At 43.8% G+C, this 133,347-nt stretch overlaps 3 protein-coding genes and 1 pseudogene across 5 annotated transcripts; 2 read left to right on the top strand and 2 right to left on the bottom strand.

The window, feature by feature from the left end:
- Window positions 1-21,257: 21,257 nt before the first annotated feature.
- Window positions 21,258-43,836, bottom strand: LOC308516159 (serpin B6-like). Of its 2 annotated transcripts, none has more exons than XM_081086994.1 (7): window positions 43,398-43,836; window positions 33,619-33,793; window positions 30,891-31,040; window positions 23,605-23,722; window positions 23,110-23,252; window positions 21,992-22,147; window positions 21,258-21,774 (listed from the first exon to the last, which is right to left on the bottom strand). In XM_081086994.1, exons 2-7 carry the CDS (start codon window positions 33,781-33,783, stop codon window positions 21,370-21,372), a joined length of 1,137 nt encoding a protein of 378 aa, XP_080943120.1. In that variant the 5' UTR covers window positions 33,784-33,793; window positions 43,398-43,836; the 3' UTR covers window positions 21,258-21,369. The 2 variants fall into 2 exon arrangements, with proteins under 2 accessions (XP_080943120.1, XP_080943119.1); XM_081086993.1 differs by lacking the exon at window positions 43,398-43,836 and adding an exon at window positions 43,146-43,293.
- Window positions 43,837-60,423: 16,587 nt separating this feature from the next.
- Window positions 60,424-61,453, bottom strand: LOC308517286 (prothymosin alpha-like; annotated as a pseudogene). The gene has a single exon. The product of its transcript is annotated as a prothymosin alpha-like (transcript).
- Window positions 61,454-85,580: 24,127 nt separating this feature from the next.
- Window positions 85,581-93,517, top strand: LOC308515180 (leukocyte elastase inhibitor-like; the record flags this gene model as incomplete). Its single annotated transcript, XM_081085752.1, has 6 exons — window positions 85,581-85,772; window positions 88,315-88,452; window positions 89,005-89,122; window positions 91,297-91,439; window positions 91,526-91,693; window positions 93,116-93,517. Exons 1-6 carry the CDS (start codon window positions 85,605-85,607, stop codon window positions 93,515-93,517), a joined length of 1,137 nt encoding a protein of 378 aa, XP_080941878.1. The 5' UTR covers window positions 85,581-85,604.
- A 16,577-nt stretch (window positions 93,518-110,094) lies between these two features.
- LOC308516365 (leukocyte elastase inhibitor-like) lies at window positions 110,095-117,966 on the top strand. The gene is made up of 6 exons (XM_081087318.1): window positions 110,095-110,286; window positions 112,507-112,644; window positions 113,180-113,297; window positions 115,654-115,796; window positions 115,883-116,050; window positions 117,484-117,966. The coding sequence occupies exons 1-6, from the start codon at window positions 110,119-110,121 to the stop codon at window positions 117,889-117,891; spliced, it is 1,143 nt and encodes a 380-aa protein (XP_080943444.1). The 5' UTR covers window positions 110,095-110,118; the 3' UTR covers window positions 117,892-117,966.
- Window positions 117,967-133,347: the final 15,381 nt, after the last annotated feature.

The raw sequence follows: 133,347 nt of genomic DNA, 5'->3' as shown, positions 1-133,347 counted from the left end.
CATAAGGGTTGGTCTCCTGGCGCCCCGAGCCCTTCTGGTTGTTTGAGACAGCCGGGAGAGAAACTAAGACACTTAAGAGGGTTGAATACGGCTTGAGGGGTGAGAGCCTCATGAAACTCAACCCATAAGCAGCACACTTTGACCCACTACATAGAGTCCCGAGAAATTTTTCTCAAACTTTATAGATATCAAGAGAAAGACTAAAATTAAAACGGAAAATTGTGCCTCTAAAGCAGTAGTTCTCAACCTTCCTAATGCCACGACCCTTTAATACAGTTCCTCATGTTGTGGTGACCCCCAACCATAAAATTATTTTCGTTGCTACTTCATAACTGTAATTTTGCTACTATTATGAATCGTAATGTAAATATCTGATATGCAGGATGTATTTTCATTGTTACAAATTGAACATAATTAAAGCATAGTGATTAATGACGAAAACAATATGTAATTATATATGTGTTTTCCGATGGTCTTAGGCGACCCCTGTGAAAGGGTCATTCGACCTCCAAAGGGGTCGCGACCCACAGGTTGAGAACTGCTGCTCTAAAATCAATAAACCCAAAGAATCCCAACCCCTCATTAATATGCCCCTAAGAAACATATACAATTCATATGGAATCTCAACTTGCAAGTTTGCATCTACAGAAATTGAAAAATTTTAACTACAAAATGGTATCAACTTGAAAGGGCCAAAGTGGGGAATTTTGACAGCTCCAAACTGATTTTTTCCTTACACACTCAATTAGAAAAAAATGGCCCTAAAATTAAATAAGATGAATGGGAAGCTTATCTTGACTGCAAATGAGAAGCTTCTAGGAGAGGCTCAGATAAAATATCCTCCTTGAAGGAAGTTAATAAAAAACTTTAGAGACTGTCTCTTAACTAAAGAAGGTTTCTGAAGCCAATAAATGCCAAGATCCCATTTCTCCTCCTTCTACAGCTTCTCCACTCTACCCTTTGTTTTCTAAGCTGCCTTGTGCAGACTTGCCCTCAACCTCCCTTCTTCCTTCTCCTTCTATATCTCCTCCACTTCCACTCCCTACTGACCTAGGGAAAAACCAGAATACAAATTCAGAGAAAGATAATGCAGGAATTCTAGCAGCTCCTTTCAGAGAAAAGCCTGTCTCGGGTAGAGGGGACCCAGCAACTGTATATCTTCCTGGACTAGAGCAGAATTACGAAATCTAACTAAAGATTTCCCTGGCCCGCGCCAGCCAGGACGCTGGTGGGTTTGCAAAGGAATTTGATGGAACTGCTAGAACATATGATCCTGGCTATTCTGGCCTATTCCAGTTAATATACCTACTGGTTTCTGAGAGCAAGGCAACAGAGTAAGGTGAGCTGGCATACTCCTGTAGAGGATTTTTTTAAACTGAGAGAGACACACAGGGGAAAATGCAGAGAATTAGCTCACCGGCTTCATCAAGCCATACATGAGATTTTTTCTCTGAAAATGGACTGGACCCAGATCCAGCAAAGTAAAAGAAAGCCTGACAAAACGGTGCTTGATTTCTCTGACCATTTTGAAAAAACTTTCCAACAATACTCAGGTCTGTCTCCACAAGGTTTTAAGGATCATCAAGATGATCCCTTACTGAATTTGGCATTTATGGAAGGACTAGATGAAGAGCTTGTAACTTTGATCAAATAACACAAATTGAACTGATAGACCTCCCATGCTAATGAATTGGCTATTCTGGCCAATCAACTATCAAAACTATTCAAAAGAGAAAAAAATAAAATAAAACTGACAAAATTATGAACTTACACTTCCAACAATTAAACAACCAAATCAAATCTACTCAGAAGTCTCTTAGACAAGGGGAGAAAGGAGTCTGTTTTTACTGTGGAAAACCAGGTCACCATAAGAAAAATTGCAGGACACTGAAATGGCATTTACAAAGAAAAAACAAACAAACATATGGCTGCTTATAGGATTTCTCCTTGCTAATACTTTAGCAGAAATTGAAATTATCCTAAAAGGGGAAGTTACTAAGGCCCTTGTAGATACTGGGGCTACTTTATCTATTCTTAACGCTACCCAACTAAGTTTCCCTTTCCCTCAGAGTAAAGCTTCTGTGCAAATGCCAGGGATATCCAAACAATGACAATTTTAAAACCAAAACCTGTCACCTTTCAACTAAGGAATGTTATGGGGCAACACATATTTTTACTGGTCCAATGGGCCCTGATTCACCTGATATGGAGAGATTTTCTTAAAATCCATAATGCCCACATATCCTTTTCCTGGAAGGGTGGAATGTATTTAGAACCAAATTAATCAAATGCTAAATCAATTGGAAAAGTAATGATTTTAAAGAAACTTCCACCAGAGGAAAATAATCTTGAAACTCAACACTTGTTACTGGATATTCCAATACCACTTTGGGCCCTTTCCAGTACAGATATTGGCAAAATCAAGTCAGCCACTCCTTTTAAAGTAACTACTGACAATATTTTGCCTCTGCCTAATACTCACCAATATCATTTAAGACCTAATACACTAGCTGTAATTAATCCCATTATGTAAGATTACTTAACAAGCGGACTTATAATTTCATATACAAGCCCCTGTAATTCTCCTTAACTTCCAATAAAAAAATTGCAAAGAATAAAAATTTACATGGAATCTCAGAGTGAAAGTAAAATAGTTATACGCACACAACCTGTGGTTCAAAATCCACATACTTTTTTATCACCATTCCTGTAAACTGCCATTATTTTTCAATAATAGATTTATGTAGTGTCTTCTTCAGAATTCTAGTAGAAAAAGATAGTCAATATCTCTCTGCCTTCACCTGGGAAAATCTACAACTTACTTGGACTGTAATGCCCCAGGGATAAACCAAAAGTCCAACCTATTTCTTCCAATTATTAAAAACTAATATAAATAAATAGAGGCCTGGTGCATGGATTCATGCACATTGAAAGGAAATTAATTAGGTGTCCAGCAGGGCAGGACTGGGCAAGACTGGCCAGATATGCCCTGGAGCCAACCTCCTATGGTCCCTCCCCAGCTGGCTGCACCTGGGGCAGTGCCAGGGCTCAAAGGGCTTCTGCAGAGTGAGTGGGGTCCCTCTGGCAGGTGGGGTTCCTCAGCCTGGCCCTCGGGGATCTGACCAAAACCAGCAGTCAGACATCCCCCAAGGGATCTGGGAGTGTGAGAGGGCACTCTGCAAAGTTGCTGTCGCTTGGTAGCTCCTGCGTTAAGGGTCTGCCCACTGGTGGCCAGTGCATGTCATAGCGACCAGTCAAATGGACAGTTGGTCACTTAGGGTTTTATATATATAGATGTTAAATTTCTGAGAAATTCCACTCTAATACAGTATATGAATGACTTACTTTTATGCCCCAAATGGCACAATTTCCCTATTGGAGCAACTAGCTATAAAAGAACATAAGGTCTCAAAGGATAAGTTTCAATTTTGCTTACCTCAAGTAAAATACCTTGGCCATCTCATATCTAAAGATGCACTACAAATTAACTCAGTAAGAATTAGAAATCTTATCTTTCCTTCTTCCAAAAACAAAAAAACAATGTAGAAGGTTTCTGGGTTTGATTGGATATTGTCAAACTTGGGTTCCAAACTTTTCATTAATAGCCCAGCCTCTATATGCCTATTAAAGTCAAATCAGCCCGACCAGTGTGTCTGAGTGGTTGAGGGTTGACCTAGGAACCAGGAGATCATGGTTCCATTCCAGGTCAGGGCACATGCCTAGGTTTCAGGCTTGATCTCCAGTAGGGGCCTGCAGGAAGCAGCCAATCAATGATTCTTTCTCATCATTGATGTTTCTATTTCTCTCTCCCTCTCCCTTCCTCCTTGAAGTTAATAAAAAATATATATAAAATCAAATCAACCTAATCCAATTAAATAAAACACCAGAGGGAAAACAAGCTGTAGAGCTTCTAAAGGAAATATTGTCTAAAATTCCTGCTCTGGGACATCCAAATTATAAACTCCCCTCCTTCCTTTTCACACATGAAAGTAAAGGAAATGCTTTAGGAGTTCTAATTCAGAAACGTGGAGATCATCATAGACCTATGGGATATTATAGTCAGCAACTACATTCAGTAGAAAAAGGCTCCATCCCTGTAAAAGGGTCATCTCTACTACAGCTATATTACATAAACAGACAGAAGATGTTTTCATGGGCTCCCCATTAACTATTTATGTTCCTCATTTTGTTGAATCTTTTTTTAAAAATATATTTTATTGATTTTTTACAGAGAGGAAGGGAGAGAGATAGAGAGAAACATCGATGAGAGAGAAACATTGATCAGCTGCTTCCTGCACACCTCCTACTGGGGATGTGCCTGCAACCAAAGTACATGCCCTTGACCGGAATCGAACCTGGGACCTTCCAGTACGCAGGCCGACACTCTATCCACTGAGCCAAACCAGTCAGGGCAATTTTGTCGAATCTTAACTGAATTTTTATCACACTCAACACTTCTCTGTCAGTCGATTGACTTCTCATAAAATGCTCCTACTTTCTACACATAATATTATTTTAACTCAGGCAATTATTTTAATTGCCTTAACCCTACAAAATTTTGTTATCCTCTTTACAAAAAAAAAAAAAGACACCTAGAATTATATTTAATTTACTGACCACTTCTTCATCTTAGGAAGGAATGATTTTCAGGAAACTCCTATTGATAATACTGACTTAATTTAGTTCAAAGATAAACCTTATCTGAAAAATAAATAGGAACATCACCAAGCTGGATATGCATTAACTTCCATGCTAGACATAACTGAATGTTCTTATCTGCCTGAAATCAGATCTGCCCAACAAGCTAAACAAGTTGCTCTAATTCAACTTGTCAACTGGCCAAAAATAAAATAGTCAATATTCACACTAATAGTCACTATGCATTTGGTGTAGCTTATAACTTTGGAATGTTATGCAAACAGCAAGGCTTCCTAACTTCCTCAGGACAGTCCATAAAAAATGGAAAACTAGTTGCAGAATTTTAAAATACCATACAATAACTAAAACAATGGACAATTATAAAATTCCCAGGATATTCTAAAGCTACCACTGAGCCAAACCAGGTAGGGCATTTAAGGTTATTATTGATAGGTATTATTTATTGCCATTTTAATTCTGTATGTCTAGGTTTCTCTATTTCTTCTTTTCATTACAGCAGTCCCTTTAGCATTTCTTGTAGTGCTGGCTTGGTCGTGATGAGCTCCGTTAGCCTTTTTTTTTTGTGTCTGGGAAGCTCTTTATTTGACCATCTATTTTGAATCATAGCCTTGCTGGATATAGTAATCTTGGTCTCAGATCCTTGCTTTCCATTACCTTGAGTACTTCAGGCCATTCCTTTCTGGCCTATGGAGTTTCTGATGAGAAATCAGATGTCAGCCTTATTGGAGCTCCTTTATAGGTAACAGTTAGCTTTTCTCTTGCTGTCTTTAACATTCTCTCTTTGTCTTTAATTTTTGTCATTTTAATTATGATGTGTCTGGGTGTGGGCCTGTTTGGGATCTTCTTGCTTGGGGTTCTCTGTGCATCCTGGACTTCTGTAACTTTTTCCTTTATCAGGTCAGGGAAGTTTTCTGCCATTATTTCTTCAAACTCATTCTCTATCAATTTCACCCTTTCTGCCTCTTCTGACATACCTGCTATCTGAATATTGTTATATTATTACATTTCACATTGTCCCACAGCTCCCTTAAGCTGTCCTGCTGTTTTTTTAATTGTTTTTTCTTTTTGGTTCTCTGATTGAGTGATTTTTTTCAATCCTTTCTTTTAATTCACTGATGTGATCCTAAGATTCCCCTAACCTGCTGTGTATTCCTTCCAATGTGTTATTTGTGCTATGTAATTCTTTATTTCTGTTTTCATGGTTACTATAGCTTTTCTCATGATGTTGACCATCTTTACTATCATTATTCTTAACTCTGTATCAGATAAATTCCTTATCTCCATTTCATTTATCTCTTATTCTGGAAAATTCTCTTGTTCTTTCATTTGGGGGTTCTTTGTCCCCTCATTTTGGCTGCCTGTTTGGGTTCGTGACTATGTATTAGGTATATCTGCTATGCCTCTCAATCTCTAGGGCAAGACAGTGTCAAATGTGGTTTGAGATTAATTAGATCAGGCAAAATTCAAAGCTTCCCAAGACCGCCTCTGTCTACAGACTGATAAGATTTTGTCTTGAATTGCCCTCAGGCAATTGTCCACAGGTGTGGCAAGAGTTTTTTTCAACAGGGTGGGGCAATTGCTTCTGCCTGGAAATTGTTATTGTCAGTCTCTTAATGGGCCTGAGCAACTCCACACTATGGGCAAGGTGTTTTCCAATAGTGTGAACCAGCTGTCTTCCCCCAAGGCAAGGTTGCCTGTACATCCTGGGTGAGAAGGATGGCCTTCCCAGCATGAGGGAATGACTCAGCACAGGAAACTGGAGTTTTGCCTTCTGAGCTCTAACCTCAGAACCTCTGATCCTGGCTTTTGCTCACACAGCTCCAGTCCACCCTACCCTCCCTCTGCCAGAGCACAAGGTGGGTGGCTCTACAGGGAATTTTGTGTGTTGTCCCTTTAAGAGGATGCCTAAATTCCTAGCCATCTCTTTCTGGCAGACTGCAACCCTGCTGCTTTTCATAGCCAGATATTTTGTGGGTACCCTTTTCAGTTCTGGTGCTCTTTGCTGGGGGGCCCAGCTTGGGGATTATACCTCAGATTTCTCAGTGGGAAACCCCAACAGCTGAGATATCTCTCCAGAACTTCAGTTGCTATTTGTGGGAGCCCGGCCAGCCCTTTTATATCTCCACCCTTCCTACCAGTCTCTATGTCAGCGGTTCTCAACCTGTGGGTCGCGACTTCTTTGGCGGTCGAACGACCCTTTCACAGGGGTCGCCTAAGACCATCCTGCATATCAGATATTTACATTACGATTCATAACAGTAGCAACATTATAGTTATGAAGTAGCAACGAAAATAATTTTATGGTTGTGTCACAACATGAGGAACTGTATTTAAAGGGCCAGAAGGTTGAGAACCACTGCTCTATGTGGCCTTCACTTTAGGTCCTCTGTTATCAGGGTTCTCTTCAGTGAGTCTTCTGTTGATTATTCAGGAAGTTTTTCTGTATTTTAGTTGTAATTCCAATTTGGTTCTGGGAGCATGTCCATGCAGCATCCACTTACTCCACTGCCATTTTTAATCTGCCCTCCATAAAATAATTTTTATATTGTTATTATCCTCCTTATGGTTTATAGTGAAAACAATATGAAATTATAGGCAGAATAACTTTGCCTAAGGTTAATAAAATCTATGATATTGATACTGAAAATCCAAAGTATTGGGAAATTGAAGTTAATCCTCCCCATGAAGTCATTTCTATTGCAACTAACTGGCTAGGAGAAAAATTAGAGCTTCTGTATAATTAAAGAGTAGAAAGTCTTCATTTGCCTGGTCCAACATATCATAAGGTGCAAGTGACAGTGTATGAAGAAGGAAAACATATAACTAGCTTAATAAAAAATAATGATAACACATGTGAAGGGTTTTTCAATTGACTGGGATGCTTGTTCCCCTCAGACCCTTCTTTGTCTAGAAAATTAGACATTTTTGTTCCTAATCAGTGTTACTGGTTTAATACTGATGCTTTTGTTTCTGGTATGTAAATGTTATACTAGATGCAGAAAAACAAAACTTAAGATAAGCAACAATAAGACTCGGATTATGATAGTTGAAAAATTAGATATGATCCAGAATATTTTTTTTAAAATATATTTTATTGATTTTTTACAGAGAGGAAGAGAGAGAGATAGAGAGTCAGAAACATCGATCAGCTGCCTCCTGCACATCCCCCACTGGGAAAGTGCCCGCAACCCAGGTACATGCCCCCGACCAGGATCGAACCCGGGACCTTTCAGTCCGCAGGCCGACGCTCTATCCACCGAGCCAAACCGGTTAGGGCGATCCAGAATATTTTTTTAACAAGGTCACATAGGTTCTGACTGCCTCCCATTCACCTGACTTCTCTTTCTTTTTTTTTTTTGGTTTTGTTTTTTTAAAAATACATTTTACTGATTTTTACAGAGAGGAAGGGAGAGGGATAGAGAGTTAGAAACATCGATGAGAGAGAAACATCGATCAGCTGCCTCCTGCACACCCCCCACTGGGGATGTGCCTGCAACCAAGGTACATGACCTTGACTGGAATCGAACCTGGTACCTTTCAGTCCGCAGGCGGACACTCTATCCACAGAGCCAAACCAGTCAGGGCCCTTTCTTTCTTTCTTTCTTTCTTTCTTTCTTTCTTTCTTTCTTTCTTTCTTTCTTTCTTTCTCTTTCTTTCTTTCTTTCTTTCTTTCTTTCTTTCTTTCTTTCTTTCTCTCTTTCTCTCTTTCTCTCTTTCTCTCTCTCTTTCTCTCTCTCTCTCTTTCTTTCATTGCCTTTTTATTTTAAATAATAATTCAACCGTGAATGCCATCTAATGTTATGGTCTTGCCCCATTCCCAGCAGTCCACCATGTTCAGCAGGACAAATGCTCACACTGGAACTTACTAGGAATGAGCCTTCCTAACACCATGGGATCCCATTATCCAACCAAAATGTTGATCATCAATGCATCCTTTGGATTGATTTATGACCAAAAGGAAGATGTGTGGATGAAAAGGGGCCACATGCTAACCTAATAACCTCAGGGGAGGCCTGTATAGTGGCCTTACAAATTCAGAAACCTAAAATAACCACAAGGATGGTCTGAAATGAAAACTTCTAAACTAAAAGCAGTTTATGGCAGCTAGTCATGTTCTAGTCCACCATCTTGCCTGACAAAGGTCAATATTTACCTTAATTGAACCTGTCTATTGTCTTTTGCATCTATAATAACATATTTTGGAATGTCAAAGTAATTTTCCTTTTTCCAGACCTGTTACAGTTAAGCCCCCCTGGTAGTGGGGAAATGGAACCAACTGTGGTCAAGGGTAGTCTAGGGTTATGATGTTAATGCTTTTAATTTGCAGAAATTCTGTGAACGGGAGTGGCCCACTTTCCAGGTGGGATGGCCAGGCATAGGGACTTATGATTTAACCACCGCTTTTCAGGTTCACCATATTGTCTACGGCTGGCCGGGTCACCCCGACCAAATTCCCTATATTCAAGTGTAGGTCGATATTTTGACTAAAAATAACCAAGGTGGTTACAGAGTTGTCAGAATAAGGAAAAGAAATTGAGACAGAGACAGACAGTCCTCTTGGCTTCGGCCCAGAAGGGCAAAACTCCCCCTGTTCTCCAAGGTCCAAGTGAGGAGGCACTCCCCGGGGTCAGGCCTCCTCCATATGCTCCTCCACCCACCGGTCCCATGGTGGCAAATGACCCTGATCCGGAACCCCTGCCTCCTCCACAGCCAGTTTTCTTTCCTCCGGAAACACCAGTCCAGGACCCGGCTCCATTCTCCCCTCCTCACACGAGGCAAGGGACAGTGTATGGAGACAGAGAGAGGGAGGGGGAGAACCTGCGGGACCCTGCTACATCCGCCAGTCCTGCAGTTCCTATGCTGCCACTAAGGCAGGCAGGCCCTCTAGACCTGGGTCTAGACAGGCAGCCTTTTGTGGTCTGTGTCCCCTTTTCTAACCGTGGCCTGTACAGTTAGAGGGGCCGGGGTCCTTCTTTCTCTCAGAACCCACAGGGGTTAATCTCTCTTTTGGAGTCTGTTTTTTTAGCAGCTGCTACAAACCCTTTTCACTTCAGAAGAGAGAGAGAGAGAGAGAGAGAGAGAGAGAGGGTCAGGGCGGAAGGGAGGAGAGTTGTTCTGGGTCCGGCAGCCTACATACAGATTAGAGGCTGTGTTTCCCTCCAGGCGACCCGACTGGAACCCCTATAGTGACAGGGGAAAGGAGGCTCTCGATCGGTATTGCCAGACTATTGGGGGGCATCCGAGCTGTTGCTCGGAGACCCACAAACATCTCTAAGGTAACAGAGACAGCCCAGGGGCCTAACCCTAATGCCCCAGAAAATCGGAAGGCTGTCAATGTTGCATTTGTTTCCCAGTCGACCCCAGATGTTAGAAAAATTGAAGAAGTTAGAGGGCTTTAAGGAGAAATCAATCTCTGAGTTGGTTGAGGTGGCTCAGAAGGTTTTTAATAATCAGGAGGACCCGACGGCAGGTTTAAACACCCGGATGGTGAAGGTCCTCCTGGCCATAAGGCAAAGAAAAGTCTCACGGGAGAAAAGGAGTCAGACCCCAGCTTGGGAAAAATCAGTGTTCATTTTGCAGAAAGGAAGGACACTGGAAAAAGGGAGTGCCCTGAACGTGCGGGGGAACTGACTCCCGTGTTAGTGGAGGAGGTGGATTAGGGTTGTCAGGGCTCAGCTGGCCCCCAAGAACCCAGGATAACCCTGACAGTGGGGGGCCAAAAGGTGGACTTCCTTGTGGAACTCATAGCACTCACTCAGGCCCTCTGGTGGGAAAGGGAAAAAGAGTAAACATTTCAGCTTCCTGAAAACAGCTGCCTTGAACCCAGCCACACTCCTCCCTGAGGAGGAGGCAGAGGCTCCTTTGCATGACTGCGAGGAGACACTGACTACCCTCACTTCCCTCCACGAGGACCTTGTGGACCAGCCCTTGCAGAATCTGGATGAGACCCTCTACACGGACGGGAGCAGCTTCATAGAGGAAGGCACCCGGTATGCGGGGGCAGCAGTAGTAACGTGAGGAGGAGCCAGGGGAGATCTTCAATCTGCCAGGATTAGAAAGAAGCCCTGGTGAGCGCCCCAGCCCTGGCCCTGCCAGACCTACCCAGGAAATGCAGGGGTATATCTCCTCACACTGCCCTTACAGGAGGACACAGGAGCCACCTTAAAGAAGTCTCCTGACCTCAGGAGGAAAGGAAAAAAGCTCCTGAGATACTTAACCACCTAGCAGCCATATAGGGGCCAAGAAAGTGGTTAAAAGACCAGTAGGGCCCCTAGAAGTTCTCGTAGCCCTGCCAGCCAGAGGAGCAGAGGCTAGCTGAGAAGCTAAGGGCCCAGGAAGGAGAGGCTGGATGGCTAATTCTGCCAGACCGGAGGCCTATAGTGCCAGAAGCCCTGGGGCGGACCATCGCTTCCCAGACCCACCAGAGTACCCACCTGGGGGGAACGATCAGAACTACTGGGAAGAGAATTTTACATCCCAGGGCTCCAGAAAATATCTCAAGAGTTGGCTAGAAGGTGCTAAGTGTGTGCCCGGGTGAACCAAGGGCCCCTGTTGTGGCTGCGCCGGGGCAGCAATTCCGAGGACAGAACCCTGGAGAACACTGGGAAGTGGACTTCACCGAGATACCAGGAGGACAAGGAGGGTATAAATACTTGCTGGTTTTCATTGATACCTTCTCTGGCTGGCCTGAGACATACCCAACCAAGGCAGAGACAGCACAGGTAGTAGTTAGGAAACTCCTCACTGAAATTGCCCCCCGGTTTAGCCTACCACTATACATGGGGTCCGTCAATGGCCCAGCGTTCATCGCCAAAATTACACAATCCATAGTTAAGGCCCTGAGGGTTACTTGGAAATTGCATTGTGTTTATAGACCACAGAGTTCTAGACAGGTAGAGAGGATGAATTGGACCTTAAAGGAAACATTAACTAAGTTAAAATTAGAGACTGGCGGAAACTGGGTAGGTCTCCTTCCTTTTGCTCTCCTCAGAGCTAGGTGCACCCCATACATCCAAGGGCTAACTCCTTTTGAGATAATGTTTGGGCGACCACCACCATTGGTGCCCAGGTTGGGGGAGGAGGAGGTTGCCCATCTTTCTACCCATAATTTGCTTAAGTCTTTGCAGGCACTCCAGCAAGCTGCCACAACAGCCCAAAAGATTGTGAAAGAGGCTTACCGAGAGACTGAACAGCAGAAGGAGCCCAGGGAACATCAGTTTTATGCGGGATACCTCGTCTGGGTCAAGCACCACCAGCCCGGAGGGCTCGAGCCACGCTGGGACGGTCCATATACTGTAGTCCTCAGCACCCCCTCAGCAGTCAAGGTAGCCAGCAAGAGACATTGGATCCATCGCACCCAAGTGAAGACAGCCGACAGCGGTGACAGCCCCCGGAAGTGGAAAGTAAAACCAACCCAGGACCCACTGAAGGCAAAGCTGGTACCTGCACACCTAGTACTCCCAGCTAGTAGATACTAACAACGAATCCAGGGTCTGAATTCGTCCTTAAAGACCAGTATGGAGTGTTACAGTTAAGCCCTCCTTGTACTGGGGAAATGGAACCAACTGTGGTTGAGGGTAGTCTAGGGTACGGGGCAAGTTTATATTAGTAGCTGGAGCAACGGGGCAAAGTTGATTAATAATACCTTGGTAACAGGGCAGTGTTGATTAATGTAGCCCTGGTAACTTTGTGTCTGTATCCCAGGTAACTTTGTGTGTTTAGCCAACCGTTTTGTAGTTTCTGTGTATAAAAGGCTGGCCTAGAACCAGGTTCGACACTGTCGTAGGAGAAAACGCCTACGGAAGTCACTGGCCAGTTTTCAATAAATCCTCGCTTGCTGCTTAAGACCTAATTGGAGTTGGTGGTCTTATTTTCGCAAATGTTGGTCCATAACAGACCCCTCAAAACACAAGCACCACTCTGTAAAGACCGCAAATTACCTCATTGTTATTGAGTTAATTATTTATTCTTAACTAACCTATACCCACCTAAATAAAAGAAATATGCTTATTTTACTTTTCATCCACTTCCAGATATTTCCCCACTTTGCTTTCTCCTGCCTCCCTAATCTATTACCAATGGATTTCATGTAACCCACTTATGTCTCCCTTTTTTATTGTAATATATAAAACAAGGGGCAAAACTGTCATTCTCTGGAACATTATCTCAATCCCCTGAGGTTTTGCTTCCCAGCAATTGTCTACAGTTTGGCTCAAATAAACTCACAAAAAAGTCTTCACAAGTCCAAATGTTTCTTATGTTGACATCGATTTCAAATCTATGGTCACATTTTAGGGAAGGAAAGCCAGTGAGATGAGGAATCTTCTCTAGCACATGGTTCCTCTGAGTCTGAAAGAAAAGCTGGAGAATGATCACCTGAAAGTTGTATTCTAGTGTTGGTGACCGAACCTCTGCTAAAACATGTGAGGAAAGGAGTCAGGTTCTTTTCCACAATCCCCAAAAGCACTGGAAGAAAGCCATGCTTTCTGCAATGAATCTAGGAGCAGAGAGCATGGTGGGACCACTGCTGGCCTGCACTCACAAAATGGGATGGTGCAGGACTCAGAGCTGAGGGTCCTCCTCAAACTGTCTCTACATAGGAACCTTAGAGAAGACTGGATCTACTGTTAGGGGCAGAAATACAATAATGGGGGCTGGTTATAATTATAAGAAATATTAATCATGCTCTGTTACCTGTAATTGTTCTGTTCTGTTTAGAGAAAAGACATTCTGATCTGGCTGAAAGTTGTACGCCCTGGGACATGGGAGCTAACATTGAAATGCAGTCCATCCTCCTTTCCTGAGAATTGCCTAGATTAACAATCTGGCCTCAGTAGAGGTGCTGGGCTTTTGCAGCCCCAGCCCCTATTGCCTGGAATCTGGTTCTGGAGGAAACTGGAAGTACCTGCCCTCTGTGACCCCCCAGATTGCATTGCCTGTAACCATTATACCTTGCCTACTTTCCCATACCTGTAATTCTTACTTTCCCATGTAATCTTTGTCCTTCTCAAGTACAGCAGATTTTTGTGGATGTTCTCCCATACTACCAGCATTATTGGAATAAACACTCATATATGATCCAACCCTGATTCTGCTTAATTGGCTCAAGTAGTGACAGGCAGCCTGGACCCATTGGCTATCCAGTTATGCTACCTCCCAGCTGTGCACATATCCCAGAGGAAGGGAGTGTGTGTCCTTTATTTACCCAATGCCTGTAGTCTCATCAGACATCCAATGCCTGCAGCTTTATCACACCTTCGCTTCTTCCTTTTACCTACTGCAGGCAGTGCCTTATTTTAAATTGGCCTCTTCGATGAACTATCACTGGCAGAAGGCAAGGTTACTTGCATTATGTCCTTAGCAGGCATTGACCTTCCAGCAGCACTCTCTGTGTTCATGACCTCATAACATGTTCTCTGCTGCCTACCTGGTCTTTATCTTTTAGGGGGATAACCACCTGCTGGCTTAGGCCCGCTCCCCGGGGGATTGGGCCTAAGCTGGCAGTCAGACATCCCTCTGGCAGCCCGGCAGCCCTCTGGGGATGCCCACTTGCCAGCGGGTAGCAGGTCTATGCTGAAGTCGGACATCCTTAGTGCTGCTGAGGAGGCGGGAGAGGCTCCCACCACCACCGCTGTACTGGCAGCCATCAGCCTGGCTTGTGGCTGAGCAGAGCTCCCCCTGTGGGAGTGCACTGACCACCAGGGGCAGCTCCTGCATTGCGTGTCTGCCCCCTGGTGGTCAGTGTGTGCCATAGCAACCAGTCATTCCCAGTGGTTCTGCTGTTAGGGTCAATTTGCATATTACCCTTTTATTATATAGGAATAGAGGCCTGGTGCATGGGTTGGGGCCCGCTGGTTTGCCCTGAAGTGTGACCCAGATAAGGGTAGGGGTCCTGCTGGGGTGCCTGGCCAGCCTGGGTAAGGAGCTGAGGTTTGTTTTCAGGCTGGCCAAGTCCCCTAGCAGGGGTCCTCACCACATGGGGGTGTGGCCAGCCTGATTGATAGCTGTTTGCAGGCTGGCCACAGCCCCCCAGCAGGGACATTCACCTAATGAGGGTGTGGCCAGACTGGGTGAGTGGCTGACGGCTGTTTGCAGGCTGGCCAAGCCCCCCAGTGGGGACCTTCACCCCATGAGGGTGTGACCATCCTGGGTGAGGGGCTGATGGCTGTTTGCAGGCTGGCCACGACCCCCAGCCACCCAAACTCCCAGTGGAGGCTGGCTGGAAGCAGGTATCTGGCATTCATTTATCTTCTATAATTGAAACTTTGTTGCCTTGAGCAGAGGCCACAGCCAGCCAGGGCAGGCAGGAAGCTTGGCTTCCTCCATCACCGGAACAACCAAGCCTCCTGCTTGCTCCAGCTCCATGGCCGCCACTGCCATCTGGCTTGGGTTAATTTGCATATAGTCACTCTAATAGGCTGGTGGGAGTGGCTTGGGGCATAGCGGAAGTGCAGTCAATTTGCATGTTTCTCTTTTATTAGATTAGACTAGAGGCCCGGTGCACAAAAATTTGTGCACTCGGGGGGGGGGGGGAGGGGGGAGTCCCTCAGCCTGGCCTGTGCCCTCTCACATTCTGGGACCCCTTGGAAGATAATGCCCTGTTGGCTTAGGCCTGCTCCCGGGTGGCAGAGGCAGGCCCAATCCCTAGGTGCAGCCCCTGGTAGGGCTCAGAGCAGGGCTGATTGGGGAGTTGGGGCACTGCCCCTTGTCATGCACAGAGCAGGGTGGATTGGGAGGTTGCGATGCCACCCTCAGTCACGCTCAGTGTAGGGCTGATTGGGGGGTTGGGGCACCGCCCCCTGTCACACTCAAGGCAGGGTCGATGGGGAGGTTGCGGCGCCACCCCCTGTCATGCACAGAGCAGGGCCCATCAGGGGGGTTGGGGCGCTGCCCCCTTTCACGCACAGAGTAGGGCCCATCAGGGGGGTTGGGGCTCCGTACCCTGTCATGCACAGAGTAGGGCCAATCAGGGGGTTGGGGAGCTCCCCCCTGTCATGCACAGAGCAGGGCCGATCAGGGGGTTGAGGAGCTCCCCCTGTCACTCAGAGAGTAGGGCCGATAGGGGAGTTGGGGCACTGCCCCCTGTCACACTCAGGGCAGGGCAGATCAGGGGGTTGGGGTGCTGCCACTGTCACACTCAGGACAGGGTCGATGGGGAGGTTATGGCTCTACCCCATCACACACAGAGCAGGGCCCGTGGCGGGGGTGGAGTTGGGGCACCGCACCCTGTCACACACAGAGCGGGGCCGATCGGGGGTTGAGGCACCGCACCCTATCACACACAGAGCCTCAGGGCGATCAGGGGGTTGGGGAGCTCCCCCCTATCAGGCACAGAGCAGGGCTGATCAGGGGGTTGGGGCACCTTCCCCTGTCACAAACAGAGCAGGGCGGATAGGGAGGTTGTGACCCCGCCTCTTGTCACACACAGAGCCGCAGGGCGATCTGGGGGTTTGGGTGCTGCCCCGTCACGTTGATCCCAGTGCCGGGAGGCCTCGTGGGTCCACTGATCCCGGTGCTGGGAGGCATATTACCCTTTAACTATATAGGATAGAGGCCTGGTGCATGGGTGGGGCTGGCTGGTTTGCCCTGAAGGGTGTCCTGGATCAGGGTGGGGGTTCCCACTGGGGTGCCTGGTCAGCCTGGGTGAGGGGATGATGGCTGTTTGCAGCTAGTCACACACCCTTCAGGGTGGGGGTCCCCACTGGGGTGCCTGGCCAGTCTGGGTGAGGGGCTGAGGGCTGTTTTCAGCCGACTGAAGCTCCCAACTGCTCCTTTTTTTCTTTTTTTTTATTCTGGGCCAGCTTTAGCTCTGAGGCTCCAGCTCTTAGGCCTCCGCTGCTGAAAGTAGGTATCTGGTTTATTTAGGTTGTATAATCAAAACTCTGTATCAACTCCAGCTCTGAGATCCCGGCTCGCTGAAAGCAGGTTTCTGGGGTTTTGTTTAGCTTCTATATTTGTTTCTTAAACTGCAGGCTCAGAGGCCGGCAAGGCAGGCGGGGAACATTGGAGTCCTCCGTCACTGAAGCAAGCAAGCCTCATGTTAGTTTCGAGCTGCCTGGCTGCCGGTCGCCATCTTGGCTGGCAGTTAATTTGCATATCTTGATGATTAGCCAATGGGAAGGGTAGCGGTTGTACGCCAATTACCATGTTTCTCTTTTATTAGATAAGACTAGAGGCCCGGTGCACAAAAATTTGTGCACTCAGGGGGGAGCGGGGAACCCTCAGCCCGGCCTGTGCCTTCTCGCAGTCTGGGACCCCTCGGGAGATAACGACCTGCTGGCTTAGGTCTGCTCCCGGGTGGCAGAGGGCAGGCCTAATCCCTAGGTGCAGCCCCTGGTCGTGCTCAGAGCAGGGCCGATTGGGGAGTTGGGCGCCTTCCCCTGTCATGCACAGAGCAGGGCGGATTGGGAGGTTGCGATGCCACCCTCAGTCACGCTCAGGGTAGGGCCGATTCGGGGGTTGGGGCACCGCCCGCTGTCATACTCAAGGCAGGGTCGATGGGGAGGATGTGGCGCCACCCCCTGTCATGCACAGAGCAGGGTCAATCTGGGGGTTGGGGATCTCCCCCCTGTCACGCACAGAGCAGGGCAGATCAGGGGTTTGGGGCGCCGCCACTCTCACATTCAGGGCAGGGCCGATGGGGAGGTTATGGCTCTACCCCGTCACACACAGAGTAGGGCCCGTGGGGTGGGGGGGTTGGGGTGTCATACCCTGTCACAAACAGAGTCGCAGGGCGATCAGAGGGTTGGGGAGGCCTCCCCTATCAGGCACAGAGCAGGGCCAATCAGGGCGTTGGGGCGCTTTCCCCTGTCAGGAACAGAGCAGGGCGGATAGGGAGGTTGTGGCCCCGCCCCCTGTCACACACAGAGCTGCAGGGCGATCAGGGGGTTTGGGCGCTGCCCCCTGTCACGCTGATCCCGGTGCCGGGAGGCATATTACCCTTTTACTATATAGAATAGAGGCCTGGTGCATGGGTGGGGGCTGGCTGGTTTGCCCTGAAGGGTGTCCTTGATCAGGGTGGGGGTCCCCACTGGGGTGCCTGGCCCATCTGGGTGAGGGGCTGAGTCCTGTTTTCAGGCTTGGACTGAAGCTCCCAACTGCTCCTTTTTTCTTTTTCTTTTTTATTCTGGGCCAGCTTTAGCTCTGAGGCTTGGCTCCAGCTCTGAGGCCTCAGCTGCTGAAAGTAGGTATCTGGTTTGTTTAGGTTCTATAATCGAAACTCTGTATCAACTCCAGCTCTGAGATCCCGGCTCGCTGAAAGCCGGTTTCTGGGGTTTTGTTTAGCTTCTATATTTGTTACAATGTTCAAAGTACAGGCTCAGAGGCCGGCAATGCAGGTGGGGAATGTTGGAGTCCTCCGTCACTGAAGCAAGCAAGCCTCATGTTCATTTTAAGCTGCCTGGCTGCCGGCCGCCATCTTGGCTGGCAGTTAATTTGCATATTGCCCTGATTAGCCAATGGGAAGGGTAGCGGTCGTACGCCAATTACCATGTTTCTCTTTTATTAGATAGGATATATATATATATATATATATATATATATATATATATATAGATAGCCAAGACATGGGAGCAACCTAAGTGCCCATGTTGTTGAATGGATAAAGGGGATGTGATATATATATGTAATGGAATATTATCCAGTCATAGAAAAGGAAATCCTGCCATTTGCAACAACATGGATAGATCTTGAGGGCATTATGCTAAGTGAATTATGTTAGACAAAGAAAGCCAATACTATGTGATGTCACTTTTATGTGTAATCTAAAACAAACTAACAAAAAATTCATAGGTACAGTGAACAGATTGCTTGGAGTGGGTCTCTGAGTGAAATGGGTGAAGCTGGTCAAATGGTACAAACTTCCAGTTAGAGTATAAGATAAGTAATGTACAGCACGGTGATTATATTTTATTTTAAAAAATATTTTTATTGATTTCAGAGTGGGAGAGGGAAAAATAGAAACATCAATGGTGAATCATTAATCAGCTGTCTCCTCCATGCCCCCCTACTGGGCATTGGGCCCACAACTTGGGCATGTGCCCCAACTGGGAATCAAACTGTGACCTCCTAGTTCATAAGCTGATGCTCAACCACTGAGCCACGCCAGAGGGGCAATGGTGACTACATTTTAAAAAGAAAAGAACAGACCCCACCCACAATATTTAAATATAGCAGAAAGCTTTTATTTTCTATCGTTTTTAAGTATTTTTTTATTGTTCAAGAATACCAGTTCATTGTAGAAAAATTTGAACATACTATATATATCACAATAATTAAGCAAAAACTACCCCCAATACTGGATCCTCCTTTAAACATATCAGTGTTTAGATGCTTTGCAGCTCTTCTAGTGCCTGGGAGGCAATGAGATTGTGGATCCCTGCTCAACATGCTTCCAGCAGCCAGATCCTGCGTCCTGTCCACTGTGGAACAAGCCTTTATAATTTCAGTGACACCCCCACTAGGAAGGGAGCTCATCTGGGCTCAGGCTCGGGAGGCCTCTGGAGGTGCGTCCAGCTCCTGGTCCTACACCCACCTGGCAGGGACACCCATGGGCAAGTCCTGATACCCTGACTCCCTGCAGCCCACCATCCAACATATGAGATCAGGGTATGCATAGAGCATGGGCTCCTGCCCCAGGCCCTTCCTCCCAGGCCCTGGGCCTCCACACATCCAGGTGCCAGGCACCTAACTGTCTCTGCCACCCTGGTGCCCCTCCTCAGAGAATGGTAATGGGATCAGTGGGGTTAGAATCACAGTACCTCCCTCCCTCTGGCACTGCCCTGTGGTTCAGTTCCTAAGAGCCTCTGCTGCACTGGGCTCTGGATCCACAGCCAGAGCTTTGTTCCGGGTCCAGCTTGAGACCCACCTTTCAGATGGGAAACGGCAGAGAAAGGAGACTCCTATTAATACAGGAATGTTTCCTGCTCTCCTGCGCTGCTTTGCTGACAACTGCCCTACTGGTGGGAGGTGTGGTCTCCACTCAGCCTCTCATACAGATGCCCAGGTTAAGGCACAGACCCTCAGAAGGAAGGCAAGATTCAGTCATCAGTACTGACCATAGACCCTGGTCCTACCCCTTTGCTAGCTTCCAGAAGTTTGTTGAGGTTAGCCCAGGGCCTCAGATCCCTCCTGGGTTTATTCATTGCTGGGGATTTAATAAAATCATCTAGTAAAACCATGAATGCAAAGCAGGTGCTCAGGAAACATTTGTGAATGGGTGAGACAAGTTCCTCCCAGCATTACCCTGGGAGGACTGTGTTTTGTAGAAACATGGCACAACATATGGGTGTGTATTCTACTGCAATCTCATCAAAGACATGGAAGCTTATTCAGGTGACTGTGCCTTTTAATAAAATCATGCATCAAGTGATAACTCTTCAAAGGCACTGTTAACAGCCAGCTAAAGTGAAACACCTCAATGAGACCCAAATTGCCTCTTGGAGCAGAACGTGTGTTGTTTATTCTACGCACATGTTTTCTTTTTCACAGCGAAGTTCTTACCTGTATACAGGTCTGTAACAGAACTGCGGGCTTTCATTTTCATAGCTTACCCCTGATGTGCCTGAAGCTTCCCATCAAGGGAAAGGGAAGAGAGACGCCAGAGACCTGCATGCTGAGGGACCTGCATGCTGAGGGACTGTTGTACTACACACGACAAATACGCTTAATGCTGAGTAGAGGCAGGTGACAAAACCAGCCACCCCCTTACAACTCTTTCCTCTTCCCATCCACACACAGTATCAATGTTTCCCCAGTCCCAGTCACTCCCAAGGCGAAGTGGCTGAGAAAGTGTACCAGTGACAGAATGCAAATACGCCTCACAGCAGTTCAGGTCTAGGGAGACCAGGCTCCTGCTGGCTGCAAGTAGGTCAGTGGGGACGTCTCGGTGGCTGTGCCCAAAACATAGCACAGTGCTCCCACTGAACTTCACAGGTCAATTGGTTTCTGTATCACTGAGCATAGGGATCACATTTCCTGCAAGTAGCACAAGTGGCTGCAGAAACCTTAGCCGCCTCTTTCCTAATACTTGCAGTAAAATACAGTCACGTGTATACTCATGAAATTGTCTTAAATTACATCATTGTGAACGGGCCTGTCTACCTCTGGCCCCTGGTAGCAATTTACGGTAGCTATTTCAGGGAAAGGCATGGCTGTGTATTTTAACAGGTATGTGACCCCAGATCACAAATGCAAGCTATGGTAAGAGCAGAAACACGTATGGGAAACGGGACTGGTTTCTCAGGGGCTCCAATTAGCTGCTCTCCCAGCTCCTGTGCTGGTTCGGGGGCTCACACGTTTTGGAATAGAACTCTCCCTGCTGAGGGCCTGAGACCTGCTTCCCACAGTTCCTCACAGTCTCTTTTTCAGCTGATCGTGCCAGTGTGTGCAGAAGGGAGGGGAGCGCCACCAATCCCATGTGCCTGGAGGAAAGCAGCTCGGCCAGCGTGAGCGCAGCACTTGGCCCAAAGTGAAGGTGGGAGGACAAGTCTCAGAGCCAGTACTGCGCTGCCAGTGAACCACAGACCCTCCCGAATGGCAATTTCAGGTCCTAGAAAACATTGATGTGGAACACATATATACAAGGAGTTCTGAACAGGGAACTTCAAAACTAGGCCCTTTATTGTTGGGTTCAGGCACACTGTGAAGTGCCAGAGGAAAGTGGGTCAGCAGGAGACAGGAGAAGGGCTACAGGCAGCGTCGACCATTTTCCTAAGGGGAGGAGAATCGGCCGCAGAACAGAATACCATTGGTCTTGCTGTGCTGGATAAAGAAAAGAAAGGGGTGGTCAGCACAGAACCGGGGCGTCATTCTCGCACATCGAAGGAGCATGATGGCGGCAGTGGCGGCCGCAGCCTCTGTGCCTTCCTCGTTGACCTCCACAAAGGACTTGTGAACGACCTTGGACAGACACAGGTCTCTCCCTGACGACATTCCAGAGAAGTCTGCCTTGTCCTGCTCAAAGGCATCGGTCATGCCCATAGAGTAAAGGACATCCTTCATTTCATAATTCTCCTCCAGTTTGAATCTAGGGAGGAACACTTCCACCTCTTCTTCATCCATCATGTCTGGCCTGGTCCATTCTATGAATTTCTCATAGGTGAGCTGCTTTTCCACCTAGAAGAGGAGGATTGAAGAGTTTATAATCAGAACAGTGCTGCCCAGTGGAACCTGGGCTGCGCTGTGATTGCTCTGTGCTACATGGCAGGAGATGGCAGTGATGGGAAGTTACGTAGCATTAGAAACATTTCCTGGGCAACGCTCAGAACTGCTGCGCAGAGAAGCAAATGTGATCCCCTTGCCTCCCAGCACAATCAGGGCTCAGCACTCTTACCGTTTCCAGGTCAACATGTTCATCGGGAAGCATGATGATCATGTTCAGCTCTTTGCCGACGTACGGCAGCACCAGAATTTTGGTGAATATTTCTCCGACATAGGTCATATTAAAGGTAGATTTTTTAAACATCATTTGCACAGGTTTCTGCTCATTCTATAAAGGAAAAGGATAAACGTTAAGCTGAAACAAGAACCAGTTTACACGTTGGACAAATCAACAGAGCTGGCCCCTCGCCCCGGAGATACTTTTTTGGCTCCAGAAGACCACATCAGCCCCCTCTTTTGCCGGCTTGATTTCATTGCCTCAACCTCCAGACACTGGGGTACCCAGGGCTCAATTCTTACACTGCTTTTCCCCTGGTGATGTCATTCAGTCCTGTGACTTTAACTAGGATTCCCAAACTTATATTTCTACTGGGAACTCTCCCCTGTACTCCAAACTAATATATTTTACTGACTGCTTGGCACCTGCATCTGGACATAAAGGAACTTCCAATGTTCCATGTCACACCAGGCTCTTTCTTCATATTCCCTTTCAAGTCTGTTCCATCTGTAATTTTCCCCATCTCAGCTGATACAGATGCCATTCATCCCGTTGTCAAAAACCCTGGAGTACCCTTGATTCCTGTCTTTCACACCCCACATCTGACTCATTAGCTAACCATTTGATTCTACTTTTAAAATATAATGCAAATCCAACTTGTTCTTTCTACCTGCACCGGTACCAGCCGAGTGCTGCTCACTGGGATGACCTTCAAAGTGATTTCCTAGGGGCCCCGCCCCCTTGCGATTTTTTAACCTAGTGGCTAGAAGAATCTGGCACTCAAATCATCAGTCAGACCATATCACTCTTTGGCTGACCACCTTTCCGTGGCTTCCCCTCCACAGCCAGAGACTGAAAACTGAAGTCCTTAAAACAACCTGCAATGGTGACAAGAGCTGTCCCCCATGCCCTCTGCTCCCATCTTCCTGCACTCATCTGCTAGAGCCACAGGGCCCCTTGGTGGGTCTGTGGGCAAACCAGGCCCAGGGAGCATGCCCCCAAGACGTGAAAGCACACCCCCTGGACACAGGGACAGGTTCTAAGAGCCTCCTTTGTTATTGCAAAATAGTCACCTTGCTGACTTTAAATGGTCTCTCCTGGGTTTGCTGCTTGCTAAACTGGCTGTCCCAGTTTCCTTTGAAGTAGATGGCATTCACAAGAACCAGAGGAGTACTTTGACTAACTGAATTTGGAGGCAGCAACTCTGTAATTTTACCTGAAAAGAAGAATTGAAGAACCTGTTAGCTATGAGTGTCCTGAGGTTTGGCAATACTCAGATAGGGCCATTGCCCTGTGTAGACAAGTACACAGATGAAGGAATTTATTGTCCCCCAAATATAACCATGGAAAGGGATCCTGGTCCTTAAAACAACAGCAGCAAAAAACCCCCCAAAAACAAAAAAACAAAAAGAACCCTTTCATACATTGATAATATTTCAGAAGTGGATGTTAAAAGTTTACATTTATTTTGAGAAAAAAACATTTGTTTACATTTGATGTTCTTGTGAAGAAATTGACAGTAAGATCGATTAAAATACCATTAAAATAGAATAACAATGTATTTTCACCTTCTGTCTTGTTAGCTACCCAGGTGTTGATATGTTTTCTAGCCTCCTCTGCAGCTTTGAAGAAGTCAAGCTCTTCCATCTCCGCTTGGTAGAATTTGAGGCAGGAATCTTTGAAAGACTGGGAGAGACAACAACACAATTGCATGGCCACAAAAACAAGCAACACCACCAGCTTACTTCCTTATTGTGACAAAAAGAACATACATAATTTCATGATATGTAATATGAGGAATAAATAAATATAATGAGTAAAAATACTGAGGTATCCTAGCCGGTTCGGCTCAGTGGATGGAGCATCAGCCTGTGGACTGAAGGATCTCAGGTTCGATTTGGTAAAGGGCACATGCTCAGGTTGTGGGCTTGATCCCCAGGCAGGAGGCAGCTGATCAATGAGTCTCTCTCATCATTGATATTTGTATCTCTCTCTCCCTCTCCCCTCCTCTCTGAAATCGATAAAACATATATATTTTTTAAATTTAAAAATATTGAGGAATAAATAAATAACATGAGAAATAAGTAAATGAGAAATTAACCTGAAATCTAATTTCTCAATTTTCATCTACATTTGATACTCACCATTTGATAACAATGGTCTGAATATCAAGTAAACACCATAAGTTGCTAGATCCTTACGGGAGTAGCTGTGCACCAGTGAAATAAATATAAAGACACTAGATGCAGCAATGACAGTGTCACTCCAACAGCCACTGCATTTGCTAAGTGACATCCTGCCCACAGCAAGAGCCACAGCTCCCTCTACATTTCAGAACCAGGGCCTATTGTTCCATATAATGTGGAGAAAATGTGCAATTCTGCACCACCACTCCCAGCACAACTTAGGAAATGTTCCAAATCTAAGCCACAGGTGACTCCTGAGCACTTGAAATATGGCTACTTTTGCTAAGGAACTGAATATTTAAATGTATTTCACTTTAATTAATTAGACTGAAATTTATTTGTTTATTTTTAAAAAATATATTTTATTGATTCTTTACAGAGAGGAAGGGAGAGGAATAGAGAGTTAGAAACATCAATGAGAGAGAAACACTGATCAGCTGCCTCCTGCACACTCCCCACTGGGTATGTGCCTGCAACCAAGGTACATGCCCTTGACCAGAATCGAACCTGGGACCCCTGAGTCTGCAGGCTGATGCTCTATCCACTGAGCCAAACCGGTTAGGGCAATTAGGCTGAAATTTAAATAGCTACATTTGTCTAGTGGCTACCATTTTGGACGGATTGCTCTAGAGCATGAGCGATTCCTCCAAAAAGTTTAAACTATATTTTGTTAATATAGTTTATGAAATGATAATACTAATGAACACCTACATTATGCCAAATAAAAGTAGACAATTTGATGGAAAACAAATATACTGGAACAACTAATTTGTTGACAGTGTACTATGGAATGGTTTCCCAAACTTTTTTTTTTTTTTTTTAACAGTTTGCAGATAATACTTAATTCCACTTTTCAGTATTGTTTTTATATATTTCAGGACTTCACATTTCTCCTTCTGTATGGCATAAAAGAAGCACTGAGGCACAACAGCTTAGACACAAGTCCCATGACTTAATAGCTGCGCACCCTTAAAAAAGCCCCTTAGTCTCCCTAAGCCTCCTTAACCTACCCTGTAAACGAGGTGACAGCAGTGCCTATACCTCAGAGGGTCATTGTGAGGACCAGATGAATTATCATTAGTACTGTTTTATGTAATATTCTATTCTTAGCATGTTGTAGACACTGTATTAAATGATCTAATATATCATTTCATTTAATATTTATATAATTCATGCTTTAACAATTTTACTGCTCTGTTGTTTTTAATTTTTTAATTACAGTTGCCATTCAATATTATATTAGTTTCAGGTGTCCAATATAATGTTTAGACATTTATATAGCTTACAAAGTGATTCCCCCATAAGTCTACTACCCATCTGACATCATACATAGTTATGACAGTATTACTATGTTCCCTATGCTATACTTTATATCCCTGTGACTATTTTGTAACTGCCAATTTGTATTTCTTAATCCCTTCAACTATTTCACCCACCCCCCCAACCCCCACACATCTGGTGATCATCACTTTGTTCTCTGTATCTAGGTGTTTGTTTCTGTTTGTTTGTTCATTTACTGTTTTTTAGATTCCACGTATATGTGCAATCATATGTCTTTCTGTCTGACTTATTTCACTTAGCATTATATCCTCTAAGCGCCATTCATGTTGTCTCAAAAGGCAAGGTTTCATTCTTTTTTTTTTTTTATGGCGAGTAATATTACATAGTATCTATGTACCACCTCTTCTTTATCCACTCATCTATAGATGGACACTTGAATTGCTTCCATATCTTGGCTATTGTAAATAATGCTGTAATGAACATAGGGGAGCATATATTTTTTCAAATTAGTGTTCTGAATTCCTTCAGATAAATACATAAAAGTAGAATTGTTCGGTCATATGGTAGTTCTACGTTTAAATTTTTAAACAGTAACCTTCATACTGTGTCCCATAGTGACTGCACCAATTTAGAAGCCCACCAACAATTCACAGGTGTGGAGAGTGGCTACAGCGCTTGGACAGGTTCAAGCCTCGGACTAATGAGAGGGCACTGTCCTCTCATGGCAAAGCCACATGCAGGTCTGAGCTTGGCGGGCAAAGCCCTCCCAGCACAATTATAGCCAAAGGCTATGGCTGTAAGCTTGACCTTAGTGTCTGAACCTGTGGTCCCAGGTGGCTGAGTGATATAGGCTGCGGGAGGTGCAGCAAGTGCTGCCAAAACAAAGCTTGATAGAGTTCTCAAGTGCATGTAATTAAGTAGATTAGAAACTCGAGAGAACATTGTAAACATCTTGACCATGCCCTTGTTTGCCTCGTGGGATCTGATTATAAAATAAAGACTTTGCTTGCAGGCTGTGGCACTGTCTCTCCATCCCAGAAAAGTGTCCCATCTGGCCCCAACTGTATTCTCTTGTCTGTCTTCTTTAATTTTTCACCACCCCTCCTCAGGTTCACCCCTAGCCCTGCGGGACACGATTCACACAAGAATTCCTTTTTCTCCACATCTTCAACAACACTTGTTTGTGGATTTATTGATGAGAGCCATTCTGACAGATGTGAGGTGATATATTACTGTGGTTTTAATTTGCATTTCCCTGATGTTTACTGATGTTGGGCATGTTTTCATATGTCTATTGGCCATCTGTATGTTCTCTTTGGAGAAATGTCTATTCAAGCCCTCTGTCCATTTTTAATTAGATTTTTTGTTTTGATTTGGGTTTTTTTTTTTGGTATTAAGCTGTATAAGTTCCTTATATATATTAGATATTAACCCCTAATCAAATGTATCACTGGTGAATATCTTCTCCCATTCAGTTGTCTTTTCATTTTGTTGTTTCCTTTGCTGGCAGAAGCTTTTGAGTTTGATGTAGTCTCATTTGTTTATTTTTTCTTTTGTTTCCCTTGTGCTAGGAGATGTATCCAAAAAAATACTGCCAGGAGTGATGTCAAGGAGCTCACTGCCTATGTTTTCTCCTATGTTTCTAGGAGTTATTTGGGCTTCAGGTCTTACATTTAAGTTCTTACTCCATTTTGAGTTTAGTCTTGCATGTGGTGTAAGAAAGCGATCTAGTTTCATTTTTTGTATGTATCAGTCCAGTTTTTTGTCTTTTCACCATTGCATATTCTTGTCTCCCTTGTCATAAATTAACTGACCATATAGAAGTGGGTTTATTTCTGGGCTGTCTATTCTGTTCCTTTGATCTATGTGTCTGTTTTTATGCCAGAACCTTGCTGTTTTGATTAGTATAACCTTATAGTATAGTTTGATATCAAGTAGTAGTGATTCCCTCCAATGTTGTTATTTTTTCTCAAGATTGCTTTGACTATTCAAGGTCTTTTGTAGTCCCATATAAATTTTAGTATTGTTTGATCTATTTCTGTGAAAACTGCCCTTGGTATTTTCATAGGGATTGCACTGAATCTATAAATTGCTTTGGGCAGTGTGGACATTTTAACAATATTATATTTCTATCCATGAGAATGCAATATTTTTAGATTTATTTGTGTCTTCTTCAATTTCTTTTATCAGTGTCTTACAGCTATCAGATACAAGTCTTTCACCTCCTTGGATACATTTATTCCTAGGTATTTTGTTCTTTTTTATGCATTTGTAAATAGAATTGTTTCTTAATCTTCCTAAACGTTTGTTTTTAGTGTATAGAGATGCAATAAATTTTTGTATATTGATTTTATGTGTTCCAACTTCTTGAATTCTTTATTAGTTCTAACAGTTTTTTGGTAGAGTCTTTAGGATTTTCTATGTAATTTTATATCATCTACAAATAGTGACAGTTTTACTTCTTCCTTTCCTAATGCCTTTTATTTCTTTTTCTTGACTAACTGCTCTGACTAGGACTTCAGGTCATTGTGTTTTTATTTTCATTGTCTGAAGGTAGACTTTGATTTCTTCTCTGATCTTGTTGTTAACTGACCCATTGTTGAGTAGCATGTTATTTATCTACATGTTTGTGTGTTTTTCAGTTTCTTCTCACACCTGATTTCTAAATTCATACCATAGTGATCAGAGAAGGTGCTTGACATGATTTCAATTTTCTTAAATTTGTTGAGATTTGTTTTGTGACCTAAGATGTGTTCCATCCTAAAAAATGTTCCATGTGCATTTGAAAAGAATGTATATTCTTTTGTTTTTGGCTGAAATGTCCTAAAGATATCTATTAAGTTCAACTGGTTCATGTGTCACTTCATGGCCACTGTTTCCTTGTTAGTTTTTGGTCTGGCTGAACTATCCTATCCCATGAAGTCAATGGGTGTTAAAGTCCCCTACTATGACTGTATTAATGTTGATCTCTCCCTTTAGGTCTGTCAATATTTAACATATATTAGGTACTCCTATGTTGGGTGTATAAATGTTTAAAAGTTATTGCCTCTTGTTGGATTGATCCTTTTATCATTAAGAAAATTCCCCTTTTGTCTCTTTTTACAGTCTTTGTTTTAAAGTCTATTTTGTGTGATACAAGAATTAATACCTCACCTTTTTTTAAAATTTCTATTAGTATAAAAATATTTTTTCATTCATTTACTTTCAGCCTGTATATGTCTTTCAATCTGAGCCAGGTCTCTTATAAGCAACATATGTACAGGTCTTGTTTGTTTTTTATCCTCTCAGCCACCCTATGTCTCTTAATTGACACATTTAGTCCATTTACATTTAAAATAATTTTTCATAAGTATGTAGGCATTGCCATTTGTTTTCTGATTGTTTTTGTAGTTCTCGGTTCCTTTCTTACTCTTTTGCTCTCTTCTCTTCTATGTTAATGACTTTCTATATTGTGTTTGGATTCTTTTCTCTTTATTGCTTGTATATCACTTACAGATTTTTGGTTTGTGGTTATGATGTGCTTCATGTATACCAAGCTATGTTAATAGCAGTCCATTTTAGTTGATGGTGGCTTATGTTCTAACACATTCTAAAATCACTATAATTTTTACTCACCCCCTCTACATTTATGTTTTTGTCATTATTTTTACTTATTTTGATTGTGTCTGTTTGTGTATATTCCTTAATTTGTTGTTGTAATTACACATGATCTTGGGGTCCTTTGTCTTTATTGAAAGTTTTATTTTTCTTATATCTAAAGCTCATAAAAGGATGATAATAATCAAGGAAGTAGCTAAGACTCACAAAAATAAGTGAAGCAGGTTACAAAAAAAAATCACACTGTGGCATGGCCACAGCATTTTGGACAGTAATTTCACAATGTTCACTTAAAACTTTACTCCCTTCCTTTCTTCTACAAGTCCACAGTAGAGTATCAGAGGTATTTATTGTATGTATGGTTCGGATTGGGTCCAACCTAAATGTCCCTCAATGGAAGAATGGTTACAATACATCCATATTTAATAATACCAGATAATAAAAAGAAAACAAAAAAATTTTAAAAACTAAGAAAAAAAGAAAAAACAGAAAAAGAATACCAGATAACAGTAAAAGAGTAAGGTGTATCCACATAATCTGAGAGGCAAAGAATTTAAGTCATAATGTTCAGTGAAAAGAAACAAATGACAAAAAAAGATGTATGTTATGATGATGTTATTTAGGGAAAACCCCACAAAACAAATTTCTACATGTATGGGGGGATACACTTCAAATTTCTAAAAGTTCTTACACTGGAGAGGGAGCAATGGGTTGTACAAAAGAAACTGCAAGGGCTCTTGCTTTGCCTCCTTTAGTATCCATATATATAAAAGCCTAATATGCTGTCTGACCGTTCAACCAGTCGCTATGATGCACACTGACCACCAGGAAGCAGATGCTCTGACCAGTAGCTTAGCTTGCTGCTGGGGTCTGGCTGATCGGGACTGAGCAAGATGGGCTGGACATGCCCTGGAGCCCTCCTGCGGCCCCTCCCCGGCCCGATCATGCACCAGTGGGGTCCCTTGGCCTGGCCTGTGCCCTCTCACAATCCAGGACCCCTCGGGGGATGTCAGAGAGCCGGTTTTGGTCCGATCCCGCAGGCCAGGCTGAGTGACCCACTGGTGCATGACTATTTCACTTACCACTTGAGTGGTTTTTAAAACATGGAAAGCATTATAGATAAAGAGAACCAATATACTTAGACAAATAAGCACTTAAAAAAATATATTCTGGTTCTAGCTGGTTTGGCTCAGTGGATAGAGCATTGGCCTGCAGATTGAAGGGTCCCAGGTTCGATTCCAGTCAAGGGCACATGCCTGGGTTGCGGGCTTGATTCGATCCCCAGTAGAGGGCATGCAGGAGGGAGCTAATCAGTGATTCTCTCTCGTCATTGATGTTTCTATCTCTTTCTCCCTTCCTCTCTCTGAAATCAATAAACATATATTAAAAAAAATTCTGTGTTGGAAAAAACAAAAATATTTATATGTGTAAAAATTGAACATGCCTCATACTGCACAAAAAAATTACCAATATGTAGAAAAAAGATTAGAAATATTCATTTTTATAATTTCTTTAGCCAATTCATCTTAAATTGTACTATGCTCCATGTTAGCTTTTTTTTTATGATAAGTCACTTAAGCTTCATAAGTATTTGGACAGTAGTTGTTATAAGGCCTATTTTATAGAGTATAAAACTGAATGAGAGTTAAAGGAAGTGTGAGAGGTTAGTAGACCTGAGCTCAAGCTTGTCTGTGTGAGTTTGTAGCCCACAAGCTTTCTGCTGTACCACATGACCCCTCCCCACTGCCTGTGGTCTTCACTTCCTTAGTGAAAACAGAATAATGACTTACTAAGTTGAAATCAAAGGACTTTTCTCCGAAGAGCCTGTTGGCAGTTCTAAGCAAGTACTGCGTGCCAGCCCTGTTAACCTCGGCGAGGAGCGTCTGGAAGCCCTGGTGGACATCTTCATTTCTGCCACCACTTTTACTGAAATAAAGTGCCTGAAATAGAACACAGAATAAAAATGTACAACTTCAGTATGCTTTGACTTCAGGGAATTGGATAAAACACTCAACTCTGCCTAAGAACTGTACAGGTCCTCACTACAGACTAAAAGAATAGTCATCCAACTAAAGACAAAAGTATATTGAAAGCCACTCTTCCCTCTAACACATCCTGTAAGGAGTCAGAGTTCTCCCTGCCTGTACTAGCAGGAGCAGAAACGCCCTTCGCAGACCCAGCTTCTGGGTGCTCCACACTAGTTGTCTGCCTGAAAATAAGGCTGTCAGTGAAGACAGGCCAGTCCTAATATCAAAAGTTGCAGCCTCTCCCCAGTCCTTGGGTCCAGGTTGGTCCTGTGACTGTTCTGACCAACAGAGGACAGGAAAAGGGACACTGGGCCTTCAAAGGCCTGGCAGCTCCACATTTGCTCTCCTGGATCCTAGCCGCCATGGTGTAAGGAAGTCCAAGCTGTCCTGTGGCAGACACATGGAAAGCCTGGGAGAGCTCACCTCAGGGGAAAAGCTACTTGTCAAATGGCAACCTTGACCAGCAGCCAGCACCAAGGCCCCAGGCGTGTGATAGAGGTCTTTCTTGGATCATAAGTGATCCCAGCTGACACCATGGAGTCAGCCCACAAAATCTGAAAAATAATCAACCATTGTTATTTCCAATCACTAAGTTTTGGGATGGTTTGTTTTGCAGCCGTAGAAATCCACACAGTAGTCTAGACATAAAGTTATGCCATAACAAAAATCTAATACGTGTATAGCACTTGCTTCGAACTTAGGCAGCTGTCAGAGGCTGGATGGAAGGGAGGGAGGAGACTGTGAGCAGAGGCTGGAAGGACAGTGAAGAAATTCTTACTGGAGGCTGGAGAAAAGGAGCTCACAACATGGACTTGCGGAATTGGACAGACTGTCATCTGCAATGATGGGAAAGCTTGGGCATTTTGCCAGTGAACCCCGGATCTGGTTTGGGAGAAGTCCGGAAAGAACGTGGCTCCTTTCAGCTCCCTGGGATAAAGTATGGGAATGTAAAGGTGAGCTAAAGATCGCTTCGTTTTCAAGCAGAAGCTAAAGGAAATATTTCCAACCTAGGACTTGTGGGGTAGAAAATAAAAAATGTTCCTTATTCTCAGCCTCTCCAGTGGGCAAGTGATTCTAAAAGTACTAGTAAGATATGACCTCAGGGCAATTGTAAATCCAAGGGCCAGGCCTCAAGGGCAGAATAAAGTTCATTTTGTTAACACCTTAGAAAGATTAAGTGCCACACAGACCCTCCTGCTAGGCAGAGAAGCCTCTGAGCATCTTCAGGACACTGTCCCCCAGCACACAGTCCTGCCTCAAACAGGTACCCAGCACGTGCTTTTGTTCAAGGAAGCAGATTTAAGTTGACATATACAATATCCCACCACTGTTTAGAAGAACACCTGCCGACACCTTTTCTTGGACTTTCAGCTTCCAGAACTAAGAGGAAATAAATTTCTGTTGCTTCAACCACTTAGTGTGTGGTACTTGTTATGGCAGCTGTAGCAGACTAAGACATGGCCCCCACAATGTGGTGTCACCACTGTATGTTGGGGGGTGAGAGGGCAATAATTTGTCTTTAGTTCACAAAGCTCTGCACCCAGGAACCACACCAAAGAGCCTCAGTGGCCTTGTTCTTCCTAGACTTTAAGACTGAACCTGGCCCATGATGAAATCAGACTCGGGGCAGTGGGAGGGGTGAGTGTACTTTTCCTATGGGAGGGCTGAGAACCATTAGGAGCCAGCGGGCAGATTGTGGCAATCAGAGAGGGACTCCGATGGGCTAATGCCTTGGTCTTCAGGCGCTGCACACCACTCTGGAGGCAGACTCAGGGACTGGCCATGTGACTGGCTTCAGTCATGGGGCATTAGGATGTGTGACAGAGCAGAGGCTTGAAAAGCACTTGCACATTCAAGCTTGTCCTCCTGGAAGCTTGGAATTGTGCTATAAAGAAGTCCAGGCCAGCCTGCCAGAGAGAGACCATGTGGGAGGCCAGGCCAAGGCAGCACGCAGGAGGCCGCCTGCATGGAGGAGGCCCGAGGCCTACACCAGTGACACAGCCCCGCCAAGTGCACAGGACCACCGTCCAGTCCACTCAGAGCAAATCTTCACCTGAAGCACTAAGTTTTTTGGGGGTAGTCACTCAATAACAAAGAACTGAAACACCATTGGAAATTTTTACAGTTAAATAAGAAAATTAAAATAAAAAATGTTAACACTTGAAAAGCAGTTGACAATACCCAAAGACTATTGTGAGACTCAACCTGACCTTGTGGCTTTATGTCTACTCACAAAGTCCTGCGCAAACCGCTACCAGCAGTTGGCGAAATTGATTGCTTTCCCAAGTAGAGGGTGCCACTTATCCCTAACAGATGGCACTTGCCCCAGGGCATATGCCCAGGGCTGACCCATCCTTCCCTGGCAGCATTCCACCCACAGCCCTGCCACACTGATAGAGAGCAAGTACGTTGGGATTTGAAAAGTGGAAGACCAGTTAACTAACAAATTAAAAGTATTTTCTGTTCCCCAGAAATGGCGTCAGACACATACCTGGACCATCTGGGCCGCAGTGTTTCCACCTGCCCCCATGAGGACCATGGCCAGGGCAGAGGAGATGCTGAAGGGCGAGAAAAACACGTTTTTCGATTTGTCTTCACCCAGCTTTTTCAAAAGGTTTATGGCAAAAGTGCCATTTGCTTCGGACAGAGTATCCATGATGGCGAGTCTGAAACGATGGACTTAACATCAGTATCACATAAACTAGGCTTACAGTTGACTGCATTTCAGGCTATTAACAGTGACCACTGACACTCTGGTTCAGTCAGCAAACAGGTGTACATTAAAAACTCTATTCCTTTGGGGGAACCTCAAAGTTATTTTGTGTTTCTAATTTTAAGTGAAAAAAATTGAAGTTATGTTTATAATACAATCCTGTTTTGTGGGGGGGAAGCAGGAGAACTTCTATCTATACACGTGTCTGTGAGCCCAGAGAAGGTGTGGACAGTACACACTCAACCTCTTACCTAGGTACTTCCTGGGAGAGACATTAGGAAAGGAGTTATTGGCTTTTGGTTCTATTTCTGCATTGTTTGGTGTGTTGTATGAACTTATATGTATCCTCTATAATAAAAGGCTAGTATGCAAATCGACTGAACGGCAGAACAACTGGTCACTATGATGTGTACTGGCCACTAGGGGCAGATGCTCAATGCAGGAGCCGCCCCCTGGTGGTCAGTGAGCTCCCACAGTGGGAGTGCCGCTCAGCCAGAAGCCCTGAGCCGGGCTCACAGCTGGCGAGTGCAGTGGCAGTGGCGGGAGCCTCTCCCACCTCCGGGGCAGCGCCAAGGATGTCCGACTCCTGAGGGGAGCGGGCCTAAGTAGTCTGTTTGACATCCCCTGAAGGCTCCCAGACTACAAGAGGGCGCAGGAAGGGCTGAGGGTCACCCCCCCCCCCCCCGAGTGCACGGATTTCATGCACTAGGCCTCTAGTTACTTTATAATTTAAAATTCATTCATAATTATACCATTGTGATTAAAAACAGAAAAGTAGCAAAGGGAAGGCCAAATATTATAGGCATGTCATTGGGAAGCTTCACCAGGAAGTTAAAGCTTTATACTCCCCAGGGATCCAATGGAGGAGAGATAGACACATGCCCAGTAAAGTAGGGATGACATGGGGAAGGTGCTTGTCTGTCAGTCACACTTGGGAACAGAGGTCATTGGCCAGAATGGGCATGGCCACTGTAAGTGCAGGAAGATTTGGAATACTTAATTTCCTGAACAAAGAAACTTCCTCTCTTGTACTCTTGGTTGCTCTTGGTGTGTTGCACTTGACTCCAGGCTTACCAAGCTCTCCCACCCCTGCTCCCTGGCATTTGTCTACATGGCCCACACCCATGTGAACCCCCAAACACAATGCCTAATGGACCATAACTAGCCTGATGCTGAACTGGACCTGGCTGCAACATGGAATGGAAAGTCTGGACACTGGCTTTGCTTTTACACTTCTTCTATGACTGAAATGGGACTTTGGAAACACAGAAATATAATCCCATACAAATAAAAATCACTCATCCTTTTGTGTGAGTCTCAGAAAATTCTTTTTCTTGAGATATCATAAGGACTCCACCCCCAACACTCAGTGGGGAAAGGGATACCCCAATTTCCCCAATAACAAATGCAATCACAAGTTACATAAGAAAAGATGGTTGAATGTTTTTTAGTTGTTTTTTGTTTGTTTTTGCTTTTAAAAAATATGTTTTTATTGTTTTAGAGAGAGAGGAAGGGAGAGAGGTAGAGAGATAGAAACATCAATGAGAGAGACACATTGATAGGCTGCTTCCTGCATGCCCCACACTGGGGTTTTAGCCACAACCTGGGCATGTGCCCTGACTAAGAATAGAAACAAGGACCTCTTGGTTCATGAGTCGACACTCAACCACTGAGCTCTACCCGCCGGGATGGTTGAATGTTTTAATAATGTAGAAGAGAAGACTCCATTTCAGAGATGTAAGCCACTGTGAAAGGACTGACATTAACTATAGAGAAAAGGGCTGGGGGAATCTGAAGGGGCCAGCTCCAGGAGAGGCACAGTCAGAAAGGAAGGGTCATTCCTGAGAATGAGCTGTGGGGCAGCAGACTGGAAAGTTGGCTCAGTTGGTTAGAGGTTTTTCCAGATATACCGAGTTTGTGGGTTTGACTCCCATTCAGGACTCATACAAGAAGCAACCAATGAACACATAAGTGGACCAACAAATCAATGTTTCTATTTTTTTTTAATCCCCACCAGACGATATTTTTTCCATTGATTTTTCAGACATAGTGGGAGGGATGGACAGGGGGAGAGAGAGAGAGATAAATATCGATACGAGAGAGACATATTAATTGGTTGCCTTCCACATGCACCCCGACAGGGGCCAGGGATCGAACGTGCAACCGAGGTACATGCCCTTGACCAGGAACCAAACCCTCGAACCTTCAGTCCTCAGGCTGACACTCTAACCACTGAGCCTACCTGGTCAGGGCTTTCTCTCTTTCCCTGCCTCTTTCTATAAAAACAAACAAACAAAAAATAATAAATAACAAGTGGAGGCTCCTGGGGCAAGATGGGGCCTGGCTATTCTCTTTTGGATAATCTCAGAAATAGCCACCTGGAAATTAACCCTAAATTCCAACAGATACATAGGAAAATGAGCAGTCATTTGTCAGAGCTGGCCACAGCTATCAACAGGCCCACTGTTCTGTCTCTCTCACTCTATGACCACTGTCATTTTAATTTAAAATATCTCAAAATTTTTCTTGTCACAAGCTAAGGAACAGACAGGCTCACCTCAGGGCTAATGCCCTGTCTTTGGACTGCTGCCCTAAAAGCCATTACTTGAGGAAGGGCCTGAAGAATGTGTTGGGAGGAGCCAGGTGAGAGGACAGAGGCAGTGAAGGGCCCAGGCAGTCCAGAGTTGCAGGTGCAGCAGAGCAGGCCAGGAAGGAGGGGCTCTGTGGGGAGCAGCTCGAATTAAAACATTGACCAACTCATATTTCCCAGTCAGAGGTTGAGGAAATTACTCATCTGAGCAGTGGGTGGGGCTGGACAGACCAGGAGAGAGGAAGGCAAGAGCAGCTGTTTCCACGGAATGGAGGGTGAAGGCAGGAGACATCTGGCTGAAAGGCCTGTGGAGGTTGCAGAGTCAGCCATTCTTCCCAGCAGGCATTGACGGTTACAACTGTGGGCACTGAATATGGCCCCAAAGCTGTGAAGGGGACCAGAGTTCTGCCACCCAGAAGCTGCCTTTTGGGATATTGATTTTAAGATGGTTATTAAGAAACAAAAGACTCAAAAAGAACCTTTGACCTCCCCCTTTTCTGCCTAAGAGATTCAGATGGAAAGGCTGCATCAAGAGGGAAACTCAGGGTGTTCTCCTCAGCCTAATCTGAATTAAATATGATGTATAGGAAGGCACCAAGCAGGGCCTGGAAGCTAGATCACCCCAGAGTCCCCCTGAGGCGAAAATTTGCCTACTATGTGTGTTCTCTTCCTCAACTACCTGTAAATTCTCACATCTGATATCTCCTCTTTTTTCCTTTGTCCAAAATGACATATATACCAAACTTTGCCCCATTTTGGAAGTTCCACGCCTATGTGAATTCCCCATGGGTATGTATTAAAACTGATTTTCTCCTGCTAATTGTCTTTGTTAACTTGATTATTAGCCCAGCTAGAAGAACTTAGAAGGTGGGAGGAAAGTATTACTTTTTTTAGCTCCTAGGTGAATTGAGAAAGGACAGAATTTTAGGGCCCTGTGCATATTAGGTTTGTTGCAAGTTCAACTGGCCAAGGAAAAGATCCCACAGGTCCCCTCATAACCCCATCCAAGACTCTTACCATCCACACACTTTTCACCGTTAGGAATTTCACTAAAGTGTACTGATGAAAATACTGTTAGCATAGGCAGCTAAGAGTTAACACAAGAGAAGAGAGCTAGACTGGCTAGGCCCGACTGAGTCTGGAAGTGACAATCAGGCTTAAATCTGAAGTCACAGTTTCAGACTCCCCAGCAGGTAGCCAAATCTCTGCCAAGGGGATTAACACCTCTCCTGCTTTTCAATATCCCCAGGAGTCAACTGGCCCAGTAGCAGAGACTGCCAAGGGGGAGGGATAAAACAGCAAAGGAAATTCCTTTACCAGATATGAGCACAGTAGAGGCCAAGATGGTGAAGCAGATCTTTGGGGCATGTGCAGTGGGAGCCAAAATGGTGACACAGAGGGGTGGAGTCTAGCCTGGGAAAAGATGAGGGCAAGGAACCCCAGAGGATTCAGGAAAGAGGCCTGATTGGAGTGAGGCCCCAACACAAGCCGGAGAAACCCAGGAAGTATATTGGATAGTTTGCAAGCAAGCCTACTCATTCCCGAAAACCAAGAAAATCTATGGAGCATTATAAGGACTCTCAGAGCAGCTGCTACTAGAGCCTGCCCCTCCTCTACATCCCCAAGGGTGTATTATTTCCCTTCAACCCAATAAAGCTTGCCACTATGCTTAAACTTCTCCCACACAAGTGCCCTTTGAGATTCCTTTCTCGCACACCACAAGAAACCATTTCCACTGGCAACAACAGAGAGCACAAAAACAACCATTAGGTATTTCATAAGCTACAGGGGAAAAACACACCTTTAAGTGCCCCAAACAGAGAACCACTTTAGATTTTGTCACATTCACGATAGGATATTAATGGAGATATTAATATTTTAATATCATATTAATATCAAATAAATACATAAAATTAATTTTAAAAGAAAATATAAAACTATAAATACAATTTCAAAATATTTTCTATGTAAATCAAATTAGGAAGAAAAGTACATGTAAGCATAATTTATAGACAGAAAATGGATAGAAATACTGTATAGCAAATGTTTCTGATTTATGGGTAAGTTTTCAAGTTTTTTATATTTTTCTGCATGTTCACATTTTCTACAACATTCCTACTTCTTTTTAGGTGGTTGGTTGATATTTCTTTTTACAAAATTATATACATACACTTAGTTTAAAAATTAGTGCCCATCGCCCCAGCCAGTGCGGCTCAGTTGTTTGAGCGTAGTTCCGTGCACCAGGAGGTGGCAGGTTTGATTCCTGGTCAGACACATGCCCGGGTTGCGGGCTCGATCCCTAGTAGGGAGCGTGCAGGAGACAGCCGATAGATGATTCTCTCTCATCATGGATGTTTCTATCCCTCCCTCCCTCTTCCTTCCTCTCTGAAATCAATGAAAATATATTAAAAAAAACAACATTTTCAAAAACAAAAACAAAACATAGTGCCTATAGCAATACTACAAGAACAGTTTGTCTTAGATAGATGGCCAGAGCTCTCATCTATCTTTAAATTGCCTGCTTTCCCTTGGAAATCACAGACCCTGGCCTTTATCCAGATGGCATATAAACCTGAACTACCTAATACATCCTCAGGTCTTATGTAAAGTACCTTAAAAAAAACATTTATTCACAAGCATAAAAACTGGGTGTTAAGGTTTTATTTTTAATGAGCAATTTTATATATGTACTAGAGGCCCAGTGCATGAAATTCGTGTACTGGGGAGGGGAGATGTCCCTCAGCCCAGCCTGCACCCTCTCCAATCTGGGACCCCTCGGGGGATATCCATTGCCGGTTTAGGCCTGATCCCACAAGTCTATTAAAAAAAGCCATGGGTCTATTAATAAACCAGCAGTCGGACATCCCTCTCACAATCTGGGACTGCTGCCTCCTAACCGCTCACCTGCCTGCCAGCCTGATCACCCCCTAACCACTCCCCTGCCAGCTTGATCGATGCCTAACTGCTCCCCTGCTGACCCAATCACCCCCAACTGCTCTCCCCTGCCGGCCTGGTTGCCCCCAACTGCCCTCCCCTGCCAGCCTGGTTTCCCCCAACTGCCCTCCCCTGCCAACCTGGTTGCCCCTAACTGCCCTCTCCTGCCGACCTGTGCCAGAAGCTGGTCCATCCTTGCTGCTTGACACAGTTGCTGCAGGGAAGAAACATCTGCACAGCATATATTTCAAGGGACCTGGCGTATATGGCATACTGTTCTTAATATGTTTGCTCCCCTTCTTAGTGCTATGTGTTTTAACCAAGGTCACCTCTCCAAGAAAGGTTGTTTCCCCAGGTGGGGATTTTTCCCTGGAGTTAGGGATTAACAGGACTAAGGAAGGGAATAAAACCCCTTAACTAAGTGCCAGTCAGGTAATTAATCACTTTAACTACGAACAATCATGCTTAAGCTACATAATCTTTACTTAGGCAGTTACTTCCTTGTAGCTTAACAGAACAATAGAGTAGTGACCTGGAATGGAGATAGCAAACGCCCTAACCTTTGGAATAGAATGGATAGGATTAAAAAATCAACTGGTATAAATACAGATGTAACAGGAGAATAAAGACAGAACCTGGCTGTAGAACCTGGCTAGGCTGCTGATCAACTGAACGCTGTCTCCATGTCATTCCTTCTTTGCCGACTCCGTCCACACCTTTGGGAACCCCTGGACCTGCTGGGGTTGGACCCCAACAGATCTGGTTGCCCCTAACTGCCCTCCCCTGCTGGCCATCTTGTGACCAATGGGGGTGGCCATCTTGTGTGAGGGCATGATAGTCAATTTGCATATTACCTCTTTATTATATAGGATGTGCATGTCCTCAGTACTTCAACTATATGTAAACAAGTCTAACAAATCTTTCCTAGCACCATTTTTCCCTACAGCACCACTCGTGACTTTGAGCAGTTTATGTTCATAATTGATTTTATTCAATTGATCAAGTCTTAATAATTTTTTAAAGGTGTTACTAATTGTGCTTCTTGCCTTCTTGGATTAAGCATGCCTTAGTTTCCCACAAAACTGAACCATTCAAAGATTGGTGTAATGGAGACCTGGGCTCCTGCTTTGCCCCTTTGTTTTCTGTGTATGTGTGTGTGTGTGTGTAACTTCTCTGAGCAGCAGTAATCTGTTAACAGAGGATGATTCCTTCTATGTCTATGTTTACTATAAACATTAAATAAACTAATTCTTAGCACAGTGGGTAGTAAATAAATGTTGGGTAAATTACGCATTATTTTCTTTCTTCTGATGTCTAGGTTTAATCTCAGGTCCAGCAAATTTGGGAATGTAAGGTGTGTGATCATCTGGGGTCATATAATACTAGTATATGCTTGGTGTGATATAGGGTTTTCTGAGTATAAACCAGTAATTTTCAACCTTTCTCATCTCATGGCACACATAAACTAATTACTAAAATTCTGCAACCACATCAAAAAATGTTATAAAAACTATGGGTATAATTTTGATTTACAAAAAATAACAATAATAGTAATTGTTAGGTCTGATCAAATAATTGAATCGAAACCCCCTCCTCTGGGAACTGACCTTTAGGCCACTTCACAATGGACATCCCATTTGCTTAGACCACGTTCCACCTGCTAAGACCATTATCTCGCCCTTCGGAGTTAACCAGAACCTGGACCTGCACAGAGAATTCTCTGCCCAGAAAAAGCCCACCTCGAGTCCTTTAAAACCTCTGACTCCCAGTCCCTGGGGGCTGGTGCCATTTTGGGGCTCAGCCCATCTGGTTTTCCAGATAACCTAATAAATTCATAATTCTTTACCCCCTTTAGCCTCGCGCATTTCTCCTTCAGTGACTCTAACAGTAATTACCTACCCTCTTTGCTCCAAAGTGACTTTTTAAAAAATCAGGTGCCTATATTTGTATATAGAGATTTCTAGTACCAAGAAGAATTCACCAATTAGATGCAATCCTATCATGCGACGTGACCAGTAAGATGCAACTCTATTATATGACCTATATGTTTATGGTTCAAGACAGGGTAACACCAATCAGAAAGGATATATGCACCCCTATGTTCATAGCAGCACAATTCACCATAGCTAAGATCTGGAAACAGCCTAAGTGCTCATCAGTAGATGAATGGATTAGAAAACTGTGGTACATCTACACGATGGAATACTATGCTGCTCTAAAAAGGAAGGAACTCTTACCATTTGCAACAGCATGAATGGAACTGGAGAGCATTATGCTAAGTAAAATAAGCCAGTCAATGAAGGAAAAATACCACATAATCTCACTCATTCATGGATAATAAAGACCATTATAAACTTATGAACAATAATAGATACAGAGGCAGAGCTGCCTCAAACAGATTGTCAAACTGCAGTGGGAAGGCCGGGGAGGGTTGGGGGGCAGGAGGGAGGGGGGTAAGAGATCAACCGAAGGACTTGTATGCATGCATATAAGCATAACCAATGGACATAAGACACTGGGGGGTAGGGGAGGCCAGGGGATTGTCCAGGGGGGGGCGGAAAAAAAGGACACATATGTAATACCCTTTGTAATACTTTAAGCAATACAAAAAAAAAAAAAAAAAAGACAGGGTATTCACACCACAAGGCTATTGCTGTGTTGGCAGTTGTCATTTTTTAAATTTGACATTCTAAGGGAAAGGAGGTCAATACCCCTGACTAATATCTTTGGAAAATTCTTGGGGCACACTGGTTGAAAACTGCTGGTATAAACAGACAGCAATGGTGATTTCATTCATTCTTATTGCACTCTACTGTTACTAGCTAGAGTTAACTCTAATATGCTGAATTGTAATAAATGACTTGGATTGGAATTGGCCTCATATAATTGTAAATACTTGGGCTACTGGCCCCGAGTATGACTAAAATTGCACCCTTTCTCTCTGTGCTGGCATAAAGTGAAGGACGTAATTACTCACTAGTCATGACATACTGGGACACACCCCATAATCCTGATAACAGCAGCCACTCATGTTATCACAGTACACATTGCCTAGCCCAGCAAGACAACCCTGCAGGATGTTAATCCAAAGGGTACTTTTCAATCCCCATCTCACCACATAAATCCTAAACCACAGAGGGGAGGAGCAGGCAGCCCTGACTCATCCCTGTGTCATGAGGTACAACGCGGCCCAGGAGGCACAGTCCCAGCGCTGATCCAGCTCGCCCAGCGGCAGCTGAGTGTTCCTGGCGCCTGTGGATTTAATTTGCTAGACAGACCGACCTCTCCTTTCCCAAGCTGAGCCTGTGCAGAGGGGCAGGAGGGGGAGGGAAGCGGCTGAAGTGTCAATTACTTCCAGCACCACAAGCCCATGTATGATTACAAGTTTCCCCAAGTCCTCTTAGCCCTGAAGACACTAAAGCTAGTAATATTTTGCCCGCAGTAAGTTTAATAACAAGCAGGGAAGTGACAAGATCTGGAATGGTCCCACGTTTATCTACGCAGGCCTGAGTGACCTCACAGGGCAAGCCACACCCGGCGGGCGAGGCCAGGCCGGCCGGAGCGGGAGCGGCAACTCTGCCTTCGACCCCTGAGCTTCTCTACGCGCCCCACCCCGCGCCCGCCTTCATCCACCTGCTTCCCCCGTCCCCAGCCGGGTTCCCAACGACCCGCACCCCGCAGGACGCGTCCTCCGCCCCGCCGCGGGGCGCGGGGGTCACCTTGTGGTCGAGGGGCGGGCGGGATAACTTGCGGCCCCGGGGGCGGGGGTCGCGGGCATCACCTGTGGCCCAGGGCCCCCGCGCAGCAGCGGGCGAGGCTCGGTGCGGTCCCCATGCCCGCCGGCCGCCTCCCCTGCGGCGGTGCCGGGCGTCTCGGCGGGACGACACTCCGCGTCCAGGGCCCGGCGGCCGCGCACCCTCACCGGGTGGAGTCTCCGTCCGCGGCCGCCGGGCTCGCCCAGGGAACCCGAGCCGCCGGCTCCCCACCCCCGGGCCAGGACCGCCCGCGCCGGCGCCCTCCCCGACTCGCTCACCGGCCTCCCGGGGGTTCTCGGACCGGAGTGTCGGCGCCTGGGGAGCGAGCAGCGGCAGGAAGCGGAGTAGCCGCGGGACCTCTAATAGCGGCGGCGGCGGGAGGGGGGCGGAGTCGGGCCGGGAGTCAGCGCCAAGTCCGCGGCCCCTCCCGGTCCGGGCGGCAGGGAGGCGGGCAGGTGACCAGGTGAGCGCAGGTGCCCGGAGCCGCACCCAGCCGCCCGAGGCTGGCGGCTCCGCACGCGCTCCCCCTGCCGGAGGGGCCGCTGCGGGAGGGGCGCGTGTCCTTCCTGCGCTGGTTGTAGTCACCTCGCCCGCTGAGCCACCAGAGACAATAATCAAACCAAGGCCCGGCTCGCCCGAGGATTTCAATCGGGAGACCACAGTGCGAGACCCACCAGCGTGGTGTGGCTTTGCAGAAACTCAGTTATGCCCTCGGTGACCAGAAAAGTGCCGGCTCCTCCTACACAGACTAAGTTTTGACCGCGCAGAACAAGTTTAAAAGGAGCAAACCCTACCCGATGCTGTGCATTCAAGGTCTCCCACACTCCTCTGGCCTGTGAATTAGCTTCCAGGGGACGGAAATATTATACAAATGCTATGAAATCCTGGCTTGTCCTTGAGTCTCATTATTTTGGGGCTCCTATAGTTTGAAATGAAGTTTGGTTTGATCTTGTTAAGCTGCTGGGGACAAAAAGGAGCCACATACTAGACTGACAACCTCAGGGGAGGCCTGCCTAGTGGCCGTACAAACTCAGAAACCTAAAATCACCACAAAGAATGGTCTAAAATGAAAACTTTTTTTAAAAATTGTTTTACTGCTTAAAGTATTACAAAGAGTATTATATATGTCTCCTTTTTTTCCCCCCTTGACTTTCCCCTGACCTCCCCTACCCCCCAGTGTCTTATGTCCATTGGTTATGCTTATATGCATGCATACAAGTCCTTCAGACCCATGCTTGGCATAGAATATACTGAAATATATTACAAATATATAATAAATAACTGCGGGAATTGTTCTAGCAGAACAGAATATAAATGCTATAAACCTTATAATTAACTAAATATCACAATTTGGGGAGATAGGAGTTAGTACTATTATTCTAATGCTAATTTCCTCATCTTTCATAGTATAGGTTCAGGTTGAGGCTTCAATATAAATCATGAGTTTTTTTTTCCTCCTTAAATAATGATTTATATCTCTTAATATTTAAAATTTGGTTAACTTGAAAGAAATCTTCTAGGAATCAATATTATAGGCCGACGAATGAACAGCTGTCAAAACTATAGTTTCTTTAGCTTTATTCCCTTATGTTAAAATTCAAGTAGAGCTACATAATTTAAAAATTATAAATAGGGATGATTTCATTTGGACTGCTGTTCTTTCTGTCTTACTTTCTCTGCCTTTCTGAGCTTCTGTCTGTACATTAGCACAGGGGTGACTTTGAGAGTGAGCGTCTCCGGAGGATAACGACAAGCATTGCTGCTTCAGGTTGGGAGATGGTGCAAATGTGATACATTTTTAATTACAAATAGTCATACATGGAGGACACCATTGGCAAATGAAGAAAAGAAAGAGTTAAAAATCACCTCTGGAAATGAGGCTAGAAATACGAGTAGTGGGACAGGATTAACCGTGGGAAAGTCTTCTATCCTCTTGGACCCCTTCAGTTCCAGATCAAAAGTCTAATAATTCTAGATTATTGAGGGCAATAGTATTTTAACAATAGTATTCAAACAATAGTATTTTAGAGAAAACAGCATAACTCAGTATTGCATTAGCTGTCTGAGCTTTATAAGTAAACCTTCCTCTTAATGTTGGAGTCAACAAATAGGGCTTTTGAACACATAATTCTCTACCTCCTTTTATGGGTTTTCTTTTTCAGAAATGTTTCATGCTTTTGTTGTCAGAGACCTGAGTTCATAAGGGAAGAGAACTGGAAGGACCAGGGATCACAGTGGGACCTGAATCAGTGGCTGGGTTTTCTTCCAGATACAGAGGTCCATCTGATGCTGCGATTGGACCTCTGCTCTGTTTAACAAGGGCCACTAATGTCCAAGAAGCTCAGTTCTTTTCCAGATTCTGGATCAAATCTCATCTTAGACAGCAATTTAAAGAGAAATTAGAAAGACTTCTGATAAAATATTTGGGTTCAGGGTTTAGATTCAAGACACTGGAGGAAGGGTCTGTTAAGAAGAAATAATTCTGCTCAAAAGAATAGGAGCCACAGGAGGGAATTCGGTTATCTTGGGAACTGGTTATCCATAAACTTCTGGCTGACAGAATCTTTCTCTTAATCACCGTGACCTGACTAGTTTAACATACTGCCTGGCATAAAGGAGAAACACAGTAGTTGATGAATGAAAAATAACTAAATATATAAAAACAAGAAAGAGTCCCATTTGGTTCTTACTGGGGAGCAAATTGCACCCTTGATGTTGGAAATGAAGAAGTCACTAGAGTGGTGAAAAAATTTAGTGCTATTAGGAATTGGCTGAGGTATGAAACTAGGGCTCCTTCAACATCTTCCCATCAACTTGCCTTAAGGGTTTTGGAATTCTCTTTTTAGAGATTTATTCATAATGGGGATGTGGCAGAAGTGGGACCACCACATCTAACACACCTGCTTCTGCATAAAACAACCAGGAAAGCTAAAACAGACACCCTCCCAACAATAACAGTCAACATCCCTCCCCCCCAACAGTAATGACAAAACAGTAAATTAAGCAAAATGCCTCCCCAAAATTAGATGTCATGCTATATTGATGATGTGATATTTCCCCAGAGTTAAATTATTCTATTAAATATTGATTTTCTTTTATAAAAAGATCTCTATTTATTGAACCTTTTGGGGGGTTATATCAGAATCTTCTACCTTGAAAGGATTAAAATAGAGACCTTCCAAGCCAATGAGTAAGAACAACTTCCTTCCACCTACAGAACATCTTGCTGCCAAGGTAAGAAATGACAGACCAATACTATTTATGCCAAAGATGGCATTTCTTGGGCCCCAAATGATATGTCTGGAAACCCTCTATTTACTGACTTTATTCTTATTGCTAAATTATCTTTTGTTACAAATAAAGTTCACTGTAGTTCGCCTTTGGATGGAGAAAAACCATTTGCAAAGTCTCTCTGCTATCCCTTCTTGAGCTATTTCAGTATGAAGGTTTGGAAATTGATTTTTTCATAACTTAGGAAGAATGTATCAACAGCCTGTCTATGGCTTTTTTGGCCACCATATACAAAATCATGGAAATTTAGCTGCTTCTGATGTAGTCGTGTTGGGCCTTTGCATTTAGCTGGCATTTTCGTATATGGGGTGAAGGCATTTTTTTTTATGGATTTATATTGTGTGTGTGTTTTTTTTTAAATTGTTTTATTGCTTAAAGTATTACAAAGGGTATTACATATGTATCCTTTTTCCCCCCCTGCCCTTGACAATCCCCTGGCCTCCCCTACCCCCCAGTGTCTTATGTCCATTGGTTATGCTTATATGCATGCATACAAGTCCTTTGGTTGATCTCTTACCCCCCTCCCTCCTGCCCCCCAACCCTCCCCGGCCTTCCCGCTGCAGTTTGACAATCTGTTTGAGGCAGCTCTGCCTCTGTATCTATTATTGTTCAAAAGTTTATAATGGTCTCTATTATCCATGAATGAGTGAGATCATGTGGTATTTTTCCTTCATTGACTGGCTTATTTCACTTAGCATAATGCTCTCCAGTTCTATCCATGACGTTGCAAATGGTAAGAGTTCCTTCCTTTTTAGAGCAGCATAGTATTCCATTGTGTAGATGTACCACAGTTTTCTAATCCATTCATCTACTGATGGGCACTTAGGCTGTTTCCAGATCTTAGCTATGGTGAATTGTGCTGCTATGAACACATGGGTGCACATATCCTTTCTGATTGGTATTTCTGGTTTCTTGGGTGAAATGAAAACTTTATATGGTGGGTAGTCATGTCCTAGACCTGTATCTTCCCTGACAAAGGTTAATCTTTACTTTGAATTTCATGTAACCAACTCGAGTCTTCTCTTTTGATTGTAAATGTATAAAATAAGGGGCAAAACGGCCATTCTCTGGACCATTGTCCCAGTCCCTTGAGATTTTGCTTCCAGGCAAATTATTGACAGTTTGGCTGACAGAAATTCTTCACAGGTTTGACTGTTTCTTACTTTGACATTTACTTGATGCAGTCAGCAGAATTCCAAAGAAGCTCACCCAGGGGAGATTAAAAGCTTCTGAAATTTTGGCTACTTGAGTTTTGATTATACTTTTAGCTACGTTACCCCAGTCCAGAACACTGGGGATGACAAGCACAATGGCAATGCTGTAGTATAGCCCAAATGTACACATGGATTTTTATTATTTGCCCAGGGAAATTGGTCTCTCAGTCACTGTGTAATTCAGAGGGAATTCCCCATTGGGAATTATTTTTACTTATAGCAACTTACCAACCCTTAAGGCTGTTGTTCCCAGCAGGGAATGCCTTAACCCAGAGAAAACATAAAAATCACCAATATATATATTTGTATTCCTGAAATGGTGGCATTGGGATAAAATCCAGTTGCCATGCCACAAATGGACCTAAAGCAGTGATGGCGAACCTTTGGAGCTCAGCGTGTCAGCATTTTGAAAAACCCTAACTTTGGTGCCGTGTCACATATAGAAATTTTTTGATATTTGCAACCATAGTAAAACAAAGACTTATATTTTTGATATTTATTTTATATATTTAAATGCCATTTCACAAAAAAAAATCAACCAAAAAAATGAGTTCGCATGTCACCTCTGACACGCATGTCATAGGTTCGCCATCACTGACCTAAAGGAAGTAGGAAATGTCCTTGGGATCCATGGAGTGGCTTTCTGGGTTACATTTTGGACAGTTAGAACATCTGTTGTGCACTTTATGAGCTACTGTAGGAGAAGGCGTCCAGTAATATTGTTTACTCCATGAGATCATCTTTCAGGACCCCAATGTGTTAGTTCATATACAAGTTGAAGTACAGGGAATTGGGACTCTAGAGGTAAAATAGATTTCTGATTGGTTCTAAGGCATATCTGTCTGTCTGGGTCAAAGGTGCCCTCTTTTTGTTGCCATAGTATTTTTTCATAGCTCTCTATTGAAAATGGAAAAGATAGTCTTTTTTTTTTTATTATTTAACAGAAAGTAAGGAACTTCTTAGGTTTGGATAACTTGATTGTTCAGTGCTGCCTGCTTAGCTGCAGCATTTGAAAAACGATTTCCTTTTGCTTTCATGGTGGTAACTTTAGAATGTCCTGGGGATTTGATCATTGTCCATTGTTTGGTATTTAAAAATTTTGCAAATAGTTTTCCATTTTTTATGGACTTTCCTGAGAAGTTAAGAAGCCTCGCTGTCTGCATAACATTCCAAAGTCATAAGCTAATTTTCCTATTTATTTTTCAGATAAGGTTTATCTGTGAACCAAATTAAGTCAGTATTATCAATAAGAGTTTCCTGAAAATCATCCCTAGGAACAAGAAGTGGTTAGTAAACTAAATACAATTCTGGGTTTCTTTTTTTTGGTAAAGAGGGTAACAAAGTTTTGTAGGATTAAGGCAATTACACTGAGTTAAAACAATGTAATGTGTAGAAAGCAGGAGCATTTTATGAGAAGTCAATCGACTGACAGAGAAGTGTTGAGTGTGATGAGAGTTCAGTGAAGATTCAACAGATTCGGAACATAAATAGTTAAAGGAGAGCCCATGAAAACATCTTTGGTCTGTTTATGTAATACTAGAGGCCCGGTGCAAGAAAATTTGTGCATTTGGGGGGGGGGGTCCCTCAGCCCAGCCTGTGCCCTCTCACAGTCTGGGACCCCTCAGGGGATGACACCCTGCTGGCTTAGGGCTGCTCCCAGGGGATTGGGCCTAAGATGGCAATCAGACATCCCTCTGGCAGCCCAGCAGCCCTTGGGGGATGTCCATGTGCCAGTGGGGAGCAGGCCTAAATTGCAGTCGGACATCCTTAGTGCTGCTGAGGAGGCAGGAGAGGCTCCCTCCACCACCGCTGTACTGGCAGCCGTCAGCCTGGCTTGTGGCTCAGTAGAGCTCCCCTCTGTGGGAGCTCACTGACCACCAGGGGGCAGCTCCTGCATTGAGCGTCTGACCCCTGGTGGTCAGTGTGTGTCATAGTGACCAGTCATTCCCAGTCTTTCTGCTGTTAGGGTCAGTTTGCATATTACCCTTTTACTATATAGGATAGAGGCCTGGTGCCCGGGTGGGGGCCTACTGGTTTGCCCTGAAGGGTGTTCCGGATCAGGGTGGGGGTCCTGCTTGGGTGCCTGGCCAGCCTGGATAAGGGGATGATGGCTGTTCGCAGCTGGTCACATCCCCTTCAGGGTGGGGGGGTCCCCACTGGGGTGCCTGGTCAGTCTGGGTGAGGGGCTGAGGGCTGTTTTAAGGCTGGTGGGTGACTGAAGCTCCCAAGCTCTCCTTTTTTTCTTTTTTTTTAATTCTAGGATTTATTTACCTTCTATGGCTGTCACTGGAAATAAGAGCCAGCTTTAGTTCTGAGGCTTGGCTCCAGCTCTGAGACCTCGGCTGCTGAAAGCAGGTTTCTGGGTTTGTTTAGCTTCTATAATTGCAACATTGTTTCTTAGAGTGCAGCTCAGAGCGGGGCTGTGGCAGGCAGGGAACCTTGGCTTCCTCCTTCACTGGAGCAAGTAAGCCTCATGTTCACTTCAGCTGCCTGGCTGCCAGCCGCCATCTTGGTTGGCAGTTAATTTGCATATTGTCCCCTGATTAGCCAATGGGAAGCATGTTGGAGGTACAGTTAATTACCATGTTTGTCTATTATTAGATAGGACTAGAGGCCCGGTGCAAAAATATTTGTGCACTCGAGGGGGTCTCTCAGCCCGGCCTATGCCCTCTTGCAGTCTGGGACCCCTCAGGGGATGTCTACCTGCTGGCTTAGGCCTGCTCCCTGGGGGATCGGGCCCAAGCTGGCAGTCAGACATCCATCCCTCTGGCAGCCCAGCAGCCGTCGGGGGATGTCCACTTACCAGCAGGGAGCAGACCTAAGCTGCAGTTGGACATCCTTAGTGCTGCTGAGGAGGCGAGAGAGGCTCCCACCACCACCACTGTACTGGCAGCCATCAGCCTGGCTTGTGGCTGAGCAGAGCTCCCCCTGTGAGAGTGCACTGACCACCAGGGGGCAGCTCCTGCATTGAGCATCTGCACCCTGGTGGTCAGTGTGTGTCATAGTGACCAGTCATTCCCAGTGGTTCTGCTGTTAGGGTCAATTTGCATATTACTCTTTTATTATATGGGATAGAGGCCTGGTGCCCAGGTGGGGGCCGGCTGGTTTGTCCTGAAGGGTGTCCCGGATAAGGTGGGGGTCCCACTCGGGTGCCTGACCAGCCTGGATGAGGGGATGATGGCTGTTTGCAGTTGGCCACACCCCCTTCAGGGTGGGTGTCCCCACTGGGTTGCCTGGCCAGCCTGGGTGAGGGGATGATGGCTGTTTGCAGGCTGGTCAAGCCCCCCGCCACCCCGACAGTGGGGACCCTCACCCCATGGAGGTTTGGCCAGCCTGGGTGAGGGGCTGATGACTGTTTTCAGGCTGGCCATACCCCCTGTAGGGTGGGATTCCCTATTGGGGTGCCTGGCCAGTCTGTGTGAGGGGCTGAGGGCCGTTTTCAGGCTGGCCAAGCACTCTTGTGACAGAAGCTCCCAGCCCCTCCTTTTTTTCTTTTTTCTTTTTTTATTCTGCGGTTTATTTACCTTCTATAATTGAAACTTTGTTGCTTTGAGTGGAGCTCAGAGCCGCTGATGCAGCTTGGCTTCCTCCATCATTGGGGCAAGCAAGCCTCCTGCTTGCTCCAGCTCTGTGGTTACCAGCCATCATCTTGGTTGGGTTAATTTGCATATAGTAGCTCTGATTGGCTGTTGGGCATGGCTTAAGGTGTAGCAAAGGTATTGTCAATTTGCATGTTTGCCTTTTATTAGTTTAGATAGCTGTAGTAGAGATCACCCTTTTACAGGAATGGAGCTTTTTCCTACTGAATGTGGTTGCTGACTATAATACCCTATAGGCCTATGATGCTCTCCATGTTTCTGAATTAGAACTCCTAAAGCATTTCCTTTACTTTCATGTGTGAAAAGGAAGGAAGGAAGTTTATAATTTGGATGTCCCAGAGCAGGAGTTTTAGACAATACTTCCTTTAGAGCAGTGGTTCTCATCCTGTGGGTCACGACCCCTATGGGGGTCGAAAGACCCTTTCGCAGGGGTCACCTAAGACAACCGGAAAACACATATATAATTACATATTGTTTTCATGATTAATCACTATACTTTAATTATGTTCAATTTGTAACAATGAAAATACATCCTGCATATCTGATATTTACATTAGGATTCATAAGAGTAGCCAAATTATAGTTATGAAGTAGCAATGAAAATAATTTTATGGTTGGGGGTTACCACAACAGGAAGAACTGTATTAAAGGGTCGCGGCATTAGGAAGGTTGAGAACCACTGCTTTAGAGCCTCTACAGCTTGTTTCCCTTTGGTGTTTTATTTAATTGATTAGGTTGATTTTACTTTATATATATATTTTATTGATTTCAGGGAGAAGGGAGAGGGAGAAAGAGATAAAAATTTCAATGATGAGAAACAATCATTGATTGGCTGCCTCCTGCAGGCTCCCTACTGGGGATCAAACCTGAAACATAGGAACGTGCCCTGACCTAAAATTCAACTGACAACATATTGATGCATGGGATGATGCTCAACCAACTGAGCCACACTGGCTAGGGCCATAGCGGCATTATTCACAATAGCCAAGAGGTAGAAGCAACTCAGTGTCCATGGATGGATGAATGAATGAACAAAATGTGATTTATACATACAATGGAACATTGTTCCACCTTAAAAGAGAAGGAATTTTTGACATATGCTACTACATGGATGAAACTTGAGGATATTTTGCTAAGTGAAATAAGTCTGTTACAAAAGGGTAAATATTGGATGATTCTATGTATATCAGGTTCCTAGGGTAGGCAAATTCAGAGACAGAAAGTCTCTGCCAGAAGCTGGGGGAAAGGAGATGGGCCTCACTGTTTAATGGCACAGAGTTTCGGTTTTGCAAGGTGAAAAGAATTCTGTGGATGGATGGTCCCATAGTAGAACAACAATGTGAAGATACTTAATACATAGTGTTTCAAACTGTACACTTAAGTGTTTAATCCCATGTTATGTCTGTATTACCACAGTAAACAAAGGAGCTGTGCATGATGACTCTTATCTTTGGGTGGAGTTTCCAATAACTTTGTTTTGTTTATTTTCTAATTTCCCAAACTGGCATATATATATTTGTTATGTGCTTTCAAATTATTTGAGCTAAAAACATACATGCATATCCTATCTAATAAAAGAGAAACATGGTAATTGGCGCATGACCACTACCCTTCCCATTGGCTAATCAGGGCAATATGCAAATTAACTGCCAGCCAAGATGGCGGCCAGCAGCCAGGCAGCTTGAAACTAACATGAGGCTTGCTTGCTTCAGTGACGGAGGACTCCAACGTTCCCCACCTGCCGCTGCAGGCCTCTGGGCTGCAAGTCTAAGCAACTATGTAACAAATATAGAAGCTAAACAAAACCCCAGAAACCTGCTTTAGTCCTGGGCTTCAGCCAGCAGAATCACAACATTGTAAGCAAAGGCCAGAAACCTACTTTCAGCAGCAGAGGCCTAAGAGCTGGAGCCAAGCCTCAAAGCTAAAGCTGGCCCAGAATAAAAAAAAAAAGAAAAAAGGAGCGGTTGGGAGCTTCAGTCACCCCCAGCCTGAAAACAGCCCTCAGCCCCTCACCCAGACTGGCCAGGCACGCAAGTGGGGACCCCCACCCTGAAGGGTGTGTGACCAGCTGCAAACAGCCATCATCCCCTCACCCAGGCTGGCCAGGCACCCCAGTGGGGACCCCCACCCTGATCCAGGACACCCTTCAGGGCAAACCAGCCAGCACCCACCTGTGCACCGGGCCTCTACCCTATATAGTAAAAGGGTAATATGCCTCCCAGCACCGGGATCAGTGAGACAGGGGGCAGCGCCCAAACCCCCTGATCACCCTGCGGCTCTGTGTGTGATGGGGCGGGGCCACAACCTCCCTATCCACCCTGCTCTGCTCGTGACAGGGGAAGGCGCCCCAACCCCCTGATCAGCCCTGCTCTGTGCCTTATAGGGGGGAGCTCCCCAACCCCCTGATTGCCCTGTGGTTCTGTGTGTGACAGGGTGCAGTGCCCACCCCCCCACGGGCCCTGCTCTGTGTGTGAGGGGGTAGAGCCATAACCTCCCCATCAGCCCTGCCTTGAGTGTGAGAGTGGCGGCGCCCCAACCCCCTGATCGGCCCTGCTCTGTGGGTGATAGAGGGTGGTGCCCCAACCCCCTGATGGGCCCTGCTCTGTGTGTGACAGGGGGCAGCACCCCAACCCCCTGATTGGCCCTGTTCTGTGTGTGACAGGAGGTGGCGCCGCAATCTCCCCATCGACCCTGCCTTGAGTGTGACAGGGGACGGTTCCCCAACCCCCCAATCGGCCCTGCTCTGAGCCCGACCAGGGGCTGCACCTAGGGATTGGGCCTGCCCTCTGCCACCTGGGAGCAGGCATAAGCCAGCAGGGCGTTATCTCCCGAGGGGGTCCCAGACTGCGAGAGGGCACAGGCCGGGCTGAGGGACCCCCCTTCCCCCGAGTGCACAAATTTTTGTGCACCGGGCCTCTAGTCCTATATAATAAAAGAGAAACATGGTAATTAGCCGTAACTTCGCTACCCTTCCCATTGGCTAATCAGGGCGATATGCACTCTAACTGCCAACCGAGATGGTGGCCAGCAGCGAGGCACTGAAGCGAACAGGAGGCTTCCTTGCTCCAGTGACGGAGGAAGCCAAGGTTCCCTGCCTTCTGCTGCCAGCCTCTGAGCTGCAACTCTAAGAAACATTGTTGCAAATATAAAAGGTAAACATTCCCCAGAAACCTGCTTTCAGCCAGCCGGGCTTCAGCCAGCAGGATCGCAACAGTGTTACAATTATAGAACCCAAAGAAACCCAGATCCCTGCTTTCAGCAGCTGAGGTCTCAGAGCTGCAGCTGGGCCTCAGAGCTAAAACCAGCTCTCAGCTCCAGTGACAGCCATAGAAGGTAAATAAATTCCAGAATAAAAATGGAAAAAGAAAAAAGGAGTGGTTGGGAGCCTCAGTTGCCCGCCAGCCTGAAAACAGCCATCATCCCCTCACCCAGACTGGCCAGGCACGCCAGTGGGGACCCCCACCCTGAAGCAACAAGATGGCAGCTAATTTGCATACTGAAGGCAGGCAGCAGCGGGAAAGGCTGTCCGCGGTCCGGGACCCGGATCTGTGACCATGTTGGGTGGGGAGCAGTGCTTAAGGCTGTCCGCGGTCTGGGACCCAGATTTGTGATCTGGCGGATGGGGGGCAGTGCTTGAGGCTTTCCACCGTCTGGGACCCGGATCCGTGACTTGGCAGGCGGTGGGGAGTGCTTGAGGCTGTCGGCGGTCTGGGACCCGGATCCATATCCTGGCGGGCGAGGGGCAGCGCTTGAGGCTGTCCATGGGACCAAGACACGGATCTGGAACCCTGCCATGTGGGGGGCAGTGCTTGAGGCTGTCCATGGGACCAAGACATGGATCTGTGACCCTGCTGGGCAGGGGGCAGCGCTTGAGACTGTCCGCGGTCCTGGGACATGGATCTGTGACCCTTCCCGGCGGGGAGGCAGCTCACACAGGGGCGGATCGGCCGGGGTTGGGCAGGGCAGGATGCCTGGCTTCCGCCCAGCCCCAGTTACTCTGGGCAGGTGAGCAGCGCAGAGAGCCTCTGGATAGGGGAGGCAGGCGGGCGGAGGGCGGCCTGTACTCCCCACATGGCGGTGGTGACAGTTGTGAGCTCGCCAAGCAGAGCCTGCAGGCTGAGCTGAAGTAGCGCCTGCAGGCCATCAGTGCCCAGGAGTGGCTGCGCAAGATCTGCCTCCTGGCCCAGAAGGTGCAGGATTGCAGGGACAGCCACCGTGGCGGGCCAGACTGACGTCCTCCTGGCCGCACCACGGGGGTTTGCAGATCTGCAAAGCCAGAGACTCCGGTGTGCACATCCCCCCTGGTATGCGAACATCCCCCAGCACACTGTCACCCTCCCGCACCTGCAACAGTTGCAAACCAAGGTGTGCACAAGTTCCCCCTGCCTCTCCACCACACTTCCATCAACCCAGCATGCCTAACACCCCCACAGGATGTGCACACATCCCCTCTGATCCGCTCATGTCCTTTGGAGAGTGTCTGGGTGTTCTGGGTGCTGAGAGTGGGCGCCTGTGAGATGATAGTGAGAGGGCGGAGTGGTGATGCCCTGTTCCCAAGGAGGCCAGTGCAGCTACGAGATCACCTCTGAGGCAGGAGCAGGTGCAGACAGACACACCTGGTGGGCGTGGGCGGCCCTCGCTGAGGTGCCTTCGGTCAGTGTTCAAGATCAAGAACCCAGAGGTGGAGATGAATTCCGTCCTCTCAGTGAAACAGTGGGATAGTCAGGGTGACTGTAGAGGAGGAATGTGCACTTTGGGTGCCAGCACCCATGAGCGAAGGCTGCCCTGACTGAGCCTCGCTTGCTTGGGGCCTCGCGCACTCCTGCCAGGCAGCAGGTGACAGGACGTGCTTTTCTGAATTAATGAGAGAAAACATTGATAATCTAATGGGAGATCCCTTGTATGTAACTTTCCGTCTCTCTCTTGCAGCCTGTAAGATTCTCTCTTTGTCCTGAACATTTGCCATGGTAATTATGATGTGTCTTGGTGTGGGTCTTTTCGGGTTCACCTTGTTTGGGACTCTCTGGGCTTGTGTGACTTTTTTCTTCCCCATCTCAGGGAAGTTTTCTGATATTATTTCTTCAAATAGGTTTTCTGATCCTTGTTCATCTTTCTGTTGTTCTGGCACCCCTATTATTCGTATGTTGTTTCGTTTCATGTTGTCCAAAAGCTCCCTTAGGCTCTCCTCCTGTCTTTTAATTTTTTTCTCCAATTGCAGTACATTTTGGGTGTGTTTTGCTTCCTTGTCTTCTAATTCACTAATTCGGTCCTCCGCTTCTCCTAGTCTACTGTTGATACTTTCAATGGTGTTTTTTATTGCAGCTATATCACTCTTCATTTCTTCTTGGGTCTTACTTAAGTTGTTGATTTTTTTATCTGTTTCTTCTAGCTTCTTCCATGTGTTATTGATTTTTTCATCTGTTTCTTCTTGCTTCTTGCATAGGTAGTTGACTTTTTCATCTGTTTCTTCTTGCTTCTTGCAGAAGTTGTTGATTTTTTCCTCCATCCGGTTTATGCACTCTAGGACCCTTATTCTGAATTCTTTTTCTGTCATGTTGCATGCCTCTGTATTACTTAGCTGCTTTTCTGGAGAGTCCTCCTTCTCTTTCCTTTGGGGGTTTCTTTGTCTACCCATGTTTGATCTCACTGACATATCTAGACATTGAGTCGTTCAGTGGCTGCTCCCTGGGTGGTAGTGACTCCTTGGGCTGTGGTTGCTCTTCGGGCGGTTGCGGTAGCAGCTGCTCCTCAGTTGGCAGCAGCTCCTCTGGAGGGTGCTGTTCACAGCTGTGGTGGCTCTTCTGGCTGGTGGGGGGAGGCTTCACGTACAGCTGCTGGTCCTCAGACAGAGGGTGTGTGCTCAGGAGGCTGCTGTTGCTTGGATCTGCTGCATTCATTTAAAGGCACAAAATACAACACAACAAGGCACCACGTACCTGGCACTAAACACAAATATATTCACGATATTAATAACCCCAAATAAAGGTGACCACCCGAATTAAGAGAATTAGGGGATAAGGAAGAAAGAAGAGAAAAAGATAAAAGAGAAAAAAGAAAAGAAAAGAAAAGAAAAGTAGGGAAGAAAAAAAAAAGGAGTGCAAAAATGAAATTGGGAAAAAGGAGGGGGAAAGAAAAGAGAACAAAAAAGAGCGAAAAGAGAGAATGAAGTAGAAGAGGGGAAGAGACTATGTATATGAGGAGAAAACTCCTATAGAACCACCACTAATCCCAACAAATTCCAGCAACAGCTCCCTGGAGATGAATGCAAACTAGAAACAACCAATAATATCAAGAGAAGCAAGGGAAAACAGAAGCACAAAAATAACTGGGGGAGTGGGGGTGGAGGGAGGGGAAAAACCAGCAGAAAAAAAGAAAAAGAATAAGCAAAACAGCCTCACAACCAGTCCTAAAACACACACACACACACACACACACACACACACACAGACACAAAACAACAACAACAACAACAACAAAAACAATATACTCAACAATCAAGCAAACAGCAACAAAACAATAGAAAGATAAAAGAAGAAAAAAAAATTTGGATAGTGAAGAAAGATAAGGGATATATGCATAAGGATTTAGAGCAGTGGATTGGAAATAGGATATATAAGTAGGGTGAAATTTTGACAGGAGGTAAACGGAATGAATAGGGAAAATCTAAAGCAGGAATAGGGTAGGAGAAACAGGACAACAAAAGGGGAAAAGTGAGGGAGAGGGTTTTAGCATAGAGGTAAAATTGAGGTAGGGAAAATTGATGCTAAAGGAACGATGAAAATAGAATGGAGAACACTAATCCCAAAATAAAATAAAGAGAAAATAAAATGGGACTTTAAAAAATGGTAAAATGGTAGCAGTAATAATACTGATTAAAAATAAAAATGTAGTAATTAAAAGGGTAACATCAGGTGATGGAAAAAGAAGAAAAAAAAATTGGTTTCTTAGTTAAAAGGTGAAAAAAGAAAAAAAAATTTGCAGTAGTGAAGGTCCTTCAGTTCTTCTACTTGTCAGTATGGCTTGCCTTAGTCCTGTCAGGTATTCAGGAGAGTGTTGAATTTCCCTGCGATACACTGTTCCTCCATGTTGTAAACCACAGTCCTGATTTTAAAGCAGGCCGTATTTGTTTCCCAGACTGCCTTAATTTGTATTTAGCTAAGAGTCAGTTTGTGGTTCAGCCTCTGGGTGGCAGTGTTTTTGGGTTGGCCTCTGAGGCTATAGGGCCTCTCTGTCCAGTAGCTTGGGTTTATCATCTCTATTGCACTTAAAACTGGTTTGGGGAAGTCCACTGCCCAGAGCTGGTTCCTTAATAGTTACCCGCTCTGTTTTGTTGCTGGGATTGAAAATCCCTCTATAGGCCAGACCCTGTTAACTCCCAGGGACTGATCAGATTATTTTAATCCTTGATCTCCTTCAGGTAGAATCTGGGTGTGGCTGTGCTCCTTGCCTGGGGGCTAGGTGGAGGAGTCCCACCCTCTGGAGAGAATGGCTGCCCAGATCCTGGGCCCAGGGGTGTCTCAGCACTCAATTTGCTGCCACCTCTCCCGGCCCCCCCTCTCTCCTCAGTCTCTCCCCAGATTCCACTCGTCCGCACCTTCTCCCTCTCTTCAGCACAGGTGAGTGTCTGTATCCGAAATGTCTTATGAACAGGATTCAGTGAAAACAAACAAACAAACAAACGCCGGCCGCGGAAACTGGGAAGGCTGAGTTTCTGTAAGCTCTTCTCTTACCGGCACTGTATGGTCTGGTCAGCTCTTCAGGCTACCCCCTTTAGGCTCAGTCCTCTGTGCTCACAGAACCCAGATTTCAAATCCCCTGGCACCAGGAATCCCACGGATCTCCTTTCCCCAGTCAGGGGCTGTGCCTGTCCCAAGGGACGCGGCTGTCTGCCACACGGTCTCCCTCCGACCCTCTGGGCTCAGAGGTCTGCCAAACTTTCCTGCCCAAATCCCTGGTTGTTGTTTTTTTACCTTTCCAGGGGAGTTCTGCCCTTCCCGGCTGCAAACCATCTCACCAGCTGAGTAATTTCGCCAATTTGGGGTGGGTGTTATTAGTTTCAGCTGCTCACTCCATTTGCTCCGGGACATGACCTGGGACACGTCTGCCTATATCGCCGCCATCTTCTGTCTCCTCCAATGAGAGAAAACGTTGATTCTCCTGCTGCCCATGAAGGTGGAAAGTGAAGTGGGGAGACATGTGGAGAGTGAGCAAGGTTCCCTGTCTGGGATTCCAAATCTTCTGTTGGTTTCTTTCACCGCTGACTAGAGAGATACAGGGTGTCCCCCCAAAATGTATACACACTTTGAATCCCTACTAATTCCAATGGTTTTAAGCATAAGAAAGAAACAACAATGGAGCTGTTATCTGTTAAAAGTGTGGGCACAAACAGGTAGTTGGACATTCCCTGAGGGGTCTCAGATTGGAGAGGGTGAAGGCCAGACTGAGGGGCCCCTTTCCCCTCCTACCCCAGTGCACGAATTTCGTGCACCGGGCTACTAGTAAGAAAGAATAAACTAATAGAGAAAAGTAGCTTCCAGAGTTATGCAATTATAGATGATTTGTCTTTTCTTTCCCAAAATGACCTCAATTGTAACAGCAAAGTGACTCTGGAAAACAGAGGTTTAGTAATAAACTTAACTTTTTACTTGGCAGTAGCCCAGCCAATAAAATAACCATAGTTTTATTAAATAAGGTTTTAAAAAAATAAAACAATGCTAAACTTATAATAATTTGCTAAAATTTTAAGAAGCAATGTTGACCTATAAAAGTTTTCATTCAGTAATAAGCCTTCTTTGAGGGTCATCTTTTCTTCTCTTTTCCTACTTTCCAGGGTGCATGTGGATGGATCTGCTGCTCCTTTCCTGGGGGGATGCATTTTATAGCAGCCGTGAGAGAGGCGAGGCTGGACCCAGAGCAGCGCCTTTGGTGCCCAGTGCCCACTTGTTGACAGTAGATTCCAGCTGAGTGTTTTCTGTCTGTGCCATGGGCCCTCTTGATGGCTCTCCAGCTAAGTCTCGGTGAATTTCTTTGGAGTCCCCCTGTTTCAAAAAGAAATTTTTTCTTTTCCATGTACCCCTATTTTACGTCAGACTATCTCAAACCAACCCTCCTGATTTGGTGAGATCTCCCAGCTATTTTCACATGACATGGTGACCAAAATGTAATGTTTATTTATAGAGAACTACATTCTTTTTTTTTTTGTTAGAACAACTCAGCAAAATAAAATTCCTGTTTATTGTGGACAACATTGTTTCACACATACATCGAACAGGCCAAAAAAAATAAACAGCAATTTCATAGACAAAATAAGGGAAAAAAAGAAACCTTTTTATCTTTGGCCTTTTTAACCATCTCATACAAACCAACTACTTATAGTACAGCTAAGTACATACACAAAAAGTTACTGGAATGCTCGGAATAAGATTGATTTTGTTGTTGTTGTTTTTGCTTTTTTTACAAGGTTTTTTTTCTCCTTTGAGATTATAATGAACATGGTCACACCACAAGTAAAGTCAGAAGTAGGACAGAGAATGCTCCAAAGGCTGGTTTGGTCATCCCAAGATCATTAAAAATGGCTGACCCCTAACAATATGTACAAAAATATAAAATGTAAATAAAAAATACAAACAAATTTTCCTTTTTAAAGTACTTTTAAGAAAAAAAGCAGAGCAGGGCCTTGGAAGTTTTGGTTCTTTTTTCCTCCCCTGTTGCAAATTCACGTTGTGGTTTTGGTTGGGTGGTGGAGAGTGCGTGTCATCTGCAGGTGGCGCTGCCTGAGGTGGGTGGGTAGGCAGGTGGGCGGGAGTCTCTACTCGAAGGTGACCACGTTTAGATTCTGAGACGGGAAGTGGAGGGTGAATAGGTCACGGAGGCCTTTAACTTTTCCTTTTTTTGCTGTCTAGTCATCCTCATCGGCCTTCTGCTTCTTGGTGTCAACATCATCATCCTCATCATCTTCAGCTGCCCGTTTGCATGTAGCTGCCTCAGCCGCCTCATCTTCATCTCCATCCTCTTCCTCACCATCACCTTCCTCTTCCTCCTCCTCCTCCTCCCCCCCTTCTTCCTCTTCTTCATCTACCTCATTGTCAGCCTCCTGCTCCCCATTTTCCTCATTAGCGTTCCCATTCGCAGGTGCATCTCTTCCATTCTCTGCCTCCTCCACAATTCCTTCTTCTCCTTTAAGTCCTTGGTGGTGATCTCGGAGCTGGTGTCCACGGCCGTGTCTGACATGGTGGGGCACACTGGTGATCCTATGCAGCGGATTTTTTTTTTTAAAAAAGCAAGAGTTGGAGGACTCTGGCGAAGAAGCTGCCGGAGTCCGTGGCGGTGGAGGAGGCGCGCGGCGGAGGTGGTTGCAGCGAGCCGAGAGGGAGCCACAGGAACAATGCAAAGGTGGCTTTTCAGAGCAGCCAGTGGGCGAGAACTACATTCTTTATTCATAGAAGATGGTTTACAAATTACAGTCAAACTTTGGTTCTCGAACAACTCCAATCTTGAACAATTCAGTTTTCAAGCAAGTTGTTCACAGAAAAAAATATCTCAGTTGTTCAGCAAAACTTTAGTTCTTGACCCAACAAGCCTTTCATGCTGATAGTTCAACATGACAAAAAGTGTCTTTCAGGAGACCAAAGAGAGAATGCTCAAGTATGAGTCAGTTTATGGCTATCCCTCAAGCCTCAAGTTGTCAACATCTCAGGAAACTGTTCTCTCTCTCTCTCTCTCTCTCTCTCTCTCTCTCTCTCTCTCTATATATATATATATATATATATATATATATAGCTTTTCTTGGTGTTGAAATTGAGGATTAACAAAATTTTAAGACATGAAGAGGTGATCAATGTTGCTAAGAGTGTGAAAGGGCTCATGAACAATGATCACAGGCAATTGAAGAGAAAGAAAAATGGTTGATTTGTATAAACGGAAAGCAGTTAGCTGCTCACAGCATTTCAGAGGCAGCGATATGTGAAAAAACGAAGATGCTGCGCACCAACCTCCTGAAAGACACCTGGAATCAGTGCTGAAAGTGATTCCTTTAAGGCTTTAAGTGATTCCTTTAGGGGTTGGTTTGATAAATTTAAGAGAAGAGTGTTTATAGATTAAACAGTACTTTAGATATGTACTGTGCATGAGAAAGGTTAAAATGAAATCATTTGGGGGGTCTGGAACAGATTAATTCAATTTACATGGTTTCTAATGGGAAAAATGATTTGTTTTCAAACACATTGCTTCTCGAACTAGAATGAATTAAGTTGACGTTCCACTGTGTATTAGACACACAACATGTAGGGAGAACCAGCAGCAATAGGGGGTGTTTATGTAATGATTCAGGCTCTGGAATCACACTGCCAGTTCTAGTCCTGACTTCATCAATGACAACTGCCTGTTGGAACTGGAATAAGCTCAGTGATCCTCTAAAGCAGCGGTTCTCAACCTGTGGGTTGCGACATCTTTGGCAGTCGAATGACCCTTTCACAGGGGTCGCCTAAGACCAGCCTGCACATCAGATATTTACATTACGATTCATAACAGTAGCAACATTACAGTTATGAAGTAGCAATGAAAATAATTTTATGGTTGTGTCACAACATGAGGAACTGTATTTAAAGGGCCAGAAGGTTGAGAACCACTGCTCTAAAGTGAGGTAGTAACTGTTCTGACCCCAGCATGTTGTGATGAGGCTTAAATGAGGGAATGTATATGAAGTGCTGCAAGCAGTGCCTGGCACAGAGAGGTGCAGCAGGCAGGTCCTGGACGGTGTCTGGGAGCCTGCCCTGGTCTTATTGCTCAGGGTCAGTGGTCATGATCGCAGATAGAATTGGCTGCTTTGTGAATAAATCAATGTATTAGTTTCCTATTGCTTCTATAACAAATTACCACTAACTTACTGGCTGAAAACAGTCGAGGTCTTTTATCTTACAATTCTGGATGTCAGGAGTCCAGGAACAAGTAGGAGGGCTGGTTCTATCTGGAGGCTCTGGGGGAAAATCCATTTCCTTGACTTTACCAACTTGTAGAGGCCACATGAAATCCTTGGCTTGTGGCCCTGCACTACTCTGACCTTTGCTTCTGTCCTCCCACCGTTTTCTCTGATGTTGGCCCTCCTGCTTCTGTCTTATAAAAGCCATATGATTGCATTGAGCCCACCCAGATAGTCCAGGATAGCCTCCCTAAATCAAGAGCCTAAACTTCATCTCATTTGTAAAGTCTTTTTTGGCCACGTCACAGTCTCAGGTTCCAGGGATTAGGATGTGGACATCTTTGTGGGGCAATTATTCTGCTGACCATATCCAGTGTGTACTGATGGGGCACTGACACCTCGGTGACTGAAGGAGGGCTTGGTTGATGTGCTTCTGTGTTGAGCTTTAGATCCAGCCTTTCCCTGATGATCCTTTAGACCACAGACTTGCTTGTGTAGCAGGAAATGTGTTTTTCTTGACCCTGAGCATGTCCTCTGCCCTGGCCATGGTCTTCATGGGAACAAAAGGAAACAGTACTGCTCAGGTGGCCCAGCTATGGCAGCTGTCACATAGGAAGAACAATGGAATGTGGGTTTTTTCACTTATTCCATAGACCCGATCTTTTCACACCTTCACACCAGCTGATGGAAGTCAATGTGGCCCTTATGTGGCACAAGGGGCACCGTAGGATGAAGAAAGGACTGACATGGGTAGAAAGGTGACCTTTAGGCCAGGGAATTTCCCATAGTGTTCATGAGAGAAATCAAGTGATAAGGTTATTTTCTCTAGACAAAAGCATCACTATATTATGGAAAAATTGCATCTTTGATAAGTAAGATAAAACTATAACACTATAGTTTTATTTATTTCACAAAAAGTCAAAGCATTTCAAATTTGTTTAAGTTTTTTGCTAAAAGTCTACATAAAACTGAAGTGCAGCTATAAAATTAACTTCTTATAAAATGGATTGTTTTAGTGTGAGATTATGCATAGTGAAAGAAGAATAGAACACAGATGAGCACTTTTACTTTCTGAACATGTAACATTTAGCAGGAACATGCGATGACTGTTCCCAAATGAGCCATGTATGACAAACGGACAGACGAGGTAGTGGGTAATACTGGAGGGAAGTAGACTTAGGCTTCTTGTGTCTTTGATTTCTTTGGTAATCTGGCAAAAGTGTCCCAGACATTGCCATATGCACAGTATTTTGCAAGTAATACCAGGGAGAAAATGGATGTTACACTGAGGTGCATCCATGGACCCCAGTTGGGGTTCCCCTGGTTCTTTCTTCTAGCTCACAGGAAGTGGGAACCATAGGCTGGGGGTGGAGGGGAGGAGGAAGGAGATACAAGAAGGAACAAGCTTATTCTCATTCTGACTTGACATTTAAATCACTATCAGGTCTGGAAACCTGTAAAATTGCTGGTAAAACACTTTGATTGTTACTTCTGCTTTTTCTTGTATTTCTTGGGGCTATGTTAGATTAAATCCCAAAGAATTACTTTAGTCTGCCTCATATTAATATATCATGCCTTTTAGCATACACAAATCTCTTACATTGGTTCTCAGCTGGGGGCATTGGGACACCTCCTAACACATTTGTGGTTGTCCTAACTGAGGAAGTGCAACTGGCATCTGGTGGCTGGTGGCTGGGGATGGGGATGCTGCTGATCATGCTACAATCACAGGACAGCCCCTCAGTGAAGGGCCATCTGACACAATGTCAGCAGTGCTGCGGTTGACAAACCCTGGGCTAGAATTAATTCACACTCCTTTTTCATATGGAACCCACATAATTTTCAATCAGGCACTTGTTTGGAGGTCACACCAGGGTATTAGAATGCAATGCTCCAAGTTGGGGGTGTTGCTTTCTGTTAACAGGCGCTGTGTGTAAGCACAGGTGGGTTGTTCACCAAGGTTCCAGTCTCTTCTCAAGGAAGTTAACAAACATGGCATGTAGCATTCTTAGATGTGCTGACAAACACTTGGAGAACAAAAGTGGCATTTCCTTTCATTAAGTAGTGTTAACACATTGATGAAAATAAAAGGGAAACTACAGAAGGGAAGACAGTGAATTATAACTCTCTTGCCTTAAAAATGGGCTTACAAATACAGTTTTATATTTTTGAATTTTAATATGCTTCATAATCATGTTGCTTTTCATTGTTTCTGAAATATTTCTCCCTGGTGTGAGTCCCAATATGTCCATTCGCTGCACCCTAACCTGCCTCTGCCCATTGACTCCCCATTTTGCATCATGATGCAGAGGCAGAAGATCAGCCCTCCTGGGTCCTCCACGGTCTCCTCTCTGGATGTCGGGCTGGTTCCCTCTCAAGGTTCTTAACTTTGCCTCTCATCTGAGTTATCCTGCTATTGTCTGGGTTTGGAGTCTCACCATATTTTCTCCACTATCATTTTAACCGCTTCTTAACTGGTCTCTCCAAGTCCAGCCTGGTCCTTTCCTCTGTCTCATAAATCCTCACCACTGACAGAATAGCCTTTCCAAATAAAATCTGTTTGTGAAACCAAGGTTTTAAATTTGTGTCGCTGCTACAAAATCCTCTGTCCAGAAAAGCCCCTCCATAAGTGAAATCCAAAACCATTCTACTACTGACTATGCAGGGTGATGATTTTGTGAGGTGAATGAACTGATGGCGTGATCCTGGCCATCTGCCTGGTTGTCAGTGCCAGGCCCTCTTCTGGAAGACTCAGTACATCCTCCTCATCACTACTGCGGTTGCCACCCCATGGAGGCTGCCCGCTCTGGGCTTAGACCGCATTGGAGATGATTCTGGGTCTTTTGGCTGGTTGGGTCTCCCAGGATAAGCACAGGGAATTTAAAAATCGTTCTGGTTATTTAATATTAATGTTTAACATCAGCCTGATATTTTAACATTGGAGAATATTGGGGACACAGGAAACCATTTGTCACCTTTCTTCATTGTTTGGCTTCTCTCCTTTCTCCTTCCTCTTTCTTCTAGAGAAGGTAAAATGTTTGGGAATGTGAGGTGAGTGCAGAATGGGAGACAATTGCCAACTGCTTTGTGTCTGAAACCAAGTAACTGTGTTTAGGGAAATTATAAGTGGGCTTTAGAGTATTGGGTACAGGCGCTTCCTCACGTGATCCCAGCTTACATTTTAAGGCCTATGTGTTCTCCCTAATGCTTCCCTTTCCCTCCTACACACACACACACACACACACACACACACACACACCACTCTGCAGACCTATCCCAGTCCATTCCCAGAGGACCCTCTTTGTTTTCTGTTCTCCTAAGTTACCATCAGGATCCAGATCTAAAATGCTGTTTCTCACTGTGCTGCACACCTGAAAGTGATACAAAACAATATCCAATGTAAACTGTAATGAAAAATAAAATTTAAAAACAAAACTACACAAAACAAAAAAATACAAACAAAAAGTAAAATGCTGTTATCATCTTTATTTAATTGGAGAGCTATAATAGTTTTTGATATTTACATCTCACCACAAAGCCTCTCTGTCACTCAACAAATCTGTTTCACCACTTCTTGATGGTACTCATACAAAAATAGTGAAGGAGAAGTGGGCCGTGCTAAGGCTTACAGTCTAGTAGGGAACACAGAAGATTGAACTGAAAGCTAACACGGAAGTTAAGAGTCTGACCAGGATGTTGTTGGAAAGTTTGGAGCGTGGCTGCGAACCCTTAAAGGTACCTCTGTGCACTTTTGGTCTCATCAGACTGTGTGTCACCTCAGACACAGATCGCATCTTCAGCTTGGTGCCAGGGCCAGGCCCATGGCTGGGGTCAGTACTTTTTTGTTGACTTAGTTTATGAGTCATAAGTGGAGCATGACCTGTGTAAGCATTTATGGTAGAAACATGTTAAGAGCAAAAAAATGTTTTCAAAACTGTGGGAACCTTTGCATCATAGGACCCACCTTGAGATTTGCTCTTTGCAAACCTGCAGGAATCCTGTTAGAGTTCCCTCAGGCACAGCTGGAGACATGTCCTTTGCTAAAGGCACAGTGTGAGTGGTCCGCCTCAGCCCACTTAGAGTTAGGAAGGCAGGGCTGAGCTAGGTGGGGAGCCGTCCCCTCAGGGTTGGCCCTGTGACCTGGTTAGAGGGGACCTGCTTGTGTGTGTACTTCCTGGGTTCAGGTCAGGCCACAATTCTGTTTTTACTCTTGAGCTAGTCAGATCATGAAGTTAATCAGCGAATTAAACATTTCAGGACTAGGATATGGAGGTGAGGGGTCCACGAAGGCCATTCCTCCAATTTTTCTTTTTGCTCCTCTTTAAGAGCGGAGCGAGCAAGGGGAGGAGGTTTATCCTCCTTAGCCTCTCTAAAAGGTTCTAGCAAATGCAATACTGTGTTCCACAAGGAGAAACAGTTTGGAGGCAAGTTTTCCCCTGCTGCTGAGCTTTTTTAAAGTTTTGACCTACTCTTTCTCAACATTCAAGTTCTAATGTACCTTCTTCAGGAAACCAGGGATTATGTTCTATAATAGCATGCAAAAACTGTAAGAGAATACCTTCTGACACTTTAATTCCTTTATCCCTGAGTATGCAAACCAAAAGTCTGTAATAAGGCTTCTCCCTTTTTAACCTGCCCCATTAGCCTGGCTAAGAAAAGATGTTCCCACCCCACTTACAGATCATGACTTCTGCAGCTGGCCATTGGCTTTGCATGCGGTGAATTTCCCCACCTTTTCAGTGAATTCTTTTTTCCCACCTATCCGGTGAATTTTCCCCACCTATTCGGTGAACTTCGTTTTTTGCTCTAGGCGAAATCTGCTCCTCCAGACATCCCTATTCAGGCACCAGATATGTGAGCCAGTCCTGAGTGATTCCGGGTTTGGGATCTGGAGAAGGGCTGCTCACAAATGACAGAGATGAGACAAGAAATAATAATTTGGAAATTGGGGGGCCAGGTGGAGAGTCCAACACAAGAAGAAGGACTTCACTGGTGCCCAGGCCTTGCAAACCTTTTATTCAATTTTGGATACACATATAGCCCTTAGTTAGGCAGGCAATTGCGGTAACAGACAGACTATCTTAAAGGTCAGTAAATATTAGTAAAGATTTACTCTGAGACTATTTGGTCAGGAAATTGCTTTAGCTACTATTACCTCAACTAAACAATCAGTGCATAGCTCTGGCCCTTGCCAGGGCTCAAGGTTCACCAGCATTCTGGGCTTCTTGTTTACACTTCTCTGATAATGAAGACAATGGGTAGCTTCCAACATGCTTCCTTGTTCTCCGGCCTGGTGCAGTGTTTTTCCTTGAGTGATGTAGAAGACTTTCACCGCCCTCAACACTGTGCTGTTCCTGGAGCACTGGTGATCATGAATGCACCTCGTATGCATTGTTTTCCATTTCTGAATGTAACAATGCAAACTCTGCAAATATGAAAAAGAATGTTTGGCTTTTGACTAATAATCAAGGACCTGCCAATAAATGCTATCAAGGTTTATTCATCATGCCTTTATAAAAATCAATGGGATATATTCTTTCCTTTTCCCAAAAGGTAAAATTCCTAACCTGTTACCAGACAACTCTATTAAAAAAGAGACCAGGCTGTTTCTTGTCAATGCCATGTACGTCTAAGGAAGATGGAATATACCCTTCCAGAGAACACGCACAAAGGAAATGCCTTTTAAAACAAGCCAGGTGGGGAAGCTTTCAAAAACCCTGCTTAGTTTGATGAAATAATTGAATGGAAAATTTTAGTTTTCTGAAAGCATGAATAGTTGGTTAAAATAGTCAGAAACAACACATTTCTGAATGGAATTTTAAACTCAGTAGAAAAGAACTAAAGAAATGAATATATATATATATATATATATATATATATATATATATATATATATATATTTACATTTCATTCCTCCTCCTATTGCCTCTGTTAACTTTTATACATTCATTGCTACCACCTATTTCTGGAAACTTAAGATATTTCTTCATGTGCAAGTTGTTAAATAGAAAGCAAAAAACAACAACACACAGGTGTTAGGGAAACGTGATACTTGTGTGCATTGGAGGTATAAAGGGAGTGAATGTGAAAACATTTATTAAATCATGTATTTTAAAACTTACGTATAGACTTGACTTGCTGTTAATTAATGTATCATTATTTGTAAAGTATTTATAAATTGTTAATATTAAAACAACTAAGACTTTAGTCTTGACATTGAGGTATAACTTCAATATAGGCAGACATTGAAATAGTTTTCCAATCCTGCAATCCATGAATAATACCATTTCAAAATATTGGAAACTTATACAGTTACTATCTCCCTGTTTTATTTTTTTGGATAAGGTGTACTTTAAATAATCAGCTCTCTTGTTGCAAAGCAAGGAGTAGAAAACTTTTCTAGCATTGACTTTAGAAACTATGTTAATTTTTATAGTGGATGGTCTGTAGCAACTTTAAAAATTCAATTTAATAAGTCTAATACTTCCACTAACTTCTGCATGCATGTACCTTTCAACAATTTATTAATCACCTCCCTGTAGTAGAGTATCAAACTAGGGAAAATTGAATGTAAAGACATGAAGACACATCTGGGTCTTGTACGGGATGAGAGACTATTTTCTGACAGGGCAGGTCCATCTTACTGCAGTCACACTGCTGTGAAACTAGAAGTTTTTCCCCACTTTTCCATAAATGCTTTTTTCTAATTAGCTAGAATCCTTTGATCACATTGTTTCTTTAAATACATTTGCAGAGCATATTTTACATGAGGAAAATCTGGCTTGTTCCTCTGGAAAATGCAGAGTTTCACACTGATCTTGCTGAATTACACATCTCCTCATGGTGCTGCCACACCTGCTCACAGCAGATGCTGTGTCATCATCACGGACGGCGTGGTGGACTTCCCGAAGTGCTCCCTAGAGCAGGAATATTGTTTCCACCACGGCTGCTAGGCACGCTCCTGGAGTCCCTGCGCTCTTCTGGAAAGGTCTTTGCCTTTTCCACCCAGTGCTTTTCCTTCGGGCCCCTCTGTTTGTTCCCCTGAGGAGGAGCAGAGGCCCGCGCAGATGATGTTCCAGGAGGCCATGGTAACCTAGCCTACATAAAGGAGGTGAAGGCCCAGGTGCTGGAGCTGCCCTACATGGGTGAGGAGCTGAGCATGCTCATTCTGCTGCCTAAACACAAATGGACCTCAGCCAGTGAGGGAGCCCAGGGACACCCTCTGTGCCCTTCCTCACAGGATAGAGCTCTCACCGGTTGTGTCTGCCTTTTAAGCTGGTGACATGGGCCACAGGCTGAGGAGCACAGCGTGCAGTACGCCGGCTTTGGACTCTACCTGCTACTCAAGACCCACCTTCTCCAGTATGACCTCTCCCAATTATTACCTCACCCCCGCTCCTGTTTTCTCCTCTCTGAACTGGGGATAACAAGAATTTCTGCTTGAACGTTTTGATGAGGATAAAATGGGTGTGATCCATGAAAGAGCTTAGCACATTGCCTCTTACTATAAGCCCACTTTAAATGGGGTCCTTGTTACTGTCCTGACCAGTTAGTTGTTAGCAGTATATTTTAAAGAGTAAGAGCCTTGTCTTTATGCAGAACCTGAAGCAGTGGGTTGGAACAAGCTTAGGCACTAACTAACCTAAGGAGGGAGAGGCGAGGAGGGTGGGGCCAGTGCTCAGGGCACAGAGCCAGGAACAGCCCCCACTGGCACTCACCACCCCAACCCCGGCTTGTTTTCTGTGAGCATGGGTCCTCGGGTGAGAGGATCTACTGCTGTCAATAGGCTCTGGCCCAGCACCTGGGCGGGCGATGTCCCGTGTCCTGAGGGCTGAGTGATGGGGGCTGCAGCTCTTGGCTCTGCCTGTGTCCATCTCCTGTGAAGCTGCTTCTCCACAAGGATGTGGATTCCCTGAGCTGACCTTTCCCTCTGGGGGCCGTACCGTGAGCCCTTTATTTGCCAATCTTGTTGCTTCGCAGCAATGTCTTCTCATCTTCAAGAATAAGCACACGTCCAGCCGGTGTTACTCAGTGGTTGAGCATCAACCTATAAACCATGAGGTCACGATTCCATTCTGGATCAGAGCACATGCCCAGGTTGTGGGCTGCATCCCAGTATAGGGTGTGCAGGAGGCAGCCTATCAATGATTCTCTCTCATCATTGATGTTTCTATCCCTCTCTCCCTCTCCCTTCCTCTCTGAAATTAATAAAAACATATTTTTAAAAAATAGAAAAGAAACTGCAGAGTGAAAAGAGCAAGTGCGCAGTCAGCTGGGCATGGACTCTTGTCGGAATGAGAGAACGTCTCCCAGAAGTCCTGGGTAAGGGGAGAAGCAGCCTGGTTTCAGTGCCTCTAGGTCAGTGATGGTGAACCTATGACATGTGTGTCAGAGGTGACACATGAACTCATTTTGGGTGACACGCATCGACAGAAACAAAAATTGCATAATTCAAATATTTGTCTCTCGCAACGGCTAGAGTTGAGCATCACTCGAGTAATATTATTGCTCATGTTACTCATGGTCAATAATGCAATTCTAAAACCGGATGTAAACATGTACATCGGTGTTGCGTAGCAAAGATACATAGTGAAAATATCCAAGATACATTGTTCCAATATTGACATTAATATAAAAAGGTTAAGAATTGCACTATAAAGAGATTAATCTTTACTCATGACATTTTATTTTTACTCGAGTGATAAAATGCCCAATTCTGGAAACGGCTCGTTATTGTCAACATGTGCCTCGGGTAAGCTTCCCGTGCGTTCAGGTGCATTCGGCAAACGGACGCACTTGATCGCCATGTTCGATAGGAGATAGGAGTGGGAGGGTTAGCAGAAAAAGATATACAGTGCAACAGTGCTCGACGAGACATTCTGCATGTCGGATCATTGATTACAGCACCATATATTTGTTGGTTATACATATTATCTTTGAATTGTTTTGCACTAGGAGTCAGTGCAACAACACTGCAAAAAGTTAATAGGTAAGAAACCTATCAACCTTTTATAAAAAACGCCGTGATTTATATTTATTTATTTTTGCAGCCTTGTGATGGAGAATCAAGATAAATAAAAAAGCAAGATTGAATGATAAAGGAAGTGGAAGTAGCAGTAGCCTACCCTTTCAAGACATATGGACCGAGATGTATGGGATTGTCGGCAGAAACAACAGATCATTGTGCATACTGTGTAATGAAATGGTAGTAAGCAGAACGTGGAATGTAAAGAGACATTTTGAAACTAATCATTGTCAGCTCTTGAAAAAAAGTATCGATGAAAGGAAGGAATACATTTCTAGGCAGCTACACCTCTATAAAAGTCAATCAAATTCCATCATTAAATTTATAAGATGGTCTACAAATTTAACATCAGCAAGTTACTGTATTGCTCACTCCATAGCTCAGCATGGAAAAGCCCCCAGTGATGGAGAATTTATTAAGGAAACATTTCTAAGATGTGCATCAGCTTTATTTCACGATATGAAAAATAAAGATGGTATTATTAAAAGAATTTTTGAGTTACCACTCAGTAGAAATACTATCAAACACAGAATAATAGATCTTAACAAAAACGTACATCAATTAAAAAAAGACTTAAATAGTTGTAAATATTTTTCGATTTCTCTTGATGAAACTACTGATGTCATATCAAATGCTCAGTTGGCCATTATTGCTAGATATTCTGATGGTCTCACAATGAGAGAAGACTTGATAAAGTTAGAATCAGTGCCAATAAGTACATCAGGAAATGAAATATGTAAGGTTGTTATAAAAACATTCAGTGACCTAAACATTGATATCTCTAAAATTGTGTCAGTCATGACAGATGGGGCACCAAATATGGTGGGAAAAAATGTGGGATTCCTGAAATTGTTTATGGAAGCTATTAGACATCCACTTGGACCTTTTCATTGCATTATCCATCAGGAGGTGTTGTGTGCCAAATCGGGATTCTCAGAATTGAATGATTTAATGTCAGTTGTAACAAAAATTGTGAATTTTATAGCTTCTCGACCCCTTCACAAGCAAGAATTTTCTGCACTTTTACAGGAAGTTGATTCAACCTACAGTGGACTACTGATGTTCAATAGTGTGAGATGGCTGAGTCGAGGTAAAGTACTTGAGCGATCTGTGGAGTGCTTTGAAGAAATTACGGTATTTATTGAGAATAAGGATCTGGCAAACTTTCCTCAGAGCAATGATCATAAGTGGGTCAGCAATTTGATGGTTTTTACAGATCTCTCTGTTCATATGAATGAACTGAACTTAAAATTACAAGATTTTGGCAAAAGTATTGACGTTATGTTTGGATCCATCAAATCTTTTGAAAGTAAACTTAAAATTTTCAAGTGATATATTAAAACTAAAACTTACAAGTATTTTCCTCGGATAAAAAAGTATTTCGAGAAGGCCACTACAACGAGTGTAATGGAGTCCATACTTATGTACCAGAATATAGTAAACTCGTTATTTGAACAGCTCAGAGAAAGATTCGACCAATTTAGAAGCCTAAAACAGACCATTAAAATAATTAAGTATCCGGATGTAGTTGTTCACAGTACTTTGGAATTAAAAGGATTTCAATTCCAAATTGACGATTTAGAGATGCAAATTGGATGCAAATTGACGATTTAGAGATGCAAATTGACGATTTAGGGATGCAACTTGCAGATTTTCAAGGTAGCATTTGGACTCATGTGTTTGTCGACTTAAGGTCAAAACTTGAAAATCTGGAACGAAATTGTTTGAATAATGAAGAAGAGTGCAACTAAGAACAAGAAATTTTGAGTGCTTAGAACAGAGTACCTGACACTTTTAGAGACATTAAAAATCTAGCGATGGCTATGCTAACAATTTTTTCATCAACATATTTTTGTGAGACTTTGTTCTCAGCATTAAATAATATTACAAGGAACAAAAGAAACCGGCTAACAGATGAATTTAGTGGCGCTTGCTTGGCCTTGAAGTGCACCAAGTATGAACCTGCAATCGAAGAATTAGCAGACAAACTTCAGCACCAAAAAAGTCACTAATTTCTGGTTTTCGTACCATTTGATTATCATTGTTTTTATTATTATTTTTTCCTAAATGTACATTGTTTTTCTGTCTTTGTTCATTTTATACATAGTTTTTGGTTGATTTTTCTGTTAAATGGCATTTAAATATATAAAATAAATATCAAAAATATAAATCTTTTTTTACTATGGTTGCAAATATATTTTAAAAATTATGAATATTTCTATATGTGACACGGCACCAGAGTTAAGTTAGGGTTTTTCAAAATTTTGACACACCAAACTCAAAAGGTTCACCATCACTGCCCTAGAACTCAGTAAGGATAAGCGTGCCGACATCTATACAAGGAAAAGGAGCGCCTGATGGCCGAAGGAAAAGGAATCAAAAATCAGAATGAGATCTTAAAGTTTCTAGAAGCAGTCTGGGAGCCTGAGGAAATAGCCGTCATCCATTGCAAAGGTCACCAGAAGGGGAAAGAAAGACTCAGTGTCAGAAGGACACCAATGTGCTGATGCTGCAGCCAAGCTGGCTGCTAAAGAACAAGCAGCACCGTCACGGATCATGTTGGCCCCCGAATAAGCTGAACCTGCAAAATACACTGCCCAGGAAGAGGAATGGGCCCAGCAAGAAGGGGGCAAGAGAACGAAGGAAGGCTGGTAGATACTCATAGGGTCTGTGTCCCAGAACAGTTAGCCCATAAGGTAGGCCTCCAGCAGCATGAACTCACTCATTTTGGGAAGACTGCCCTAGAAGATTTGTTAGGCAGATACTACCTAATTGCCTGTCTTCCCTCTTTGCGTGCCTCGTCTCTCAGCATTGCTTCCTCTGTGCACAGAACAATGCCAAACAGGGTCCTGTAAAACCAATAGGAGTTCAGCGCTGTGACCAACCTCCCTTTGAGGACTTAGAAGTAGATTTTACAGAAATAGGGCCTAGCAGAGAAAATAAATACCTACTAGTCTTTGTTTGCACCTTTTCAGGCTGGGTCGAGGCATATCCCACTCGCATGGAAAAGGTGAGAGAAGTCACTAAGGCATTGCTAAAGGACATTATTCCGTGGTATGGAATGCCTCTGACCATAGGGTCCAATAGTGGCCCAGCCTTTGTAGCAGAAATAGTACAATAGGTAGCTAAGGTTTTAGGAATTAAATGGAACCTATGTACAGCTTACAGGCCTCAGAGTTCAGGGAAAGTAGAACGCATGAATCAGACCATAAAGCAGACCATGGCTAAGCTATGCCAAGAGACAACCTTACCCTGGACAGATATCTTGCCTCTTGTACTCCTGCGGATACGCTGTGCCCAGAGGGCCAGGGTAGGTTTCTCTCCCTTTGAAATTCTATATGACAGACCCCCTCCCTTAATTCGGCCAAACGGAGATTTGGGGAAAATAGGGAAATTAGAAATCCAGAAGCAACTGCAAGGACTTGGAAAAGCTGTCTTTGAGGTCCACAGATGGGTTACTGATCAGTTACCCATCTCTCTAGGGACAGCCGTACATCCTTATAAACCTGGAGACCAGGTTAGGGTAAAGGATTGGAAAAAGAAACCCCACAAGCTTACCTGGGAGGGACCCTATCCAGTCATATTAACCACACCTACAGCTCTCAAGGTTGCAGGATTGAGCACCTGGATCCACCACTCGTGTGTGAAGACAGCTCATCAAGCACTGATCAATCCGAGTGGAAGGTGACCCCAGATCTTGAGAATCCCCTCTGGCTGCACCTCAGCAAGGAAACGAAGGCCTCATCATGAATTATTGGACTACACCTTGTCATGCCGTCCTTGACTATATCTGCCTTGCAGGAATAGTCATAAAACTACTTTTGTCCTAGTAGTTCACTGCTGTGGACCCCCACTGGACAGGAATAGAGGGAATAATATGTTCCCACTAATAATATTAGCTAGCACATACTTGCCTCCCTTAGGGGCTACCACGTGTCCTTGCTTAGAGACTCGCTACCCAAATATGCTAGACCGGGTAGTCTACGGGAAAACCCAATTAAATCAGATTTTTGTTATCTATACTTATCAGCCTGCAGCATGTTATGACTCTGCTATCAAATGCACGTGGTGGTGGTGGTGGTGGTGGTGGTGTGTGTGTGTGGGGTGTTTGTATTGGATGGGAAGAATTAAGCCCAGACAAAATGGGCAGGATGCATCTGTCAAGGGAAGCCAAACTCAGTAACTTGCTGGACTCGCCCCACCCATGTTGGCTACTCTAATGGCTGGGGCGGGGCTGAGTGGGGGAGTTACAGGACCAAGCTCAGAAAGCAGATTTTTAAAAAAATATATATTTTATTGATTTTTTACAGAGAGGAAGGGAGAGGGACAGAGAGTTAGAAGCATCGATGAGAGAAAAACATCGATCAGCTGCCTCCTGCACATCTCCTACTGGGGATGTGCCCGCAACCCAGGTACATGCCCTTGACTGGAATCGAACCTGGGACCTTTGAGTCTGCAGATCAACGCTCTATCCACTGAGCCAAACCGGTTAGGGCAGGAAGCAGATATTAAAAAGACTATCAGGCAGCTGCTTGAACATAAAGCACCCTGATTACCTAAGCTGAAGACTCAGCCGCAGAAGCAATATGATCTAGACTCCCGGCTTTATCAGCTCCTCAATTCAACCCACCACCTCCTCAATATTACCATCCCTTACTTGGTTAGGGACTGCTGGCTTTGTCTCCCCCCTGGACCACTCCTATTAATGGCTACTCCAGTAAACATAACTAAACCAGGGAACTTAACTGAAGAAATAATAGGACCTGTCACGGCCAATGTGCAGCTAACTAATGTCGCCCCTATTTGCTTCAACACTACCCAGAGGCAACACCCCTTTCCCCCCAAGAATTGTCAGTTCGTTTCTTTTCTATGCCCCTGATTCTATTATATTCACCAGTTTATTCTGTTCATCAGATTATTTATTCACTTGATTTTTTAAAAAAGTATATTTTATTGATTTTTTTTTTACAGAGAGGAAGGGAGAGGGATAGAGAGTTAGAAACATCAATGAGAGAGAAACATTGATCAGCTGCCTCCTGCACACCTCCTACTGGGGATGTGCCTGCAACCAAGGTACATGCCCTTCACCAGAATCGAACCTGGGACCTCTCGGGCCGCTGGCCGACGCTCTATCCACTGAGCCAAACCGGTTAGGGCAATTCACTTGATTTTCAGATTCACTTGTTGATAGATATGTATTTGTTGTTCATAATTTTTATCTTTACCTTTTTCTTCTTCTTCCTCTTCTTAAAGGATACCTTTCAGCATTTCATATAATACTGGTTTGGTGGTGATGAACTCCTTTAGCTTTTTCTTATCTGTGAAGCTCTTTATCTGACCTTCAATTCTGAATGATAGCTTTGCTGGATAAAGTAATCTTGGTTGTAGGTTCTTGGCATTCATCACTTTGACTGTTTCTTGCCACTCCCTTCTGGCCTGCAAAGTTTCTGTTGAGAAATCAGCTGACAGTCGTATGGGTACTCCCTTGTAGGTAACTGACTGTCTTTCTCTTGCTGCTTTTAAGATTCTCTCTTTGTCTTTTGCTCTTGGCATTTTAATTATGAGGTGTCTTGGTGTGGTCCTCTTTGGATTCCTTTTGTTTGGGGTTCTCTGTGCTTCTTGGACTTGTAAGTCTATTTCTTTCACCAGGTAGGGGAAGTTTTCTGTCATTATTTCTTCAAATAGGTTTTCAATATCTTGCTCTCTCTCTTCTTCTGGCACCCCTATAATTAGGATGTTGTTTCGCTTGCAGTTGTCCCAGAGGCTCCCTACACTATCTTCATATTTTTGGATTCTTTTTTTCTTCTTGTTTTCCCAGTTGGTGTTTTTTCTTCTTCTTCTTCGTATTTCAAATCTTTGACTTGATTCTTGCGATCCTCTAGTCCAGTGATGGCGAACCTTTTGAGCTTGGCGTGTCAGCATTTTGAAAAATCCTAACTTAACTCTGGTGCCATGTCACATATAGAAATTTTTTGATATTTGCCACCATAGTAAAACAAAGACTTATATTTTTGATATTTATTTTATATATTTAAATGCCATTTAACAAAGAAAAATCAACCAAAAAAATAAGTTCGCTTGTCACCTCTGACATGTGTGTCATAGGTTCACCATCACTGCTCTAGTCTGCTGTTGGAACTCTGTATAATATTCTTTATTTCAGTCAGTGTATGCTTAATATCTAGTTGGTCCTTTTTCATATCCTTGAGGGTCTCACTGGATTTATCAAGGGTCTCACTAAATTTATTGGCAGTTTCTATAAAATTCTTGAAAAACCTTATAACTGTGGTTTTGAACGCTATATCCAGTAGTTTGCTTTCCTCCATTTCTGTCATTTGTGACCTGTTTCTTTATCTCCGCGTTTTGGCTGCTTCCCTGTGTTGATAGAGTGGCTTTGTGTGCTAGGTGTCCTATAGGGCCCAGTGGCTCAGCCTCCCCAATTACCTGAGTTGGACACTCTTGGTGCACCCCTTTGTGGGCTTTGTGCACAGTCTTATTGTAGTTAAGCCTTGGTTGTTGTAGGTATCACTGGGAGGAATTGACATCCAGGCCAATTGGCTGTGAGAATCAGCTGTGTCTACGGTGGGAGAACTTCTGTGCTGGAGACACCTTTATGGGGCAAGACTTGCTTCAGTGGGGCTTTGGTGCTCACTGAGTCTGCCCCCTGAGTGTGTCCCTTATGGATCTGAGGAATTGTAATTTGGATGGCCCCACTCTGACCACTGGGTACGCTGGCTCTTGGATCTCTAAGGAGGTGCTAATTTAGCCTCTGCCTGAGGCTACCCAGCAGGAGCTATGGAGAGATTCCTCTTTGTTTGGGGTTTGGAGGTGCCCAGATGAGGCCCAGCTGTGAAACAATGCAAGCTGCTGTGGGGCCTTGGGCCTTCTTTTGGGTGTTCTGGGTCTCTCTGACTCAGCTGCAGTTTGTTAGGTAATTTTAGATTGCAAAGGGCCAGGCCATTCATATGCAAAAGCCTCTGCGCATAGCTTGGGTGGGATGGGGTCTCAGGGAATCAACAGGGTGGAGCAAACAGCTATGGCTGACCCTCATCCCTGCCCTAAGAGGCCCTGGGTCTCAGTGTCCTGTGGTAATCGCTGCAAGCACCTCTGAGAGAAAGCCGCTCTTGAGTTCTGCTCGATGCCAGACAGTCCAGTTTCTCCCCATATGAATCTGGGTCCCCAGATACTCACCCGGAACTGGAGTTCAGAGCAGTTAGGAGCTTGTGACTCCCTCCTGATTGAAAAAGACAACTGCATCCTCAGTTGCCAGCCCTTTCCGGGTGCGCCTCCATACCTCTGCACTTTACTTCCACACCTCCTCTGAGACTCAGTGTGCTTTTCTCTTTCCTCCTAGTTGTAGAATTTCCACTCAGCCAGCCTCCCTGTGGTTCTGGATGATGTCCGTTTTGTCTTTTAGTTGTATTTTTAAAGTGGTTGTGGGAGGCAGCAATTTCAGGTATTTACCTATGCCGCCATCTTGGTTTCTCCAGGACCATGTCTTCTAAATTTCTTAACTCACTTTATCTCATCTCGCCTAAGATGCCTTTAAACTTCAGATGGTCCTAAAAACCAGAAGAATTTCCTACAAACCCCTCCGAGAGGAAGAAACGGGATGCTAACCTTCATCGTCCCTTCTCAGCAGGAAGCAGCTAAGAGTGGTTGTCATCCCTGTTCATTCTAACAACCTGTAGTCATTGTACTACAAGGCTAAGAAAAGCTTGTGGGCCAACAGGGGGGAATGAGAAGGCTAAAAAGCTAATGCCAATGTAACCCTAATATTTGGGGGGCTAGCAATCTGAATCTGTACCCAAAACCTGTGTACATTCTTCATAACCTATAATTAAGTCACTGCCTCTTTCCCACAATCTGGTCTTGCAAGACCTGTTACCTAAATGCTCACATTTTACAGAGGCCATAAACCATGAACAATACACAACCCCTGGAGGGGGTTATCAGCAGTGGCGCCAGGCCAGGCCCATAGATACAATCTCAAGACCCCCATCCCAAACCCACGGGGCTTTTTGCGAAGCCCACGAAAGGTCTGGAAGTCCCTGTCCATATTCGGGGACAAAGAAACCAAAAGGGGATAAAAGAAGGGCTTCCACCATATTGGTTTGCACAGACTTTAGGGGCAACTCCTCTGAGACTGGTGGTGTAATAAAGCTGTGTAACTCCATTTCTCTAAGTGTCAATTGGGTTTTTTTGGTCTTCTACAACAATATGACAAAAATAATACACTTGTGTGCCATACATGTCAAGAAACGGCACATTATCAGTACTACAGAAGCCATTCCCACTATTAAAAATGGACACAGAATTTGTCCTGATCACGTATAGTAACACAGCTGACATGGAAATGGTTGTCACAAGGAAGAATTTATATTCAGAGATCCCTAGAAATCAGAAGCATTCAACACCACACTGCATGGGACCTGGGAAGCACCCAGTCTGCCAGGAGGCATGCAGGGGTGAAGGCAAAGCCTTCTAGAATTTTTGCAAGAAGGAATGGAAAAGGCAGGCTAGGTACACTAGGTTTAAATTAGACAGTTTAAATAATTTGGGGGCTGTGAGCTGGCTATGAAAGAAGTCTCTAGTGGTGTGGGGGTAGTTTAGAGTAGGGGGACTATTGGCTTGGCCTGTAACAGTTGGATAAAGGAGCTATTTGAGAGTGTGGTCACTGAATTTATATCAAAGGTACACTCGCAGGGGCATCAGGGGGCCATTTGCTATCTCTAGGAATTAGCACTGGGAGAAGCACTCTCTCCAGGATCAAGGCCCCGACTACCAGAGCATTGAGAACACAGAAAATAAAAAAATACAGTCAGTACAATCCCCCTTGCTCTCCAAAGAGAACTCTCCCCTGACTTCAAACCCTAGGGGTTAGTTCTGCCTGTTGTTGAACTTTCTATAACCAAACCACACAGCTTTCTGTGTTTGTTCTTTCAGTCAACAGTGCAGCTGTGAGATGCAGCCGTGTTGCTGTGCATTGCTGTAGTTTGCTCATTTTTATTACTGTATATTATTCTGTTGTATTTACTAGTCTGTTCTTCTACTTATAGGCATTTATGTGCTTTCCGAATGCGGGTCTAATACAAAGCATGTTGCTATGAACATTCTTGTACATGTCTGCAGGTGCACGTGCTCACACACATTTCACTCTGGGGCAGATTCCTGGATGGGAGTTCGGGTAAGCATGTGCTCATTTGGTAGATATACCAACACCGAAACTTCCTGAGTGTGTAAGAATCTCTGAGCTTTGATTGTGGCCATTTATATTTTAAATTCACAAGAACACTCCAATGTTATTTGACAGAACAGTTACTTTGCCTCCACACTAGAGAGTAAATGTATTGCTTGATTGATATATAATGATCAATTTTGTCTGAACCTTATATGCAGTATACACATTGACTTAGAAAATTGCTTTGTTTTCTATTTAACCCAGATTGCTAACTCCAGGTAAGCACATATACAACATGGCAGGAGAAAAATTAAATTCAGAAAACTTTTTTCTTCAATTAATGTGTCTCAGACTTTAATTTATCAACTTCTCAGAGCAGCTCTCTTTTCTGTCTTTCTCACATTGACCTCTTTGAAGAAGCCATGAATGGTGATCTGGTTCTCTGAGTGTTAGGGTCCAACCCCAGCAGGTCCAGGGGTTCCCAAAAGTGTGGATGGAGTCGGTGAAGAAGGAATGACATGGAGACAGTGTTCAGTTGATCAGCAGCTTAGCCAGGTTCTCTAGTCAGGTTCTCCAGCCAGGTTCTCTCGCCAGGTTCTGTTCTTATTGTCCTGTTATATCTGTATTTATACCAGTTGATTTTAATCCTATCCATTCTATTCCAAAGGTTAGGGCGTTTGTTAATCTAGTTCTGTTGAGTTTAATCCTGTCTAGGTTAATCTCTGTGTTCCATTATAAGAGCTATTCCAAGATCACTGCTCTACTGATAAACTACAAGGAAGTGACTGAAGGAGATTATCCTACCCAGTAAAGGCTATGTCCTCCCAGCCTCGCTGCTTGCCTTCCCTGGGACTGCCCTGTGCCAGTGAGTCTCCAGGGGTATAGGCTTTGGTGCTTTCCCTGGTGGGCAGATCCCTGGGGATGTGGGCCCAACAGGTCCCAAATTTATTGCCAACAGTCTTAGTCCACGTTCTTCATAAGTAGTACATGGTATTTCTGTAACACTAGGGGGTTTCACTGATTTATTCTCTTCCTTAGTCCTGTTAATCCCTAACTCCAGGGAAAAAATCCTCACCTGGGGAAACAACCTTTCTCAGGGAGGTGGTCTTGTTTAAAACACATAGCACTAAGAGTGGGAGCAAACATATTAAGAACAGTATGCCATATATGCCAGGTCCCTTGAAACATATGCTGTGCAGATGTTTCTTCCCTGCAGTGACTGTGTCAACCAGCAAGGATGGACCAGCTTCTGAAATCTGAGAAATGGTGGAGAGATTACCAAATTTGATCAAACCACTAGAATTTGGCATTTAGTGGCTTTCAATAAGTGTTGGTTTCTTTATTTAATAAACTATAAATCAGTCTAGAATCTTCATTATTAAACTCTTCCTGGTTAAAAGAAAATTTATGGAGTGTATTTTTATCCCTCATTATTGGACCATCCTTGACCCTTTTCATATTAAACAAGTTCCCAGAGGAAAAAAAATCAAAAAATCTACAATCCCTTTCACACTATATTATCCATACACACACACACACACACACACACACACACACAATGGGACTTTTTCTTTGCTGCTGTTTCACGTTGAGATTTGTAAGAAAACAGGGGGCAAATTTCATGAATGCAGAATTATTTCAGACCCTCAACAGCTATAAATTTTGGTGAAGTTACATTCCCAGACATTTAAAGTGGGAAACTAATGAACAACCTACAGAAATAGTGGTGTAGCCATCACTGAGAAGAATATGGAGTAAATTCATTTTGGTTTCTAAAGATAGTGACATCAAATTTGTTTGGAACTGGGGACCCTGATAAAGAAGATACCTACCAAGAAGGACTCCTGCTGGCTAAATAGACTCAAATTTATAAGACAGACCCTTGTAGCCATTGCTATGGGATGAGGGGAGGGGAGGGGGGCTCACCAGGAGGGCACTTCAAGGAGAAGACTGCACTGAACTGCCTGCCTGGACTGTGTTCCTGCATCTGAGCCAGCCCTTAGGAGTCCCGGGAATATATTTCAATCTTTAAGACTGAGGCTTTCCCCATTCAATTGGAACTGTGCACTTCTATCCTTATCAGCATTTTCACTAACCAATCAGAGCAGCTCCATTCCGACCAATTAGGACAGTGCTTTTTGGAGCAATCAAACTTTGAGGACTTGGAATCTTCCTTTGCATGAGGATGGACCAATCAGAGACCAGGAGTGGGGTCTTCTCTCTATTTAAGCCAGCTTCTTTCTGGCTCTGAGAGAACACTTTCTCTTTCCACTCAAGATTGTTTCCTGGAGAAACAGGAAGAGGGAGATGGAATGGAGCAGGTGGAGCAGACCAGAGCAGAGCAGAGCTGGCTAGACAGACAGGGCCACCTTGCCACCTGCTGCTTCATGGTAGTAACTGAGCTGTATCACAATTGAACTGTTTGCACTGAATAAAGTTCCTTCTTCACTGCACCCTAAATTGGGGATTCCTGGTGGCATTGCACTGGCACCAATGACCATTAGCTGACAGCACTGTTTTACCTTATACTGGAGGTCCCTCCCCACCCCACAAAACAAAAAGAAAAACACAGGAAAAGAAAACCATTTTGGAGTATATAGATGAGATTCAGAGGGGCTAGTTTGCCCTGTAAGAGGTGATACATTATGTCATCACAGTGATTCACACTTAGGCAAGACCTAGGCCATCAGGTCCTTGCCAGACATCTGAGTTCACCTAGACTCAAAAAGTTGCTCATCTCCTGAGTAATCCCCCTTCATCTAGGATTCTACTTCCCAGACTCCTGCTGTGCCTGCCTTGCTGCCCCACCCTGCTCGATCTGCAGCTCTGCCACAGCACCCCACCCCCCAGCACCACCCTTCTCTCTACCCCACCCCACCCCACCCCATTCCTCCTCCTGCAGGTCAATAGCTGCACCCACCTCAGGGACCTGTTTGCACTGCAGGCATCATCAGATCCCAAGCCCCTCCCAGGCTGAACCCATCTCAGGGACTATATAAGGGCGGTGCTAGTGGCTGTGGACACCTTCAGATCTGGAGCCCCTCCCAGGAGCAGCCAGCAAAGGGTGAGGTCTGGGCACCAGGCCCATTAGGGAAGTGGGACTGACCTGGTGGGGCTGCCCAGGGCTGGAATCTGCCAGCTGCCTACTCCTGGCTTTGCCTGGCCTTCAGTGGCCTGGGTACCAGCAGCCCCTGACCATTCTCTGGGATTTCTGCCTGACTCTCTAGGATTGCTGCCTACACTGCTCATCTGAGCGGGAGGCAACACTGGAAACTCCCTTCCACCAACCCTCTAATGGCCAGGGCACGAGGGTCAGCTGGCCTGTGATGGACTAGACTAGTCCTTTGGTCTGAAGCCAGAGCCAAGCCTGAGATCATAATATTTTTATTCCTTTCTTAACTCCCTGCCTCCCTGAGCAGTCTGTGACAGTTTTTAGGCAGCCCAGGGGGTATAGCTTTTCAATGCTGAAGAGGGAGGGAGGGAAGGAGGGAGGGAGGGAGGGAGGGAGGGAGGGGAGGACGGAGGGAAGGAGGAGGGAGGGAAGGCCAATGTGATCCTAGAGGTTGCTTTCCAATAACAACAGTGATAATCTAATGTATTACTTACAGGGAAGCAGCTAGCACCACTATTATTCTTCCTTGCCCATCTCTGTGGAAACAAGCTCTGAGAGGAGTCAGGATTGGTAAGTGGGCTTCTGAGCTGAGGTGGAAGGCCAGTCACCTGCCCCTGAGGGGTGGGTGTCAGAGAGGATGCTTGGCCCCTGCTCCTGGTGGGTTGCACCCCAATCCTAAGGCCTGTGCTGGGTTTTCCAACTCTCACATCCTATAGCAGCCTCGAGACTTGGGACACTTCACCTCTCTAAACGTTAGCAACTGAATCTTGAAAATGAAGAAAATCTACCACTTTGCTGAAATTTGCTTTAATGCGGACTAGGTAGCTATGATTTTCTAATAGAGAATTATCATTTCAGGTGAAGGGTGGGAAATGTGTGTGCTCCCCAACTGAGTAGGAAAGGCCCCGTCCTGGCTGCTGAGTCTGCAAGTCAGAGCCCTCTAGGCTCCCTGGGTCCTGGCCCTGGGTCGCTGATGGATCCTTGTCCAGTTCCCACCTGAGTGCTCATGAGACAGTGCTCTTGTCCTCCTGGAAAAAGAAAAGGAAGTACAAGTTTCCGGGTGTTTCAGGGCGAGGGAGACGTGGAGAAATGTCGTTGCCATATTGGCTGGTGTGCTCGGCCTCTGTCCTGTGTTGTAGCCTCACCATGGAGCAGCTGAGCTTGGCCAACACCCGGTTCGCAGTGGACCTCTTCCGCACCCTGAAGGACAGCAACCCCTCTGGGAACATCTTCATCTCCCCCGTGAGCATTTCCTCAGCGCTGGCCATGGTCTTCCTGGGGGCCAGAGGCACTACCGAGGCACAGATGTCCAAGGTCAGCAGAAACTAACAAAAGGAGTGTGGGTTCCCTGCAAGTCCCTCCTAAAAAGGTGTGCCTGTGAGCTCTTACCGGGAGTTTTAAACACTGTGCTGTGTGTTCCACAACTACACACGATGAGGCCAGACTTTCAGAAAAGCCCCAAGAACAGTTCATTTATATGCAGGCTTTCAGTCATGATTGAGTTTTTACTGAGCACATACTATGCGCCAGGCACTGTTTTCTGTTTGGCTGAGGATACAGCGGTGAAGAAAGCTATGAGAGCCCGGGTGGTGTGCTGCTTCTCTTGCAGTGGGCAAATCTTTGAAGGCATCTCCTCTCAGTTCAGATTTTTCACTTTCTGTTTTGCATGTAAGCCGCTCCTCATTAATAGATGCCTGCTATGTAATGTCACCTTTCAGCACAAAATAACACAGGGAATGGAGGAAGCTGGCAGTGTTGCCTTTCTGAGGGCACAGGAGATCTGCAGTTATACTGCTGAGACTTAGTCATGTGCCTGGCACAAGTGCCTGTGTGGGTAGGGGAGGCTGAAGGAGAAGAAGGAAGTGAGGTGTTGTGGCTGCAGGAACAGGGCCAAGCCCTGGGTGGTATGGCAGGTCCCTGTTACAGGGAGAAGAAGCAGTAAGGCCTGGCCTTCATGGGTGTGGGGCCCACCACTGTGCTGTGTGGTCTTTGTTGAATTCTGAGAGGGGCACGCCCACTCTCCTTGAACTAGGGGAAAGATTACAAGGTACCAGTTACTGGGGAAGTTCCAGCTTTGTATTCAAGTTTATCCATCTGTTTCAGGTGCAAATCTTTTATTTCTACACTAGAGCCCAGTGCACAAAACTCGTGCACTGGGAGGTTGGGGGGTGGGGTTTGTCCCTCAGCCAAGCTTGCATCCTCTCCAATCAGGGACCCCTCAGGGGATGTGCAAATGCTGGGTTAGGCCCAATCCCACAGGGACAATCCCTCTCACACTCAGGGACTGCTGCCTCCCAACTGCTAGTCTTCCTTCCTCCCTGATTTCCTCTAACCCAGCCGTGCGCAAACTACAGCCTGCAGGCCGGATCCGGCCCATTCGGCTGTTCTATCCGGCCTGCGGAGCCGAAAGTGCGGAGGGTTCTCTTGTTCTCCCCTCCACTCCTTCACCAGCAGCAGTGTTAACATGGCAACGTCGGGAAACACGGCCGCAGCTCCTTCTTCTGAGTCCAGTTTAAGAACCCACTGTGGCCCTCGAGTCAAAAAGTTTGTCCACCCCTGCTCTAACCACTTCTGCCTGCCAGACTGATAGATGCCTAACTGCTCCCCAGCCAGCCTGATTTCCCCCAACTCCCCTCTCCTGCAGGATGAATCGCCCCCAACTGTACTCCTGTGCAGGCCTGTTTCCCCCACCCCCTAACTGCCCTCCCCTGCCAACCTGCTCAACCCCAAATGACCTCCCCTACAGGCCTGGTTGCTCCTAACTTTCTTCCCATGCCAGCCAGGTCTCCCCCAACTGCCCTGCTGGTGAGTTTGCTCCCAACTGCCCTCCCTTGCCTGCCATCTTGTGGTGGCCATCTTGTGACAACATGGGCATAGCAATCTTGTGACCACTTGGAGGTGGTCTTGTGACCACATGGGTGTGGCCCTCTTGTGAGCACCTGGGGGCGTCCATCTTGTGCAAGGGCATGATGGTCAATTTGCATATTTTCTCTTTATTACATAGAATTATATGAAAATCCAATGGTCTGTACAACTTCAGAAATGAAAGCATTTTTATATTTCCCAACACCCACTTTTTATTTTATCCCCTGGTAATAATAGTTGCTTCCTGCAAGGTAATGTCAGCTTCTATTTTGAGGTTTATCAGGAGACTGTATTACCTCAGCAAAAAGTCATTTTAAGTGTTCTCCTGCTTTTCCATTAAAGCAGATCTATCATAGCAACTGTGCAAACATTCCATATCTTGGTGTGTAACTGGTCTTTCTACATTGTGTAGGTTCATACTTTGTGTGTTGAAATAAGAAACCAGCCCAGGACTCATAAGACCATAAAGGGTTCTTGATTTGTAACATGAAAATTAAACTTTTGCTGAATGTTAAGTTCACAGACGTTATTTTTAAGTTACTGATGCTGACAGTGTAGTTTAAAAACCCCCTCAATTCTGTAATAACTTTGTGCTCCCATGTAGGGGATGATTCTTAATTTTACTGTTAATTGCTGAGAACTTTCAGTAAAACTCTATTTATGCAGAATTTATATATGAATATACCAGTTATGATTTTCTTTGGAGTAAAAGCAGACATAGATAAATATTAAGCCTATTAACCACTTATATTCATGGGACTATAATTATAAAAAAGTGATATAAAAAGAGCTTCTGATGTAATTATGTCTCAAAAAGCTATAAATTTTAGATTCTCTATTCTTTTGTTCTCCAATGAAAGTTTAATAAATTATTGGGCTGGAAATTATTGATAATTAGTAATAAAAGCATTAATTTAATCTGATAGAAGCAAATGTCAAGGAATCCGTTTCAAAATAAATGGATATGGAAAGAATTTTTCCTCTATTTTAGGCTCTTCACTTCAATGCTGTTACAGAGATTCATTCAAGTTTTCAGAGTCTGAATGCTGATATCAACAAGCGTGGAGCTCCCTATATTCTGAAACTTGCTAATAGGTTATACGGAGAGAAAACCTATGAGTTCCTCCTGGTGAGTACTTTACATTCACATTCTAAAACTGACGAAATAGTGCAGACATTTTCCAGCACAATCAAGTCACAGAAGTCAGTTTTTATTTTTATAAACATTCAGAAAAAGATACAGAATTTAAACATATGGCAGTATCTCCATTAATATTTTGATTTCATTTGATAGTCTTCACAGGAAAAGATTGACCCTGGCTGTGTTACTAAAGCAAGAGTGAATTCCATAATTAACTTCCAAGAACAATCAGTGTATACTTATTTATGAAAATGTTAGCCAAAGGTCAGAAAAGAATTGGTAAATTTTATGCAACAGCAAAACTACTGAACTGTACACTTAAAATGATTAAGGTGGTAAATTCCATGTTATGTGTTTTTAACCATAATGCAAAAAGTGTAAGGATTAGAATTTTTTTGTTACAATGAAATTTATGTCTTTTAGGATAATTTCTACTGCTTTTAAGGATTTTAGAAAATCATTTCTGTATTTAGTAGGAATTATTCATGAAGTTTGTTTTTGTTTTTTTGTTTTTACCTTTTTTTAAAAAATTTTAAACAGGAGTTCTTAGCTTCAACCCAGAAAATGTATGGTGCTGAACTGGCCAGTGTAGATTTTCAGCGAGCCTCTGAAGATGCAAGAAAGGTGATAAACGAGTGGGTCAAAGGGCAGACTGAAGGTGAGAGAGCGGGCTGAATGTAGGCATTCATTACACACTGGCCGTTCCTTTCCTCCTTCCACTTTCCCGGCCTGCAGATGATTCCCTGCCCTTTTCCTCTGCCCTCACCCTCTTGCTGGGGCTAAACTCTGCCACTGCCCAGTGCCAGACAGCCTTTAAATGTGGGAATTCCTCAAAGTGGGAACTTCAACATGCTTTCACTGAAGCAGCTAAATATTTTCCCCATAAATTCACAAAACCACATTTTAAAATTAAAACTAACATTGAATGTAGGATAAAAAGGATAAAGTTTTAAGGAAAAATCCATCCTGGCCCAGATTATGGAAGAGTGCTATATAATAAAAGTATAATATGATAAGTGCCGGGTCATCTGGTCAGTTGTCTGTTCAACCAATCAGAGGGCAATATACTATGATATGCTAAGGCAACTCAATCGCTTGCTAGGATGTGCACTGTTCACCAGGGTATAGACACTCTGACCAGTAGGTTAGCTTGCTGCTGGGGTCTGGCCAATCGGGACTGAGCGAGATAGGCCAGACATATCCTGGCACCCTGTCACAGTCCCTTCCTGGCTGGCCAACCTCCCTCATCACTCCGATCATACACCACTGGGGTCCCTTGCCCTGGCCTACACCCTCTCACAATCTGGGACTACTCAGGGAATATCGGAGAGCCATTTTTTCTTGAGCCTGCTCAATCTAGGAGCTTCCCCTTGGTGGTCAATGCACACTAACAGGGGGAAAGCCACTCAGCCAGAAGCCAGGCTCACAGTTGGCGAGCACAGAAGTGGTAGCGGGATCCTCACCCGCCTCCCAGCAGTGCTAGGGATGTCAGACTGACCGCTTAGGCCGGCTCCCCACTGAAAGTCGGTGGTCCCTATGCCACCAGTCAGGAGCCCCTGAGGGCTCCCAGACTGCGAGAGGGTGCAGGCCGGGCTGAGGGGACCCCCCCCCCCCACCGAGTGCACAAATTTCATGCACTGGACCTCTAGTCTATAATAATAAAAGCATAATATGCTAATTAGACCAGACACCCTTCTAGATGACCATCAGGATGAAGCCGCGGTGTCGGAGGCTGAGCCCCTGGCACAAATTTCATGCAAATTTCACACAAACTGCTGTGGCCATAAGTATTTTGGGAAATGCTTTGTCTAAGCTGTCAGGGGTGCCTCCATCTCAGGTGTTTCTCCACCCCACTGTTTCTAACCTTGTCTAGGCCTGAATTAAGGCACCTACCCAACACCTGTCTCCCATCCAAGGCATTCTTCGTGGCCATGCTGTAATCACAAGGGAACTGGTGTTTCAGAGGACTAACTGTCCTAGCCTTCAGATATCTGTGAAAATATTTTCTATGAGAGCAGCTTCCACTTGGAGGCTTTGAAGAGGTGGCTTATTTAACAGCTAGAGGCCCGGTGTACGTAATTAGTGCACGGGGTTAGGGTCCCTCAGCATGGCCAGCAGCGTCTTCAATCCAGGACCCCTCGGGGGATATCCGACTGCTGTTTTAGGCCAGGTCCCTGCAGCATTCCGACATCCTTCCTGCAATCTGGGACTACTGGCTCCTAGCTGCTCACCTGCCTGCTAGCCTGATTGCCTTATCTGCTCTTCCCAGCTGCCTCATCCCCCTAACTGCACTCCCCTGCTGGCCTGATCCCCCTAAATGCTCTCCCCTGCTGGCCTGAACCCACTATTGCTCCCCCCTACCAGCCTGATCCCACTAGCTGCTCTCCCCTACTTTCCTGATCACCTAACTGCTCTCCTCTGCTTGCCTGATAGCCACTAACCGCCTCTGCCTCAGCCCCGCCACAAAGGTTTTGTCCTGAAGAACGTATGCAAGGTAATCTGGAAGATGTTTGGTCTAATTAGCATATTACCCTTTTATTAGTATAGGTCGTTTTCATGAAAAAATATTATTCATGCTTGCCAAAGAATGGCCATTCACAAAAGAAGGCTCATTGTTTCTCATACAATGCAGAAAAGTTTGTCCTGTTTTTAGCTTTTAAACCCTTTAGTTGGTTTATTTACGGTCAAAACATACTGGTAGGGCTCCCTAACAACACATTAATGGGAATTAAATAAAAAGTATGAATTTGAATTTCATTTCAACGCAGTTCAAGAATGGGATGCTGATATGTAAATTTTTTTTAAAAAAAAAATCTTACTTTCCTTCTTTAGGGAAAATTCCAGAATTGTTGGCTGCAGGAGACGTTAATAATATGACTAAACTTGTGCTAGTTAATGCCATCTATTTCAAAGGAAACTGGCAGGAGAAATTCAGTCAAGAGGCCACAAATAATACTCCTTTCAGATTGAATAAGGTGAGGTGATGTAATTATAAAATTGCTCTTTGCTCTAAGAGAATGCAGATAATACTGTGAGTGACTTGCTTTCTTCAACTGTTCAGAAAGACACAAAAACAGTGAAAATGATGTATCAGAAAAGCAAATTTCCATTTGGCTACATCGAGGACCTTAAGTGCCGGGTGCTGGAGCTGCCTTACCAAGGCAGGGACCTCAGCATGGTCATCCTGCTGCCAGATGACATCGAGGACGACGCCACAGGTCTGAAGAAGGTAACGGCTCCCACTCTCATGCTTCATGTTTCCTTCTAACAGATCGGTTCAGACTGTGTGTATGTGGTGTGGTAGTAGGTCATCAATGTTTGCTACTCTGAAGCCCTAAGATTAACTTTTCAGGGACTGTCAGTGAACAGTTGTGGTAGGGGACTTCTAAGAATCTATATTAAATGTAACATGTCAGTGGCAGCTCACAGGAATTTTCTTAAATAAAATTTAGAGGAAAGTGCAGTAAAATTAGAATTCTTTTATTGAAACAAATTTATTAAAATTAAAATTCCCAAAACATTTATACTAGGTAGCTTCAACTTGTACAATGAAATTTCATTATGACACTGCTCATTCTCATCACAATTCATATAGACTGTGAATTATATTTCTAACAGCTACGTGGTAGAAAAGACCCATATGACACACTAGCTTGAAAGCTAAGCCTACTTTCTCATATGAACTTTGTATGATGTTTCTATTTTATTTCAGTTAAAGGCGAAGACATTTCTTGTCAGGCTAGGACTAGGCAAAACTGTGAAGAATATGTTTTTCTTTAATGTCTCTAGCCTGCTGTGTGGTTTTTCTCTACCCTATCCCTAACCAAACTTGTTATCAGGAAGAGGTCTGATATTAATTATTGACTTGTATAAAGTATGTATTAAAATCAGTATGTTCCTCCTTTTAATTATATTTTCATATTTTTCTCTTCTCTGATTATAAAGAGAAATTCTCCAGTCTCATAAAAGAGATAATCAGCATCAGTAGAACAAGTGGAATGATGGGCCCATTCTAGTCCAATAGTAGTAGTAATATGGCAATGATAATAGCTGACATTCTTGTGGCTCTTACTAGTACTGTGTGCCAAGTGCTTTGCATACATTAAGTCATTAATGCTCACAACAAGGCTATAAGGTAGGTACTATCATTAACCCTCTCCCAATTTTAGATGAGGAACTAGTCCCTTTTCTTTTTTTACCCAGAAGCTAAATCTATTAGAGATTACTTCAGCACAGTGAGTTCACAGATAACCACAGTGATCAGTAGGGTTCAGAATAGAAGAAATAGAGGAAAAATTTTGAGTTTTACCTTGTATTAATCAACCAGTTAAAGCAACAAAAGCCATCATGGCCTGTAACCATAATCCAGTGTGGTAGGGGTTTAGGAAAGCCTGGGTGGATGGATGGGTAGTTGAAACCTCTGATGTCCAAAGTCCCTGTTACTTGGACACTTGATGGCTTGGACCACAGCTCTGTTCTATTATCACCAATTGCTGAAAAGAAATGAAATCCTCCAAATGGAATCTGTTTTGGCACAAAACATGAAGGAAACTGATTAGGAACTGATAACATGAATCCATTCATGTAAATGTGTATTGCCTTGCTTATGTGGAATAGTTCTCACCTCTTCTTTTGCCCTTTCTCATTGCAGATCGAAGAACAATTGACCCTGGAAAAACTGCATGAGTGGACCAAACCTGAGAATCTGAGATCCTTTGAAGTCAACGTCCACCTGCCCAGGTTCAAGCTGGAAGAGAGCTACAACCTCAACTCTCACCTGGCCAGTCTAGGTATAGAGGATCTCTTTAATAGCAAGGCTGATCTGTCTGGCATGTCAAGAGCCAGAGATCTTTTTATATCAGAAATTATCCATAAGTCTTTTGTGGAAGTTAATGAGGAGGGCACAGAGGCAGCGGCTGCCACAGCCGTAATTGGATTGGGTTGCTCGCTTATGCCAGAGGAAAATTTTGTGGCCGACCATCCATTCATTTTTTTCATTCGACACAATCCCTCAACTAACATCCTGTTCTTAGGCAGACTTTCTTCCCCTTAGAGACTGTGGAAACCCAGGGTCAAGCTCAGAGCTGTATCACTGGCCCTTTCAAAGATATATGAAAATTATATATCTTCTACAATAAAACTACCACCCCAAAAGAAATCTGTAACATCCTTTGTAATGTCAGTTCTGTTGGCTGCTTACACCCATTAACTTTGGTATAGGTATCTATTTTCCTTTCTTTATATTGAAAAATGTAGTGATTGCTTTTGAATGCACCAAGCAGATATGTAGACTCTTGACAGTGTAGTAAACTAAGAAACTGCTGTACTCTCTTGATAGTCATGAGAAAAATTATAGTACTGTAATTTATTTCACAGATAGACTTCTGGAAGCAATGATAGAGAGACAGTCATTGCTGAAGGGAGGCTTAAAAACAGACATTCAATTGAAATATAGGAGAGCAGCCCAATTAAGGGTTGGATTATGAAGATAAATTTGCCTTGGCCAGTGTTTCTGACCCTTTGTTCTACAGGATTAGTATTCTATTATAGTCCCTCCAATGTCAAACGATGAAAGAGCTTATTATCCTTTATCTACCTGGTTCAAGTTTGTGTGGGATCAGAAGGAGTGAAGAAGTAAGTGTCTTATCTTAAAAGATGCCAGGTAACTACAACAGAGAAGTGAAGTAGGAGAGACTGTTAAGCTAGACGGGGTGCAAAGATGACACTGTTACCAGCTTCTTGTGTGTGTTCTGATAAGGGCTCTTGATTTCCATCGTTAAGTCCAGACTGTGATAGCAATGGGATGGCTTTATGCAATGCTGGGTGGGGGAGGGCCCTGTGATCAATATAAACCTTAGTCAAATGCACTGCTTGGAATGGGGCTTGAAATGCTGCATTTTCTTGCTCCCACAAAGCTGGTGGGCTGGCTAACAACGTTTTCTAAGATGCTGCTAGACAGACTGATCTCAGTCTTCTTCTTGTTTCTATCTGATCTCAGAAAAGACAGGACGAATGGGGCTCCTGGACTGACAATACTGACATCCATGATGATAGTCAGTGGCTCCATGAAAGAAAAAGAAGATTTTAGCCAATCTGTTGGCAAGCTTTCCTTCCTTTTCTCCTTTGAAATGCTTACTGGCACCTTCAACATTGAAGGTTCTCTTATGTGTAGGAAAAACAAGAAAAGCAAGTCACTGCATTCTGTAATCCTTCTCTTTGGGCTCTTATGCTAAAATCTACTCAGTGATTTAGAGTAAATTGTGCTAATCAGATAGAAACTGAACTGCAGGGCCCCATGCAACTCTGCTCAAATCCTTTTTATATATGAGGGAGCAGGCTCATGGACTACAAATAAATTATTGAAGGTTAAAACAAGTAGTAAATTTCAGAGCAGAAAGTAGAATTCAATAAATATTTTATGTGGAGAACATCTAATTCTTTACTGCAATGCTAACTAGGTAACTCAGACCTTTTAACACAACCAAAAAACCAAAACAAGCAAGCCTGAGCCCAAAGGCAAGGGAGCTGCCATGATTATGAAGTATTCAGCAATCCTGGGTAAATTGGTTACTATGGAAACTGGGGCCACCTTTACCCCAGGGTCGTTTCCTAATCCAATTGAGGTAACAGGGCATGAAGCAGGGTTTTTGATGATGTTCAAGGCCAGGCAGGCTGAATTTTGCGCTGTCAATTATGGGGGCCCCATTGTGACCCTGTGCTTTCACATGGCAACATTAGAACTACACTCTAGGAGTATGACTGCAGCAGCTCAGAATGTAGCCCTGATGTGAGTCCTTGGCCAGTCCCCCAAATTCCAGTCCCTGGGATTGGATTACATCTATTCTGGTTTGCTACTATCCAGAGGCATATGGAAGAAGCAAACCAAAATCATACCAGGGGAAGATTACCCATAAACCTCAAATCCTGTATAATCAAAGTCAAATATGCTAACCTTGCCCTTGAGTGGTAGTTCAGGACTGGGAGTTCAACAGGGAGACCAGGAGTTTGACTGCTCACTATGACATGTGCTTACCACCAGGGGGCGGCATGGAACATGGTGGGCGTTGGCCATGTGGCCCTGGCAGCAGGCAGCAGTGGAGGGGCTGCTGCCCCAATGGGGTCCAACTGGAGAAAGAACAGGACCATGGTGGGAGGGTGGAGCAGGTGAGTGGGCAGCACCAGTCCAAGGCTGGTGTGTCCAGCTGAGGTGGGGGACAAGGGCGCCGCCCAGCTTCCAACTGCTGAGGGTGAAAGCACAAATAGCAATATTAAAGTATTTCTTCTAATTATTTTCCTTTCAATGTGTACGAATCTGTGCATTAGACACTAGTTATTTTTATAATCAGCTTTTCTAAGTACACTATTTTGCACATAATCAAAGACAAGTGGGATGTGTGAAGAACTATGACAACATGAATAAAAATCAGCATGAAAAAACAAATAATGCAAACTGAAGTACAGGGGCTCTAAATATTGGAATAATCACACACAAATTATAAAAACAACACTGTATTATCAAGTTGCTAAGAGCCAAAGTTAAACATTTCAGCAGATAACTAAAAATTTAAAAGATACTGAATTTTTTAATAAAAATTAAATAGAGCCCAGCCAGGTATGGCTTAGTAGTTGAGCGCTGAGCTATGAAGCAGGAGGTCACAGTTCGATTCCCAGTCAGGGCACATGCCTGGGTTATGGGCTCGACCCCCAGTTGCAGGTGTGCAGAAGGCAGCCAATCAATGATTCTCTCTCATCCTTGATGTTTCTATTTCTCCCTCTCCCTCTCTCTCTGAAATTAATTTAAAAATATTTGTTTAAAAAAGATCAAAACTGAAATAGAACTCCAAAATTCAAAAATATAACACAGGAAAAATTAAATAGATAAATTTATCAACAAACTAAATAGAAAAAAGTGAATTGTCAGACCAGAAAAAATTACCCATAATTTCTTCCAGAAAGACAACTATAAGGAGTAAAACCTAGAAAGACAAATGAATGATAAATATAAAAGGAAGGATAAGAATAGTGAAAATAGTCAGTAAGAAGATGTTTAACAGGAAAAGATAAGGCAAGAGATAATATGGTGCAGAATAATATTTAAAGATCTAACATTCAAAATATGTATTCTAAAACTTATTTGTTAAAACATGAATTCACAGAGTTTAGAAATCTTACTCATCCACGAAGCAGGATGCTACAAAGAAATCCATGTCTACTCACATTCCACTGAAACTACAGAAAACCAAAGAGATGATCATGAAAGATATAAAAACAGCCAAAGAAAAAAGACAAAGTACCCTCAGAGGAGCAACAGTTAGAAGGACAATACATAAATCAACAGAAGTTATGAGAACCAGAGATTACAGACTGATGTAACATGTTGAAAAAACATCACCCAAAAATCCTGCCAATCCAGAATTATTCTATACCCAGGAAAAATATTCCTTAAGATATATTCAGACTAACAAAAACAGAGAGACTTAAAAAAATTCTAGAGAATATTATTTATGCAAAAGGAACATAAGAGTTGTAGGAAAAGAACAGGAGCAAAAAAATATTTAAGTGCTCACTTTGGCTGCACATATACTGAAATTGGAACGAGACAGAGAAGATAAGCCTGGCCCCTGCACAAGGATGACATGCAAATTCGTAAAGAATTCCATATTAAAAAAGTAATGAAAGAAAGAAAAAAGAAAATATTTAAATACAAATTTAAATAAATATGATCATATAAAACAATAGTAATAATGTCTGCAGAATTTCAAACATACACAAAATTAAAATAAAGCATACCATAGATGTTGGGGAAGAAAAATAGAGGTAACATTTCTGGAGTCCTTGCATTTTCCGTGAAGAGAATAAAAGTACAATTACCATCACTAGCTGCTTAATGACATTTTGGTCAACAACAGAGTGCATCTACCTTGGTGGTCCCACAAGATCATAATGGAGCGGAAAATTTCCTATTGCCTGGTGATTGTAGACACCATCGCACTAGAGTGCAAGGCATTACTTATGTGTTTGTGGTGACTCTGGTATAAACAAACTTACTGCACTGCCAGTCATAGAAATGTGTAGCATATAAAATTATGCACAGTACATGATATTTGATAATGAAAGTAAGTGTAGTTATTATATTATAACCTTTATCATTATTTTAGACTGGGTAATTTTTCTATTTATGAAAGAACAATGTGATTAAAACAGTATGGAATGTTACAATGGCAGCAGCCGCATACATTTTGTGTTTATTGTCTTTCTTGATTGAATCATTTTCTCCTGTGATGGACTTAATCTCATGCTATTTTTTACAGTAAAATTCTGTACAGTTTTATCTTAGAAACAATAGGATATACCACACTGCCGAAATCCAGGTTAGGCTGAACTGTCTAGGTCTGTGTAAGTGCACTTTATGATGTTTGCACTACAACCAACTTTGCTAACAACATGATTCTTAAAACATATCCCAAAGGTAGGTATCACATATCTGTACAATTATATTAGACTAGATTCCCAGTGCATAAATTCATTCATGGGCCAACTGGGGCTGTTCACCCAGTCCCAATTGGGACCAGAAACAGGGAGGGACTGTGGGAGGTTGGCCAGCCACAGGAGGTTGGTTGTGTGAGTGAACTGAGCACCAGGTCTGTCTGCCCCTGGTGGTCAGTGAGCATCATAATTATCGACCAGTCTTCTGATCATCCAGTTGTCCAGTCATAATGGTCACTTAGGCTTTCATATATATAGATTTTGATAAGTCAAGGATGCATTTTGTACTAAGGCAGTGGTTGGCAAACTGCATCTAGCAAGCCACATGTGGCTCTTTGTCCCCTTGAGTGTGGCTCTTCCACAAAATACCGACTTCTGCGCATGGGCCACGAAGTTTCACTTGTAGTGTACATCTACGCCTGCACGTGGTATTGTGTGGAAGAGCCACACTCAAGCAGCCAAAGAGCCTCATTTGGCTTGTGAGCCGCAGTTTGCTGACCACGGATCTAAGGTAACCAAAAGAAAAATAGTGAAATGGTTTATAACTTCCATAATAAACCAAAGAGAAAAAAGAAAAAAAAAATTACACAACCAATCCAAAAAGGGGAAAGAAAAAAGATACACAGAACAGGAATGACAAATAGCAAAATATCACATTAAATCCCAATATTTAAGTAATTATTTAAATGTTAAATGACTAGCCTTAGCTGGTTTGACTCAGTGGATAGAGTATTGTCCTGTGGACTTAAAGGTCCCGAGTTCAATTACAGTCAAGGGCACTTGCCTGGGTTGTGGGCTCGATCCCCAGTAGGGGGTCTGCAAGAGGCAGCTGATCAATGATTCTCTCATCATTTCTACTTCTCTCTCTCCCTTCAATTTTGAAATCAATAAAGATATATTTTTAAAAAATTAATGTGAAATGACTAAATATTTCAGTTAAAAGACAAAAATGGTTAGGCAAGATTGAAAAATATTGTATGGTGTCTACAGAAAATATATCTATAACATAAAAAAATAGAATTAGAATACAAGAATGGGATATATGATGCAAATACTAACCATAAAAGTAGGTGTAACTATGATTATTAGGTAAAGTAGGTTTTCCTGTTCTAGTGATAAAGACAGACACTTCATATGGTAAAAAGATTCAGATCCCTAGGAAAATATAACAATTCTAAATTTGTATGTACTCAATAATAAGTCCTCAAAATTATAGATAAAAATGAAAAAAAAAATAAAGGAGAAATTAGTTAGCAATTAAAAAACAGGTTTTCTTTGTTTTGTTTTTTATTTGGTGAAACATGGCAAGTGATTCTAATCTATCTATATAATAGAGGAATATGTAAAATAGCTGGGATGCTATAACGTCATGACCAAACAGCATGGACATCAGGTCACACCCCCTGCCCCTCGGTGCTTGACGGGGGACCTCGGGCTGTGGCCCCCACCCTCACCCCGGGCCAGGCCTGGGGAAATCAGGCCATGCCCCCCGCTTGACAGGGAACCTTAGGCTGTGCCCCTCACCCCAGCACCAGGCCTGGGCACCTGAGGCTGTTCTCCCCACCTGGTGGGCTTGACTGGGGACCTGAGACTGTACCCCCACCTGGTGCCAGGATGGGGGACCTGAGGTTTTGCTCTCCACCAGGAGTAGCTTGACGGGGTGTGGGGCAGGCTGAGTCTGGGTCTTATCCAATGGGGTGGGGCCGGCCGGGTCTGGGTCTCTTGCATTTTTGAAGTACGTGCGGGTGGTGGGCGGGAACTTGACTCTACGTCCCGCAGCGTGCCCCAGACTCCGACAGGAGGAAGATTTTCATATACATTTTACTAATTTTCTTTCATCTCTGACACTTCTATTATAGAGAAAGGGAAAATATAAATATTAAAATATTTCCTCTAATTAATTCCCTTGTAATGTGCACAAATTTCCTGCATGGGGCCACTAGTACTTATATAACAAGATAAAAGGCCAAGAATATCCAAGACAATATTGAAGAATCAGATGAAAAGACATACTTAATAGAATAACAACTTATTCTACAGCTGTGGAAATAAGATAAAGATGCTTAGAAATGGAACAAAACAGAGAGGCCAGCAATATGAACCCTGCTTTATGATAAGCATCATCCCAGTTTGCTCACAAAAGCCTGTTTAAGTCTCTTGTTCTATAGCAATAATTAGCAATGCCCTCTTTTACTCTCAAAATGTAATCAATTTGAATAATAAATCTTATGGCCATCATATTTCTGACAAATGTGGTACTTCAAAGTTGGAAGTGAAGGGAGGAAATTTTCAATAAATTGTTCTGGAACCTTTGGGAACCATATGGAAAAATGTTAAAGTTGATTTCTGCATCAAATCAATCAGGTGGACAGTAGACTTAATTGTGAAAGCAAAACAGTAAGCTTTTAAAAGATAATATTAAAATACTAGTGACCAGGTGCATGAAATTCATGCACATTAAAATGGAATTAGAGGAAATATTTTAATGTTGCTATTTGCCCTTTCTCCCTTAATAGAAGTGTCAGAGATTAAAGAAAATTAGTAAAATGTATATGAAAACCTTCCTCCTGTCAGAGTCTGGAACGCACAATGGGAACCAGAGTCAAGTTTCTGCCCACCCACATGTGCCTCAGAATCACACAAGACCCAGACCCAGCTGGCCCCACTTACATTGGGTTAGATACAGACCTTGCTGTCCCCACCCCTGTCAAGCCCTGCCTGGTGGGAGCTGCATCTTCAGGTCGCTTCGCCCGGAGTAAGGCCGAAGGGTGCGCCTTGAAGTCCCCTGGCCTGGGCCAGGGTGCACAGCTTCAGTTCCCCCATCAAGCCCCGACACGAGGAGGGCACAGTCTCAGTGACCCGGCCCAGGGTGGGGTGTATAGCCTGAGGAACCCCAGCCTGGGCTGGGGCAGGAGGCACAACATGAGGTCCCTATCAAGCTCCACCTGGTGCAAGGCATGAACAGAGGTCCTTTGTCAAGCCCCGCATGGCGGGGGCGTGGCCTCAGGTCCCGGGCCTGGCCCTGGGGCAGGGATTGCAGCCTCAGGACCTCCAGCCATGTGCCAGGGTGGGAGTTACTGCCTGAGGTCCCCTGGCCTGGCACTGTGGGGGGGGGGGGGCACAGCCTGAGTTCCTCTGTCAAGCCCCGCTGGGCAGGGGGTGAAAGCACAGGTCCCCTGGCCCGACCCAGTAGCCTCAGGTCCATGATGATTGCTCATCGAGGCTTGTTACAGGAACTTGGCCTCCGCTCTGGGCGCAGTCAACTTGTGTTACAGAATCCCTGCATCTGCTGTGGGCACAGACATCTTCGCCATTATGGTGTGATGGTCAATTTGCATATTCCCTCTATATTAAATAAGATATCTTCATGTACTTGTGGAGAGAATGATTTCTTAGCAGGACACACACACATACACACACACATTTTTTGTTATATTTGTTCCTAAACATTTAACATTTTTTATATAAATTGAAGCAAAAAAATCCTAAGAACTTCAGTTCTGCAGAACAGATCGTGAAGAGAAAGGAAAGGCAAGCTTCAGAACAGTCGACGTAAACCAGCTCCCCAAGGAAGGGTGACATCTGAGACAATGTCCCCAAAGGCAGGACTGCCATTCTAGAGCATTTCCCACTTTGTTATTTCCCAGGTGTGAACCCCGAGACAAAAGATACCTACTAAAAAGGGCTCAAAGTAAAAAACAACAACAAAAGGAGCAAAAAAGCGAGGAGCAGAGCAGAGCTGTCTACCTACGGGGAGAGGGCTGCCTGGCCCTTGCAGCTGTGCTCCCTTCACAGCGTGCTGTGTCACCATAAAGCTTCCTTCTTCACTTCACCCAAATCAGAGATTCCTGCTGACATTGAATTGACACCAATGCCCGTCAGTTGACACAGGCTACCACTAAAAATTACATATGGAAGGCAGCCAGACTTTGTGAAGTCACAGTTTGGGAGAAATGGTTTTCAAATATTTTCAGAATTTTTATATACCAGAATCACAGCCTCAAGTTACCTACTAAGTGTACCAGTTAATAATGCAGATTTTTTTCAATCGATGGAGTTACACATATGTTGATATATATGCAATTTGATATGTAGGCTCTTTTGTGATATTGGCAGCAAGCTTCAAAACTTCATATGTCAAATTTGCTGAAGGTGTTAACATCATAGATATTTTTACGCTTAAAAATATCGAGTTTCGTGCCAACAAAAAGAGCATTTGTGGAATGTTTTAATACATTACTTTATTTTGAAGAAAAAGTTATCATACACTTTGGGAAGCTTATGGTGACATGTTCCATCTCAAGATACTTGTGAATGCTGGTTTAAATGCTTTAAAAGTGATGATTTCAATGTGAAAGACAAAGAACGTCCAGGTCAACCAAAAAAGTTTGAAGACCAATGATTGCAAGCATTATTGAATGAAGATGCATGTCAAACTCAAAAACAATTTGCAGAAAGATTAAATGTTGCTCAGCGAACAATTTCTGATCATTCACACACAATGGGAAAGATTTTAAAGAAAGGAAAATGGGTGCCACATCAACTGAATGAAAGACAAATGGAAACCAAAAAGTCATCAGTAAAAGGTTGCTTCAATGAGAAGAAAGGAAGTCTTTTTAGCATCAAATTGTGACTGGCAATGAAAATTGGATTTACTTTAAGAATCTCAAATGCACAAAATCATGGGTTGATCCAGGCCAACCATCAACATCAACTGCAAGGACAAATCACTTCGGAAAGAAGACAATGCTCTGCTTTTGGTGGGATCAGGAAGGTGCGGTGTATGATGAGCTTCTAAAACCAGGTGAAACCGTTAATACTGATCGCTACTGACAACAAATAATCAATTTGAACCACACTTTGATCGTGAAACGACCAGAAGGGCCAGAAGACATGGCAAAGTAATTTTGCTTCATGATAACGCACCGTCACACACTTCAAAGCCAGTTAAAGAAGTTAAAAGATCTTGCCTTGGAGTATTAACCCACCCAACATATTCAACAGACCTTGCTCCTTCAGATTGGCACTTGTTCTGATCGATGGCACATGCACTTTCTGAGCAGCACTTCAAAACGTACGAAGAAGTGGAAAATTGAATGGTTTGCCTCAAAACAAGAAAAGTGCTTTTGGGACAGTATCCACAAATTACCTGAAAGTTGGGGGAAATGTGTCGCTAGTGATGGACATTACTTTGAATAAGGCACTTTTGATATTTCTCTTCAAATTATGGTGTTTTCTTTCATTATAAAATCCACATTATTAACTGGTACAGTTCCCTAGAAATTGAAAGCATTTGACACCACACCACATGGGACCTGGGAAGCACCCAGTCTGCCAGAAGGCAAGGAGGGATGAAGGCAGAGCCTTCTGGAATCCTTTTTTTTTTGTTTTATTAAATCTTTATTGTTCAGATTATTACAGTTGTTCCTCTTTTTTCCCCAAAAAACTCCCCTCCACCCAGTTCCCACCCCACCTTCCGCCCTCACTCCCCACCCACTGTCCTCATCCATAGGTGCACGATTTTTGTCCAGTCTCTTCCCGCATCCCCCACACCCCTTCCCCCCACAAGAATAGTCAGTCCATTCCCTTTCTATGCCCCTGATTCTATTATAATCACCAGTTCATTCTGTTCATCAGATTATTTATTCACTTGATTTTTAGATTCACTTGTCGATAGACATGTATTTGTTGTTCATAATTTTTATCTTTACCTTTTTCTTCTTCTTCCTCTTCTTAAAGGATACCTTTCAGCATTTTATATAATACAGGTTTCGTGGTGATGAACTCCTTTAGCTTTTTCTTATCTGTGAAACTCTTTATCTGACCTTCAATTCTGAATGATAGCTTTGCTGGATAAAGTAATCTTGGTTGTAGGTTCTTGGCATTCATCACTTTGAATATTTCTTGCCACTCCCTTCTGGCCTGCATAGTTTCTGTTGAGAAATCAGCTGACAGTCGTATGGGTACTCCCTTGTAGGTAACTGACTGTCTTTCTCTTGCTGCTTTTAAGATTCTCTCTTTGTCTTTTGCTCTTGGCATTTTAATTATGAGGTGTCTTGGTGTGGTCCTCTTTGGATTCCTTTTGTTTGGGGTTCTCTGCGCTTCCTAGACTTGTAAGTCTATTTCTTTCACCAGGTAGGGGAAGTTTTCTGTCATTATTTCTTCAAGTAGGTTTTCAACATCTTGCTCTCTCTCTTCTTTTGGCACCCCTATAATTCGGATGTTGGTATGCTTGAAGCTGTCCCAGAGGCTCCTTATACTATCTTTGTATTTTTGGACTCTTTTTTCATTTTGCTTTTACAGTTGGGTGGTTTTTGGTTCTCCATATTTCAAATCGATGACTTGATTCTTGTGATCCTCTAGTCTGCTGTTGGGAGTCTGTATAATACCCTCCATTTCAGTCAGTGTATGCTTAATTTCCAGTTGGTCCTTTATCATAACATCGAGGGTCTGACTAGATTTCTTGAGGATCTCACATTTATCTGCGCTCTCACCAGTCTTTCTTCTAGAAAGTTCTTGAAAAACTTTAAAAGTGTGATTTTGTACTCTATATCCAGTAGTTTGCTTTCCTCCATTTCTGTCATTTGTGTCCTGTTTCTTTGTCTCTGCATTTTTTATGCTTCCCTGTGTTGATAAAGTGGTTTTCTGTGCTAAGTGTCCTCTAGGGCCCAGTGGTTCAGCCTCCCCAATTACCTGAGGAGGACACTCTTGGTGCACCCCCTTGTGGTCTTTGTGCACAGTCTTGTTGTAGTTAAGCCTTGATTGTTGTAGGTAACAGTGGGAGGGATTGACCTCCAAGACAATTGGCTGTGAGAATCAGCTGTGTCTGCAGTGGGAGAATTTCTGTGCTGGAGACTCCCCTCCGGGGCAAGACTTGCTTCAATGGGGATTTGGTGCTCACTGAGTCTGCCCCCTGAGTGTGTCCTTTATGAATCCGAAGAGCTGCAAACTGGATGGTCCCACTCTGACCACTGGGCATACTAGCTCCTGGATCTCTAGGGAGGTGCTAATCTAGCCTCTGCCTGAGGCTATCCTGCAAAAGCCTCCGTGCAGGGCTTGGGCGGGGGGGGGGGGGTCCCCACGGGATCAACAGGGCGGGGCTTGCAGTTATGGCTGCCCTCAGAGGCCCCCCTTATCAGTGTCCCAGCACCTCCGAGAGAAAGCTGCCCTCGAGTTCCAACCGATGCCAGACACGCTTCTCCCGTATGAGTCTGGGTCCCTAGAGACTCGCCCGGAACTGGAGCTCAGAGCCTGAGACTCCCTTCCGATTGAAAACGACAACCGCGCCCTTAGCCGCCAGCCCACTCCATGTGCACCTCTGTACCTTAGTATTTTATTTCCTCACTGCACCTCCTCTGAGTCTGGGTATGCTTTTCTCTTTCCTTCTAGTTGTAGAATTTCCACTCAGCCAGCCTTCCTGTGGTTCTGGATGATGTCCGTTCCGTCTTTTAGTTGTATTTTTGAAGTGGTTGTGCGAGGCAGAAAACTCCGGTGTTTACCTATGCCGCCATCTTGGTTTTCCCCCATTCTGGAATTCTTGCAGGTAGTAATGGGCAAGGAAGGATAGGTACAATAGGTTTAAATTAGACAGTTCAAATAATTTGGGGGCTGTGAGCTGGCTACAAAAGCAGTCTCTAGTTTCAGTCAGTTTTGCTCAGTGGATAGAGCATTGGCCTGCAGACTGAAGGGTCCCAGGTTCCATCTGGTCAAGGTCATATACTCAGGTTGCAGGCTCAACCCCCAGTAGGAGGTGTGCTGGAGGCAGCTGATCCATGATTCTCATCACTGATGTTTCTATCTCTCCCTCTCTCCCTCTCCCTTCCTCTCAGAAATCAATAAAAATATATTTTTAAAAACGGAGTGTCTAGTGGTTTGGCACCTGTGTGGGGGTAGTTACAGGTAGGGGGACTATTGGCTTGGCCTATAAGAGTTTGATAAAGGAGATATTTGAGAGTATGATCACTGAATTTATATCAAAGGTACACTCGCAGGGGCATCAGGGGGCCATTTGCTATCTCTAGGAATTAGCACTGGTAGAAGCACTCTCTCCCGGATCAACGCTCTGACTACCAGAGCAGGGATAATACAGAAAATAAGAAAATACAGTCAGTACAATCCCCCAAAGAGAACTCTCCCCTGACTTCAAACCCTAGGGGTTAGTTCTGCCTGTTGTTGAACTTTCTATAACCAAACCACACAGCTTTCTGTGTCTGTTCTTTCAGTCAACAGTGCAGCTGTGAGATGCAGCCGTGTTGTTGTGCATTGCTGAGTTTGCTCATTTTTATTACTGCATATTTTTCTTTTGTATTTATTAGTCTGTTCTGCTGATGGGCATTAGTGGGGTTTCCAAATCCAGGTCTAAGACAAAGCACGATGCTATGCACATTCCTGTACATGTCTCTGGGTGCACGTGCTCACACACATTTCACTCTGGGGGAGATTCCTGCATGGGAACTCGGGTAAGCATGTGCTCATTTGGTAGATATACCAAACACTGTACTTTCCTGAGTGTGTAAGTATCTCTGAGCTTTGATTGTGGCCATTTATATTTTAAATTCACAAGGAGAACACTCCAATGTTATTTGACAGAACAGTTACTTTGCCTCCACACTAGAGAGTAAATGTATTGCTTGATTAATGTATAATGATCAATTTTGTCTGAACCTTATATACAGTATACACATTGACTTAGGAAATGGCTTTGTTTTCTATTTACCCAGATTGCTAACTCCAGGTAAGCACAAATACAACATGGTAGGAGAAAAAATTAAATTTAGAAAACTTTTTCTTCAATTATGTGCCTCAGATTTTAATTTAAGAACTTCTCAGAGCAGCCTCTCTTTCCTGACTTTCTCACATTGGCCTCTTTGAAGAAACTAGTGAGTGGGGCTCTGGTTCTTTGAGAAATGGTGGAGAGCTTACCAGATCTGATCAAACCACTTGAATATAGCATTAAGTGGCTTTCAATAAGCATTGGTTTCTTTATTTAATAAACTGTAAATCAGTCTAAAATCTTCATTATTAAACTCCTCTTGCTTAAAAAATCTATGGAGAATATTTTTGTTACTCATTATTGGACCATCCTTGACCCTTTTCATGATAAACAAATTCTCAGAATAAAAAACAAACAAAAATCTACAATCCCTTTCACACTATATTATTCATACTAATACACACACACACACACACACACACACACGTGCGTGCGCGTGTGCGTGCACAAAATAGGACTTTTTCTTTTTTTAATATATTTTATTGATTTTTTAGAGAGGAAGGGAGAAGGATAGAGAGTTAGAAACATGGATGAGAGAGAAATACCTTCAGCTGCCTCCTGCACACCCCCTACTGGGGATGTGCCCGCAACCAAGGTACATGCCCTTGACTGGAATCATACCTGGGACCCTTCAGTCCACAGGCCGATGCTTTATCCACTGAGGCAAACCAGTCAGGGCAAATTAGGACGTTTTCTTTGTTGCTGTTTCATGTTGAGATTTGTAAGAAAACGAGACAAGTTTCATGAATGCAGAATTATTTCAGACCCTCAACAGCTATAAATTTTGGTGAAGTTACATTCCCAGACATTTAAAGTAGGAAAAAAAGATCCACAGAAAGAGTGGTGTAAAAAAAAAAAATAGTGGTGTAGCCATCACTGTGAGAAGTATATGGGGTAAATTAATTTTGGTTTTAAAGATAATAACATCAAGGTTGTGTGGACTGGGGACCCTGAGAAAGAAGATACCTACCAAGAAGGACTCCGGCTGGCTAAATAGACTCAAATTTATAAGACAGACCCTTGTAGCCATTACTATGGTAGGAAGAGGGGAGGTGTGTGGGCTCACCAGGAGGGCACTTCAAGGAGAAGACTGCACTGAGCTGCCTGCCTGCACTGTGTTCCTGCATCTGAGCCAGCCCTTAGAACGGAGTCCCGAGAATATATTTCAGTCTTTAAGACTGAGGCTTTCCCATTCAACTGGAACTGTGCACTTCTACCCTTATCAGCATTTTCACTAACCAATCAGAGCACTCCATTCTGACCAATCAGGACAGTGCTTTTTGGAGCAATGAAACTTTGAGGACTTGGAGTCTTCCTTTGCATGAGGATGGACCAACCAGAGACCAGGGGTGGGGACTTCTCTCTATTTAAGCCAGCTTCCTTCTGGCTCTGGGAGCACACTTTCTCTTTCCACTCAAGATTGTTTCCTGGAGAAACAGGAAGAGGGAGATGGGAATGGAGCAGGTGGAGCAGACCAGAGCAGAGCAGAGCTGTCTAGACAGACAGGGCCACCTTGCCACCTGCTGCTTCATGGTAGTAACTGAGCTGTATCACAATTGAACTGTTTGCACTGAATAAAGTTCCTTCTTCACTGCACCCTAAATTGGGGATTCCTGGTGGCATCGCACTGGCATCAATGACCATCAGCTGACAGCACTGTTTTACCTTATACTGGAGGTTGCTCCCCACCCCACAAAACAAACACAAATACACAGAAAAACAAAACCATTTTGGAGTATATAGATGAGATTCAGAGGGGCTAGTTTGCCCTGTAAGAGGTGATACATTATGTCATCTCAGTGATTCACACTTAGGCAAGAACTAGGCCATCAGGTCCTTGCCAGACATCTGAGTTCGCCCAGACTCAAAAAGGTGCTCATCTCCTGTGTAATCCCCCTTCATCTAGGATTCTACTGCCAGTTCACAAACTCCTGCTCTGCCTGCCTTTCTGCCCCACCCTATTCCTTCTGCAGCTCTGCCACCGCACCCCGCCCCCAGCCCCACCCTTCTCTCCCCCTAAACCCCATCCTTTTCCTCCTCCTGCAGGCCAATAGCTGCACCAACCTCAGGGATGTGTTTGCACTGCAGGCATCATCAGATCCTGAGCCCCTCCCAGGCTGCACCCATCTCAGGGACTATATAAGGGCGGTGCTTGAGGCTGCAGCATCTTCAGATCCACAGCCCCTCCCAGGAGTAGCCAGCAAAGGGTGAGATCTGGGCACCAGGCCCATTAGGGAAGTGGGACTGAACCAGTGGGGCTGCCCAGGGCTGGGATCTGCCAGCTGCCTACTTCTGGCTCCGCCCTGGCCATCAGTGGCCTGGGTACCAGCAGCCCCTGCCCTCTCCCTGGGATGGCTGCCTGAACCTCTGGGATTGCTACCTACACTGTTCATCTGAGTGGGAGCAACACTGGACAAATCCTCCACCCAACCCCCTAATGCAAGAGGGGGGGCGGGGGGCGAGAGGGTCAGCTGGCCTGTGATGGACTAAACTAGTCTTTTGGCCTAAAGCCAGAACCAAGCCTGAGATCATAATATTTTTATTCCTTTCTCAACTCCCTGCCTCCCTGAGCAGTCTGTGACAGTTTTTAGGCAGCCCAGGGGGGTATAACTTTTCAATGCTGAAGAGGGAGGGAGGGAGGAAGGGAGGGAGGGAGGGAAAGAGGGAAGGAGGAGGGAGGGAAGGCCAATGTGATCCTAGAAGTTACTTTTCAATAACAACAGTGATAATTCAATGTATTACTTACAGGGAAGCAGCTAGCACCACTATTATTCTTCCTTGCCCATCTCTGTGGAAACAAGCTCTGAGAGGAGTCAGGATTGGTAAGTGGGCTTCTGAGCTGAGGTGGAAGGCCAGTCACCGGGACTGGAGGGGTGGGTGTCAGAGAGGATGCTTGGCCCCTGCTCCTGGTGGGTTGCACCCCAACCCTAAGGCCTGTGCTGGGTTTTCAAACTCTCACATCCTATAGCAGCCTCAGGACTTGGGACACTTCACCTCTCTAAACGTTAGCAACTGAATTGAAAATGAGGAAAATCTACCACTTTGCTGAAATTTGCTTTAATGAGGAGTAGGTAGCTATGATTTTCTAATAGAAAATTATCATTTCCGCTAAAGGATGGGAATGTGTTTGCTCCCCAACTGAGTAGGAAAGGCCCAGAGCTGGCTGCTGAGTCTGCAAGTCAGAGCCCTCTTGGCTCCTTGGGTCCTGGCCCTGGATCGCTGATGGATCCTTGACCAGTTCCCACCTGAGTGCTCATGAGACAGTGCTCTTGTCCTCCTGAGAAAAGAAAAGGAAGTACAAGTTTCCGGGTGTTTCAGGGCGAGGGAGACGTGGAGAAATGTCGTTGCCATATTGGCTGGTGTGCTCGGCCTCTGTCCTGTGTTGTAGCCTCACCATGGAGCAGCTGAGCTTGGCCAACACCCGGTTCGCAGTGGACCTCTTCCGCACCCTGAAGGACAGCAACCCCTCTGGGAACATCTTCATCTCCCCCGTGAGCATTTCCTCAGCGCTGGCCATGGTCTTCCTGGGGGCCAGAGGCACTACCGAGGCACAGATGTCCAAGGTCAGCAGAAACTAACAAAAGGAGTGTGGGTTCCCTGCAAGTCCCTCCTAAAAAGGTGTGCCTCTGAGCTCTTACAGGAAGCTTTAAACACTGTGCTTGTGTGTTCCACAACTACACACGATGAGGCCAGACTTTCAGAAAAGCCCCAAGAACAGTTCATTTATATGCAGGCTTTCAGTCATGATTGAGTTTTTACTGAGCACGTACTATGCACCAGGCACTGTTTTTTGTTTGCCTGAGGATACAGTGGTGAAGAAAGCTACGAAAGCCCTAATTCTCTTGCTGTCTGCAAATCTTTGAAGGCATCTCCTCTCAGTTCAGATTTTTCACTTTCTGCTTTGCATGTAACCCGCTACTCATTAACAGATGCCTGCTATGTAATGTCACCTTTCAGCACAAAATGACACAGGGAATGGAGGAAGCTGGCGGTGTTGCCTTTCTGAGGGCACAGGAGATCTGCGGTTATACTGCTGAGACTTAGTCATGTGCCTGGCACAAGTGCCTGTGTGGGTAGGGGGGCCTGAAGCAGAGGAAAAAAGTGAGGTGTTGTGGCTGCAGGGACAGGGCCAAGCCCTGGGTGGTATGGCAGGTCCCTGTTACAGCGAGAAGAAGCACCTTCATGGGTGTGGGGCCCACCACTGTGCTGTGTGGTCTTTGTTGAATTCTGAGAGGGGAACTCCCGCTCTCCTTGAATTAGGGGAAAGACTACAAGCTGCCAGTTACTGGGGAAGGTCCTGCTTTGGATTCAAGTTTATCCATCTGTTCTAGCTGCAAATAGTTTATTTCCACACTAGAGCCCGGTGCACAAAACTCGTGCACTGGGGGTTCAGGGGTGGGGTTTGTCCCTCAGCCCAGCCTGCATCCTCTCCAATCAGGGACCCTTCAGGGAATGTCCAAATCCCAGTTTAGGCCCAATCCCACAGGGACAATCCCTCTCACAATCGGGAATTGCTGCCTCCCAACCGCTAGCCTTCCTTCCTGCCTGATTTCCTCTAACCGCTTCTGCCTGCCAGACTGATCAATTCCTAACTGCTTCCCAGCCAGCCTGATTGCCCCCATCTGCCCTCCCTGTGGGCTCAATTGCCCCCAACTGCCTCCTGTTTAGGCCTGGTCTCCCCCCTACTGCTGTCTCCTGCCGACCTGGTCGCCCCTAACTCCCCTCCCCTGCCACTCATGTCATTCCAAACTTCTCTCCCCTGCTGGCCAGTACGCTCCCAACTACCCTCCCTTGCAGGCCATCTTGTGACAACATGGGCATAGCAATCTTGAGACTACTTGGGTGTGACCATCTGGTGACCACATGGGGGCAGTCATCTTGTGCGAGAGCATGATGGCCATTTTGCATACTACCTCTTTATTATATTGAATTTTATGAAAATCCAATGGTCTTTACAGCTGCAGACATGAAAGCATTTTTATATTTCAAAAACCCACTTTTAATTTTATCCCCTGGTAATAATAGTTAGTTGCTTTCTGCAGGGTAAAGTCAGCTTCTATTTTGAGGTTTATCAGGGGACTATATTACCTCAGCAAAAAGTCATTTTAAGGGTTCCCTGCTTTTCTATTAAAGCAGATCTATCATAGCAACTGTGCAAACATTCCCTATCTTGGTGTGTAACTGGTCTTTCTACATTGTGTAGGTTTATTCTTTGTGTGTTGAAATAAAGATTCAGCCCAGGACTTATAAGACCATAACGGGATTCTTGATATGAAACATGAAAATTAAACTTTTGCTGAATGTTATGTTTATAGATGTTATTTTTAAGTTACTGATGCTGATAGTGTAGTTTTAAAATCCCCTCAATTCTATAATATCTTTGTGCTCCCACATAGGGGATTGAGTCTTAATTTTACTGTTTATTTCTGAGAACTTGCAGTAAAACTCTATTTGATACAGAATTTATATACGAATACACCTGTTATGATTTTCTCTGGAGAAAAAGCAGACTTAGATAAATATTTAACCTATTAACCACTTACATTCATGGGACTATATTTATAAAAAATGGTATAAAAATAGCTTCTGATGTAATTATGTCTCAAAAAGCTATAAATTTTAGATTCTCTATTCTTTTGTTCTCCAATGAAAGTTTAATAAATTATTGGGCTGGAAATTATTGATAATTAGTAATAAAAGCATTAATTTATTTGATAGAAGCAAATGTCAAGGAATCCGTTTCTAAATAAATGGCTATAGAAAGATTGTTTTCTCTATTTTAGACTCTTCACTTTGATGCAGTTAAGGAGATTCATTCAAGTTTTCAGAGTCTGAATGCTGATATCAACAAGCGCGGAGCTCCCTATATTCTGAAACTTGCTAATAGGTTATATGGAGAGAAAACCTATGAGTTCCTCCCGGTGAGTACTTTACATTCACATGCTAAAACTGACGAAACAGTGCAGACATTTTCCAGCACAATCAAGTCACAGAAGTCAGTTTTTATTTTTATACATTCAGATATAAAATACAGAATTTGAACAGATGGCAGTATCCCCATTAAGGATTTGATTTCATTTGATAATCTTCACAGGAAAAGACTGACCCTGGCTGTGTTACTAAAGCAAGAGTGAATTCCATAATTCACTTCAAAGAACAATCAGTGTATACTTACTTATGAAAATGTCAGCCAAAGGTCAGGAAAGAATAGGTAAATTTTATGTGACACCAAAACTACTGAACTGTACACTTAAAATGATTAAGGTGGTAAATTTAGTGTTATTTTTTTTTTACCATAGTGCAAAAAGTGCAAGGGTTAGAATTTTTCTGTTACAACGAAATTTATGTCTTTTCAGACAATTTCTACTGCTTTTTAGGATTTTAGAAAACCATTTCTGTATGTAGTAGGACTTATTTGTGTTTTGGGTTTATTTTACCTTTTTTTGTCTTAAACAGGAATTCTTAGCTTCAACCCAGGAAATGTATGGTGCTGAACTGGCCAGTGTAGATTTTCAGCGAGCCTCTGAAGGTGCAAGAAAGGTGATAAACGAGTGGGTCAAAGGGCAGACTGAAGGTGAGAGAGCGGGCCGAATGTAGGCATTCATTACACACTGGCCGTTCCTTTCCTCCTTCCACTTTCCCGGCCTGCAGATGATTCCCTGCCCTTTTCCTCTGCCCTCACCCTCTCGCTGAGGGTAAACTCTGCCACTGCCCAGTGCCAGACAGCCTTTAAATTTGGAAATTCCTCAAAGTGGGAACTTCAACATGCTTTCACTGAAGCAGCTAAATATTTTCCCCATAAATTCACAAAACCACATTTTAAAATTAAAAGTAATATTGAATGTAGGATAAAAAAGATAAAGCTTTGAGGAAAATCCATCCTGGCCCAGATTATGGAAAAGAATCCTATATAATAAAAGCCTAATATGCTAAGTGTCAGGTTATCTGGTCGATTGTCTGTTCAACCAATAAGAGGGCAATATACTAATGATATGCTATGGCAACTCAACCGCTCACTATGACGTGCACTGTTCACCAGGGGGCAGACAGTCATCCAGTCAACCAGTTGTTATGATGTGCACTGACCACGAGGGGATAGACATTCCAGCCAGTAGGTTAGCTTGCTGCTGGGGTCTGGCCAATCGCGACTGAGCGAGATGGGCCGGACATGTCCTGGCACCCTCCCACTGTCCCTTTCTGTCTGGCCAAATTCCCTCATCACTCCCAGCCTCGATCATGCACCAGTTGGGTCCCTTGGCCTGGCCTACACCCTCTCACAATCTGCGACCACTCAGAGAATATCGGAGAGCCAGTTTAGGCTGGAGCCTGCTCAACCCTAGAGATTCCCCTTGGTGGTCAGTGAACACCAACAGGGGGAATGCCACTCAGCCGGAAGCCGAACTCACAGCTGCTGAGCACAGCAGTGGTAGCAGGATCCTCTCCTGCCTCCCAGCACTGCTAGGGATGTCTGACGGATGAATTAGGGCCATTCCCCACCGAAGGTCAGTGGTCCCTAAGCCAACACTCAGACATAAGACAAGGGCTCCAAGACTACGAGAGGTTGCAGGCCAAGCTGAGCCCCTACCCCCCAAGTGCACAAATTTCATGCACTGGACCTCTAGTCTATAATAATAAAAGTATAATATGGTAATTAGACTGGACACCTTCTAGACGACCTTCAGGATGAAGCCGTGGTGGCAGAGGCTGAGCCCTTGGCACAAATTTGATACATCAGGTCTCTAATATTCTCATACTTGTGACACAAACTGCTGTGGCCATAAGTATTTTGGCAAATGTCTTGTCCAAGCTGTCAAGGATGGCTCCATCTCATCTGTTTCTCCACCACCACTCTCTCTAACCTTGTCTAGGTCTGAATCAAGGAACCTACCCAACACCTGTCTCCCATCCAAGGCATTCTTCATGGCCATGCCGCAGTCACAAGGGAACTGGTGTTTCAGAGGAGTAACTGTCTTAGCCTTCGGATATGTGTTAAAATATTTTCTATGAGAGCAGCTTCCACTTGGAGGCTTTGAAGAAGTGACTTATTTAAGAACTAGAAGCCCGGTGTATGAAATAGGTGCATGGGGTAGGGTCCCTCAGCCTGGCCTGTACTGTCTTCAATCCAGGACCCCTCAGGGGATATCCGACTGCTGTTTTAGGCCAGGTCCCTGCAGCATTCCAACATCCTTCCTGCAATCTGGATCTTCTGGCTCCTAACTGCTCACCTGCCTGCTAGCCTGATCTCCCTAACTACTGTTCCCAGCCGCCTCATCTCCCTAACTGCTCCCCCCTGCTGGCCTGATCCCCCTAAATGCTCTCTCCTGCCTGCTGGATTCAACTAACTGAACTCCCCTGCTGGCCTGATCCCCATAACTGCTTTGCCCTGCTGGCCTGATCCCCCTGCCCTGCTGGCCTGATCCCCCTGCCCTGCAGGCCTAATCCCCCTAACTTTTCTCCCCTGCCATCCAGAGTCTACTAACTGCTCTCCCCTTCTGTCCTGACTACCTAACTGCTGTCCTCTGCTTCCCTGATCACCACTAATCGCCCCTGCCTCGGCCCCGCCACCATAGTTTGGTCCCAAAGAACGTCCACATGGTCATCTGGAATATATTTGGCCTAATTACCTTATTACCCTTGTATTAGAATAGATCATTTTCATGAAAACATATTTTTTATCCCTGCCAAAGAATAGGCATTCACAAAAGAAGGCTCATTGTTTCTCATATAATGCAGAAAAGATTGTCCTGTTTTTAGCTTTTAAACCCTTTAGTTGGTTTATTTACAGTCAGAACATACTGGTAGGGCTTCCCTAACTTAACACATTAATGGGAATTAAATAAAAAGTATGAATTTGAATTTCATTTCAATGCAGTTGAAGAATGGGATGCTAATATGTGAATTTTTTAAAAAAACTTATTTTATTTCTTTAGGGAAAATTCCAGAATTGTTGGCTGCAGGCGTGGTTGATAATATGACCAAACTTGTGCTAGTTAATGCCATCTATTTCAATGGAAAATGGAAGGAGACATTCAGTAAAGAGGCCACAACCGATACACCATTCAGATTGAATAAGGTGAGATGATGTAATTATAAGATTGCTCTTTGCTCTAAGAGAAAGGAGATAATACTGTGAGTGACTTGGTTTTTTCAACTGTTCAGAAAGACACAAAAACAGTGAAAATGATGTATCAGACGAACACATTTCGATTTGGCTACATCAAGGACCTTAAGTGCCGGGTGCTGGAGCTGCCTTACAAAGGCTGGAACCTCAGCATGGTCATCCTGCTGCCAGATGACATCGAGGACGACGCCACAGGTCTGAAGAAGGTAACAGCTCCCACTCTCATGCTTCATGTTTCCTTCTAACAGATCGGTTCAGACTGTGTGTATGTGGTGTGGTAGTAGATCATCAATGTTTGCTACTCTGAAGCCCTAAGATTAACTTTTCAGGGACTGTCAGTGAACAGTTGTGGTGGGGACATAAGAGTCTATATTAAATTTAACATGTCAGCAGCAGCTCACAGGAATTATCTTAAATAAAATTTAGAGGAAAGTGCAGTAAAATTAGAATTCTTTTATTGAAACAAATTTATTAAAATTAAAAATCTCAAAACATTTATACTGGGTAGCTTCACCTTTTACAATGCGATCCCATTATTACACTGCTCCTTCTCATCAAAATTCATATAGATTGTGAATTAAATTTCCAAAAGCTACGTGGTAGAAAAGACCCATATGACACACTAGCTTGAAAGCTAAGCCTACTTTCTCATATGAACTTTGTATGATGTTTCCATTTTATTTCAGTTAACGGTGAAGACGTTTCTTGTCAGGCTAGGACTAGGCAAAACTGTGAAGATTATGGTTTCTTTAGTGTCTCTAGCCTGCTGTGTGGTTTTTCTCTACCCTCTCCCTAACCAAACTTGTTATCAGGAAGAGATTCAATATTAATTATTGGCATGTATAAAGTAGGTATTAAAATCAGTATGATCCTTCTTTTAATTGTATTTTCATATTTGTCTCTTCTCTGATTATAAAGAGAAGTTCTCCAGTCTCATAAAGGAGATAATCAGCATCAGTAGAACAAGGGGAATGATGGGCCCATTCTAGTCCAATAGTAGTAGTAATATGGCAATGATAATAGCTGACATTCTTGTGGCTCTTACTAGTACTGTGTGCCAAGTGCTTCGCATACATTAAGTCATTTAATGCTCACAACAAGGCTATAAGGTAGGTACTATCATTAACCCTCTCCCAATTTTAGATGAGGAACTAGTCCCTTTTCTTTTTTTACCCAGAAGCTAAATCTATTAGAGATTACTTCAGCACAGTGAGTTCACAGATAACCACAGTGATCAGTAGGGTTCAGAATAGAAGAAAAATTTTGAATTTCACATTGCACCAATTAACCAGTTAAAATAATAACAGCCATCATGGCCTATCACAGTAATCCAGTGTGGCAGGGGTTTAAGAAAGACTGGGTGGATGGATGGTTGGGTGGGTGGATGGATGCGTAGTTGATGCATCTGATGTCCAAAATATCTGCTACATAGGCCCTTGATGGCTTGGACCACAGCTCTGTTCTATTATCACCAATTGCTGAAAAGAAATGAAATCCTCCAAATGGAATCTGTTTTCGCACAAAACATGAAGGAAACTGATTAGGAACTGATAACATGAATCCATTCATGTAAATAATGTGTATTGCCTTGCTTTTGTGGAAGAGTTCTTACTTCTTCTTTTGCCCTTTCTCCTTTCAGATCGAAGAACAATTGACTCTGGAAAAACTGCATGAGTGGACCAAACCTATGAATCTGAGATCCTTTGAAGTCAACGTCCACCTGCCCAAGTTCAAGCTGGAAGAGAGCTACAACCTCAACTCTCATCTGAAAAGCCTGGGTATAGAGGATCTCTTTAACCCCAAGGCTGATCTGTCTGGCATGTCGAGAGTCAGAGGTCTTTATATATCAAAAATTATCCACAAGTCTTTTGTGGAAGTTAATGAGGAAGGCACAGAGGCAGCGGCGGCTGCCGAAGACGAAATTTTATATGGTTGTTCGCTTATGCCAGAAACTGAAAATTTTGTGGCCGACCATCCATTCATTTTTTTCATTCGACATAATCCCTCAACTAACATCCTGTTCTTAGGAAGACTTTCTTCCCCTTAGAAACCCAAGGTAAAGCTCAGAGCTGTATCAATGGTCCTTTCAAAAATATATGAAAATTATATATATTGTACAATAAATCTACCACCCCCCCAAAAATCTGTAACTTCCTTTCTAATGTCAGCTCTGTTGGCTGTTTACACCCATTAACTTTGGCATAGGTATCTATTTTCCTTTCTTTATATGGAAAAATTTAGTGATTGCTTTTGAATGCACCAAGCGGATACATAGACTCTTGACAGTGTAGTAAAGGAAGAAACTGCTGTACTATATTCAAAGCCATGAGAAAAATTACAGTACTGTAATTTGTTTCACAAATAGACTTCTGGAAGCTATGATAGAGAGATAGTCATTGTTGAAGGGAGGCTTAAAAACATTCAGTTGAAATATAGGAGAGCAGCCCAATTAAGGGTTGGATTATGAAGATAAATTTGCCTTGGCCAGTGTTTCTGACCCTTTGTTCTATATGATTAGTATTCTATTGTAGTCCCTCTGATTTCAAACAATTAAAGAGCTTATTATCCTTTATCTACCTGGTTTTAGTATGTGTGGGATCACAAGGTGTCATTGACTAACCACATCCACAAAGCACATCATTAATCCACGATGATCAAGTTGGGGGGATTCTGGTGAAGGGTTCTAATATCTCCCTCTTCATCCCTCCCCAAAATCTGGAATACTTATTCTATTGAGCTATTACACCAGTTTTAACACCTTCCTCATGTTATGTTTAAATAAATAAATAAATTTAAGAAAACCATTTTAAAATTATGCACAGTTGCAGTCTGGAAAACTTAAGGTGGCGCCTTGTAGTATCAATTTTAGGAGCTTTATTTGGTGCACTTAACGCAACTGGTAATTGCAAAATCCACTTCGCCCGTGTAAGTGAAAAATATAAACTGTTACCTTGTTGGCTGTATGAAATTCTGCACTTGATATTTAGCATATATTCTACCTTCATTACTTCTGGCAATTTGTCCTGCCTTAGCACTCAGTTGCATTCTTTTTCTTTTCTTTCCTGTTCATTATGCTTTTTAATTCTGAGGACCATATGAGGGTCGACTACATTAAAAAATTTAAAAATTTGTATAGGCAAACCATTTTCTTAAGTTGATGGCCAAATGTTAAAATGTTATTTTTCATATCATTTATAATCTTGTCACAGTTCACTTAAACGAATTTTGGGTAGATTTCAATGAGAATTATCTTCCAAAGTAGTTTTTTTTTTTCCCCTGGGATGGGGTGGGGGGGGTAAATTTTCCACAATTAGTATGTGTGGTGCAGAATTTCATGCAAATGAGGTGTGCCAGCAGTGTGATAATTTAAACGACGAATGCACAAACTTGCTGCTGCTTAGATCACTGCAGCTTCTAGGACCCAGTTTCTTTTAATGATTTAAAACAAAACAAACAAAAACATAAAAAATAATTGTGCCTGAAATGAATCCTTAAAAGATGCCATGAAACTTCAAAAGAGAAGTGAAATAGGAGAGACTGTTAAGTAAGAGGGGGTGCAAAGATCACACTGTTACCAGCTTTTAGTGTGTTTTCTGATAAGGGCTCTTGATTTCCATCATCTAGTCCAGACTGTGATAGCAATGGGATGGCTTTATGCAGTGCTGGGTGGGGGAGGGGCTCTGTGATCATTATAAACCTTAGTCAAATGCACTGCTTGGAATGGGGCTTGAAATGCTGCATTTTCTTGCTCCCACAAAGCTGGTGGGCTGGCTAATAACGTTTCCTAAGATTCTGTTAGCCAGACAGATCTCAGTTCTCTTCTTGTTTCTATCTGATCTCAGAAAAGACAGGACTAATGGGGTTCTTGGACTGACAATACTGACATCCATGATGATAGTCAGTGGCTCCATGAAAGAAAAAGAAGATTTTAGCAAATCTGTTGGCAAGCTTTCCTTCCTTTTTTTCCTTTAAAATGCTTACTGGCACCTTCAATTTTGAAGGTTCTCTTAGTCATAGAAAAAACAAGAAAAGCACGTCACTGCATTATGTAATTCTTCTCATAGAGCTCTTATGCTAAAATCTACTCAGTGATTTAGAGTAAATTGTGCTAAAGAGGTAGAAACCGAACTGCAGTGCCCCATGAGACTCTGCTCAAATCCCTTTTATATGTGAGGGAGCAGGCTCATGGACTACAAATAAATTATTGAGGTTAAAACAATTAGTAAATTTCAGAGCAGAAACTAGAATTCAATAAATATTTTATGTGGAGAACATCTAATTCTTTACTGCAATGTGAAATAGGTAACTCAGACCTTTTAACACAACCAAAACACCAAAACAAGCAAGCCTGAGCCCAAAGGCAAGGGAGCTGCCATGATTATGAAGTACTCAGCAATCCTGGGTAAATTGGTTACTATGGAAACTGGGGCCACCTTTACCCCAGGGTCGTTTCCTAATCCAATTGAGGTAATAGGGCATGAAGCAGGGATTTTGATGATGTTCAAGGCCAGGCAGGCTGAATTTTGCGCTGTCAATTATGGGGGCCCCATTGCTTTCACATGGCAACATTAGAACTATACTCTAGGAGTATGACTGCAACAGCTCAGAATGTAGCCCTGATGTAAGTCCTTTTACAGTCCCCCAAATTCCAGTCCCTGGGATTGGATTACATCTATTCTGGTTTGCTACTATCCAGAGGCATATGGAAGATGCAAACAAAAATCATTCGTAGGGAAAGATTACCCATAAACCTCAAATCTTACATAATAAAAGTCAAATATGCAAATTGTCCTCTCTAGAGGTAGTCCCCTCAACAGGGAGACCAGGAGTTTGACCGCTCACTATGAAGTGTGCTTACCACCAGGGGCAGCATGGAACATGGTGGGTGTTGGCCATTTGGCGCTGGCAGCAGGCAGCAGTGGAGGGGCTGCTGCCCCAATGGGCTCTAACTCGAGAAAGAGCAGGACCATGGTGGGAGGGTAGAGCAGTGAGTGGGCAGCACCAGTCCAAGGCTGGTGTGTCCAGCTGAGGTGGGCGACAATGGGGTGCCGCTCAGCTCCCAAGTGCTGAGGGTGAAAGCGCAAATAGCAATATTAAAGTATTTCTTCTAATTATTTCCCCTTCAATGTGCACGAATCTGTGCACCGGGCCCACTAGTTATTTTTATAATCAGCTTTTCTAAGTACACTATTTCGCACATAATCAAAGATAAGTGAGATGGATGAAGAGCTATGACAACATGAATATAAATCAGCATGAAAAAACAGATAATACATACAAGTACAGGGGCTCTAAATATTGGAATAATCACACACAAATTATAAAACAACACTTTTTTTATCAGGTTGATAAAAACCAAGGTTAAACATTTCAGCAGATAACTAAAAATTTAAAAGATACTGCATTATTTAATAAAAATGAAATAGAGTCCAGCCAGGTATAGCTCAGTGGTTGAGTGCTGACCTACGAATCAGGAGTTCATGGTTGATTCCCAGTCAGGGCATATGCCTGTGTTTTGGGCTCGACCCCAAGTTGGAGTTGTGTAGAAGGTGAGAGATGATTCTCTCTCATCATTGATGTTTTTATTTCTCTCTCTTCTCCTTCTATCTCTGAAATAATTTTAAAATATTTTTTTAAAAAGATAAAAAATGAAGTAGAACTCTAAAACTCAAAAATATAACACATGAAAAACTAAATACGTAGATAAATTTATCAACAAACTAAATAGAAAAAAGTTAATTGTCAGACCAGAAAAAATTACCCATAATTTCTTCCAGAAAGACAACTATAATGAGTAAACCCAAGAAGGACAATAGAATGGAAAATATAAAAGGAAGGATAAGAATATTGAAAATAGTCAGTAAGAAGATGTTTAACAGGAAAAGATAAGGCAAGAGACAATATAGTGCAGAATAATATTTAAAGATGTAACATTCAAAATGTGTATTCTAAAACTTATTTGTTAGAACATCAATTCACAGATTTTAGAAATCCTACTCAACCACCAAACAGAATACTACAACGAAATCCATCTCTACTCACATTCCAATGAAATTACAGAAAACCAAAGAGATGATCATGAAAGATATAAAAAGACAAAGTACCCTCAGAGGAGCAATAGTTAGCAGGACAATATATAACTCAACAGAAATTATGTGAACCAGAGATTACAGACTGATTTAACATGCTGAAACAACATCACCCAAAACTCCTACCAATCCAGAATTATTCTATACCCAGGAAAAATATTCCCTAAGATTTATTCACTCAAACAAAAACTGAGAGAGACTTAAAAAAATTCTAGAGAATATTGTTTTTGCAAAAGCACATTAGAATTGTAGGAAAAGAATAAGAGCAAGAAAATATTAAAATATAAATTTAAATAAATATTGACCATATAAAACAATAGTAATAATGTCTGCAGAATTTCAAACATACACAAAATTAAAATAAAGGAAACCATTGATGTTGGGGAAGAAAAATAGAGGTAACATTTCTGGAGTCCTTGCATTTTCCGTGAAGAGAATAAAAGTACAATTACCATCACTAGCTGCTTAATGACATTTTGGTCAACAACAGAGTGCATCTACCTTGGTGGTCCCACAAGATCATAATGGAGTGGAAAATTTCCTATTGCCTGGTGATTGTAGCCACCATTTCTCTATAGTGCAAGGCATTACTTATGTGTTTGTGGTGACGCTGGTATAAACAAACTTACTGCACTGCCAGTCATAGAAAAGTGTAGCATATACAATTATGCACAGTACATGATATTTGATAATGATAGTAAATGTAGTTATTATAGTATAACTTTTATCATTATTTTAGAATGGGTAACTTTTCCCTTTATGAAAGAAGAATGTGCTTAAAACAATATGAAATATTACAATGGCACCTGCTGCATACATTTTGAGTTTATTGTGCTTCTTGATTGAATCATTTTCTCTTGTGCTGGACTTACTCTCATGCTGTTTTTTACAGTAAAATGCTGTACAGAGTTTTAGCTTTGGAAAAATAAGATATACCACACTGCTGAAATCCAGATTAGGCTGTACTGTCTAGGTTTGTGTAAGTGCACTTTATGATGTTTGCACTACAACCAACTTTGTTAACAACATGATTATTAAAACATAGCTCAAAGGTAGGTATCACATATCTGTACAATTATTTAGACTAGATGTCCAGTGCATAAATTCATGCATGGGTGGGGTCCCTCCTGGCCAATTGGAGCAGCTCACCCAGTCCCAATTGTGACCAGAAGCAGAGAAGGACTGTGGGAGGTTGGCCAGCCACAAAAGGTTGGCTGTGTGAGTGAACTGACCACCAGGTCAGTCTGCCCCCTCGTGGTCAGTGCACATCATTGTTACTGGCCAGTGGTCCAATCATCCAGTTGTCCAGTAGTAATGGTCACTTAAGCTTTTATATATATAGACTAGAGGCCTGGTGCACAAAAATTTGTGCACTCAGGGTGGGGGGGGGGGTCCCTCAGCCCAGTCTGGAATTCCTCGGGGGATGACCACTTGCTGGCTTAGGTCCACTCCCTGCGGAATTGGTCCTAAGCTGGCATTCAGACATTGCTCTGGCAGCCTGGGAGCCTTCAGGGGACGTCCACTTGCCAGCGGGGAGCAGACCTAAGCTGCTGTCGGATATCTTAGCCCTTCTGAGGAAGCTGGAGAGGCTCCCACCACCACCACTGTACTGGCAGCCATCAACCTAGCTTGTGGGTGAGCAGAGCTCCTTCTGTGGGAGCGCACTTACCCCAGAGGGCAGCTCATGCATTGGCCATCTGCCTCTGGTGTTCAGTGTGTGTCATAGTGACCAGTCATTCCCAGTCATTCTGCTTTTAGGATCAGTTTGCATTTTACCCTTTTATTATATAGGAATACCTGGTCAGCCTGGGTGAGGGGCTGATGGCTTTTTGCAGGTTGGCCACAGCCCCTTCAGTGTAGGGGTCCCTGCTGAGGTGCCTGGCCAGCCTGGGTGAGGGCCTTAGGGCCATTTTCAGGCTGGCCACACCCCCTTCAGGTGGGGCTGGGGGTCCTGCTGGGGTGCCTCGCCAGTCTGGGTGAGTGGTCTATGGCAGTTTGAAGGCTGGCCATAGCCCCTTCAGGGTGGGGGTGACCACTGGGCTTCCTGGACAGCCTGGGTGAGTGGCTGATGGCTGTTTGCTTGCTGGCCACAGCCCCTTCAGGGTGGGGGGTCCTGCTGGGGTTCCTGGCCAGTCTGGATGAGGGGCTGAGGGCTGTTTTCAGGCTGGCTAAGCCCCCCAGCGGGAACCCTCAACCCATGATGTTGTGGCCAGCCTAGGTGAGGGGCTGATGGCAGTTTACATGCTGGCCACAACCCCCAGCCACCCAAGCTCCCTGTGGAGGCTGGCTGAAAGCATGTATCTGGGGTTCATTTGTCTTCTATAATTGAAACTTTGTTGCCATGAGCAGAGGCCACAGCTGGCTCAGGGAAGGCAGGAAGCTTCGCTTCCTCCATCGCCTGGGCAGCCAAGCCTCCTGCTTGCTCCAGCTCTGTGGCTGCCGTCTGCCATCTTAGTTCGGTTAATTTGCATATAGTTGCTCTGATTGGCTGCTGGGTGTGACTTAGGTCATAGTGAAGGTATGGTCAATTAGCATCTTTGTCTTTTATTAGTGTAGATTTTGATAGGTCAAGGATGCATTTCGTACTGTCTAAGTAACCAAAAGAAGAATAGTGATAGGGTTTATAACTTCCATAATAAACCAAAGAGAAAAAAGATTAAAAAAAACAAAAAAACATATTACACAATCAATCCAAAAAGAGGGAAGAAAAAAGATACACAGAACAGGAATGACAAATAGCAAAATATCACATTAAATCCCAATATTTAAGTAATTATTTAAATGTGAAATGACTAGCCTTATCTAGTTTGGCTAAGTGGGTAGAGTATTGGCCTGTGGACTTAAAGGTCCTGTGTTCGATTCCAGTCAAGGGCCCTTGCCTAGGTTGTGGGCTTGATCCCCAGTAGGGGGTCTACAGGAGGCAGCTGATCAATGATTTTCTCATCATTGGTGTTTCTATCTCTCTCCTTCTCCCTCTCCCTTACTCTGTTAAATCAAAAAAGATATTCTTAAAAAATAAATGTGAAATGACTAAATATTTCAGTTTAAAGACAAAAATGGTTAGGCTAGATTGAAAAAAATATTGTATGGTGTCTATAGAAAATATATCTATAACATAAAAAAATACAATTAGGAAAATAGAATGGAAAGATATATGATGCAATACTAACCATAAAAGTAGGTGTAGCTGTAATTATTAGGTAAAGTAGGTTTTCCTGTTCTAGTGATAAAGACAGACACTTCATATGGTAAAACGTTTCAGATCCCTAGGAAAGTATAACCAGTCTAAATTTGTATGCACCCAATAACAAGCCCTCAAATTTATACAAAAAATATAAAAGGATAAATTAGTTAGCAATTTGGCAAGATAAGAATGTATGTTGCCATCATTTACTCAAAATTTAATGAAGATCCTAGGTGATATAGTAACTCAAGAAAAACAAAATACATAAAAACTTGAAAGTAAAACCAAATCTTAAAATATTTCCGATGAATATTTTCATCTAAATCTAAATTATTAGAACTTAAAAGTGAGTTAAGTAAGGTGTTGCTGGTTACAAGTGAAGTAACAAAGCTAATTTGTATTTCTATGAGTTACAAAGTTTTAAAAAATGTTTTCAGAAGCATTTATAATGATGTAAAAAATGTTCAAATGCTTAGGAATAAATTCATCAAAATATGTTAAGAAATTCTATACAGAAAACTGAAATCATTTTTGAGAGGAAAATAAAGTAGTTCTGAATAAATGGAAAGCTATACCATGGTCATGATTCATTATTGAAATGTCAATTGATCTATATAATCAATGCAATTTCAATTAAAAAACAGGTTTTCTTTGTTTTGTTTTTCATTTGGTGAAACATGGCAAGTGACTCTAATCTATCTATATAATAGAGGAATATGTAAAATAGCCGGATCATCACGACCAAACCTCAGGGACATCAGGCTGTGCCCCCTACCCCGCGGTGCTTGACAGTGGACCTCAGGCTATGACCCCACGCTCACCCCAGAGCCAGGCCTGGGAAAATCAGCTCATGCCGTCTGCTTGACAGGGTTTGACAGGGGACCTAAGACTGTACCCCCATCTGGTGCCAGTATGGGGGACCTGAGGTTTTGCTCTCTGCCAGGATTAGCTTGACAAGGGGTGGGGCTGGCTGAGTCTGGGTCTTATCCAATGGGGTGGGGCCGGCCGGGTCTGGGTCTCTTGTGTTTTCTAAGCACGTGCGGGTGGTGGGCGGGAACTTGACTTTAGGTCCTGCAGCATGCCCCAGACTCTGACAGGAGGGAGATTTTCATATACATTTTACTAATTTTCTTTCATCTCTGACACTTCTATTATAGAGAAAGGGCAAATATCAATATTAAAATATTTCCTCTAATTAATTCCTTTTTAATGTGCACAAATTTTCTACACGGGGCCACTAGTACTTATATAACAAGGTAAAAGGACAAGAATATTCAAGAAAATATTGAAGAATCCAATGAAAGTACATACTAAATAGAATAACAACTTATTCTAAAGCTGTGGAAATAAGATAAAGTGGGTTCTTGTGCAAAGGTGATTAGAAATGGAACAAAACAGAGAGCCCAGGAATATAAACCCTGCTTTCTGATGTGCATAATCCCTGTTTGCTCAAAACAGCCTGTTTAAGTCTCTTGTTCTACTACAATAATTAGCAATGCCCCTTTTCACTCTCAAAATCTAATCAATTTGAATAATAAGTCTTATGGCCACCATATTTCTGACAAATGTGGTCTCCAAAGTTGGGAGTAAAGAGAGGAAATTTTCAATAAGTTGTTCTGGAACCTTTGGGAACCATATGAAAAAATGTTAAAGTTGATTTCTGCATTAAACCAATCAGATGGACAGTAGACTTAATTGTGAAAGCAAACCAGTAAGCTTTTAGAAGAAAATATAAAAATGCTAGTGACCTGGTGCAAGAAAATCGTGTACATATAAAGGGAATTAATTAAAGGAAATATTTTAATATTTCTATTTGCCCTTTCTCTATAATAGAAGTGTCAGAGATGAAAGAAAATTAGTAAAATGTATATGAAAATCTGCCTCCTGCCTGAGTTTGGGGCATGCTACGGGAATCAGAGTCAAGTCCCTACCCACTTAAACGTGCCTCCAAATCACAGGAGACCCAGACCAGGCTGGCCCACCCCCATTAGGCTAGATCCTGACCCGCGCGGCCCTACCCCTGTAAAGCCATGCTGAGAGGGTGGTGCGACCTCAGATCACCGGGCCCAGGACCAGGGCGGGGGATTCATCTTAAGGTCCCCTGGCCTGGGCCATGGGGTGCAGCCTGAGGTCACTGATCAAGCCCCGCCAGGAGGGTGCATAGCCTAAGGTCCATGGCCCAGGGTGGGGTGCATGTTCTGAGGTCTCCTGGCTCGGCCCTCTGGTAAGGGCGTGGCCTGAGGTCCCCTGTCAACATCCACTGGGTGGTGGGCATGGCCTGAGGTCCCCATTAAGCCCCATCGGGCGGTGGGCACCGCCTGAGTTCCCCTGTCAAGCCCTGCCAGACAGGAGTGCAGACTCAGGCCCCACTGTCTGGTGCCAGGGTGTGGGGCATGGCCTGTGGTCCCCTGACCAAGTCATGCAGCGAGGGGTGTGGCCTGAGGTCTCCCATCAAGCCCTGCCAGGTGGGGGGCATGGCCTGATGTCCCCTCTCTAGCCCCATCAGACAGGGGGTGCAGCCTCAGGCCCCTTGTCCTGGCCCATTGCCACACAGCCTCAGGTCACTGCTGATGGCTCAGTAAGGCTCATTATAGGAACTGGACCTCCACTGTGTTACAGCCATCTTGTGTTACAGAATCCCTGCCTTCACTTTGGGTGCAGCCATCTTGACTGTTATGGTGTGGCAGTCAATTTGCATACACCCTCTTTATTAGATAAGATATCTTCATGTACTTGTGGAGAAAATGATTTCTTATCAAGACACACACACACACACACACACACACACATATTTTTTGTTAGATTTGTTCCTAAACATTTAACATTTTTTATGTAAACTGAACCAAAAAAATCCTAAGAACTTCAGTTCTGCAGAACAGATCGTGAAGAGAAAGGAAAGGCAAGCTTCGGGACAGTCGATGTAAACCAGCACCCCAAGGAGGGGTGACATCTGAGACAATGTTCCCAAAGGCAGGACTGCCATTCTAGAGCATTTGCCACTCATTATTTCCCAAGTGTGACTCCTGAGACAAAAGATACCTACTAAAAAAGGCTAAAATTAAAAAACAACAAGAACAACAAAAAAAAACCATAACAAAAGGAGCAAAGAAGGAGCAGAGCAGAGCTGTCTACCTACAGGGAGAGGGCTGCCTGGCCCTTGCAGCTGTGCTCCCTTCACAGCGTGCTGTGTCACAATAAAGCTTCCTTCTTCACTTCACCCACATTGGAGATTCCTGTTGGCATTGACTTGGCACCAATGAGCGTCAGTTGACACAATCTACCACTGAAAAATACATATGGAAGGCAGCCAGACTTTGTGAAGTCACACTTTGGGAGAACTGGATCCTAAATATTTTCAGATTTTTTATATACCAGAATCACAGCCTTAGGTTACCAACTAGGTGTATCAGTTAATAATGCAGATTTTTTTCAATAGATGGAGTTACACTTATGTTGATATATATGCAATGTGATATTTATGCTCTTTTGTGGTATTGACAGCAAGCTTCAAAACTTCAATGTCAAATTTGCTGAAGGTGTTAACATCATAGATATTTTTACGCTTAAAAATATTGAATTTCATGCCAAAAAAGAGCATTTGAAGAAGTTTTAATTCATTACTTTATTTTGAAGAAAAAGTTATCATACACTTTAGAAAGCTTATGGTGAACATGTTCCATCTCAAGATACTTGTGAACGCTGGTTTAAATGCTTTAAAAGTGATGATTTCGATTTGAACAACATAGAAGGTCTAGGTCAACCAAAAGAGTTTTAAGACCAACAATTGCACACATTATTTGGTGAAGATGAATGTCAAACTCAAAAACAACTTGCAGAAAAATTAAATGTTGCTCAACAAACAATTTCCAATCATTCACAAGCAATGGGAAAGACTTTAAAGGAAGGAAAATGGGTGCTACATCAACTGAACGAAAGAAAAATGGAAAACAGCAAAGTCATCAGTACAAGGTTGCTTCAATGGCATGAAAGAACGTTTTTTTGAATTGATTGATGACTGGCAATGAAAAGTGGATTTATTTTGAGAATCTCAAATGCACAAAATCATGGGTTGATCCAGGTCAAACATCAACATCCACTGCAAGGCCAAATAGCTGCAGAAAGATGATAATGCTATGGTGGGATCAGGAAGGTGTGGTGTATTATGAGCTTCTAAAACCAGGAGAAGACCGAGAAACCAAGATGTCAGCATAGGTAAACACTGGAAATTGCTGCCTCCCACAACAACTTCAAAAATACAACGAATATACAAAACGGAGATCATCCAGAAATACAGGAAGGCTGGCTGAGTGAAAACCCTACAACTAGAAGGAAAGACAATTCATTGTAGCCTTAACACTAACTTAAAAAAAGAAAGAAAGAGAAAAGCACACTGAGACTCAGAGGAGCTGCGGAAGTAAAGTGCAGAGGTACGGAGGCTCAAGCGTGTGTGGAAAGGGGCTGGCACCTGAGGACTCGGCTGTCTTTTTGAATTGGGAGGGAGTCACAAGCTCCAGAATGCTCTGAACTCCAGTTCCAGGAGAGTCTCTGGGGACCCAGGACTCATATGGGGAGAAACTGGATTGTCTGGTAGCAGGCAGAATTCGGAACTTGAGGGCAGCTTTCCCTCAGAGGTGCTTGCAGCGATTACCAGGACACTGAGACACGGGACCCCTTAGGGCAGGGCTGAGGATCAGCCATAGCTGCTTGCTCCTCCCTGTTGATCCCCTGAGACCCAGCCACACCCAGGCTGCGGCAGAGGCTTTTACATATGAATGCCCTGGCCCTTTGCAATCTGAAAATTACCTAACAAATTGCAGCTGGGCCAGACAGACCCAGAACTTCCAAGAGAAGGCCCAAGGCCCCACATCAGCTTGCATTGCTTCACAGCTGGGCCTCATCTGAGCACCTCCAAACCCCCGAAAAAGGGAGGGGAATCTGCAGATCTCTTCATAGCTCCTGCTGGGTAGCCTCAGGAAGAGGCTAAATTAGCACCTCCTTAGATCCAAGAGCCAGTGTACCCAGTGGTCAGAGTGGAACCATCCAGAATAAAACTCCTCAGATCCATAAGGGACACGCTTAGGGGGCAGACTCAGAGAGCACCAAAACCCCACTGAAGCAAATCTTGCCTCAGAAGGGTGTCTTCAGCACAGAAGTTCTCCCACTGCAGACACAGCTGATTCTCCAATTGGCCTGGAGGTCAATTCATCCCAGTGATAACTACAACAATGAAGGCTTAACTACAACAAGACTGTGCACAAAGCCCACAAAGGGGTGCACCAAGCGTGTCCACCTGAGGTAATTGGGGAGGCTGAGCCACTGGGCCCTATAGGACACCTGGCACACAAAGCCACTCTACCAACACAGGGAAGCATAAAAAATGTGAAGACAAAGAAACAGGTCACAAATGACAGAAATGGAGGAAAGCAAATGACTGGATATAGAGTTCAAAACCACACTTATAAGGTTTTTCAAGAATTTTCTGGAAATCGCCAATAAATTTAGTGAGACCATGGAGGATATAAAAAAAGACCAACTAGAAATTAAGCATACACTGACTGAAATAAAGAATAATATACAGAGATCCAACAGCAGAAAAGTGGATCCCAAGAATCAAGTCAAAGATTTGAAATACGAAGAAACAAAAATTACCCAACCAGAAAAACAAAAAGAAAAAAGAATCCAAAAATATGAAGATAGTGTAAGGAGCCTCTGGGACAACTGCAAGCGTACCAACATCCGAATTATAGGGGTGCCAGAAGAAGAGAGAGGGCAAGATATTGAAAACCTACTTGAAGAAATAATGACAGAAAACTTCCCCTACCTGGTGAAAGAAATAGACTTACAAGTCCAGGATGCGCAGAGAACCCCAAACAAAAGGAATCCAAAGAGGACCACACCAAGACACATCATCATTAAAATGCCAAGAGTAAAAGACAAAGAGAATCTCAAAAGCAGCAAGAGAAAGACAGTCAGTTACCTACAAGGGAGTACCCATACGACTGTCAGTTGATTTCTCAACAGAAACTTTGCAGGCCAGAAGAGAGTGGCAAGAAATATTCAAAGTGATGAATAGCAAGAACCTACAACCAAGATTACTTTATCCAGCAAAGTTATCATTCAGAATTGAAAGTCAGATAAAGAGCTTCATAGATAAGAAAAAGCTAAAGGAGTTCATCACCACCAAACCAGCATTATATGAGATGCTGAAAGGTATCCTTTAAGAAGAGGAAGAAGAAGAAAAAGGTAAAGATACAAATTATGAACAGCAAATACATATCTATCAACAAGTGAATCTAAAAATAAAGTGAATACAAAATCTGATGAACAGAGTAAACTGGTGAATATAATAGAACCAGGGGCATGGAAAGGGAGTGGACTGACAATTGTTGGGGGGAAAGGGGTGTGGGGGTGCAGGAAGAGACTGGACGAAAATCGTACACCTATGGATGAGGACAGTGGGAGGGGTAAGGGCAGAGGGTGGGTTGGGAACTGAGTGGAGGAGAGCTATGAGGGGGGTAGAGGAACAACTGTAATAATCTGAACAATAAATATTTAATTTAAAAAAAATAAAAATAAAAATAAAACCAGGAGAAACCATTAATACTGATCGCTACCTACAACAAATAATCAATTTGAACCATGCTTTGATTAAGAAACGACCAGAATGGGCCAGAAGGCATGGCAAAGTAATTCTGCTTCTTTATAACGCACCACCACACACTTCAAAACCAGTTATAGACATGTTAAAAGATTGTGCCTGGGAAGTATTAACCCACGGCCATATTCACCAGACCTTGCTCATTCAAATTACCACTTGTTCTGGTCAATGGCACATGCACGTTCTGAACAGCACTTCAAAACATACGAAGAAGTAGAAAATTGGGTCTCTGAATGGTTTGCCTCAAAACAAGATGAGTTCTATTGGGACGATATCCACAAATTACCTGAAAGATGGGGGAAATGTGTAGCTAGTGATGGATGTTACTTTGAATAAAGCACTTTTGATGTTTATCTTGAAATTATGGTGTTTTCTTTCATTATAAAATCTGCATTATTAACTGATACAGATTCCTAGAAATCGGAAGCATTTGATACCACACCAGATGGGACCTGGGAAGCACCCAGTCCGCCAGGAGGCACACAGGGGTGAAGGCGAAGCCTTCTGGAATTCTTGCAGGTAGTAATGGGCAAGGCAGGATAGGTACACTAGGTTTAAATTAGATGGTGTAAATAATTTTGGGTTATGAGCTGGCTATAAAAGCAGTCTCTAGTGGTTTGGTACCTGTGCGGGGATAGTTTCCAGTGGGGGGACTATTGACTTGGCCTCTAAGAGTCTGATAAAGAAGATATTTGAGAGTGTGGTCACTGAATTTATATCAATGGTACACTCGCAGGAGCATCAGGGGGCCATTCGCTATCTCTAGGAATTAGCGGATCAAGGCCCCAACTATCAGAGCATGGAGAACACAGAAAATAAGAAAATATAGTCAGTACAATCCTCCTAGCTCTCCAAAGAAAATTATCCCCTGACTTCAAACCCTAAGGGTTAGTTCTGCCTGTTGTTGAACTTTCTATAATCAAACCACCCAGCTTTCTGTGTCTGTTCTTTCATTCAACAGTGCAGCTTTCAAATGCAGCTGTGTTGCTGTGCATTGCTGTAGTTTGCTTATTTTTATTACTGTATATTATTCTGTTGTATTTATTAGTCTGTTCTTCTGCTGATGGGCATTTATGTGGTTTTCAAATGTGGGTCTAAGAGAAAGCACGTTGCTATGAACACTCTTGTCTTTTAATTTTTTTCTCCAATTGCAGTTCAGTTTGGGTGTGTTTTGCTTCCTTGTCTTCTAATTCACTAATTCGGTCCTCCGCTTCTCCTAGTCTACTGTTGAACCTTTCAATGGTGTTTTTTATTGCAGCTATATCATTCTTCATTTCTTCTTTGTTCTTACCTAAGTTATGGATTTTTTCATCCATTTCTTTTTGATTCTTACATAAGTTGTTGATTTTTTCATCTGTTTCTTCTTGCTTCTTGCATAAATTGTTGATTTTTTTCCTCCATCCGGTTTATGCACTATAGGACCCTTAATCTGAATTCTTTTTCTGTCATGTTGCATGCCTCTTTATTACTTAGCTGCTTTTCTGGCAAGTCCTCCTTTTCTTTCTTTTGGGGGTTTCTTTGTCTACCCATGTTTGATCTCACCGACATATCTAGATGTTGAGTCGTTCAGTG

Source organism: Myotis nattereri (genome assembly GCF_964212035.1).
Source record: "Myotis nattereri genome assembly, chromosome: 3".
Taxonomy (NCBI): Eukaryota; Metazoa; Chordata; class Mammalia; order Chiroptera; family Vespertilionidae; genus Myotis; species Myotis nattereri.
The sequence above is the reverse complement of the archived record's forward strand: the minus strand, read 5'-3'. Positions and strand labels throughout refer to the sequence as shown.

Bases quoted from the DNA above. Each gene is read 5' to 3' on its own strand.
- LOC308516159 (XM_081086993.1), bottom strand. From the start codon at position 43,198: ATGGGGACCGCACCGAGCCTCGCCCGCTGCTGCGCGGGGGCCCTGGGC. The intron at 23,723-30,890 runs GTAAGTCATTAT...TGTCTCTCCCAG, and splicing joins AGTCCTTTGATTTCAACTTA to TCTTTCAAAGATTCCTGCCT. The intron at 21,775-21,991 runs GTAAGAGTGCTG...CTCCTCTTCTAG, and splicing joins AACATGTTGACCTGGAAACG to GTGGAAAAGCAGCTCACCTA.
- LOC308516365 (XM_081087318.1), top strand. From the start codon at position 110,119: ATGGAGCAGCTGAGCTTGGCCAACACCCGGTTCGCAGTGGACCTCTTC. The intron at 110,287-112,506 runs GTCAGCAGAAAC...TCTCTATTTTAG, and splicing joins CCGAGGCACAGATGTCCAAG to ACTCTTCACTTTGATGCAGT. The intron at 112,645-113,179 runs GTGAGTACTTTA...TGTCTTAAACAG, and splicing joins AAACCTATGAGTTCCTCCCG to GAATTCTTAGCTTCAACCCA.